This window comes from Ornithodoros turicata, chromosome 1 (genome assembly GCF_037126465.1).
Source record: "Ornithodoros turicata isolate Travis chromosome 1, ASM3712646v1, whole genome shotgun sequence".
Lineage (NCBI taxonomy): Eukaryota > Metazoa > Arthropoda > Arachnida > Ixodida > Argasidae > Ornithodoros > Ornithodoros turicata.
Genome location: NC_088201.1, coordinates 90705411 through 90849589, shown reverse-complemented (window position 1 = coordinate 90849589; position 144179 = coordinate 90705411). Strand labels below are relative to the sequence as shown.

The 144179-nt window shown below is 46.2% G+C and overlaps 3 protein-coding genes, 2 long non-coding RNA genes and 1 pseudogene across 7 annotated transcripts; 5 read left to right on the top strand and 1 right to left on the bottom strand.

Annotated features, from left to right (window-relative positions):
- Nucleotides 1-22086: 22086 nt before the first annotated feature.
- On the top strand, nucleotides 22087-22844 carry LOC135366213 (uncharacterized). The gene is made up of 3 exons (XR_010414114.1): nucleotides 22087-22135; nucleotides 22418-22450; nucleotides 22739-22844. It is a non-coding gene; the product is annotated as an uncharacterized LOC135366213 (long non-coding RNA).
- Nucleotides 22845-55956: 33112 nt separating this feature from the next.
- Nucleotides 55957-57114, top strand: LOC135378578 (uncharacterized). The gene has a single exon (XM_064611636.1). The coding sequence runs from the start codon at nucleotides 55957-55959 to the stop codon at nucleotides 57112-57114; it is 1158 nt and encodes a 385-aa protein (XP_064467706.1).
- Nucleotides 57115-63411: 6297 nt separating this feature from the next.
- On the bottom strand, nucleotides 63412-118963 carry LOC135366192 (testicular acid phosphatase homolog). 3 transcript variants are annotated; one of them, XM_064598867.1, is made up of 5 exons: nucleotides 118863-118963; nucleotides 82548-82604; nucleotides 72228-72721; nucleotides 69859-70155; nucleotides 63412-64095 (listed from the first exon to the last, which is right to left on the bottom strand). In XM_064598867.1, exons 3-5 carry the CDS (start codon nucleotides 72674-72676, stop codon nucleotides 63681-63683), a joined length of 1161 nt encoding a protein of 386 aa, XP_064454937.1. In that variant the 5' UTR covers nucleotides 72677-72721; nucleotides 82548-82604; nucleotides 118863-118963; the 3' UTR covers nucleotides 63412-63680. The 3 variants fall into 3 exon arrangements, with proteins under 3 accessions (XP_064454937.1, XP_064454929.1, XP_064454945.1); XM_064598859.1 differs by lacking the exon at nucleotides 82548-82604; XM_064598875.1 differs by lacking the exons at nucleotides 82548-82604; nucleotides 118863-118963 and adding an exon at nucleotides 100340-100412.
- On the top strand, nucleotides 98157-100752 carry LOC135378570 (uncharacterized; annotated as a pseudogene).
- Nucleotides 118964-124243: 5280 nt separating the features above from the next.
- On the top strand, nucleotides 124244-124794 carry LOC135366186 (uncharacterized). The gene is made up of 3 exons (XR_010414109.1): nucleotides 124244-124279; nucleotides 124337-124427; nucleotides 124642-124794. It is a non-coding gene; the product is annotated as an uncharacterized LOC135366186 (long non-coding RNA).
- Nucleotides 124795-132846: 8052 nt separating this feature from the next.
- LOC135378565 (uncharacterized) lies at nucleotides 132847-134857 on the top strand. The gene is made up of 2 exons (XM_064611618.1): nucleotides 132847-133385; nucleotides 133489-134857. Exons 1-2 carry the CDS (start codon nucleotides 132847-132849, stop codon nucleotides 134855-134857), a joined length of 1908 nt encoding a protein of 635 aa, XP_064467688.1.
- The last annotated feature ends 9322 nt before the right edge of the window (nucleotides 134858-144179 follow it).

Here is a 144179-nt window from a genome sequence, read left to right as displayed (position 1 = left end):
CAATATCCAATATCCTTCTAATATGCATATGTGTAGAATATCACCGTCCTTTCAATTATGTTGTAAATTGTTCTCCTTGCACCAGCTCAGGTGCATGCTAAGTGTCCACGGGTTTTGCTGTATGGCATGTCTTGTACATTGGTACTCTCATTTCACACCAGCTCTACTCTGCCTTGACTAGCACTCCACACTTAAATGTACAGCAGTGAGTGGAGGATGAATAGAATATGGACATACTACGATCACAAAGTTCTGATGTAACTAAGAATGTGTCATCAGCATAATGACAAATGATTCTAACATATTGATCTGTCATTTGAAACAGTGCCTGAATGCTGTTGCCATACGAGACACCATGACATACATTTATTGCTGGAAAGCTTCCTTCCTTCACACCATCACCAGGAGAATATGTGGCATCTCGTGCACACTTCTTTCGCTGCATGACTGGCACCAAACGCACGGATGATTGTATATGTGTCACACCTAGTTATTTATTTTGTTTCAGGTAAGAAGTGCTTCACCGCCATATATGAAGAAAATTTAATGCTATACAAATATGTGGCCCGCATTAGCGTAGGCTTATGGCATATCATGCATCACCAACAAGAAACATGTCTGTGTAAGAGCTAGGTTCACCATAAGTTCAGAAATCTTGTGGTTGTGTGTGTGGAATTTCTTATTTCTTTTTAACGAGAAATTCACACTACCACATTTTCTATGGCACCCTTAGGGGTACTAAAGTTAAGTAAAGTGGACCGAGATATTTACATGCTCTTCTTTTGTGCCAACGTAATGCATTTGCACAGAATCAGTGAAACTGTTGCTTTGGGTGCTGGTATCTTGCAAACCATATCCCACATGCCATGTATTAAATTCCAGAAGTTGCCTGAAGGCAGTGCATGTTCATCACTTGTTACTGAAGTTAGGTGGTTAGTCATGCAGAGGCATCAACATTATTTTACTCGAATTCAACATTGTGTCCCATACATGTGCTCCCAGACTTTGTCATTGATGATGCAGCACACCATGCTCACTACATTAAACTGTCCAGTTGCATAGATTTGTGCTGACACAACTGGATGAATATGTCGGCTTCTGCAAAGTGACAACTAAAAAGTGGCTAAAAAAATAACTGAAGGAACTGAAGAACATGTGGAACTGAAGAAAGATATACAATCATGTAAGTTTTAATAAAATTAATACAGCACATTGCAGCTAAGATGCACCTGATTTCAAGTTGCATCCTTTTCTTTGTATGACCTTATTTGCATTGCGTCTATTTTTCCACTGCAGACTTCCTCTTACTGTATGATATAGATCAATACAGAGAGCGAGCAGACAATGATCAGTGCTGCTGCTTGCTGTGGCACTGAGATTTCATGCTAGAACGACCACCTCTAGGTGTGCCTTGCTGTGATATTCCACTTTTTGATTCTCAAGAAACAGCAAAATCTTTCAGTACAAAGGTGTACAGTCAAACTGCATATCCACCCAGTGCAGAAATGCAGCCTGTACAATAATTTTTCATAGCTTTATCATATTTGCCAACAACGAGAATTAGTCGAGGCAGGCCACAAATATGGACGATACAAACATGTAAGCCTCAAACGCCCAGTTGCTGAGTTGCTTGAATTAACGTCTGTATTTCAGGATGCTGCAGTCCAGTAAAGCATAGAAAACTGGGAATAGTCTGAGAACTATTGCATGACTAGAAAACTAAAAAAATGTCAAGAAAGTGGTGAAGAGCTGCTGAAGTAAAAAATCACTAAATAAGTTTACACAATTGTACAGTGGCAATTATCTTTCTCGTGGCATCACACAAGCCTCTTATGTCGTTTCAAAGTCAAAGTTGAGTGATCTGTGTCAGAGTGAAGTGATAACTGTAACTGCATCACTATGCAAGTTCTTTTTGTACAAGAAGCCTAAATTAAAAACCTGAATAAGCAGTGATTTCAAAGATCGTAGTGCATGATGCAGTCGTCAGTGTCGTCGTTCTTCTGTCCGCGTCTTTTTGCTGTCTACCATGAATTCGTACCAACTACCCCGTCTTCATACGCTTGTTTAGTGCATGGTATGCTGTTGGCAGCCGTATTATAGCATGGCATGAGCTGTAGGGAGTTTTTAGGCATTGATGGTGAGGATGGTTTGGCATGTAATGGTGCGATGATAATGCTATGAAAATGCTTACGATGCCAGTATGGAGTAGAGAGAGAAGCTTGTAAAGAATGAGCATGAAAAAATACATAAGTGCCTAACAAGGTGTGTAAAAGTGTTTCCTCAATAACAAATAAGCACAAAGTAATTATTGAACAAAATGGCAGCACAGGCTTGTTTGTAGCTGATGTTGCAGCTGTTGTTGTGTGTGTTTTCTTTGGTCCATTCCTGCTTGCTCCATCCTTGACACACCACTATTGAAACCGGTATAAGACCTGATTCTTTATTAGATATTTTGTTCATTTTAACATATATATTTTGTCCACATGGTCTCAATAAACAACAAATTCTGAATGGCTCGGATGCAGTGTAATGCCATTAAAGTGTGGCCGTTTATTTTAGCAATTATTACGTCTGTGTACGCTCAATAACTGTAAGGACAAATATACAGGGCGTCCGGCGAAGATCCCGCGGCTGAATAATTCGTGAACAGGTGGCGCTATCGAATAAATTTCTTTTTGGTAAACACCCTTGGGACATCGGCCATGAACTGGGTAGTCAGTGGCTCATTTGTATACGCTCACTATAAGCATCTTAACTTTTAACTTCTACCTCGCACGCTTATGGAACCTCTGTTTTACGCATTGGGACCTTCAGCGAAATATATTGCAAGAAAAAACCCGCATCGACGCTTAGTGATTTTTTCGAGTAATTAGTCGGTTTCGGTTTACATATTTCTTGCGCGGAGCAGTGCATCAATACGCTCTTTGGATCAGCTATCCGTTTGTTAATTTCGTGTTCATCCGCCTGGTTGACACACGGGGGTGACGGACGATAAGGAAGAGCCGCAAGACCGCAGGAGACGCTTTGGTGTTCTCTCTCCTTCTCTACATTCTTAAAATGAACTTCACCACATAGCGCTATCCTAGCCAAGCATCATCCCGGATGATAACGTTTCTCCCCTTTGATTTTATAAGTACGGGTGGCGTACGACTTTCTTTCTTTTTTCTTTTCTTCTTATTTTTCTTCTTTACCGATGATGCCGTACATGAGGACAAAAAGAAAGGCGCCGCCTCCAGTGTTCAACAAACCGGGAGAGAGGTGTGTCATTCGGGATGATGGTTGGCTAGGAGCGTGCTATGTGTAGTAGTTAATTTTTAAGAGTGTGCCCACTAGTTCACAGCGCCTCGCGGCGCATTCGTCATCATCCTTTATAACAGCACGCTATCTCACCTACGGAACGACAGAACCGGCAGTGCTGATTATCAGTCGCTTTGAGAAGGAATATCAAAGCGTCTCTTGCGGCTGTTCCTAATCTTCCATCAACCCCGTGTGTCAACCAGGCGGATGAACACGAAATTGACAGCCGGATAGCTGATCCAAAGAGCACATTGATGCAGTGCTCCGCGCAAGAAATATGTAAACCGAAACTGACTAATTACTCGAAAAAATCACTAAGTGTCGATGCGGTTTTTTTTTCCTTGCAATATCTTTCGCTGAAGGTCCCAATGCGTAAAACAGAGGTTCCATAAGCGTGCGAGGTAAAAGTTAAAAGTTAAGATGCTTATCTAATTAGTCAGCGTATCCAAATGAGCTGCTGACTACCCGGTTCATGTTCAGCTGGTTCCTTGAGACTGCTGAGTACTTCCCGGAAGTGATGGCGGGATTCCGCCCGGGCCGATCAGCGCTGGACTGTGTCATCAACCTAGTCAGTCAGGTACAACAAGCCAAAGCAGAGGGATTATTGACTGCCGCTGTGTTCCTCGACGTAAAGAAAGCCTACGACAGTGTTTACCATGCTGCCATCCTTGACGCTGTTACTGCGGCTCAAGTTGGCGGCTGCCCCCTGCGATGGATACAAGACTTCCTATCAGGCCGTTATCTCTTCGTGCGCACCGCTGGTGGTGACACCACCAAGCACCACGTGACCCGTGGGGTCCCGCAGGGCAGTGTCCTTAGCCCCCTCCTCTTTAATCTTATCATGGCTTCCCTTACCCCGTTGATCCCTGCTCATACATCCATCACAATATACGCCGACGACATTTGCATCTGGACTTCTGCAACCCGTCGAGATACGGTCCAGCGCCGACTGCAAAGCTCTCTACATGTGATTACCACCTATCTTGCCTCCCGTGGCCTAACAGTGTCGCCGGCGAAGACTGTTGCAATGGCGTTCTCGCGCAACTGCTTCCGCAGGTATCCGCTCTACCTTGACGGCTCCCCTCTGACTTTCGCCACTTCATGCCGATACCTTGGTGTTATACTTGATCGCGACCTAACTTGGTCCCGGGATGTGAAGATGATTACCACAGAGGCGACTGCCTCAGTTCACGTCCTCATACGTATCGCTGGTGCGTCCTGGGGCCCGTCCTGCTCTGATCGTCATCGCGTCCATCAAGTCCTCGTCTTGGGGACACTACGCTACAGCCTCCCTATGTTGCATGCCCTCAGCCAAACACAGGAGCGCGAGCTCCTTAACATCCAAGCCCGCGGCCTTCGCATTTGTCGGGGAGTACCACGAACATCAGAGACTTACGGCACGCGTGCTGAAGCACGGGAGACCCTGTCCCTCTTCTGCGGGACGCTGATACACTGAGTATATTCTCGCTATCTCGCCAGTCACCCTCACCACTCTTTGCCATATTGACGACGAATGCCCTGACTCAGCTTTCGGCAAGGCCATCGCCTGCCTGAAGGATCATCTTCCTCCCTCCCCAACCACTCCCACATATGCGCCAGCAATGTGGACCCTTGCGTGTCCTGATATCTGCTCCGCCATCCCTGGTCTTCAGCGCAAGCGTGACACTCCCGCACCTGTAGCCCTCTAACTCGCTCTCCATTGTTTGCACTCCACGTATCAGAATCATCGTCAGGTATACACGGACGGCTCAGTCACGGCAGACAGCTCGGGTGCTGCATTTTATATCCCTGATAGTGACTTTCAGCAAGCCGTTGTCCTCCCGTACCCAATGTCTTCCATGGAAGCAGAACTCCTCGGCATCCTCTCTGCTCAACAGCACCTGCTCGGTCTGCCGGCTGCACAGTGGGTTGTTCTGACTGACAGCAAGGCTTCACTGGATTTGCTGCTCTCGTTTCGCCCCAGCACCATATGCACTCTCCACACGCTCATACTGCAAGCTCTGACACAACTTGCGGCAACTGGCCATTCTGTGACGCTTCAATGGATCCCGGGACACGTAGGCCTCCTTGGTAACACCCGCGCAGACACAATAGCAAGAAACGCAACATCTAACAGAGCTCTTCCTGCCACCCCTCTGCCCCTAACGATCTCTGTCTGTTCCCTGCACATTCGTCGGTGGCGTTGTGTCCGTACCTGGCAGTTCCGAGCGGACTCTACCTCATATCATCATTTCGTACGTCTCATTGACCCCATGCAGGACTCCACTATTGCCTGCCGCTGCAATAGAGCTGAAGAATCACTCCTCTACCGCCTTCGAATGAATGTTGCACGGACACCCTCACTCCCGCATAAAATGCGCCAGAAGAACTCCCCCGATTGCACAACTTGTTATGTGGAAGCCGACATCGAGCACTACCTCCTATCCTGTAACCGGTACCTCTCAGAAAGACTCATCCTCCAACGCCACTTGCGACAACTTGGCTACCCTAACGTCTCTTTGGCCACCCTGCTCGGCCCGGTCCTGCACAACCAGGGGGCAGTTACGACTGCCCTCTTGAGCTTTCTCCGTGCAACCGGTCTCTCGACCAGCCTCTAAGGCCCTTTTGTGTACCTGTCTGTGTGTATGTGCGTGTGTATTTCGTTTTCTTTCCTTTTTTTTCCTTTCTTTCGTTTTCTCTCTTTTTTTCTTTTTTTTCCCTCTTTTTCGTTTCTTTCCGTCTTTTTGTTTCTTTTTTTTCGTTTCTTTCTTTTTTTTTCGTTTTCTCTCTTTTTTTTCGTTTCCTTTCCTCTTTTTCGTTTTCTCCCTTTTTTTCGCTTTCTTTCTTTCGTTTTTTTTTTCGTTTTCTTTCTTGCCGCCCTCTTTCCTTTTTTCGTTTTCTTCCTATCGTCCCCTTTCCTTTTCCGTCCCTCTTTACGAAAGGAATAGCAAGTCGGCCTTTGTCTGACTAACCTTTCCTTGTTTTTTTTTCTCAATAAACATATCCCCCCCCCCAGTTCATGGCCGATGTCCCCCAAGGGTGTTTACCAAAAAGAAATTTCTTCGATAGCGCCACCTGTTCACGAATTACTCAGCCGCGGGATTTTCGCCGGACACCCTGTATAGGGTGCCCCAGCAAACGTGTCATTGGATTTTAATAAAAAACTACGCCACCTAGAATCATGCGGTCAACGTCATTTGTTCTTAGTAGTTTTTTGCCACCTCCTGATGTGCATGTCATGTAACCTAAGTTTAATTATGTAAATTCTTGCGAACTCAACTCGGAAATTTGCCAAGTAAAGGTTACTTTTCTACCCCACCAATGTGAAGAGCGTGCCGAATTTACACAATTAATGATAATTGACAGGAATATTGAGGAGCTAGCGTACCGGGAAAAAAAGCTGAAAATCATGCTCTACGGAGCTCGTGGAGGATAGCGCACAACGAATTTTTCAGCGAAATCGTTGTCAGTCCGACGAACGGAGGTTCGAAACCCAGCCCACACCGGCATGGTAGAAAGAGATAACCCAGACATAGCTTATCGCGTCCGGCCTCGGCTGGGACCATGCCGTCCTTCTCCCAATTTCAGGAACTGTCACTTTTTCTACTATCACTCAGTGGGCTGGGTTTCCAACCTCCTTTCGTCGGACAGACAGCGGTTGCGCTCAAAAAGTGCTCGCGCCCCGAGAGTGCCCCGAGAAGCATGATGTTCGGCTATTTTTCGTGATAGGATAGATCCTGAATATCACTGTCAATTCTGATGAATTTGAGTAAATTCGGCACGTTGTTAATGTTGGTGGGGTAAAAAAGTGACCTTTACTTGGCAAATTTCCAAGTTTAGTTCGCAAACATTTACATAATTAAACTTAGGTTGCATGACATGCGCATCAGGAGGTGGCAAAAACCTAGTAAGAACAAATGCCATTGACCGCATGATGATAGGTGGCGTAGTTTTTTATTAGAATTCAATGACACGTTTTCTGGGACACCCTGTATACATTAGGTATGTTCCCATTCTGTGAAATTTCATCAGAGCAAGAGACAATCACAACGTGATGATGGATCTTTGTTGGCTGAACAGACAATTTGTACAATAATCTTATATGCTGAAATGCAGAAATATAAGGTCAGAGGTAAGCACAGCACCGCACTGACAGGGGCTCACAACACTGGCAACTTCCACGCTCACAAGCAGGGACGCCCTGGTAACATGACGAAAACAGCGCTAAAAAAGACACACACACAGGACGAGGACGTAAACAAGGCAGCACCCTGAGGACGTTTTCCGTACGAGTCGCACTCCAAAGAAACACAGCCAGCAAAGAGATGCTCTAACGTGTTATAGATCTGTGGCACGTTGAAAGTACCACGTCGATTTCTTAAAACTATAACACCGCAAAAGTTATGCGTGTGGGAGTCCCATCCAGGATAAGGCCACCCTTGCATCAATGTTCGTTCTGTTTACATAGCACAGAGTGATCAAGCACTTGCACACACGTTGCGAACATGACATCAGGCTCGAAAGCGTATAAAAGACGCTGCTGGAATGCCCCGTCAATCGAGAGGGTATCTTAATCGTTGCAGTTCACCACACAGGTCGATCAACAGACGACAAAAAAGTCGATGCGGACGAAGTTATTATACGCAACCACAATCGACGACCGAACACCGACAAAAGCACAACGATCATCTGCGCGAGGATACATACTGCTGCCTTTCAAATAACATGGCAAACGCTCTCCATGTACACTGTTTAGCGACCATATCAACCATATCCCGCAGAGCTTGTCATTTAGAAATGCAGAGGTAGGCATAACCGCAGATTACCGACACACTGATCCACAACCACCTGCAGCGGCGCCAGCGCCGCCTGAACTTCTCTTCCGTTAACAGCCTCACAATCAAAACACAAACGGGAGCCTTCCTCTTCGTGGTCCTGTCGGCTGCTACTTTCTCCCTCCTTTCAACAATCTCGTGACAATGTGAATAATCCGTATGCGCTATGGTCAACCCCTTGGACAGCTCTTCATAGCCTGAGAGATCACGTGATCGATTTAAACCCGACATCACTAAACCAATGGTTTAAGTCGGCTGGTGAATACGGGTAGTCGACTTTGAACTTTATATGTCGACTACCCTATACACCACATGGTAGCAATTGTCAGGAACACCGTTATGGCATTGTTTCAATGAATCGGCAAATGACTCAAAAATCTCATCTCCAATTGTTAATTCTACCATCATCAGCAGCAGCAGCAGCAGCAACAACAAAAATCAAAGTTATTGTGCGGAATTACGAACATTTTCCGATTACTTCCGATCATGAAACATATCCGCATATCCTGTACATGTTGAGTGAAGCGGCATTCGATGAAATACGTTCGATGAACTGGGCGGACATCGAATAGTAACTCTGCAATCAAGCCGAGCGGATAGGTGAATAATGTGCTTTTCAGTATACGTCGTTGCTGAAGTATACATGGATATGTAATGAAAATTGTAACAACGAAAAACGAAAGAAACGAAAAAAAATATGATAATTGGGCATAGCAAATCGATTTATTGTTAGTATGAGATCGAACTATTTTGTACTGGCTTCGTGGTGCGTTGTTGCTGTCACATCATACTGAAATGATGACGTTATATGTACGGAGATGGGGATAATATAAAAAAAAAATTCCTTGTCCTTTTTTGCGGTACGCGGCTTTTCGTTCGAGGTTCGATCATTGGTTTTGTCCTGGCCGCTGCAACCCGCTAACGCCGAGTGATGTCACCCCGGGTGGGAAGCATTTCGAACTTCCACCTTGTCCAGCCGAAGTCAACGGTTCTCAAACTTCTTCTGCCTTGCATTCTTACACTCCTCTTCCAACAGCACGAGGCGAACATTTGACTTCCCGGCCTTTTTTTGGCAAGAGTTCCGCGGCTCCGAGACCGACGGCAGCCTCTTCGGAGGTGGCTTCTTACAAGCATTAAGAGAAGCGGCCTCGCACATGTCCGCCCATGAGAAGCTGACGAGGAAGCGGATGAGGGATTCGAACCGTCCCCCACAACCCACACCGACGCCCGACGATTCCATCGGTAAGCGAGGCCTAGGGTTCCCACTATGTGAAAGAAAAAATCGTTCTATATAGATTGTAGAATAAAATGCGGTGAAATGTGACTTTTTGTCACTTGAAACGTAAATGCAATGTTTTTGCAAGCCACATGGTAATGTGTTGAAAGAAGCGGCATTCGCTGCAAAACCGCTTTCGACGAAACGTCTTTCGATTAAATGGGCGAAAAGCTTTTGCGTATTCCTTTCCTGTTTCGAACGCAGACTACAGAGGAATTAAGACGGGAGAGATGGCACACGAAAAATATACACCAGGGAAATGACGTGGGACAATGTGACAGGGTAATCTACGTCCTACAACCTGAATAGAATGACCACGGTCCTTTGATACTCTCTCTGGTCACGAAACTCCGCCGGAAAGTTAGCCTAGGGACCGGAGCTGCCGCGCGGCGGCGCGCGCATAAGCAGCAGGCGGTGACGGTCGCGTCTGGCGCATCGTAGCCGTATGTTCGCGCGTGGGCTGAGCTGGCCGTTTTGGGTGGTTTTGAGCACAACAAACCAAATAATGTTGTTCAACGAATTTGGATTTTGTTTTATTTTACACGTGCACGGGTGTGCAGCGATATATAGCTCTCTGAGCAGTATAATCGGCTGCGGACGGAGGAGAACTTTCAGCGAGAAATGGCTTTCACATAACGACGTCCTAATGGGACTGATCGCAAATTTGCAGCGGCGCTTTGTCACTTAAAAACGCTGCGTTTATGCAGTTATCTAATCGACACGCTTTACTGTAAATATTTCGATCGCGTTTGATGCCTGAAAAAAGGAAGACTCCACCTGCGCTACAGCAATGAACCCAATCATCATTTATTGCAGATTTACTATTTTAGGTAGCAGAACTCCACAATACTGCTATTGCAACGTGTTTCCCACACCATGGAGGATTTAATTAACTACATTTTATGATTGTATTATACATTTTATGATTCGCGAAACAACAGTGATCACAATCAGTGGCACTGGCAATGAGGACTTTATATCACAGAACATCAATGGCCGTGAGTGACTGGGCTTTACATAATCAATTGTGATAATAGGCAAAAACAATGTTCCAGGGCAACTCATGAAATGACCGAATGCCTTACGGCCTTGGATGGCCAGACTTATTTGCACTGTTCACCGACAGTGGTGAATCAAATCTCTCTTAAAATCACCACCTATTTTGGCTCATTTTGATCCAGACAGAGAAACTCATGTCTATGTTGACGCTTCAGCGAAACATCTAGGAGCGTTCATCTCACAGAAACACGATGGAAAAGAGTACGTTGTTGAGTATGCCAGCAGAGCAACCAACACAACAGAGGAAAAACTGCATTCAAACATGCTCGAATGCATTGCTCTTCATTGGGCAATCACAGACAAATTTCGTATTTATGTGTACGGGTTGCCTATCGTCCATGTTTGGACAGACAACTACAGTGTCTCCTTAATGACCAATGCACAGCAAATCAATGGAAAATTTGCTCGCATGGTTCTCGATCTTCAAGAACTTCCTCTGAAGATACATCATCGTTCGGGAAAAACCAATGTTGTCGCTGATGCTCTATCACGCATCCCACAACCTTTGGTTGCGTTTCTCACTGCCGAGAATTCTCATCTCTCCAACCACCAACAGTCAGATCCGTCGTTATTAGAGATTTTTGAAGTCCTCAAAAATCCTAATATTTCTTCTCGCAAAGCTGAGAACATGCGGAATACATTCATGTTGTCGAATGGCATACTCTGCCACAAAACCACTCAACAAAACGACTGACAAAAACAAGGATTGTCATACCAGAATCTCTTAGAAAAGAGATATTGCTTAAGTTTCATGATAAACGTGGTCACATGGACAAATTCAAGACCAAAAGCAGTATTCTGAGTAAATACTGGTGGTCGTCCATTAATAAGGACGTCAAAGAGTACGTCCAGGGTTGTAACATTTGTCAGCGCTTCAACAGACAAACATCGAAGCCCGTGGGATACTTACATCCTCGACCAATTCCCACAAACCTTTCACCACAATATCCCTCGATCACATTGGTCCACTTCCGGAAACAGGAAATGGAAACAAGTACATCATTGTATGTGTACACGCTTTGTAGTAACACAGGCTGTGAAATCAACAGCATCGTCACATATCATACAGTTCATTAAGGAAAAGATCAACACAACTTTTGGTATTCCTATGACAATTGTTTCTGACCAAGGTTCAGGTTTCATGAGTCAGAACATGGAAAAATTCCTAACCACAACAGGAATTGAACACACAACTTCTTGTCGTTATTTGCATCAGGCAAATGGTCTCGTGGAAAGATCTGTAGCCACCATAAAGAATATTCTCAAAAAATATTGCTTTGAGAATCCGTCAAAATGGGACCAATACATTGCAAACACCACTTCTTTCATAAACACTTCAAGACAAGGTTCTACTAGATTTTCACCACATTTCCTTCTCTTTGGATTTGAACCTCGTATTGAAAACGAGATTCAGGTTGGTGTAATCGTTGACGACATGTCGCGACTTCAGAGCATTGAAATGCTACACGACATACGTGCAGAAGCACGGGAAAACCTAGGAAAAGCTCTATCCTCTCAGAAGAGACGTTACGACTACGGTCGAAACCCATCGCAGTTCTCTGCGGGTGACTTAGTTTGGATAGAATCCTTTTCAACTTCACCTTTTGATCCTAAGTACAAGGACAAGGTATTCAAAGTTATTTCCACTCATCCCCATGACATTTGTACTGTTCAAAGTCTGGATGAAGGAATAACAAAAACAGTTCATGTTTCACAAATGAAACTGTTCAAGGGTCAGCCAGATTGGGATCCTAACATTACGTTTCACGATATAGACAGTGACGAGAATGTCTCTGTTCATCAAGACAGTTCTTCAGAATCCGAAGAAACACTTAGTCCACCTTACACGACAAAGTATGGACGCGTCACCAAACAAAGGGTACCATTACATGCGTACGACCTTGTTTGACTGTTTCAAAGTACACACATTCCATAGGGACGCCTTGATGAATGTCGTCCATTCATGGACAGGGGACGCTCTGGTCCATAAATGACTTTGTACTACATTGCTTTAAATGTATCCAGTGTCTGCAATATGAATTTTTGCGGTCATTTTTGTGTTTTTCGCTTTGGGTTACTTCCACATTTCTTAGTTACTCACGCACACAGCCACACTGAAACACACGCTTACATTGTTGCTGTTTAGCATTTCCCTTCTACTGACCTCTTCAGATCAACTTTCTGCATTTCGAATTTAGTGTTTCGAATTTAGTCACTACTTCACACTAGTTCTCTTCATTTTCGTATCACTGCATGTACTGTGTATGTACTGCATGTCACAATGCTACTCATGCTATGCTGTGCTATATCATGTACTACGAACTTTGAACTACGAACTTTCTTCTTCAATGTTATCAAATTCACAATGTGTTTAGAATCAGGAGATTCTACTACTTCATTTGAGGGTGGATTATCAAACTCTCTTAAATCTAGGTTGTTCTGCATTTCAGGACAAAGGATGCTGCATGCTTCTGCCAAGGGCCCTGGCATGAATCATGTTCTCTTTTGTTTTTTTTATCCTGTTTCAGAACAGCTTCGATTTTAAACTGTTAACTTCTGCATTAACGCTATTGTAGAGTTTCCTCACTGTAATAACGAAATGAGGACATTTGTAGATTGTCGTACCACTATTGTAACGTTTCATTTTTCCTCAGTGTAATAACGAAATGAGGACATTTAATCTTTTTGTTAGAGGTGGGCGTGTGAGAGCCAAACTGTTCAATTCGGCCTCACCTGTCATCGTCATAAGCCAGCAGTGGCGCCGCTCTGAGTTCTTTCATTGTACGACGTTCATCACCTTACGTCGTTAGTCTGTTGGATCCCCGCTTTAGCTCATTCGGCCCTTCATCACCCAAATTGCTAGGTATATCTTTACTGTCTTTCATTGTATGTATCATACCAGAGTGTTAGTAAACTGTCTGTGTGTTATCCAAATGCCGTATTCCTGAATCTTACTTTTGAGTTTGGCAGATAGCTAGGGACATCGGGTCCATCACCCGCGTTAACACCTTTCTTCACCCCTTTCCCTTGGTCTATCTTGCCTCACACCTGCCACCTGCAGCAGGGCGTGATCTGGGTGTAGCCAGGTTAAGCTTCTTGTTTTTCTTTCTTTCTTTTTATTTTTTTTTGCGGGAAAAGAAGTGCAGCCGACATCTAAAAAGAATTAAGCTCTTCAGCTGTTTTCTGGATTTAGTGCGCACTGCATCCAACGCTATTACCCGGACATATGACATATACGTGAGGTACATGTGACACCTTGAAGGTTGCACGGACCTGTGCCAACTTTCTCAGCAGGGTGTACTGCTTCTATTGTGTGTCCCACAGCGTCCGCTTTATTCGGTCAAGTTCTGCTTTTATGCAGATATGTGAATCAGTCCGACAGGAATTGTTGCAAGTTTTACTGCAGGCTAGAAAAGATAAATTAATGAATGCGTGTTATTATGGCCACTTGTTGGCTGCATTGCAGTCATATGTTACAACAGACAAGTTTCAAAGGGCTTCTATGAATAGTAACGCACATTCTACTCTGATGCGCCTAGCTGTCTGTCTTGAACGCAGAGTTCTCCTGTTCCAACGTCGATGAGAGGCGCCGAGCTCCTACCACCAATACTCATCCGTTTTCTTTTCGAGGATGGTTTCGCTGCTGGCAGCCTCGTCGTTGCGCGACTTTTAGGCTTTGGGGTGCTCAAGTATTGCGGACACCCGTCAAAAATTCGTGGCACGGCCTCAGGACGCAGCTTTGACCTGTCGCGAGGCATTGTGACCTTCTCTTTGCTTGCGGTGTCATTCAGAGCTTCGCGTGTCACGAGGAATTCGTCCGCTCTGACAATGTCGGATGCGTCAAAGTGCTTCTCGCACACACGTGTCCACTTTGACTCAAAGCTGAAACGCGAGTCCTCTATCTGATGCATCGAACGGTTCCACTTGTCTCGCTTGATGGCATCAGTCGGCAACGCGAAAAACGATACCTTTTCACCAGAATTAGCATATCCCGAGCGACACGCTGGGATGCAACACGTCTGCGGCATGCATAGATTAGCCGAAATCTATTCACAGTCTAAGTATGCACGTGGATTTCAGGAAGAAGCGTCTACACTGGTCAAAACGCAGGCAAAAGAAGAGGCATTTGCCCGTATCAGCTGGCGTTTTCTCCCCAAGTAGCGACGCACGCGCCTCCGCGCGGCGGTGGTTCTCCCTAGGCAAACCTGACCTATTGTTCTCCGGCGGAGTTTCGTGACCAGAGAGAGTATCGATGGACCGTGATGCGGGCTAGCTGGTGGATAAACTCCACAACAGGCAAACAAGAGCGATGGGTAAGACATCGACATCTTGCCGGTCGCTCAGGCTTGCCTATCAGGGAGTTTATTTTACAACCGCACCACACACACGGTAGTGACTAGCGTTTGTGACACACGGTCAATAATCCCTCGCCACCCATTTTTGCAGAATATTGCTGTCGGTTTGTTTTGGTCTGGCCCCCCCTCCCCAAAAAGAAAAAAGAAGAATGAAAGAAAATAAAAATGAGAGAAAAGCAGACGGATTCTAAACAAAAAATCATTGCGTTCTATTCTTTTTGCCTCCCTTTTGCTGCAAATAGATAGTTCTAGTACATCGTGCACTACCGCCTTTGTGTAGTGTAATTATTGTTGAATGTTATACTCGAATGATTATAGGTATACTTATGACTCTAGCATGTCATTTTCCCAGAAGTGTCGAACGCACCCAGACAGAAATGTAGTTTGGTCAGGTGTAATTACTGATTCTAGGCACTAACTGGTTATACTGTCGAGGCTAGTCCAATTTTCTTTTTTTTTTCTTTAATCTTTGTTAGAAACCCATTTGACTGACCAGTAATTCCTATGGAAACAACTACACAGTCGCTAATTTGTCGACTACCTACAGTTGATCGTAGCAATCGCCAGGAACATCATTATGGCACCGGTTCCAATAAATTGACAAAGGACAGAGTTTTTCTTCTGCCATCATCATCAGCATCAGCAGCAAAAATGGGAGTTATGATGCGAAGGCATGAACATTTTTCGTTCCCTAAACGAAAAATATAAGTAAATTTAAAAAAAAATATGTAGAATCCCTAACGATCATGAATCATATCTTGTACGCGTTGCGTGAAGAGGCATTCGATGAAATGCCGTTCAATTAATTGGCGTCGATGCAACGTCGTTCAACGAAACGGTGTTCGGTAAAATGGCGTCGATGAAATGGGCGGTGTGAAGTTATTGCCTCCATCATACTTCGCTTGTAGTGGAATATTACCGAACCTCGAAGTGACAAATTTAAGTGGCGACTCAAGGCTACTCCCACCGTGGAGCTGTGGGGAAGAAAGGACTCCGTAATACGCACGGAAGGTCAACCAGACTCGTCATAATGGATGAAGGTCGCGGAACGCGAAACCTACCTTGTCGCTGACCTCGGACCGAGGTGTAGCGGAAAGTAAATGTGATTGTTACTGTCACTCAGGATTTGGCAGTCGGGTGGGACACTGGTCTCCCCGTGTAAATAAACTTGTATATAGTGTACTCCTAGTCTACGTTTGCTTCATGCACGGCCGCCGTCAAGGCACTGACGAACACCAACCCCTTTCCCCGTCATTACCATCATCGACTAGGGGAAAATCTTACTCGCGCAGTCGACAGGATGTTCGTCGTCGAGTAACTTGGAGCAACGTTGGACAGCGGTGCAGCTTCGCAAGTTGGGCCGTCCTGAGTCAAGGAAACCTCGTCTGAACAAGTCATCGAGGTTGGAGCGGAAAATCTGCGAGCAGGGGCCTGTAAAGTTCACTGAAGGAGGTCAGGAACAGGCGACCAGTACGGCGATTCGAGTGCGTCGAGGAAGCTGGCGCTGTGCAAAGGCTGCGAGCTACGAGCCTGGACCTAGGAACTTCTCTGCACGGAAGCCATCAGAAGCGAAGGTGAAACTCTCTGATCGGTTTTCTCCGGCTTTACCATGTCTATCGTTACGCGATCGCAGAAAACGCAGAATGGGGATGTAGAGGAGGAATGCAATGAAGTTCCGGGGAAGGATTCGGATGGTGGCGCAATAGATAGCAACTTGAAATCTCAAATGGAAGCACAAAAATTCGAGCTCGAGAAACTGAGATTGCAGCTTGAGCTAGAGCGTGTGAAACTAGCACAAATGCAGACGGGTTCACTGAGTGTCAGTTCGGTAGCTATGCAAAGAGGCAGGGTGGGTGAATATGCGAAGGAATTGAGGGGAGCCATCGCGCCCATGCCTGTATCTGAACCGCTGGTGCCCGCATGGTTTAAGAGTGTTGAGACGATCTTCATAAATCTCAGTGTCCCGGATGACGTTCAGGGAGCGGTGCTTCTGCCGTACCTAACCGAGAAAATACGTGCCGTTGCGACACGGTATGGAGAGGGGAAAATCCTCGCGTTTAGTGAGCTCAAAGAAAAGGTACTAACCGAGCTAAAGCTGACGGCAAACGAGTACAAGCGATTATTCTACGCAGCTCGTAAAGCTGATGGGGAATCGTGGAACCAGTTCGCCTCTAACTTGCAAACTCTGTTTGAACACTACTTAGAAAGTCGGGAGATCAAAACTCTAGAGGACCTTAAACTGCTCGTAGTGTCGGACCGCCTGAAGCAAGGACTACCTGATGATACCAGATCGTATGTCATTCTAAATGAGACAGCAGAGTGGCTGAAGCCGCAACAGGTAGCCTAATTGGCGTCCAATTCCGAGGACAGCAACGTAGGTCGGGTAAAACGCCAAACTAAGGGAGCTAGCGCAGAAGTTGGGGAGGTGAAGACGCCGAAACAGGAGGCAAGCCGTGTTGCGGAAACTAAGGGTGCGGAATCTAAGATTTCGGGGCCTAGACGTAGAGGAAAGTGTCACGTGTGCCACAAGTATGGACACTACAAATACGATTGCCCGGAATCGCAAACCAAGCGCGCAGTGCCTAAACGCGATGAAACAGAGCAGGAAAGTAAGCTCGTTGCGAGAGTCACTTTACTAGCGAGTAAGGACGTTGGTGACGCCGCGGGAAACGCAGGGTTCAAAGTTCCAACAGACAGTGAGATGCTTGAATTCAGTGTTCAGTCGTGTGAAAAGACACTAAGAGCCCGGCTTGACACAGGAGCTGACATCACGGTTGTCAGGAGAAGCTGCATTCCGCCCGAGTGTGAAAAAGAAAGCTCTAGTGACATGAAGTTAAAGAGCGCGTTCGGGGATATTGAGCCTGCAAAGCTTATGTACGTGCCGTTGGGTTTGGTCACTAGAAGGGGAGAACGGTGTCAGCAGATGCTGCTGTTATGCGCTGTAGTGGATCGCATGGCAGACGGAGTAGACGTACTGTTGAGTCCCGTTGACCACGAAAGCTTGGTTCGGGCGCAGGAGGAGCTCGAGGCTCACGCGAAGGACGTGTTAGAAGCGGAAGCTCATGAAAAGAGGGCAATAGAAATGATTACAGATCGGACAGAAAAGCTGGTGTTCGAGCCCGATGAAACTGCCGGGAACGCGGAGGTAACTTTGGGTGTACGCGCCGTGGAAGTAGAATCTGGGAGTAGCGCGACGTCCGACACATGTGAAGAATCAGTATCATTCCGGGTGGAGCAAAAGGAAGACACTATACGCTAGCTGACGCGTGGAAGCAGGCAAGAGAAGGAACGCATGGCATGACTATGGATGGGGGTTTGCTTTATCATACCGATCTAGTTGCCAGAAGAAAATGCCGCCAACTTGTACTGCCGATATCGCGACGAGCCGAAGTTCTAAAGCTCGCTCATGACTCTCCGTGGGGCGGGCACTTTTCCCAAAAGAAAACTAACAACAACAACAACAACTAAATCATGACTATGGCCTGGGGTGATTCACCGCTTGAGAGCAGTACCCTACCCCATTACACGAGAAGCATGCGATGTGAAATATGAAAATGAAGTTATGTGAAGTTATGTCGAACTCCCGTCCTCTGGTTGCGCAACGCTATACGTCGCACAAAAGGAAGAAGCACATGAAAGGAGCGCCAATGGTCCTTGAGATGCAGGGGAGGACCCTACAGCGTCTGGAGCAAGCCGGTAGCCAAGAGGAACTCCAAGAATATCAGAAGTCCTCGACGGTGTTGGACATGGCTCTGCACTGTTAGAAGGTATAGAAGAGGTATAACGAAGGGATAAACCAGGACTAAACTACCATATTTATACCTCATCACCAACGTCTATACCCCGTTTAAACCATGTGGGAGGTATAAATCGCCGAGGCTATACCTTCAACGCCAGTTGAGGGTATAATAAGGTATTTCTCTCTTGCGTTTATACCTTCGGTGTTTTGTATACCTTTAGATGTGTACCTGTGGTACCACAGTAATTTGTGGTGGAGACAGTATACCATCTCAGCTAAACAGTAATTTAATTAGGAAACACAGTCACCAATACAGTTGCATCGTAATTAATAGGGGGAATGGTTTATAGCTGCGTGCTATTTGTTTCTGAAATGACCAAATCTACGCGTCCTCACTCATATAGTTGCTTGCCGGGCGAATGTGCCCCACACTTTGCGAAGCCACGATGTATTATACCAGTATCTGTTCTCCACCAAATCCTGCCACGTTGCTTCTTGCGTTGCGAGTAATCTGCATGAGCTCTCCTCTACGTTTTACACCTGCACTTTGTGAATATGAGCTTGTGGGTACGTTTGTGTGCGTGCGTGTACAGGTATTTTCTTTCTCTTTTTCCATCTTGAGGTAGTTGTTGTTATTAAAGCACTTGTCGCTCAATATTATTTTGTTCTAATTTTGTTACGAGCTGGATCAGGGAAGTGCCACCCCTATATAGCGCTGAAAAAAAATCGAATATTCCAGTTTTTCAAGATTACAGCCCGGGTTCGAAAATATACCCTCACGGGGATATATGTTTATACCATGAGGTGCAAATAATATACCTTCAGGGAGGTATAAAGTTACTATACCTCGGAGGAGCTATAGCGTTTATACCTCAAAAGGTATGCGCCCTGGGACAAGCCGTTTATACCCTAAAAGGTATACATTTTTCTAACAGTGTGACATGGGCCAAGAATTGCAGCCAGGTTGAACGTCTGCCGGCTAGCACCACTCAGCTGAGCACAGGGTTGCCGCCTCTCCTTTTCGTAGAGCTTACATTCTATTAGGACGTGCTCAATGTTCGCTACAACGCCACATTTGGAGCATAGGCAGCTGTCACAGTATCCGATTCGGCACTTGAATTGGGGAGTGAAGGCAACGTTGAGACGAAGCCTGTGCAGGAGGGACCTAAAATAGCGTGGTAAACGGTCAGGAACTGAGAAGGACATAGTGGGATCCACCGAATACATGAGAGGCCTGTCAGTGATGTCCCGACTCCACTGCTGGCGAGCTAGTGGCTGGATGAGCTCATTCAGAAGTGATCTCCTGTCTCCTCTTGATAACACCGTTGGTACAACAGTCCGAGACTGTTGGGCAGCCGTTGCCGCTCTGTTGGCTTCTTCGTTTCCGCTCCAACCACAGTGACCCGGGACCCACTGCAGGGATATATGATGACCGTGATCGCTTAGACGCTGAACCTGATGGAGGATATCAGTGACAACTGGGACGAGCGATCCACGTATTCCCATGTTGGCTATACATTGAAGAGCAGCCTTTGAATCTGAGTAGATGACCCAGGCCCGCGGATCGTCACAGGGCGTCTTACGTAGAAACAACAGGATAGCATATAACTCAGCCGACGTTGATGATGTGCGGTGTGAGAGACGGTAGCCATGTGACAGACCGTCAGTTGGAATAACAAATGCAGACGATGAACATTCATGACTGGAGGATCCGTCAGTGAAAACTGCAGTGTGGTCAGAATAGCGATTGTGCATCATATCCGCAACTAAACAACGCGTGCAGAGTGCATTTTATTGGCCTACAGTTGCGAGTGACATAAAGGCGCACTGTCAATCATGTCAGAGTTGCCAGATTTTTTTTAAACCGCGGGCGAGCGATCAGGTACCGATCACTCCGTGAACGCGCCCGGAAAAACCGTTTCAGACGGTGTTTCTAGATTGCATTGGACCGTTAGAACCACCTTCTTCCCGTGGTTACCGATACGCGCTGTGCGTCGTAGACTTGTGTACGCGGTGGCCAGAGGTAGTTCCGTTGCGATCGCTCACGGCAAAAGCAACGTGTCAGGCGTTGATAGACATATTTGCGCGATTCGGGACGCCGGAAGAAATCTGCTGTGACCAAGGCACCAACTTCACTTCGGACTAACGCGGGAACTAACTGACAAACTAGGGGTGACGATTAGATTCTCCACACCTGACCACCCCCAAAGCAACGGCTTGGTGGAAAGGTGGAATGCGACATTTAAAGGAATGTTGCGACATGTAGTGAATGAACATAGCCGAAGCTGGGACCAATACGTGCCGTGTTTATTATGGGCCTATCGCGAGGTTCCTAATGACACGACGGGGGTGTCACCCCTCGAGCTGATGTAGGGCAGAGCTCCGATGGGACCATTATGTATATACTTCAACGTACATGGACAGGAGAATGGACCCCGCCGGCAGGGCTAAATAAGCCAGCCGTAGAATACTTGACCGACTTAAGATCAAAAATGGCAGAGGCAGCGGACAGAGCTCTCAGCCAGCGCGAATGAACGGCAGAGGTCGTATACGCTAACCAGTACAATCTCCGCGCGCGACGGAAAAGCTTCGACGTTGGTGATCAGGTCCTAATTCTGGAAGGAGAAACGTCGGGAAAGCTGCAGGCAAAATGGAAAGGGCCGGCCATTGTGCAGGAGAGAAAAAGGCCAGACAGCTACATTGTAAAGCTAAATGGTGAAAAACAAAAGTGGGTCCACGCAAATAGATTGCGGCCTTATGTATCAAGGGCGAATGCGGTAGGTGTCATCTTCGAAAGTGACGCAGAGTTCGGTGACGTGGAGAGCATACCAAAGAGACAGAAGCCAGCGAACATATCACAAATGCTAGAGGGATGCGAGTCCCTAGACAAAGCGAAAAAGGAGAAACTTATTCAGGTCATCAACTCCTTTAAAGGGACTGTCGCATCCGGAACCGTGGTTACGAATCCAATACCAATGTGTTCGGTACACTACCACGAGCTATTTGCCAAATTTTCTCCTTCCAAAACGGACCGGGTGATGAGGAATCGAATTTAAAAGATCCGGTTTCGTTTTGATCCTCGAAAGCGCCAGCGCCAACAACATCGCGTGACGCAAGGTGGAATCTGGCTAATCCGCTGTGAAGGACGCTGTCGTCTGCCGCCAAGTCTGGGGCTGCTTTGTTTTTTTCCGGCACGTCGCCCGTATTCACATGTGACACTTTCTAGTGACTCGGATACTATCGCTACGCTTGCATCCTTCGCGTGTGATGTCGTTTGGAAACCGACGCAGCGTTCCCGACTCCAGGAAAACTTCCTTCGAAAACCTCGATGTTTGATTTCGCACGCCAAGGATACAGCTACAGCCAGACCACAGACGAAGCGAAAGTTGGAAGCAGCTACATCACTAGCGGGTATCCAGATGAAGCAAGGAGTGTTCATGCTGTCCGTGTATGCTCCTCGCGTTTCACCGATAATGTGTACCTGGATGAGAACATCATGGAAGTGCAACTTGGATTGACACAAAAAAGGAAGGAATTGAAACTTGACGCCGTTCCGACAGTGTTCCACGAACAAAGCGAGCCAGCAACTTCGACAGTAAGTCACAATGTCTATGTAGTTTCCCAATCGGGTCTGTCACTCTTGCGCGTGAGTAACTTAGCAGCAAAAGACGAAATCGGTACAACGTAAGGTATCCCCTAACCTATGATTAATAACTAGATAAATAAAATACAATAAACAAGTTCAAGTGATGTCATTCATATGAACGTGATTGACTTTTCTCGTTGTCGGACGCGTTATCATGAAACTTTCACTGTTACTGAACCTGTGACTTTTGTGGAATGTGGTAGACATGATTGGTTTTCATGTGTATTACAGCTGCAGGCAGTTCGACAGGGTCAAGCGCAAGTGGTATGTATATTACTTAAATACATATAATGTGTTTACAATTTTTGGACACAGAACAATTCGCAAACTATGAACCCCGCTCACTAAAAGGAAGAACTGACGCTGTTTGTGTGCTGGTGTTAGAAACAGGCACTATACAAACAGTACCTCTGTCCGTAACATAAGCGCCATAACCCACTTCCCAGTTACCTTTTATCTCTCTGTTTGTGAACTGTTTGTGTGCTGTAGGGCGGCGGTTTTTGTGGTTGTCGTAGCCAACTTGAGGTGCACTTTTGACGTTCTGTGTTATAGAAGGACCAGGTGCTGCTGATCAAGTCCCATCCATCCATGAAACGGCATCAAACAATGTACGTGTGTGCACGGCAATTTTGCTGAGAGACCTGGTTTTTACACTAATGCCTTTACGACGCCTTTGACAAATTAGGATCTTCCAGAACAGTGCTTTCTTCATCCAAGTTCAAGAAGTAAAGAGAATGACTTCATGGCTTCTACTGACATCTCACAGCTACATGCCAAGACAAAATAACTTGACAGCAGGAAATGAAAAGAAAAAAAAAGGTCCGTTTCAGGTCCACCCAAATCTTTGTGCAGAGGCTGACAACAACAACGCTATTGTGAGATGATGAATGATGCTGATGCAGCGTTGAGATTAAGCCCTTGTTTCCTTTTTTGCAATGCTATACATTACTGCTGGTTAAATGTAAAATGATGCACCTACCTCCAGACATTAAAGGGGCTACCAGAGATGTAGTGTCAATTCAACAGAAAACCTGCATGTTCTACGAGGCACTGTCACATAAGCATTGGCCAAATTTGCTGTCCTGTGAGCTTTGATAGGATATGCCGTAGATAGTAAGAGGCCTCTTACTGTAAAAGGGAGGTGCATTAATCGAGTAGTGGGGTCTGAGGCATGAGGGCCATTTCAGGATGTACTAACCCTTCTAAAATTTTACACTTGGTTATGCCCAGAGATCGATCCAGATCCCCCCCCCCCCCCAACACCCCGAGTTTTTTTCCTGTGTACCACTGTTATAATGAAACCGTCCAATTTACTGTCCAATCGTCCCGTTTTCATTGCAATTGAAGTACTTACAAAACTGTTTATTTTATTTTTCATTTTTGTGAGTCCCCGCTTCAGATCCCAAGGGACATTGCCAGTGTGGTGCACGCTGATAACTGTCTGTGCATAGCAAATAATAAATATCTGTGCGTGAAGAGTTGGATGTGGACTTGTGCAATGGCTCTTGAATGGACAACACTCAGTCAACACAGATTTATTCACATTTGCGTAACTTATTGCCTGTCATTATAATAATTATTATAATACATAGACAAGAGGTAATGCTCTGCCAAGGATATCTGAAGTTACAGTCTTGAAAGCTGTTTTCAAGACAGTGGTGCTAAAAAATTGGATCAATGGCAGGTATCAAAATTTGTTTTGCTGTATCAAGGCAGAACAATCTTCCGTGGGAATGACAAATTTTGGACATTCCCAGACAGATGTATCACTTACTATGATAATGAGGTGTAACTGTACCATTAGTGAGTTATGAAACGTTACCTGAAATTATTTGACGTGTTATATCCCTCACATGCTATAATACTGCCAACGATAAGAAGCATTACACTATCATTAAAAGTATAACTGTCACTTATGGCCAGGTAGTTTATTGCTCCTGCCTATTCCTTTGCACTTCTCGGGATTACTGTGGTAACACAGATTCTGTTTCACACTTCTCAATTGGAAACTACGCAAGTCTATTATGGTGTAGGTGTGAACAGGAAATGAGGCACACTAAAGATGATAGTCCTGATAGGACCAGGATGGAAAAACGTTGGCGAATCATGCGGACGACACACCCAGGTATCTGTCGTCTGTTTTTCGGTCCAAGGAATCTTCAAACTCAGCTTGTAAACACACAATAAGCAGTGAACCTGACGTAGCTGTAAAAAGAAAGGACACTTTCCTAAACACGTAGCATAGTAATTTCCTGACAATCATTCTAATTCTAACCCGGCCCTTGAGTTGCACAGTTGGTTAGAGCCTTCGTAACTTTCATGGGGCATTCGTCGTGTGTGCAAACAACGACGACAACTACGAAAATAAGGATTGCTCGACGTGCCTATCTATCGTGGGCACAGTAGGCGAAGACTGTGATCGTCGCTGCAATACTGCGGTAGATACACCACTAGAAGTTCTGGCCAATGACAGGGAGCTGGGAACAAAGTGTGATGCGTGCGTGTGGTGCGTGCCGTCATTGCACAACTCTACCACTTCACCAGCACTGCAGCATATAGGTACTCATCCAGTTCCTGAGGAACACAGACGCCGCACAAACACTTGGATTGTTTCCTGCGCCGTAGTGTGAATGTCACGGGATTAAAGGTCAGATATGCCGATTTTGAAGTGCCGCAGAACTGAGCGATACTCGCGCTGTGTGTTCATTACCGAACACTGAATATGTGTGCGAAATATCTTGCTCCAACTGTTCGTAGTCTTTAGAAAACAGTTTTTTTAGTTCCCACGCCCGGCCGTCAGACCGTCGGCAAACCCTGCGCACGGGCGCACCGACGTCACTGCTCTCGGTTTATCTGTCTTTGGCTTGGCATGGACTCTTGGCTTGGCTGCTTGGCTTCTTTCGTTTCCTCCTCTGTGCATCGTACATAAGCGAACAGCTGTTATGTTGTTGCTAAGCCAGAAACAAAGCATGTGAATGTTTTTTTGGCACAGCGTCGTTGGGAAAGTGCACTTCCTTGTTCTGACCTTGCCTTTTATGGGCTGGAGCGATATGAATCGTAAATATGCCACGGCGAAGTTGTCGAAGATGCGAGAGTGCTACGCTGTTAGAACAATTCATCGGTGCATTCAAGTGTTACCTATTATAAGCTGCCAAAAGACCAAGCAGTGCGAAGCTCTTGGCTGACAGTGGTGCCTGCTAATTTCCACTGCAAGGATTTCGTCCACGAATGTTATCATAGGTTACGCGCGACTCCAGAGGCAATTTGGAATCTCGGCACGAAATCGTCTGATGAAAATCTGAGGTGCCCGACGCATAACATTTTGAACGTGCCACGGAGGATCAAGGCAAAAAACGAGAGCAAAAAATGGTAAGTCGAGGTTCAGATATAAAAAATAGCCAGCTTAATGAATCGATTGTGCAGCTGTGCCCCATCTCATCATCGTATCTCTATTTGTGTGTGTGTGTGTGTGTGCAGCTGTCCTACTGCGCTTACTCTGATATAACCACGATTAACAACACAATAGTACTATTGATAATCTAACTTCTGAATTATCACAGGTGCACGCTGAAGGCGGAAATGAAGCATGATCTGGCTTGCATCTGGTCATGAAGAAATTGCTGACACGTTAGTTGCAGTCCACCTCCACCAACAGGTATGACAATGTGATGTTATAATTTGAGTATTCATCTATGTTCAACTTTTCATGTGCACTCGCATGCAGACATTTTGACACCACTTTTAAATCTGCCTTCAAAGTTACAACCTGTGCTTCCACCAGTGGAAAACCAGTGGAAAACCAGTGGAAACCAGTGGAAAACAAAGATCGCCATTCCGATTAGCTGCTATCTCCCAGTTCAAGCACTTTTGTGTCTGGACACTGGTTCCTGTGGATGGGGTGTTACAAGCTTTACTGTCTGATATAGAAGGTACGTTACATTAGTTCAGTTAATTTGTCTTTTGCACATTTTTGTTACTGTTAGCTGGATTACTGTTGGACATACAATCCTTTGACACACCGAAGCTGATGTCGCCTCTGATAACATTTTAGAATTTTCAGTGTCATCAACGTCCATTGAGGAAGGTGCCTTTACTATCTGTGAATCTTCAACTGAAGAATAGCCCAGAATTCATGTTAACATTGTCTACTCTTATTAATTCACTGTCTGTTTTCTGAGAGCTAAGAAAAATGGAAACTATTTATTTGTCACAACTTCACACTGGATACTGGTGTGGTACTGGCTTGACATGTAAGCTAAAACACCTGGATTCTACAATAATTGTGTTCAACTTGGTGCATTACCGTGGGCAATGCCACATTCACTACATTTTTAGTGGGTCCGGTGCACAAATATTGTGTGCATACTGCATACATACATACTGTTCGATAGGCAAAAATACCTGAGCAGTGCTGTGTAGTCTTTTTACCCAAAGTCCATACTCTTACTGCAAAGTCACAGTACGTAGAACAGCAATGTGCAGGTATGCTGCGATAGAGATTCACAACAGAAAGAAGACTGTTGAGAGCATCTAAATTTTAATGAGACGAGACTTTCGTGCACAAGGCTGCTCTTGTCAATGTCTGACATGAAGTTACAAAATCCCAGAATATATAAAACATGTTGTAATGTAGAGAGCGAGGGGTGGTACAGACATAAAGATAAGTATATAATCATATATAATAAAATAAAAAGGGGGTACAACTGCCCCCTCAACTCAACTCGACAACTCAATAACTCTACTTATTCTCTACCTTACAACATGTCATATATTCTGGAATTTTGTAACTTGATGTTAGACATCAAGAAGTACAGCCTTCTGTGCAAAAGTATTCTTTCTGTTGTGCACAATCATTATGCAGTAAATGCGACTATCCATTTCTTGTCATTAAATGCTTTTCCTTTCTTTCTTTCTTTTTTTTCTGCAGTGATGAGCATCCATAAGGACACATGCCAGAAAGGGAGTCTCTTTGGGATGACAAACCCTCATCACCTCATGAGGATATAATGGTTGACGAATGGTTCTCAAGCACATCGAAACTTCCAACAAATAATTCATGAAAAAGCCAGTCAGTGCTAGCACCAGGAATTGAACGTGGGCGATCCTGCTACCAGTCAGAGATGTTCAGTGTTGTAGCCACGAGGGGGCTAGGGGGTCTCGAGCCCCCCCCCCCACCTGCCACGGACCGACCCACACCAATCGTGCAAATCCGGGAACATAATATATGGGGGGGGGGAACCAGTGTGACTATCGCGAAAGTTCTTGCAGTTCATGGCGTCTATCTAAGAGGCATTCTTGAATGGTTTTCAAAGTATGAGCTTTTCAAAATACTTCCAATCTCGTGACACGTGACATGTATAGGCTGTCATGACCAATGAAGTGTCATTGGTCATGACAGCCTATACATGTAATCGTACTGTGAACGTCTAAATCAACTATTTTCGTTCCCTTTTTTAATCCTCAGTTTGAAGTGTGCACAAGTATGTGTGTGTTGTCGACACAGGATCAGCGGGGGGCGGGTTCGTATCGAGCCCCCCCCCCCTACCTTTGAGGTCGGGCTACGCCACTGGAGATGTTACATTTCAGGCGCTCATTGACTTTTGGTGAATTACTTGTTGACTTTGTCCCAAGGTGGAGCTCGCTACAGCTCATTTGCTATCTGTTAATGTTGTGGCGTGTGTTGCGTTTTTTTCTTTGTGTGTTCCAGACTCAGAACGGTTAATTTGGATCAGGTCAGGTACGTTTCATTTAGACATGGCAAACATAAAGTGGTGTTTCTCAACACAACTTAGCAGTGGTCTTCATGCATTACTGATATAGGCCATTAAGCGTGAATAGAAACCTAGCCAGAGCAGCTGATACACAGAGAGAACATAGCCCGTGTGTGTTTGTCTTTTCCACCGCAGCCCTTGGGTTTCCTCCCTGATGGCTACACATGTCAGGGATAGGTTTCAGAACCGGTAGTTCCCGCCAAGTGTGAATTGCTTTTCAGGGGATCATCACGCTGGCAGATGAAACATATGGTTTAAATTATTTGCAGGACAGGAATTGCGCAGCCTCACACAAATACTACTACTACGACGTAAGAGTGGTTTAAAATCTATATTTTTTGTGTTCCTGACATTATCGCACAAGATGTAGTATCCACTATGATCCTTTATGTGGGGGGTATGTACAGTGCAATCAACAGATGCTATTTACAAATCTGTGTTTTCTACTGTGTTGAAATGGGGTAGTTTGTATCTGAGAGCCATAGTGAAACAGAGGCCCTCGAGAACATGGCAACACATTGCAGGGACTCTGGATGCTGCCTAAATTTCCAGAACACACAGCTCAAGGCAGCGGTTAAATAACAAGTGGTTAGAGAAATCAAAGATAGTTGCATGCGTAAGCAGTCCGCTGTTGGATTTGCTTCTGTCAGAGTTACGTTATCTCAAAGGGAACGCACGGACACACTCAGAATGATACTAGGGCTGCCTGTGAAATAGAATGAGGAGAGGGGAAGATATATAACCTTTTTCTTGTCTGTTATTCTATTGGTTAAATTGTCATTTTCTTAGCAGCATATGTGTGTATATTCCAGAGTCTGCTAATAAATATATCAGTTTAGAGCTAGCAGTCGCATTGTAGATGTCTCATCCTGTCCTTGGTTGCTTGTGATTCACTATGGCCATGCTTGCTAATGCAAAAACAGAAAACAAAAAAAGACAATAGAAAAACACGGAAAGAGCGACCTAAAAAGCTGCCTGTTCTAGTGCTCACATGGAGGCAATGCAATGAGGTAACATGTTCCATTCATGAATTGTGCATAGTAGTACATATCACAACGGCAACCGATTAATCAGATTTTTCTTAAGTACTTTGTTTTTTTTTTTAGCTTTGTTTGCACAGTCTATTATTGGAGCTTTATGTGATTCCCCTCTTCAGATACTTTAAGATTGCTGATGCTGTGCAGTTTGTTAATTTTGAAACTGTACTGTGCTGAGGTACAAAAACAGAATTGTCATATCTGCATTTGAGCACATAGGAATAATTTCTAAGTACTTTACTTGTTGACATTAATATTTGCACCAGGTCACAACATTGTTGATTTATGGAAAATGTAAATAAATATATTTATTTGCTTGCCAAACAATGCACAAATGTCTTCTTTTCTAGTGAGATATTCCCTGTTCACCAGACATAAATGTGGAAAAGTTAAAGGGGCACAATGATGGTAGAGTCTAGCATTGCTTTTTGCCACTTCACATATATGCACTGTTATTCGTGTGCACACGTAGGAATAGGAAGATAGAGGATGCGCATAAAAAATTTCGTATGCAGCCACACATATGGTTCAGAAGATTAATTAGATGATGTCCAAGCATATATAATTGTGCTTCATGTGCAATGGGTATGCTAACGGATTGCTTCCATGAAGCCTTTTTATTTATTTTTTATAAATTCTTTCCATAAATGTTATTTTTGATTTTATATAAATTTCATATTACACATTGTATACTTATATTTTTATAAATTTTATACTAAAAACTCAAGTTACACGGCCCCTGTAAGAGTGCCCTTTGCAAATGGTTTGATAACGTGTCTCGAACTGTAAAGGTAAGAGGCAATCGAGAATGCTGCAGACAAGGTTGCAACTTACATATTGCTTATCACGTCCTACATACAAAGTGCTTTGTACAATAATTCCTGAGCACTGAATTAATCCCGAGGCTGGCCAGTGATGTCACCCACGACGACAAGTCACATAATTGCCTTTAACACTTTTACACCCCATGGGCTGAGTTGTGAATTGAAAGAGCACTCTACAGAAGGATAAGGTGCACCTGATTTCTAGGATCTATGCTATGCCCTAACTCTTCAGACACCACATTTCTAAGTGGCAATATGTGCTCTGGTACTTCTTTTGCGTCTGCATAGTGTGCAACCACATGGCTACTGGAGCTTTCGTGTGCATGTTTTTGTGCGACGGTGTTCATTACAAACAATATCCAGATGTTAGACATAAAATGCAGTAGTTTGTAGCGTACCACACAACGCAGCGTGACATGGGAGTGCGTGATTCAAAGAAAGCTTCTGGAAAATGCACAGAATCCCACAAAAAGTTTAAAATGTGATTTGTATTTCGTTTTACGTCTTTCGTCGTTACATACCATCGTCGACGCTGTTGCACATTGATAAATCGTACGTAAAACTTGTCCCATAGCAGTATGCGGTTTCTCAAATACATAGCACAATTTTCCTGCAGTAATAAAACGCTGTCGGCACTTTCTTGCTGACACGGCTGTCGAAACGTCAGCCTCTACAATGGGCAAGTGCTGTAAAGGGGCTAACGCAGACGCGACTTGATACAAATTGTACGTGCTCACAAAACACAAACGACGAATTCCAGTCACAACATCGCGCAGAGGTTGGTTCGCGAATGAGTTCGCAGCTGCTGCACTGTTTACTTATCGCGGAACGGTGGAACCCGGCTGTCCGCCATCTTCAAGCACAGATACGTGAAGCCGCGAGAAGCCGTAGCTGAAATCCACTGACAAGTACGAAGGCGCGTACACGTCACAATGCCCGTTCGGGCGCATTTACGTCATAAAAATGGCTGCGCCCATGTGTGTTTCGGAATGAATTACCTATTTTTTTGACATGGTACTGTACCGAACTGAGAGAATGAAGGTGTATTTTGGGGAGAGCTGGATGTGGGCTTTCAGAATATCACAACCGTTTCGACTATTTGGGATATCGGCATAGCTGACCTTTAAGTATTGAGCACTCCGATCATGAACGTACCTAAAGCAGTGGTCCTGAGGCTCGTTCCGTTACGCTAACGCAGCTGCGGCACGTACATCACCAGCGACTTGCAGAATAAGCGGATCCGTCGAATATGGGCCGTCATCAAACATGTATATTCGTCACGGGAGCTATTACTAAAGGCATTTGAACAGCACGATTCGCCACTTCCGCGTTCCGAGTCCGCCATCTCCGTATGTGCCTTCGCCTTCGTCTCCCTGACCTTGCTCATGCAAGCTGCAAGCCGCGGGGACTCCTCTGGCTCGCCGCGTTCTTATTGGTTAGATTCCATGTGACGTTGCTAAAGATTCTCAGCAGGGAGTTCCGCTTGACGCCCGCTTCCGTCGTCTGCTGTAGCGCCGCTTACACACGAATTATGCAAAAAGTATTCCGTCGATCGGAACGGGACTTTCGGAGTCATGGTCAGTGAAGGACGGGGAATCTCATTTCACTGTGGTTTCGGAATCGATCTGTGGTCGATGCTACTGTCCCTTTAAGGCGGTATTCACTGACGTACCGGGACAGTGCAAAGTGGGGTCGCATGCCATCCGCATTGTGGAAGGCGTAAGGTATGTCAAGCCTTGTAACTATCGCATCCCAGTGGCACTGCGAAAAGAGGTCGAACGGCAAATTTCCGAACTTCTCAATTGGGGAGTGATCTACCCGATAGAAATCAGTTTTGCACACCCGATCGTATGTGTGGCTAAGAAGGACGGGTCGCTCCGTATGTGCACCGACTATCGTAACTTAAACGCAGTGTCGGAGACGGACAACTTCCCTATGCGCAACATGTCCGAATTGTTGTACAGTGTGGCTAACGCAAACTACATTTCGGTGCTCGACATGACGCGTGGGTAAGTGGCAAATTCCGGTTGATGCTGATTCCCAAAAGTACACCGCGTTCCAGACGCCGTATAGGCTATATGCGTGGCGTGTCATGCCGTACGGGCTAAAGAACTCTGCGGCTACCTTTCAGAGAGTGATGAATGAAGTGCTACGCGAGCACAGGGAATACGCGTGTGCATACATAGACGATGTAGCCGTGTTCTCCAACAGCTGGGAGGAACATTTAGAGCATTTGCGCAAAGTACTTCATGCGATTGCAAAGGTTGGCCTAACTGTCATGACGAATAAATGCAAGTTTGCACAGGGCAGCATCAAATATTTGGGCCACGTAGTGGGATCAGGATGCCATTCGGCTGATCCTGAAAGGATTGAAGCGGTAAAGTGTCTCAAACCTCCAACGACTAAAAGGGACCTGAGGAGCATGTTGGGGCTCTTCAATTATTACAGAGAATATGTTCCTAACTATTCACAGATAGTGCTACCGTTGACCGAGCTCACGGATAAAAGGGTACCGAACGCGATATACCATGGAGCGAGGCAGCCCAAACCGCGTTTGAAACAGTTAAGTTGGCGCTGGCGGCAATTCCAAAATTGCATGCGCCTGACCCAATGAGAGATTTCACGCTAACAACAGACGCGTCAGAAAAGGCAGTGGGAGCCTGCCTGTCACAGTGTTTTGAGGGCGACAATATCCCAATAGCATTTTTCAGCAAAAAGCTGGCACCCCCACAAACAAAATGGTCTGCAATAGAGCGGGAGGCCTTTGCTATCGTGTGGGCACTTGGGCCTGTAGATACATGGGCATATGGAGCAAAAATCAATGTGGTGACAGACCACAATCCATTGGTATATCTCGCACGATCAGCTGGGGGCAGTGCCAGACTGACACGTTGGTCACTCGCGCTGCAAAAATACAACATCGAAATAAGCCACATTAAAGGTGTGCTGAATCATTGCGCAGACGCGCTATCCCGCCTTGATAGGGATCAGTATAAGATGTGTGTAATTAGCTATTCCGACGCTACCGAGTTATTAAGTTATTATTATTTGGTTAATTTCATGGCCCAGTATGGCAGTGTTTTGTTCAAAGACATGGTGAAGGCTCGAACGTACCGCTCAGGGTGTCCACTCTAGGTTTTCTGGGTGTGTGTGTGCGTGTGGATCGGCACTAACTTTCTTTTTATTGTTGAAGTTCCACGACAGACTTCTGTGCGTAGAACATTCTTGGTGGGGAGGTGTGAAGTTATTGCCTCCATCATACTTCGCTTGTAGTGGAATATTACCGAACCTCGAAGTGACCAATTTAAGTGGCGACTCAAGGCTACTCCCACCGTGGAGCTGTGGGGAAGAAAGGACTCCGTAATACGCACGGAAGGTCAACCAGACTCGTCATGATGGATGAAGGTCGCGGAACGCGAAACCTACCTTGTCGCTGACCTCGGACCGAGGTGTAGCGGAAAGTGAATGTGATTGTTACTATCACTCAGGATTTGGCAGTCGGGTGGGACACTGGTCTCCCCGTGTAAATAAACTTGTATATAGTGTACTCCTAGTCTACGTTTGCTTCATGCACGGCCGTCAAGGCACCGACGAACACCAACCCCTTTCCCCGTCATTACCATCATCGACTAGGGCAAAATCTTACTGGCGGATACCGATTAACTATGGAATCAAGCCGTATGGGTACGCCCATTCTGTGCTCAGTATACGTCGTTGCTCAAGTATACACAGGGTTCTTCGTTTTCGGGTTTTATGATTTTTCAAATTCGGGAGGGAAAAATGGGGTGCTATTTACACACGAGAATTCGGGGAGAAATCGGGCGCTATGAGCTCTGTTTGATATGTCACCGGGCAATTTTCAGGTGAAACGAAAGGCATATGAAACAAGCCACTGCTGTGACACTGGGACGAGAAACAAGAATCTTTATATTTCCGCTCGGAAATGGGGCAGTGAATGACCGCGGTATTCAAACACTTGCCCGAGCTCCACAGCAGCTTGTCTTTTACTCCTGCAGGAGGGGATCATAAACAGAAGAAAAAATACGTTGTCACGAATAGCTGTCTTTGCTGATATTATGATTCACTTTTCGGATGGTTTACTCAGAACGACAAGTTGAAGGATCTCAAGGATTTCGGGTAGATATCGGGTTTTACCCGAATCCTTGAAAATTCGTTCGTGGGGGACTATCGTGAAAAATCGGGTTTAACCCGAAAACAAAGAACCCTAAGTATACATGACGTCCCGCTTCTCGTAAATGACCTCCTTTGGGGCGAAGAGGTTTGACAACTTGCCTTCTTCTAAGAACAGCTTTTTGGTCTGCAGCCTTTGTTCCTTCCCGCGAGCGGGGATCAGCGTGCACGAAACGTGAAACTGTGTTCCACGTCAGGCGGCCAAGGTTCTGCAAAAGAAACGGCCAGTAGGATCCCTTCGTGACCAGCTGACCAGCTGTTATGTATGAAACGTATGTTACATGAAATTATATACGTTGAGATGACCTAGGTCATAAACATGGGTGCAACATGACGAGGTGTCGACTGCAAAAGGCAGTCCTTTTGCTAGTTCTCTATTGATACCGAATATTGAACGCGATGTCTGCCCCATTGCTCACGACGCTTCTCGAATTGTCGATCGAACACTAGCGAAATTCGCTTCGAACGGCTTTATAAATTTTCGAACAGGTGAAAATTGGTCGAAGCACCAGGCAGCACGTGGAACAGTGCAGTGGAACAGTGCTGCACGTGGAACTGCAGGCAGTACGTCCAGTAGTGCTGCTCCTCCTGACGTTCGAATTTCATACTTCCATCCTAAATTTCAGGAAGTTCTGGATCTCCGTGCCCAAACGAAAAGCATGAACTGCACATATCTCGCATGAAATGTAAATAAAGGGTGCTTTGTTATTTTTCGAAATCGAAAGCTACTTTGCTGCTACTTGAGTCGCAAGCAGGGCTAGTTTTTGTGTAGCACCCGTTTGAAACTCAAGTGCCGCAGAACAGGGAGAGTCTCTGGTTTCCTTCTATACGGTGTATACCAGTTTCGGTTTTATTTGGTCGTAAGCGGGTGTATTCCGGGCGTCATATCTCAAATGTAAATGTGTCGATTATTGTGAAATTTCTAGAACTCATTGTACGCGTACTTCTACGTCTCTGGTGTTCTTCTTGCCTGCCGCGGAATCTCAGAACGGTCAAAAGCTATCAGTTGAAAAAATGCTATTATTCATACTCTTCCATTACGAACTATTATTACCACATGTCAAAAATGTAGCACTTCAGCACCCTTCAAATGGGACGAAAGAACACGCTGCAAATGGTTGGACAGTGCTATCTTCTTTTGTTTTCGCAATATCTTGCTGGGATAAACAGCGATTTTCGAGGACATTGTTTTAGTCTCGGTCCTGTAGGTCCGCTGTCGAGAGTCCTATCAAAAAAGGGGCTCTTGGTCACCCTAGCCAAAGAAACCAGCTCTCGAATGATACCAATATCTTAACAAAGAGACGCTACCATGCGAAGATATCCTGCGCGGAAAATCGCCGTTTTCAAGGATGAGCGGGACCACAGCCTTAAAAGTTGAGGAGTTGCTCTGTGGCTTTTTTAGTACAGCAGACACCACAGCGACAACCCTCTTCGCCAACTTGAAAGATATCTCATACGCCGATTCAATCTTCCTACTGACAAGTGTCGTGGAGGGTGCTACGACGGTGCGGGCATGAAACATGAAAGGGCAGCACAGTGGACGTCAAGCTCTGGTACGACAAGAAGAGCCTCGAGCGATATACGTGCACTGTGGGTGCACGTCCTGAACTTCGTGCTTCAGGACATGAACCAGCGATTGGGCATGTGTCGTGATTTCTTGGGCGTCATAATAGAGTTGACAATCGTCATGTCCTCTCCAAAGCGCCTCCATGCGTCCCAAGAGTGTGAGCAAGAAGACGGAACGCAAGCCTCCGAAAATTTTGCCCAACACGCTGAATGCTCAAGGCTTCCTCCCTGTGATCGGTTGTTCAGAATTGTAGCCGAGTGATGACATTTCTTGATGAGATTGTATCAGGGGAACGCAACGAGACCGGAGCGAAAGCAAGTGGATTCGCGAGGTTATTATCAAGATTAGAGACGTTTTTAATGCTCCGGCTCCTGACCCTCGCGTTCTCGAGACTAGAGACCGTGAGCTCAGCTTTACAGAACCCGGGATTGAGATTTGACCAAGCACAACAAACCGTCGAAAGTGTCAAAGGGAGTATTATTGAAGTTAGGCACGGATTCTCGCACTTCTGGAACGAAACGCAAACGGCGGCGAACAAGTTCGACATTGAAGCCATATGTCACGGTTTCAAGGCAAAGAAAGGTGCCATACGGCGATATGATGAGGGATCCGACACTTACGCGTTCCAGTCAGCGGAAGACATGGATCGACAGCGCTACTGCGAGGTAGTGGACACCGTACAATCATCGGTACGTAATAGATACCCAACCGCTATGTGGCAGCATACGGCACACATTGAGAGCTTCGTCCAGGGAGAAGCGACAGCACGTACATCTCAAATTTTTAAGGTGCAGATTTTGATGCGGGACGTCTTTGAGACCCACACACGCACACACTTTGCGTTCGCTTTTGGACAGAAGGCCACTGCGCCCCCCTCCCCCTCACGGCAATATCAAAACTCGACGCCTATGCCGCTGCCATTATTCACAGCTTGCTGCTGCTTTATAGTACCAGTACAGTACAGTACAGTACAAATGTCGGCACAGTTCCCTGTGATAGTCGTGACGTTACCCGCCTGAGCGTCGGCGGCAAGCAGTCCCATCACCATCACCACCACCACCAAGGTCACCCTGGTTCTGTGTATGAAATGACGAAATTCGTAGAATTCCTGTTTGGGAAAAACGGCAGGGCATTTGAAGGGTAACACCTCATTACGGCCGAAGTCTCATTACGGCCGAAGTCTCAATACGGCCGAAGGTAGTCTCATTACGGCCGAAGATGTCTCATAACGGCCAAAAAGAAGCATCCACCATATTAGCTCTGTATATACTGTGTTTTATGCTTCCCATGCGAGAGGTGCCGATATTTCGATTACGCGATCAAAAATTAAAAGTCTAGAACCATGCACACTTCCCCATGCAACTACTTCCCCAGCATCGTGAGACATGACACCCATGACATGACACCATGTATTCACGTATAGTGTAATGTGAAATGATATGCAGGAATGAAAAAGATGCCAACATACCTGTAATCCAGTGTCCCATAAGTTTGATTCGATTTTCTGGCAGCTACCATGAAGAGCAAAAAACGATTCACAAGTTTCGTTTCGCCATTTTCCTTGCTGTTAATTTCGCAATCGTCAAGCAATCCCACGTGACCTCCTTTGGATCAGTAAAAAGTGAAAATTACTCGCGTCATGAACATATATGTTCATCTCAGCGCAAATCACGTTTTGTATGCTATAGAAGGAGGGGGGATCAATACTGTTCCTTTCGTGTTTTGATATCTTGTTGTATTGCTACTCTCACTTTGGAGTTCGGATGTCTAGCAACGTTGGGTACCTCGTTTCTTATGTGAGCGAGTGGTTGCTGTTTACGACGTGTTCATATATCGATTTGTAGTGCTGTAATGTGCAAATTAGCGGACTTTATAGCGGCTCTCTATTTTCCGTCGTTGTTTTTCGAGCAGCGCCTGTTGTTCCGGTAAAAATCGAGTTGAATGAATCGCCACAGCCCCAACGTATGTCGCGCAGTGTTGACCAAGACAAGCAGGAATTATGGTGAGTAATGCTTTCGTAGATTGTCTGGCTTAGTAGTGTGCTGTCCACACATAGTTGGATTCTCATACGAGTAATTTAAATAAATCAAAACAGCCGAAGTGCCCGTAATACATGTAACTCAGTATCTGTTCGTAGGTTTGCGCCGTTTCTAGTTGGTTGCGCGTTTAGGAACAACAAATTTATTCGAAGACGATAAGATACCGACAATGCATCACCGTACAGCAGCATTTATTGGTATCATTGTGAGCCATATTTAATTTGTTAAAATTTGTCGTCGTATTCCTTCAAAAATAAAAGCGCAAGTCGGCGTACTTGAATTGATCTAATTGAACTGCTTACGTCAACGTCTGCAAATGTTGTACTTATGTGCCTTCGCGCACCATACTAGGCACAAAAGCATATCTGATTAGAATAAATATTTCAAGAGGAAGTCATTCAAATACATTGTTATAGCTGGTTTTCCATTCCAGGCATGGTATGTGGCTGCACGGAGGATTCCGAAAAAGAAAAACAACAACATGGCTCATAGGATGTTGCTGCCCAGGGAGTCCTGGCCGAAGAGGTGAGCTGTTAAGATCATCATAAGGTTCTGTTGTGAAGTGAGAAATTTTGTAGTAGTGCACGAATGTTAATTCGTGCACTACATTTATAAAAAAGAAACCAGAAATGGAAAGTTATGCATGCATCATTTCATGAATTGTAATGTATCACTATTTGATATTCACATGTTTCCATTAAGGGAATGAACTACTGAACCTATATTCATATCATGGTCATGCTCTGTGTTTACCTGGAAGTCACATTTTTAAGGCTTGTCATTCTTTTGTCTAGATGAAGATTTATGTTAACCTTGTATGGAATAACAGACACGTATCAACGCGTGTGAAGCTTGTGCACATTAAAACCAGCCATGTAGAGACAAATGCTTGTTTTTTTGTTTTTTTTTAAATATTCTAGCCTATTCATGGTTGCTCTTCGCTTCTTGCAGGTTTACTCATTCCAGAAGCAAGAATTGTACCATTGTAAGGCGAATGGAAATAAACTGACATCGACTGAGATAGGTGTTCCTTCCTGGCCAGTGACTGTAGGATGGCTCCAAAAGCATCACAACAAAGCCAATATTCATCTAGCTCTCTACAAGTAGCTAACTCCACATAGTAGCCTGCTTCACAGCAACATCAACACTACCTTGTGGGAGTACACATTACACAATATGTTGCATTGTGCTGTGGTATGATAACATAACCGTTTGTCTCTCAATATGAGTATATAAATATGATAAGGGCCCTAAGGGCACAGTGCATGGCTTATACCCTGCTGAATGTATATCCATACCTGGCTGCGACATTGCATATCAATGCAGGTTACAATACACATTTTCACATTTGGCCGTAATGAGACTGCCTTCGGCCGTATTGAGACTTTGGCCGTAATGAGACACTTGGGGATTAAAGGATTATCGGCCGTATTGAGACTTTCGGCCGTATTGAGACATTGGCCGTAATGAGACTTCGGCCGTAATGAGATACAATCATTTGAAGCCTCCACAAAACGACGCAATAGAAATGACACGTGGAAATCCCTTGTGTAAGCTATTAACTTCAAAGCACAAACCAACTTTTTCACTTTAATACACATTCCGTTAAGAAGTCGGTACCAGCTACTCCAACCTCGCTTCCTCATAGGCCCAGCATACGACTTTAAGGAATTCCACCGTTCCCGCGTATCTCAACGGAGGAAATAAAGAAGAAACGAAACCGAATCCATCGCGAAGTCTGGGTCACTACTCTAGAAACGTGATTCCCTAAACCGACTTTCGCTCAGACGTAACGATAATAGTGATGATGGTAGGAGAAAAAAGAAAAAAATGGAGATGTGTGCCCGCTCACCGGGGGACAAGCTGCTCCAGATCGAGTAGAGGAAAGGAAAAAAAAAACGTCTAAAAAGACGCGCCGCCATTTTCCCTATCTCTTAAACGTGGCTCTCTACGAAGAGGCCACTAAAACAAGGCTCGCTTAAAACGAGGCTCCCTAAACGGACGGGCTTCGCTTATTGCGCGTGTTCTGTACCACAGCTGGACCATTCCAGCCGAAACCAGCCAGACGTGTAGCTCGACAATATTAGATGTCGCCAAAAAAAAAAAAAAGTTTGCATACCCTTAGCGTTGTGTATGTAGGATATAAACTTTTTGTCTCAAGATTTTGTTTTCTTGAACATTGGGGGCGCCTCGAACTTGGCCCAAATATGAGTGTTGTCCATTCCGCGCGTTCTCCTGACACATACAGACGTCATTTCTGCGCTTTCTTTGCCTGGTGTTAGAGTATAGTCCACTGTAATTAGAGGGAAAGGGGCGATCTACCTTCCCGAAGGGCATATGGAACTCGTTTTTTTCTCTCTCTCTTTATCACATCACATCGTATCAGCTGAACGATTAGTTCAGGCTAACGGAACGAGCAACTTTATCGATGCTTTGATGTGGTCACAGTCTGGCTCCTCGTGAATCTTCTTCGTTGTGGCTACTCTGCACATTACGAGCGCTCACGCGTCGTGATGTCACAGGCCTGATAATAATAATTGGGTGTTTACGTCGCGAGACAACTGAGATCATGAGCGATGCTTTGGGATGCATGAGGATTGCTTTTGCCCACTTCAGGGTTCTTTAACGTGCGATGAAATCTCACCACACGGGACCCCGTATTTAACGTCCCTCGCGGAAGACGGCGTGTCTAAGCAACTTCTACCCTGCCACCAAGTTGCTGGCGTCCTCGGCCGGGTTCGAACCCGCGAGCTCGGGATCAGAAGGCGAACACGCTACCGACTGAGCCACCGCGGCTTGTCGCAGGCCTGAGCGAAGAGCGGGGTGCCAGCGAGGCTGCGTTTTGTCCGACCAATAAGACTGTTTTATTTGTTCCGATAGCTCGCATTCTCTCATACATACGTTCCAATGTTCGTTGCCATGCTTATACATCATGATCTTCTAGTCGTGTAAAAATAAGGAACAAAAAGAGTATGCCACTGTATGTCTAATCATCGAGCAATACACAAAAATTGTAAATCACATTCCTGCCACGACGCCGGGGAGTGAGAATGGTATTAAGTATGACACGAGAAGTAGTGTGTGCCACGGTGTAAGAAGAGAGAGAGGTGTCCGAACGGCCGATACACGGAAGGAGCAGCCGATGTCGAAGATGTGTTCGTTGTTCGAGGAGGCGCCGCGAGGGGCAGGACCCGTGTTGTTGGCCTTCTTTTCCTCTACGTCTATGGTGATGGCTGTGTCCGCAACTGCAGGTGGAACTTTTGACGCAAAAAAAATGGTCGGAAAGTGCTTCGCCCCGGGTTGCCGAACCGGTTACAAGTCCTGCAGGGACAAAGTATCGTTGTTTTCTGTCCCAACAGACCCTGATCGGTTGAATGCGTGGCGACGGGCAATACCGCGGAAAGATCGTGTGTTGGGCGCCAAGGACAAAGTGTGTGAGCTGCACTTCGAGGAGCGTTACATTGTCAAAACTTGGACAGCCGTTCACGACGGAGTTTGTTCACGGAGTTTTTGTGAGAACAACTTTATGTTGCCTCCACTTATATGCGCAGTGAACATTGTGCTTAATGTTACTTCTAGTCAACACGTTTTTGCGAGAGCAACTTCACTTTATTTTTTGCAGTGAGTATCTTACTTAACTTTATTGCCATTCAACGTGCTTTCTGAGAGCAAGTTTGTGTTACCTTTACGTACGTGCACTGAGTGTCTTACATAATTTTACCTGTTGTCAGCGTACGTTTAGCACAGCAGCTCTGCGTTTCCTCTGTCCGGAAGTAGTGAACACTGCTTAGTTTTACTCCCCTCCAAAAGCGCTTATCACAGCAACATTGTATTTGCCATGTCCATGTGCAATAAATATCTCAATTGCTTTCCCAAAACGACGTATGCGACGAATACGTATTTGTTTACTCGGGAGGCGTCGATGATGGCGCCAACATTCGAGCACATAGTTCTCCGCAGCAACAACTCACACATCTCTCAAAGCTGTCGAGGAAAAGAAAGCGACAAGCGGATAGGAATTCGATCGTTGTGCTATACTCAAACTACGAAGGGTGACCGTGCAGGTATGTCCTTTGACGTGCAAGGTGTTTCGTATGAGTTGCTTCTGACAGGGAACGATAACCATTACAGATCGATGAAAACTCGTGCGCAGGTCAGGCGGAAGTCACCGTCAAAGCAGACAGGAATTCCGTTGTTGCCCATGTCCATGTGCAATAAACATGTATTGGATTTCTGAGAATGGCTTAGGTTGTGCATGTTCCTTTCCGCGAGAGGCAGTCTGAGGCAGTCACCATTCTCCTGAAGCAATGACGCCGTCGAGGTTCGGGTGCAAAGCCCATTGCAGAAACGATTCATACGCCGTAGAACTGCAGTTCTATTCGTAATCCGTCCTCCATAAGTGCATTACGAAAAGTTGACATGAGTTTGCCAACAACCTGTGCGCTAAATCAGTATCTTCTCCACGATCGGCAGCATGAGAATCGCACGCATCCGGCCCTCAACCGCGCAGCGCCTCTGGCGTCATTGTGGCTAACAATGAACACAATTCCGACCGCCGGAGGAGCTTCGTCCAGACACCTCTCTCTCTTCTTACACAGTGGTGTGTGCCGAGTTTTTGAGCACATGGGAGCCAGAGGCCAGAAAGGGAAGACGTATAGTGGTATCAGTAGTATCAGAAAAAGAGGAGGAGGCTGCCCAGCGTGCACACTTATTACCTTTATGCCAATTTTTTCTTCAAGCATGGAAGTACACGCACAGCCTTACTGTCAGGCTTCATAAACAGCAGACTTCAAATAATTTGCACTGCAGCAAAAGGTTTTTCTGGTGAGCTTGAACAGAGCCTTATTGAACTTTTTTAAAATTCCCTGTTAGCGCCGCGAAGCGAGAGAATGTTATGGAACTATTCAAGAGAATCTTCCTCAGGAGAGAGAGAGAGAGAGAGAGAGAAATACATGATGACGATGATATGGGGATGACTTCCGCTCATTGAGCAGGAAACATACAGGATGCTTTGCTGTTCACATTCATTACAACATCAACACTATGTCCGAATGTACTCTAAATGAGAAGAATTCGAAAACAGCTATAGGCATCCAGTTCGCCTTAGTTGTGCATCACAACACCCGTAGCTATCAAGGCGGTGTGAAGTACGGTCGCAAGTCCTCACAAATGGTGCGGACAACAGACAGCGGAACAACTTTGCTAAATTTCTCTCGTCCAGTTGAAAGGCATCCCGACGCCATCGAGTCCATGGGGCCGCTTGTGACCAGTTTCGCGTCAGTTAAGGCAGGGACGTTCCATCGACCTCCTAGATTTTCATTACTTTTTTTTTATATTTAGAAGCTCATCGTACATGATGACCAACAGTGGTAAAGTGAACAATTTCAACGGAATAGCTTTCGCGCAAAAAAATCGAGAAAATCCGGTCCTGAATTCGGTTCGCATGCGTGGCAAAGCAAGACCTGGGAAAGCGGAGGCCGAGAAGCATTCCCAATAAACCATAAATATCCCAGAGACGTTTCACAAAGCACACGTCACATATGTCCGCGATGTCTTCCCGACGTTACCTGTACGTTCACAATGTGACGTCGAAAATTGTCTCACTTTCCATACCCGAGGGACATCTGCTAGATGTAAAAAGAAAGGACCAAGCGCGATGTATTTTCCGGAGACATCTAGGACATGTGATCTTTAGTGAAATGACGTAAGCAAACGAGGAAAATTTTCGGGTTTTCTATTTTATTTACTATGTAATGACATTATAGATGGTAGCTTGAATTAAAAACATGATATCTGCGAGGACGGAGTGTCAGGAACGTTAGCGGGTATACGCTGACGTCGTTTGCAGACTCACAGGTGAACTGAGAAGACGCTTTCAAACGCGATCCGCCGAGCACATTTGTTAACGCGGTCAGCATTGGTGCACCGTGGGCACCATCGCTGGACACCTCTTCCGATGTGCAGGTTACTGGCAGTAACCCCACATCGGAAGAGGTGCCCAGCGATGGTGCCCATTTAGCGGCCAAATAGCAAATTATTTAGCGGCAACTCTGCCTGGCTAGCGTAGGTGCAGTAACTTACTGCACCTACGCTAGCCAGGCAGAGTTGCCGCTAAATATTTTGTATGCATATGTTACAGATCGTGCTGCCAAAAGTAACGATTTTTTCCTGATTAGTGTGTGCGGCGTTCGCTACAGTAGACGATTATTTGCAAACTGATTCCACACAAAACCAACATAAGTTTTAAAATGTCCCCTGAACATCCAAATATCCAAAATAGATGTCCATGCCACGGTTCTGCGATGTGAAAACAGTAGGAATCTGGCAGTCGCATGGATGTACTTTCTACGTAAACGGGCTGTCTGTGAAGCTCCCATGGATATCCGAACATGCAATTTGAGATATCGCCAGGATGTACCTAGGATGTATATGGCTTGCTCGGTTCGTAGCTGGCACCGTGGACAGTGAATGCAGAAAACTGACGTTTTCATAGAAACTGAGCTAAATCATTTGTCGCTGTCATTGCAAAGTACTACTGCTTCCGCTTTCGCAGTCTTGTAAATATATCGAAACTAACTGACTTTTGATTGTACAAAGTTGTACCTTTTACGACATCGACAGATATCCGCCATCCCGCGGTACCGCCAGCCGGACTCCGACACGTACGCACGCAGGGTAGTGCCACGTTTTAACGCACTTATCGCCAGTGTACGCATTTTAACGCATATTTTTTTTCGTCAGATGAAAGGTCTAACATCGGGCCACGTCCTGGCAAAATATAAATGAAATCAAAAGGGGCATTTTCGAGAAACGGACGCGCAAAATCCTTGTTTTTTCGAAATATGCCTAAACATTTGCCCGTTTCAGCAGATACCTGTAGACCTGTAGGAGGTATACACACGATAGATATATCAGATGAAAGAGAATTAGAAGGTGAATGAACTGATACCAAGTATGGTAATGAGGGACATCTACAGCCAGAGAGATCACACGTTGAAGTTGGAACAAAACTGCGAGAGAGAGCTTGTTCGCCATTTTTTATAGCACAAAGCGTTGCACCTGCGCGCCAAAATTTGGACTCTAACTGCTGGCCTGTAGGCATAGTAAAGCATAAATAAATTTCACTACAATATCATTTAAAACTAGGGACATATACGCGTGCAAACATGGCAAAACTGAAACACTCGAATTCACGACCGGATTTTCTCGATTGTTTTGCACGAAAACCATGCAGTAAAATTATTCATTTTACCGCTGTTGATCATAATGTACGATAAGCTTCTAAATATAAAAAATAATGACATTAAAAACGGCCTTAAAAAATAATAACAGCCTTGTGTGATCGCCCAAGCGAAGAATCCTTCCGCCATCTTTCTTTGGCAGCTTCAACGTAAGCGAGTCGTTAGGAAAAACGAAACGAGGGACCGTATCGAAGCTTTGTTGTGGTCACAATCTGTGCTCCTCGTTTAGCTACCTTGTTGAGGCTATCGTGCTCGTTACGAGCCTTTACGTGCTGTGATGTCACCGCCCTAAACGAACTACAGCTGCCAACGAGGCTGCAACGTTTTGGACCAATGGGGTTGTTTAATTTTGTTTGGACTTCTTCATCTTCTTTCTTGTCTCGACCTGCAGCTTCTCGAGAATATCTCAGAGCCCTCATGTAACCACTGGTGTAAATACGATGAAAGGGAAAGCATCTGTCATTTTGTACAGAGTCGTGGAGCAATACATGTTCGTTTCTGCAGAGAGTCCGTTTCTGCAAATCTCCAAACGAAGACGTTTAACATTCTAAGGAGTTGGTAGACCCACTCGTAAGGCAAACGATCTCGTTCGATCGTTACTGGACCGAGAGATTACGCCCCTGTCACGTTAACGAAAGGAGCGCGTCATACACCACGCCATCGAGTTCACGACTGCCTCGCCCTTCGTTAGATCATGAGCCATGTAGGCGATGAAGCCTGTGATCACGTGAACACACCCGTTTGGCAGACGACACCGTTGGTTGATACGGGAGCGACAGATTACGCCTTTGTCCCGTTAACGAAGAAAGTGCGTCACGCGAAACGTGTCACTTGCAGAGGCGGGCGTTTGTCCTCACTAGCCTCGTCCTCACCTCAATTTTCTGGGAGAAAACATTTCCTCACCTCACCTCACCTCAAATGTTTCTTACAATTATTCCTCACCTCACCTCACTTCAATTTGTTTATTGAAAAATTTTCCTCACCTCACCTCAAAAGAATCTTTTAGACTTTCCCTCGCCTCACCTCACCTCAAAATTTTTTTTCGAAATTTTCCTCACATCACCTCACCTCAATTTTTTAAAGCTATTTGTGTATTCGATGTGAAGATTGTGCATTCGATGCGCGTTGGCTTCGAGTGACTACCAATGTAAATGCATATACCTACAGCGTGAGTGCATACAGGCTGCGGCACGATACGTGTCATTTGACCATTATAAGAAAACGGCTTAACGGAAAAATATGGGGTAAACAACTTTCTTCCGGACATTTAGTTTGTCACCAAACACAAATAGTTTCATCAATTTGCCATTGAAATACATTTTCGAAATTGAACTCATTAAATTGCTTAGTCGATGTAACGTTCTTTTTTTTCTTCTTGCTGGAGGATTTGACGTAGTCAATCACAGAAAACGCTTCGTGGAGCGATTGTTATACGGATAAAAGTTGCGCGGAAATTGAGGTTCAATTGCGGGTATGCGAATGCGGGTATGCGAAGTCGGGCGTCAGATCAGGGGCGAGAGAGGAGGGCAGTCCCCGCCCAGATGAGAGACAGAAGCTGCGGAAAGAAGGAAAGATATCCCGTGTACGCGCGGGAAAAGTTTTCTAAAGTGTGCGTTCATAAATTTTTCCTCGCCTCACCTAAAAAAATTGAAAATTTCCTCACTTCACCTCACCTCAAATTTTTTAAACAAAGATTTTCCTCACCTCACCTCAAATTTTTTAAAAAAGATTTTCCTCACCTCACCTCAAAAATGTTTTGAAGATTTTCCTCACCTCACCTCACCTCAATTTTTTTTGAAAATTTTCCTCTCCTTACCTCACCTCAAACATCACCAGAAAAATTGGCCCTCACCTCACCTCACCTCAAATATTGTGAGGTGAGGGTGAGGAAACCCTCACCCTCGTACGCCCTCGAGAGGGTGCCCACCTCTGGTCACTTGTCCGTGTTAAAGAGAGCCCCGCCCCTCATTAGCTCGCCAGCAGTGGACCTGGTGACGTGGTGAAAGCCTAAAAACGGAGCGCGTTTTGGGACAAGTTTACGATTAATTTTCGGCAAGTTAGCATTCTTGAAGGAGCACGAGATTATGTATTCTCATAAACTGCTGTATGCAGATTAGCATAACGCAAAAATATGAAGCTGGTCTGTATTCATTGTTTAACTAAGCGACCGAAAATATCTACAATTCGTAAACACACCTGAGTATATATTTCTTGTATGTGGAGTAAAATTTTCAGCTGTGTTTGAGACTTCGTGTTTGTGTCTGTCCCTTCCTGTTCCCTAGTCTCCGGGTTTTTACATTATGCAACACCTGAGGTGACAGGTCAGAATGACACACACCTGAGGTAGCCTAGGAAGTGAAACAAATCGTGTAATTTCTAGAACAAATCCTCTCTTCTAATATATTGAAAATCTACAGGTGTATTTTTCCTTATACGAGAAAAAAAAGAAAAATCGTCACCATACTCCTCTGCAGCTCCTTCGTTAGTCTAGGAAGTAAAAAGTGATGCCTTTGTGACCCTTTCCTTTACCATTTTGAAAATACACAGGTGTATTTGTTCTTACGCGAGAAAAAAGATTCATCAGAGCACTCGCATCCCGTCTGTAAGGTACCATTATTACTCTTTGAAAGAATTTCACCTTCTACTGTTCTACCAAGTTCTACACCAACTTAACACTCACACTTCGCTGCTTCGTAGCAGCTCCGTCGTTATCTACGATTGTTTTCACATACCTGAAGTCGTCTGGGAAGTGAAAAAAATCACACCATCAAGAACAGCCTATAAGATATAAAAAATCTGCTGGCGTATTCTTCGGGAAAAAACTTCGTCAGCGCATTCCCATCCCGCTCTGTGAGCTACCATAATCAACATTTTCTTTCCGCTGTTTGCTGTGGATCTTACCGCGGCAGCTGACCATGGCTATTGGCTCAGTGCACGTCAGAACTCGACGTAGCAGTCTTTGGAAACAATTTATGGTGTGTACAACAAAATGACAAAGTAAAAAGAAGAAAGAAAAATGATGGCTGTACGCGCACTGTCTTCCTTTCACTGGAAATAGACGTTTTCGCTGCATATACCTGAACAGAAGATATGGCCTCAATGTATAGTACCTACTGGTATCTGGAGCATGCCTTATTGCGCTTCACGTTCAGTAATTTCTTTTCCAACCGCATGTTCTAAGCGGTGGGCCACAACGCATGCACTCTCTCGAAACTTTCTTTCACCCAGAGAAACACTTGTGCGAGTGTCAGAATACCTGCACTCAGTAGGGATGCTGCAAGCTAGCCCTATAGCTGCCAACCTTTTAAACTGTACTTGTTCTGCCCCTTTATGTTCAACTATATATGTGGAAACAAAACCAATTTCAATGTTGTATTCACCACCAGACAGATCCTACAAGACTATGTTTTCTAAGTCTACGTATGGCCTGTCTGCCCATTGCCTGCATACAGTCTTTCCGACACCCCCAAAACGGGCCTCTTCGCTTCGAAGGTCCAAATGAGCTTGGCCCAGACGTTATTTGAGCCGTGCACTTGGGTCGCCGAGCAGAGGTTCACTTGCTATATTACGTGCATCGAGGCCACCACGGCTCTCACTTGTGTTCGTGCACAGTGTTTATACGTATTCATGCATATTCACGTTATCAGTTATGTATCGCAATGTATTTACACCAAGTTCACTGTTTGATTAAACGCATACTCTGCAAACGGCGTTGAGATCAGAATAGTAAAAAGGCTGCACATCAACGGATTCTGCTCTTCGAAGACGACGCTTCACGAGCAACATGGATTACAACGCTGGAGAGGATATTGTGAGTGGTGGTGCCTTTAAAGGAGTACAGAGGGCCATCCAAAAAAATTTCAGATTAAGACATCTGATGAAAGTGTGTGTGTCATTATACCGAATAGCGCGAAAGGTTTTGATGTGTGCAATTTTTTTCCCAGAAAAAAACTCGCATAAACATAGTTCCGCACCTTCACCCTTAACTCGCCACTCCAGCTATAACGAGGATGAGGAGGTATGATGGCACGTCACCGATGACGGCATAAGGAGACTCGTTCTGGTTTGCCGGTCAGTGGGGGTCAGCGCCTTGTCTCTTTGCCGCCGTAAACCTGTTTTGCCAGTTTTCCCGGAGAATTTGGGATAGAAGGAGCGGCCGAAGCATTACCGAGCAAGGAGAAAGGCTTTATCAGAACCCCGAACAGCCGAGTAGCAGACGACATTTCTCTAGGCCGATCAGCGAGCGTTCTCCTTATAGCGTCAGCGCGAGGTTCCAGGCAGATCACAGGCTGGTACTGCTCTTCACCGCCGTTGCGCACGGTCGCTTTTTGCGGCGTATTTTAAATTCAATTTCTGCGATAATTATGACTCTGTGGTGTAAATAACTTCGCATGGTGCATCTTACTGGCCTACTTAACAGTTTTATAGGAAGAAAACTGGGTGTGAAAAATGACTTCTGTGCTACTTTAACATCGACCTAACGCAAGCAAGTCAGGATACTCGCCCTAAACGAAAGGTGAGCCTATCGCTCAAGGCACTTGAGAAGTTCGCGAGCGACAAGGAAGATTTTGGAATTAAGCTCGATAGAGCATGGGAAGAAACAGAAGTGTGCCTTCTGAATGCTTCGGTCGCCAATTCTCCTGACGTTATACGGCGGGCAATAGAGGAACTCAGTACAACGTTCAGCAAATATCGGTGCTTGTCAGAGAGAGTCTCTCCCTTCCTCACGCGGATCGGCACGGAGGAGAGCTTCCACAAGCGAGATGGACAGAAAACTATTGACCAGGAGCGTGACGGTTTAGTGCAAAAGGCAATCGCCGAGGCCAGGAAGCGCCTAGAGGTAGTTCTGGAAACGGCCTCGCTTCGCTCAAGCGCCTCACGCGATTCTACACCCTCACGATGTTCTGTGCGGTCTGCCCGGTCCAACGTCTCGTCCGTAAGTGTGTACGCAGCGAAGGCAAGAGCCGATGCAGAAACAGCTAAGGTCCGTTCCGCCAACAGTAAGAAAGAAGCAGAATTGAAGCTTCGCAGAGCCCAGATTGAAGAACAAGAACAGGTGGCAGCCGCCACAGCAAGGCGAAGGAAAGCTGTATGGGAAGTTGGCTTGCAACGGTTACAGCAGGAAAGAGATGTAGCAGCCGCTGAGACGCAAGCGTGGGCACTTGAGGTGGCCGCGGAGGCCGAAAATGTGAAGCTCTACGATGCTGTAACAGATACTTCGGAATTGGACAGGGACCGATTCGCTCACGGGCCTCCTTCAGGCGTTTTAACGAAGGACGTTCAAGACAAACGTGTGACGGAGGATCTGACGCTTCAGGGGACCCACATTGCACGGTCCAATGGGGCACATACTCCAGGCGCACATCCCGCAACGCGTCTTCTGCAGGGTAGTCCATACGCGTCGCGGCAAGCGGATGCTGTGCAGGAGATTCGAGCTCACAATACGCGCGGTTCCGCCGCTCCTTTGAATGCCACAGCTTCAACCTTTGTACCTATGGGACAACAATTAAGCATGGAGCATCCGGTCAGGACGTCTAGCCCCGGATGTGAAAGTGCTGAGGCAGGCAGTACGCACTACGAAGATATCCTGCCTGCGCCAGCACCCACACGACCCGTGGACAGGACAATAACAGACCTCGCGAAGTTTCTCGTTCGACGGGAGCTGGTGAACACAGGTCTCACTAAATTTGACGGTCAACCGGAGAGCTACATGTCGTGGAGGTCTTCGTTCAAGAGCGCTACCAAGAATTTGGACATCACGGCGAGCGAAGAACTTGATCTTATGGTGAAGTGGCTGGGAAAAGAGTCTTCGAGACATGGCAAGCGACTGCGATCTGTGCTCGTCAACAACCCTCCTGCTGGCCTGCGCATGGCATGGGAGAGATTAGACGAGATCTTTTGCAGTGCAGAGGTAATCGGGAACGCCATGCTGAAGAGGCTCGACGGCTTCTCCAAGATCTCCAACAGTGACCACCCTAGACTAAGGGAGCTCGGGGATCTGCTTCTAGAACTGGAGTCAGCGAAGGCGGACCCTCGTCTTTCAGGACTCAGCTACTTGGATACTGCTCGTGGTGTGAACCCCATCGTGGAGAAACTCCCTTCAAGCATCCAAGAAAAGTGGTCACGCGGGTCAAGGTATAAGGAACAGAACCGAGTGACCTTCCCGCCCTTCTCTATCTTTGCCAAGTTCGTTCGCGACATAGCCAAGGCAAGGAATGATCCGAGCTTTCTCTTTGGTTCATCCGCATCTTCATCCTTCCGCAAGAACCGTCCAAATGAAGACCGGTCCTGGCCGGGAAATCCAGGCACCAAACCGCCGGTGATTGTGAACAAAACAGACGTCCAGTCTGCCCAAGCCAATCAGACGACGCATTCAACTGAACCGGTGGCGCCTTCATCCAAGGCAGTCAAGGACGCGGGCAAGGAATGTCCTGTCCGGAAGCCTCATCCTCTGAACAAATGCCGTGGCTTCCGTCACAAACCTCTCACAGAAAGGAGGGCCATGTTGAAGGAATTCGGAGTCTGCTTCAGGTGCTGTTCGTCTATCGATCACTTCTCCAAGGACTGCAGAGAATTGATCAAGTGCAGTGTATGCGGTGGCGACGGACACGCTTCGGCTCTCCATCCAGATCCAGCACGAAATGCCTCCTTCCACAAGACATTCCCAGGACGGCGCGGAGAAAGACAGCCACGTTTCGACGCCAGAAGTGATGTCGAAGTGCACGAATGTGTGTGGAGAGAGCTCCTGGAATAGGTCATGTTCCAAGATCTGCCTGGTCAGGGTTCATCCAAAGGGTCAGCCAGAGCGGTCACGCAAAATGTACGCTGTTGTGGACGACCAGAGTAATCGATCCCTGGCGGGGCCAAGCTTCTTCGACATGTTCAACGTGCACGGAGACGACTCACCGTACACGCTCAAAACCTGCGCTGGCATCATCGAGACTACGGGAAGACGAGCAAACGGGTTCGTCGTGGAGTCTATCGACGGGCGTACTCAACTTCAGCTCCGAACCCCCATCGAATGCACTCAGATTCCCGACGACAGGAGTGAAATTCCTACACCGGAGGTGGCGCAGCACCACCCACACCTCAGAAAAATAGCGCACCTACTTCAGCCTCTGGAAGACGACGCTGCGATACTTCTTCTTTTGGGCAGAGATATCTTGCAAGTGCACAAGGTACGCCAACAGTTGAATGGTAGCAGCAACGCTCCATACGCCCAGAGGCTGGATCTCGGCTGGGTCATCATGGGTGACGTCTGCATCAAGGGCATCCGGAAGCCGACATCTATCAATGTGTTCAGGACTACGCTGATCGAAGACAACCGCGCAAGCATCTTCGCTCCATGTCCGGGTCATGTCTTCATCAGGGAGAAGATCGTGCACGACCCGTGTATCGGCAACGCGGCCAAGGAAAGGACTGGGCTGTACGATATTGTTCCACGCACTGCAGATATCGGCAGTTCAGTGTTTGATACGACAAAGGACGACAACAAGATCGCGCTCTCCATTGAGGATAGACATTTCCTTTAGATGATGGAAGAAGGCTTCACGATAGATGATGACAACAGCTGGGTTGCTCCGCTGCCCTTCCGCGCACAGAGACGTGTACTGCCAGACAACCGGGACTAGAGCCCTGCACGGGCCGATTTTTCCGGGCCCGACCCGGCCCGAGCGCATCGAAAAATGGCCCGGCCCGACCCGGGCCCGGACCTTCATATTTTTATGCGGTCCGACCCGGCCCGGCCCGGTGACCCAGTGACTAGAGCCCGGCACGGCCCGGAATCTAATCGAATAGAGCCCGGCCCGGCCCGGCCCGGTGACCCGGCGAATAGATCCCGGCATAGTATTTCCAGCCGCGACGTACGCGTTTCTGGCGATTATCAAACAAACTTATCAGTAAATTTATAAGGAGAGAAGACAAACATACAAGTGATGGCGGTTTAACACCATAACCGCACCAGACCAAATTAAATCCAGAACGTACGCGGGCATGGGCGTTATCGTTACACTGTCAAGATTTTGCGGAGGTAGAGGATGCTGTCGACAAACTCCTTCTCCCAGTCCATACCCCTCTCGCCAAGCTTTGCCAAGTGACTGTGAAATACGTGAGGAGTGACGAGCAATGTGAAGTGGCTTTCAGAATGTTCTAGAGGGTCGAATCATATGCCTAATGCAGTATCCCTTGCTTGTCTTTGCAAAATATGCACAGGAATGACGCAAGCGAATGATGATATGAACTAATGCATCTCCATTGTGTGTAATTAGCTGCGTGGCCCGGCCGGGCCTGACTCTCGGAAACATATTTGTCGGCCCGGGCCCGGCCCGGCCCGGCCCGCGGTGCTAGCGTATTTTGTCGACCCGGGCTCGGCCCGGCCCGGAGCACACAGCCAATAGCAAACCCGGCTCGGCCCTGGCCGGGTCGGGGGCCCGGGCCCGTGCAGGGCTCTAACCGGGACCAAGCACTGTCTCGCTTCACGTCGCTTCGCCGTACATTGGAAAGGAAGCCGGAGGTGAAGAACCACTTCTTGGCGTTCATGGCCAACGTCCTCGCGAACGGACACGCCGAGTTGGCTCCAGAGAAGAGCAATGGACAGGAATAATGGTACCTTCCCATCTTCGGCGTATATCATCCATAAAAGCCAGGACAAATACGTGTCGTCTTCGACTCCAGCGCCAAATTCCAAGGCATTTCTCTGAATGATGTGCTCTTGCCTAGGCCCAACCTTGTGAACAGCCTCCTCGGAGTTATGTTACGTTCACACTACATCATCGAAAGCCGCGAACGCGGGAAACTCATTCACTGCTTTTACGGCATTTGCGACCCTCTCGTTCACACTGTGTTCGGAATGCCGGGAATGCCGGCACTACTGGCACCACCGTACTCCACTACAAAAACTGATCCGTTTCATTCTTCGAATTGTACTCAAGCTCCACACGTGCAATACGTAAAATGTCGTTGTGATACATCAGAATAACAATTGAGTAGTTTCATTTATAATCGAATGGTGCCCGCCGGTCACGTTTTTTGTTTCTCTCGAAAAAAATATATGTTATCCCACCCGCAAAGAGATGCAAAAGGTGCCTGACCGCAGGTCTGCGATATTTTCTTCTCCGTGCACGGCGCTTCGAAGCAACTGGCGCGATTTCGCGGTTTAAATTTTTTCCAACTTTGTGACCTTGTATCTCTTGAACGAGATGTCCCATTTGAACGAAATGTTTTTTGCTGACAGTGTGGATGGTGCACGTTCCATCGTGGGCTATTAAATGTATATGGTCAAGAGAAAAGTACACGAAAAAAAAATCCCGAAAACGCAACAGAGAGCCTTTTTACCGCTCGTTTAATAAATTGCTAATCTTTGCTAAATAATTGCTAAATAAATTGCTTTGCCTTCAGCCATTATCCCGTAAGAAATCCGTGAACACGGAAGGGTAGGGGAAAATTCTCATTTACGCGTCAGTTTTTACCCAAAAAGGACATTTTCAAATTTTCCGATATTTTATGCTAACATAGCTGAGACATAGCTGTTTCAGGATATGCAATAAAATGTTTGCTTATTTTGGTCCCACAGGGCGCGCAATTTTTTTTCTCGTCTCGCGCTCGGGTTCGGCAAAGCCGGAGTATTTACAAATGCCATGTTCCCACGTCCCAGTTCCTTCAAGCACGTAACCTTGAAGGGATTAACCGGGTGGGAAAGCCTAAGCAACGAACTTTTGCTTGTCTGCGGACATCACAGTGATCTGTGCGTATTACCATAGTCGGCCTTCGGCATGACGGCACCCTCACCGAAAGCAAAAAAAAAAAAAGAAAAGAAAAGAAAGGGGGTTGGGGTAGAAGTCCACTCTTTGTACGTGTGTGACCCCTGCGAGCGCACCCCAATAGGGGTGCGAAAAAAAAATTGCGCGCCCTGTGGGACCAAAATAAGCAAACATTTTATTGCATATCCTGAAACAGCTATGTCTCAGCTATGTTAGCAGAAAATATCGGAAAATTTGAAGATGTCCTTTTTGGGTAAAAACTGACGCGAAAATGAGAATTTTTCCCTACCCTTCCGTGTTCACGGCATTCTTACGGGATAATGGCTGAAGACAAAGCAATGTATTTAACTTCAAACGAAAGAGCAAAAAATGATCTTTCTGCTCATAGAAAGAACATCATAGTCAGAGATCCAAGGCCTCGGCCATGACCTTCCAAACGAGCGGTAAAAAGGCTCTCTGTTGCGTTTTCGGGATTTTTTTTCGTGTACTTTTCTCTTGACCATATAAATTTAATAGCCCACGATGGAACGTGCACCATCCACACTGTCAGCAAAAAACATTTCGTTCAAATGGGACATCTCGTTCAAGAGATACAAGGTCACAAAGTTGGAAAAAATTTAAACCGCAAAATCGCGCCGGTTGCTTCGAAGCGCCGTGCACGGAGAAGAAAATATCGCTGACACCTGCGGTCAGGCACCTTTTGCATCTCTTTGTGGGTGGGATAACATATGTTTTTTCGAGAGAAATAAAAAATGTGACCGGCGGGCATCATTCGATTATAAATGAAACTACCCAATTGTCAAATACGTATCTATTGCGTTTTATACAGCAACCTGTAAAGCGACGCCCGCTTCGAGCAGCAGAGCACACATGTCTCAACAGAGTCGACACACTTACTTCCTAGTCTTCTTTCAGCAGCTGCTATGATGAGGTCTTCATATCTACGTTTCCGCTTCTCTTGCGCGTGCTGTCGTACAACATTTAGCTCTACCTTAGAGTCTTGATTAGAATTTCGTAGACCAGGTTACGCATCCTCCATGTTTGTTGTCTACGCCGCTGTTCTCCCGTCCCAGCATTCTCGCTCGCGGAGCGCGCTGATTGGTCGATACTCGCGTCTTTCCCGGCACTGCCGTCAAAAGTAGAAGCAATCTCTACTCTCCCGCTGCGGCTTCTGGCACCTTCGCGGCGTCCGCGAGATTCACGGATTGCTGTGTGAACGTGACAAGTTCACCGGCATCTCCGTCCTTCGCGACATTCGCGGCGTTCACTGACGTAGTGTGAACGTAGCATTCTACTTCGATTCCGGAAAGAATCATTCGCTGTCACTGCGGACATACAGCAAATGTTCTACTGCTTCGTCGTCCGTGAAGAAGATAGAGACCTTCTCAGATTCTTCTGGTTCCTGGACAACGACCCGACCAAGGAAGTGGTGGAGTACAGGATGCGAGTTCACGTGTTCAGAAACGGTCCTTCACCGGCTGTCGCAACGTACGGTCAGCGACGAACGGCCATGGAGGGTAAAGAGGAGTTTGGAACCGACGGCAGGGAATTCGTGGAAAGAAATTTCTACGTTGACGATGGACTTACACCCCTCCCTACCGAACAGGCTGCCATCGATCTTCTCCGAAGGACGCGGGACATGCTGTCAACAGCGAACCTGAGGCTGCATAAGATAGCCTCTAATAGTGTCACTGTAACGAACGCTTTCTCATCGGACGAATACGCCACGGACCTAAAGGATCTGCGATCGGACGTGCCTCCATCACAGCGTAGCCTGGGCCTACGTTGGGACATCAAAGACGACACCTTCACGTTCCATGTTCCTCCAAACGAGAAGCCACACACAAAGCGGGGAGTCTTGTCGACCGTTAACAGCCTGTACGACCCGCTGGGATTTGCTGCGCCTGTCACGATACAGGGACGACTTCTGCTCAGAGAGCTATCATCACTAACTCAGGATTGGGACGATGAGCTTCCCAAGAGCAAAGAGTGGGAAACCTGGAGAGACTCTCTGCCGGCACTGAACAAAATTGAGATCTCCCGTACGTACGATGCGATCTCCCTCAGCTCAGCGTGCCGTAGGGAGCTGTGCATATTCTCTGATGCATCAACGAAGGCTATCGCAGCAGTGGCCTACTTGAGAAGCACAGACTCTTCGGGCGAGACTCACGTCGGCTTCGTCCTCCGGAAGGTGAAACTTGCACCGAAACGGGAGCACACGATCCCGAGACTGGAACTCTGTGGAACTGTGCTTGCGGTCGAGATGGCAGACGTCATCGTCAACGAACTGGACGTCAGCCTCGACGCCATAAAATTCTACACGGACAGCAGAGTGGTACTGGGATACATATGCAACGAGTCGAGACGATTCTACGTGTATGTCAGCAACAGAGTTGAGCGCATACGCAGGTCAAGCCATCCTGGTCAGTGGAACTACGTTCCCAGCGAGAAGAGCCCTGCCGACGTAGCCACAAGAACAGTCTGCTGGTCGTCTCGCTGAAACAACCTGGCTAACCTGCCCAGACTTCCTGCGTGGAGATAGACATCCCCACGTCAGAGACTGCTTGCGACACTTTCCAGCTTGTGGATCCAGAGGGGGACGAGGAGGTCCGTCCACTTGTCACAACATTCGCAACCAACGCATCACTGCAGCTGCAGCTTGGCTCTCAGAGGTTCGAACGATTCTCAAGCTGGACAAGGCTTGTCAGGGCAATTGCGCACCTGCAGCACATTGCGCGTTCGTTTCAGTCCCAACGTGATGCCGCGTCCCAACCTTGCAGCCTGGCACCTTTGTGGCAGGTCACGTACGGACGAAGAACTTTCTACAGCTGAGAAGCTATTCATCGCAAATATCCAACGCGATGCGTTCTCGAGAGAGGTCAGATGCCTTTAGATGGAACGTGTGGTACCGAAGGACAGCCCTCTTTGGAAGCTGGACCCTTACATGGACTTACATGGACGAGGACGGCCTCATCAGGATCGGCGGACGGCTTCGGAACTCAACACTGAGCCAAAACGAACGACATCCAATCGTCGTACCTCCTCGACATCACATCGCCACGTTGCTGGTCCGACACTATCACGAAAGGGTTGCACACCAAGGCCGCCACTTCACAGAAGGTGCCATCAGAGCAGCTGGCCTATGGATTGTTGGGGCCAAAAGATGTGTCGGATCCGTCATCCAGAACTGCATTAAATGCCGCAATCTGAGGGGCAAGCCTCAGCAGCAAATCATGGCCGACCTGCCACGAGACAGGCTTCGCACGGGTCCTCCATTCACCTACGTGGGCGTCGACGTCTTTGGACCCTGGCTTGTGAGGGCACGCAGGACAAGGGGAGGACTCACCAACAACAAAAGATGGGCTGTGCTTTTCACCTGCCTCTGCGTACGAGCGGTACACATCGAGGTCATCGACTCCATGGATACTTCTGCATTCATTAACGCCCTGCGACGTTTCTTCGCCATCAGAGGGCCCGTCAAACTGCTGAGGTCTGACTGCGGTATCAACTTCACCGGTGCGTGCAAAGAGCTGAGGATCAACACGGCTGCCCCTGGGGACTGTGACGTGGACAAGTACCTCCATGAGCATGGAAGAGTGTACAGAGTGGAAGTGAAGATATGCGAGCACGATGTCGTGAAGGTCTTCCAAAGGCCCATCGGCGAAACGTTCCTCCTGCTTTCAAGCGACCGAGAGTGAGCATTGCAGCGCAGTGATCATCTCAGTGTAGTTTGTTTTGTATTGTGGTATCTCGCGATACCAGACGGGGAGTGTTCTGCCCCTTTATGTTCAACTATATATGTGGAAACAAAACCAATTTCAATGTTGTATTCACCACCAGACAGATCCTACAAGACTATGTTTTCTAAGTCTACCTATGGCCTGTCTGCCCATTGCCTGCATACGTTCTTTCCGACGCCCCCAAAACGGGCCTCTTCGCTTCGAAGGTCCAAATGGCCCAGACGTTATTTGAGCCGTGCGCTTGGGTCGCCGAGCAGAGGTTCACTTGCTATATTACGTGCATCGAGGCCACCACGGCTCTCACTTGTGTTCGTGCACAGTCTTTTTAGGAGTGTGTTTATAGTATTCATGCATATTCACGTTATCAGTTATGTATCGCAATGTATTTTCACCAAGTTCACTGTCTGATTAAACGCATACTCTGCAAACGGCGTTGAGATCAAAACAGTACTGCTAACGCCGTCACATTGCCCTTTAATACGGGATAAGGCAAAAAAGTGCTACGTAGCATTCCAAAGTCATGCTTGTGGAGGCAAAGATTAGCAATTGTATTTTCTGTTTTTCTACTGCCACGCTGCGTCATCAGAGAAGTAGTACCCAAGCAGCACAATGTACTGAAAGTTGAGTGCAATAGGGGTGGACGGGTAGGTGGAAGACCTTGAACAGACTCTTAAAACTAAGGAACGCTGATAAGACACATACCGTCCACCCCTATTGCACTCGACTTTCAGTACATTGTGCTGCTTGGGTACATTTCTCGGACATTGTTCGATAAACAAGTCGCGAATGGTGTGTACCGTAACAGTGTCATGACTCATGAGTGAGACAACCAGAAACGACGAAGCTGCTACGAAGAGGCGGCTGTGAGTACTCGCGGTAGAACCAAAGGCGAACTTCGTTCAAAGTGTGATAATGGTACCTTAAAGACGCGATATGAATGCGCTGACGACCTGTTTTCTCGCTTAAAATACAGATGTAGACTTTCAAAATGTTATGAGAGAGGGTGTTTTCCACATAGGTACTTCCTTTTTTTTTCTTTCTAAACGCCCCCAACAGTTTATTGACCTGCAGCCGACTATGGTGACGAATTTGTTTTTTTTTTGTTTTTGTTTTTTTGCCTAAGAAATACATATATCTAGATTTTCAAAATGGTCAAGGAGAGGGTCTCTTTTAACAGGAGAGGATCACAAAGGCTTCACTTTTTACTTCCTAGACGACCTCAACTAACATATGAGCTGTAGCGGAGTAGAGTGACGAAAACAATTTTTTTTTCGCGTTTAAGGAAAAATACAACTGTAGATTTTCAATAAGTTATGAGAGAGGATCAGTCCTACAAATGACACTTCTTTCACTTCCTATATGACCTCAAGTATGCGAAAACACTATCTGAAGAGTGTCATTTTTTAAAAATGATCGATATTCTCGATCGCTTAGTTCAGCAATGAACATAGGTGAGCTTCACATTTTTACGTGAAGCGGATCTCCATACAGTGGTTTACGAGGATAAATAATCCCGGACTCCTGAGAGAACGGTAACTTGCGGAAAAATAATCGTATTCGCCTAAAACGCGGGCCGTTCTTGTGCTCTCACGACGTCAACGGATTTGTTCTCGTTCCATATGCTCTTCGGGAAGTTAGATGAACCCTTCCCCTCTAATACCAGGTAAAGAAAGCGCAGAAATACATTCTGTATGTGTCAGAAAGACGCACGGAGTGGACAACATTTTTTCATGTTTGGGCCAAGTTCGAGCACCCCCCACCCAATGATCAAGACAACAAATATTGAGAAAAAGTTTATATCCTGCATATAGACCCGTAAGGAATGTACATATTTTTTTTCAGCGAGGTCGAGCTACAACGCTGGCTGGTTTCGGCTGCAATGGCCCACCTTGTATCCGCTCGTTCGTGTTTTATCTTGATTGTTAAAACATAGCCTCACCGCGTAAGAGTCTCCTATAGCCAACCACCATCCACAATGACATCGTCCTGACACCTGACTGACGAGAGCGTACGACGTTTAGTGACACTTATGCAGAAGTGTCACGCGAAGGCGTACATTACGCGGTTTCCACAAATCAGGAGTGATTACCATTCCGAGTGATCATCCTCCCTGATTTGTTAAAAATCGGCGAGATGCCATTATTTTGGACACTTTGCATGTTACATAATGTGTCCAAAAGAGACGTACACTTCCTGTTTTCAATAACAGGAGGACTATATTAGGAAAGATAATCGTATCATATTCTGAATGACGATTGACTGCGCGGGTAGTGTTATGTGGCCAGGTTCTGGTGCAATAGTGTACACTCCTCATAATGATATCAAACGCAATATATCTCAAAGGCGATTCACTAATAATGATCAAATACAGTCGGAGCAATGAGGCATTAAATTTCCAAAAGTGAGCGGAAAATGCATGTGACTTTCTTTACTATATTACGAAAGCAGTCCCTTCCCGCCCCCTAATTGGCGTGATGACGGACACACAAGATAATCCATAAAAATGTGGCCTCACATTCCCCAGGGTGTCAGTCGTGACGTTGCCACATTTGTGAGCCCGACAACGGCGAGCCCTTTCACCAGCACCACCACCACCACCACCGCCACCATAAAAATGTTTTTTCTTTTTTTTTTAAGAGCACTTTCTTAGGAAGCTGTGGGCGTGCAAGGCTGCATACGCTAAAATTCCCACCCGCACGTAATGTTTGTGTTGCGCAAGTGCACTTAGTCGACTCTACGCCGCAAAAATAAATATAAAGCTATAAGTAGAAGGAAAACAATTCATTGGCGATTTAGCGGTAAATGCGAGAGAAATGTGTTAGCATTCTGCGCCTTTTCTTGCCTATACTTGACTTCTGGGTATCCACTTCCGGTATCCACTTCTGGTCCAACTCGACTTCCGGTTGTCCACCTTCCTGTCTGTACTTGACTTCCGATTCGACACTTTCAATTACTATACGCAAGTCCATTTAAGTAACCTTTAAAGGGGCACTAAAATGCCATCACAAGTTCGCTTTAAATTACGTTACACGCTATATTAATTTCGCACCTGTTGTCGTAACTCCAAACATTGATTCCGTTAGGAAGCTACAGTCAGAATTACACCGGACTCCTTCTTGCCTCTGCACTAAGCAGTGAACGTCGCTTCGGCTCGTGCATCGGTGCTTTTAGTCCATGCTGCTTGTGCCACGCTATTGAGCAGTTCCAGCGGAGAACATAGTGCGACTACGCAGCCTGGTGTCGCTGTCCGAAGGACGCGTCACTGGAACATTTGTGACTACTGTTGAGGGCTACAATTCAACAAATTTGTATTGAAAAATTCAGCAATGCGCGTCATGCCGCGTATGTACACAACACTACAACCGGACCCGTTCCAAATCCACACACACACACGATAGGCATGCGCGTGCTTCTCTGAAGTCTGATTGGATGCCGTCAATCTTTGCTTTTTGAGGATTCTATTGCTTGCCGCCAAAGACTGCTCTGTTTTCTTTGCGTTTTCTTCGAAACGGTGGCGCTGTGTGAACTAATTTTGCTTACATTATACTAATTGAAACACGGACTTTCATTTGAGAACAAGTTGTTTTTGCATTGTAGTGCCCCTTTAATTAGCCTCAATTAGTTTCAATTACCCTGTAGTTATATACAGGGTGTCCCAGAAAACGTGTCATTGAATTATAATAAAAAAAACTACGCCACCTAGAAACATGCGGTCAACGGCATTTGTTCTTATTAGGTTTTTGCCACCTCCTAATGTGAATGTCATGTACTCCAAGTTTAATTATGTAAATATTTGCGAACTGAACCCGGAAATTTGCCAAGTAAAGGTCACTTTTTTACCCCACCAATATGAAGAGCGTGCCGAATTCACTCAAATTCATGATAATTCACAGTGATATTCACGAGCTATCCCATCGGAAAAAATAGCCGAATATCATGCTTTTCGGAGCACCGGACCATAGCGCGCGATGACTTTTTGAGCGCAATCGCTCTCAGTGCGACGGAAGCAGGTTCCAAAGCCAGCCCAGAGAGTGATAGTAGAAAAAGTAACAGTTCCTAAAATTGGGAGAGGGAAAGCATTATTCCAGCGAAAGTCGGACGTGATAAGCCGTGCCTGTTTTATCTCTTTCTGCGATGTCGGGGAGGGCTGGGTTTCCAACCTCCTTTCGTCGGACTGACAAAGATTGCGCTGAAAAATTCGTCGTGCGCTATTCTGTGCGACCTCCGTAGAGCATGATGTTCGGCTATTTTTTCCGATGAGATAGCTCCTGAATATCCCTGTCAATTAGCATTAATTTGACTAAATTAGACACGCTCTTCACATTGGTGGGGTAAAAAAGTGACCTTTACTAGGCAAATTTCCGACTTAAGCTCGCAAAAATTTACATAATTAAACTTACGTTACATGACATTCACATGAGGAGGTGGCAAAAACCCAGTAAGAACAAATGCCATTCACCGCATGACTCCAGGTGGTGTAGTTTTTTTTATTATAATTCAATGACACGTTTTCTGGGACACCCTGTATACCGAAGCACCTGAGACAATCTTGAATTTCATTTAATTCGCTTTAACTACGTTTACTTGCTTTAATTACTCTCAATTTCCCTTTAATTGAAGTTAATTACATTTAATAACCGCCGGTAACCTGCGGATACACTTATTATTTACCTGCATTTACATGTACCCTCTTGTCTCCCTTTTACATCTCCATTATACCTCTGCCTCGGTGAGGCTTCACCATCACACACACACACATACAGCTCTTTCCACTTTCACACTCCTACTGCTAACGCATTAATAACATGTATAATAATAAATATCGAGGTCGATGAGACCCTTCTGTCTGCCATGATATAAAAGCGCCCTGCACAAGCGGAATTGAGACTCCTTCATGTAGTGTGTCCAACCATTCTTTTGAAATTGCAGTGCGCCAGCCGTTTTGTGACAGAACGTGCTCGAATATCCATGCATGTTGAGTGTCAAGCAGGACACGTGGCACAGTGGTGTGTCCCGCTTACAGTAGGTAATTGAAATACTCACATGCTACATTTTTGCTGATTCCTCATTTTATTCGATGCTCGTTCGGCTACAGTCTGTTGTCACAAGACACAAATAAAAGTTATCCAATTTAGAGGTTCCACGCGTCTCCATCACACTCTGAGTGCGGGTGTAATTGTAATTAATGTAGAAAAAGTAAGAAAAACTGAAAAGAAGGAAAGTGTATCCTGTGCGTAACTGTGAAAAGAAGTAGCGAAAGATATATCCAGCACCTAATTGCGGTTGCCGTGGAAGTTTGTGGGGATTGTGTTGTGTGTTGTGGTACCTACAGCAGGATGTAGTCATCAGGTATACCGCATTCGCTATTCGTCATGGGTTTGAAATTTTCGTCGACATACGCTAGAAACTCTTTCGCAGTGCATGGATATGGACATCCCTTGATGTCGTAAACTACGTGATCCGTTTCGCCATCTCTGTAGAGCACACGGATCTGCGGTTCATCGAGGAGCGTGTTCTTCACAGACTCAAAAATAACCAATGATCCATAATCCGGACGCTTCTTGATTTCATTTGGATTCAGACTGTAGAGCACAGCGATGACGTTCAGGTCGTGGTAGGAGAAGAGATGTAGCCTCTTTAATGTTTTGTAAGGAACGTCTAACGGTGCCATAATACCTCCTGCGGCTTCTTCAGTCACATTCTGCTGGTAATAATACTCCTTCACTTTGTCCGCGATGTCTCTGAAAGGTAAATGCAATGATGCGTCATGCTTTACGTCTTACGGCTGCTTTCTCCTCGTTTGTTTTCCTTACAAACAAACATACACGTCTTAGAGAGTAGTTAAACATTACAGAGATTACATGAATGGCGCATCAGTTTTTCCAACGTCATTATACGGAAGCGATCCAGGGGGAGTGAAACATGTCACACACGTGATGGTCAAAGGAATAGTGAGGTGCCACCTGATTCTTTTTTCTCTTTTTTTTTTTTTTTTTGCTGCGGCGTGTTTTCCAGCAAATAAAATGAGCTCCTGTGAAAGAACGACGGGCGCACGTAACCTGCAGCGCGAGGCCACTGTTCCCGCCCACACCTTTACAGAATCCGCCACTCTGCGAAAGAGCATATCGGGGGACCATGGAAGGGTGGAGGATACCTCATGACTAGGGTTCCCGGTTTTCGGTGGTTACTTTTTCAGAGATTCGGTGGGAGAAATCGGTAGCTATTTCGCTCACCATGAATCGGCGTCTTTCGGTGGTAATATTTTGAAACGTGAAGACACCCGATAGAAACCGGCGAGGAACGTGACGGGAGTTTCCCATGCATGCAGTGAACCAACACTTGATGTCCTTCTGTGTTTTTCATTCTTTTTTTCATTACAATACCAACTGTTAAAATCAGGGGTTGATACGTTTGTGAGGTGCATGTTAGCGATGTAGGTGACATCGCACACCGCTCTCTTCACTGTGAGGAAATAGCATAGGAGGTTTCCTGCGGAAGGCAAATCTTTCATTAGGTCCGTGTCCTAGTTTTCACTGTTTGTTGAATAGGCGAATAGTTCGCAGTGGTACATTCCGTGGTCTCTAGGCTCTAGCTGGGGCACTTCCTGACCGAACAGACCTCTTCTCATTATGCAGATCTATTTGTAACTGGCCTGGAACCTTACTATAGGCAACATTAAGACCCGGTGAGAAGCTAAAGACGCAATATCTGTTCTTTCAAGAACGACCTCATGTCCACTGTGCGTTGCCAACCAGTTGAGAGCGAAGGGACAGGAAATGAAATCAAGATATTTGAAGTTGACATTTCGACGCCAATTGGTGAATAATTATTTCCACCAAGCTTGTAAAAAACTTAAATTACCGGTGCACCTTTATCGGTGCTTTTCGGTAAATACCGAAGACCTTGAGCCCTACTCATGACGTAGCATATCCCGCTGGCAGAGCCAATCATGTGACGTAGCATCGTGATGTAAACTAGCGCAGCTCAAGCAAATATATAAGCAGCACATCAGCTGACGAGACAGAAACAAGGAAGAAGCGCACAGGGACCTGCGGACGTCACGCGAGGGGATCTTGTCGCCCGTCTACGGCCGCTTTCTCTGACTGGTTTTGTAAATGCACCGATTGTGCAATGACAATACATCGCAGAGCGAAAATATTTTGCGTGGCGGATCCTCCGGGACAGCTTGACGAATGAGACAGGGTTTCGAGCCACGTGAAATATCACCTCATTGATCCTTTAAGACGATTACATGCATGAATTGCTTGTCGTGTAAACGTTGTGCAGCATTCAATAAGAAAGAGCACGCGTGCATAAATAAGCACGCAACAAAATTAAAGGGGGAACACAGATATATCAGTTACTTCCTTTTGGTTATTTCTCACCTGCCTATGCTGTTGACCCAGTAGGGTCTGGCAGGTGCCCCACGAAAAAATGTTTTTTATAATTATAACTCTCGCGTTGCATAACGTTGGTGACGCAGAACTGACGTTGCGGGGATCAGGGGCGTGTTTCTCGCCGCATCTTAGCTACACGGGTTCGCGTTTGCTCCGCCATTGTCAGCGCAATGCCACAGGCCGTCCAATGGCCATGGTGGTGGTGGTAGTGCTAGTGAGAGAGCTCGCCGTTGTCGACCTCACAGAGGTGGGCAACGTCACGACTAACGCTCGAGGGGGAATGTGCGTCCTGGGCCGACTTCTAAGGCAGCTGTGCCAGCATATATCTGACAGCGTCCGAGGAGAACCCAGGAAAAATCCAGACAGGGATTGGAACCCGCAAGTGCCTCCCAGTTTCGACTTGACATGGCCAGCACGCTAAGTACTCAGCCACGCGAGATGGTCAATGGCCATGACGCAAGTGCAAGAAAAGAAAAGACATTGTGGTGGCTCAATCGCCGACCCCCAACAGTCGTGCTGCACGAGAGTGTGTGGTGAATAAAGCATTCTGTTCTACGTTTGTCGTTCATTGGCTGCTTGTTTTTAATTCGCGATCTCTAAAGCTGCATGGACGATCTAAGTAGACGTTCAGATTAATATTCAAGTCGCGTCATTTGTCAGGATATGGCACGACGCATAGCTTACTTGGGTTGTGTACGAGTCTAATATTAACGCAGGATTTACAAAGCTAACAGTATTAATTCGAAATACTTTTGTCGCCACGCCTTATGCTCCTTTTCCTCCGCGTGCGGTGCGAAGGCACCCTTATGAGTGCAGTATTCGCGGAGATCGTCATCAGTGATGCCTTCCTTAATTAAGAGCACATAAAGATTTATTTCCAACGTGAACGTACAGGACAACGAACATATTATCGCCGTTCAATCTCCTGTCTTAACGCCGCCGGTCATAGGCACACGCGGGCTGGCTGGCAGGGAACAGCTCTTCAGGCTTCACCCCGCGAAGCGCACCACGTAGCCCGCCTGTTGCTATGCTGATGGGCAAATTCAGCGCATACTTACGAATCTGCGACGGCTGTGTGAACACGCCCCACGCCATTCAACGGTCTCCCAAGAAGCGCAGGCGAAGGCGGAGCAAAAGCGAATGTGTTAAGCCATACGAAATGGCGAGGAACGCGAGGAACGCGACTCTCAGGTGGGCTCGAAAGGAAAAACCCTGCGTTCGAGACATTCATCCACACTTGTTTCCAAAATGTCGTGTCGTGTGCACATGTTTGTATTTCATTTATTTTAGAAGCAGCTACGCGGGAACCATCCTAAGCCTTCCATTCGGTATTTTACTTCTAAACCGCGTTTTCGTGTAAGCGGCGTTAGATGGTTCCTATCGCAGTTATAAGATTCGATCTTCTTGAGAGAACATCAGGGGGATCATAAAGCAGTGTTAGAATGGGATGTATTTCCCTCCAAACAGTTCATGTCATGCTGACTGGAATTGCTCATCCTAACCCTTCGCCCTGCACAAAGGGCTACAGTGTATCGAAAGCCCTTTAGCCTGTAACAATACGTATGGAGCGTATTGCGTTAATGATCGCATGGACGGAGTGGCACCGGTAGAGCCGTTAGCTCAGGAACAGTCCCTCGCGAAAATATTCGCTGCGCATTTCAGAAAAAGAACAATGACGCACGTCTGTATGGCACCGCAAAGGACAGTTATATGTAGAGGGGTGCTGTAAATGACTGAAGCAAAAGCTTCGGGTCGGGAGGATTTTGCTTCAATCTGATTTCACTGGATCGCTGCACTTTCCATTGTTCCAAAATCAAATGGGCATGTTCGAGATCATTGTTCGACAGTCAAACGTTCCAAATTTTCCCATGCTTCGAATATTTAGACGCATCTGATGAAAGAACTGCATAGACGGCTCTTTCTAACATTGTGCCGTGGAAAAGGCCCTTTCACATTCTACCAAGCGACGCCAACCGATTTGATGTTGGATTAATTGCTGCGGAGGTACGCTGTGTGCTAGTTAGGATTTTCGTGATATTCGTATCGATTTTGGAAGTTTCCACAAAAGGAACTAGTATACGTGACAGTGATATGAGATTGAGTTGAGTTTGAGTTTGAATGTAAAAACCAGGAGAAATTGAAGTCGTCACCTGACGAATTCTGCTACATGAGATTTCTGCTGATTTGAGATTAGAGTGATACATGGTCAAACGGTTTGGGTAAAAAAAAAGAAAGCTGAGAAAACGCTTCAAACTGGCATACAATAAAAGACACAGAAAAAGCTTTGGAGTTTCTTCTTCTCCCTCTCGGGAACACTTCCCTCCACCACACCGTATACACTGTGTTTATTTTTCTTTTTAACAGATTTTTTAATAAAAAAGCTATGAGAACAGCATATGTGTCGTTTTTAGAGTTGAGATCTACAGCCAGGCGGACTACATCTCGAAGATAGTTTGAAATGACAGGATGGTTAACTACCTAACATTTATTAATGTGACTCTTTAATTAGGGGATTTCGCGCAAATGAGAAATTGCAGAATGAGAGACATCCTCGTTGAAAGTACTTCCACGTTTAAAAATCCTGAAACACGCACGTGAGTTAAAATATCCACCCCCAATTTTGATATGCATATGAGCCGGAACCGAAACCGCGACAACCGGGAACACAGGGAGCACACCACTCATTTCACGTCAGAGGTCCACGTGATTTGGAGCGATGGAGATGATCGGAGTAGACGCCGATCTACTGGCCAGATAAACCGCTTTCCGGCCCAGATAAGCCTCCGTCGGCGAAGGTGACGCGCTTTTTCGGTTTCGGGCCATTTGCATATCAAAATTAGGGGATGGATATTTTAACGCACGTGCGTATTTTAGGAATTTTTAAACGTCGAATGGCTTTCAACTAGGATAGTCTCTCATTCTACTATCTCGCTTTTGCCCAAAATTCGCCAATTAGAGAGTTAATTAATGAATTTTAGGTACTTAGTCATCTTGTACACTCTTAGAAATGAACTTCACCGCATAGCACGCTCCTAGCCAACCATCATCTCGAATGATATCGTTATCTGTCCTGATTTGCTGAAAACGGGAGGCGTACGCCATTTTTGTGACAATTATGAACATCACTAGTGTCACAAAAAAGGCGTACGCCTACCGTTTTGAACAAATCAGGGCACATAGCGATATCATTCGAGTTTATTGTTGGCTAGGAGCGTGCTATGCGGTGAAGTTCATTTTTAAGAGTGTATAGTCAGTGACAACTTAAGTCCTACAATGAGGACCACCCACTCATCCGTGGAAGGCTCCTGCGATTGGCTACTAGCCTTTGCACGACGCCCCCGCTTCGCGATGTATAGTGCCGGCTCTCTCTCTCCCCCAGTCCCCACTTGGCCACGCCGCACTACATTCGCGTGCGCGGAGCGATTCTTGTGTGGGGGCGGGGTCAAGTGTATGACTTATGTTGTCACGGACTATAGTTGCATACTTTCTTCGAAATGATATCCGCCTAACCGAATAACTCAACCGCAAAAACGACATCATTCTGTTCTCATAGCTTTTTCGTAAAAAATCTGGAAAGGATAAAAATAAACACCCTGTATACATATACTGAATGTTTTCCAACGAGTTAAGAAATGCGAAATAATTCGCATCTTGTTCGATTTCAAACGAAACGGGAATATGCTGTGTGAGAAGAGAGAAAATCTGCTCATCTGTATAGTCTATCTCTATAGTGTATATGATGGCAATTGATGTTCTGAGGCTGGAACACATAGAAAGGACAAGTGTATACAAAGCTTTCATCATACATACTAAGCTACTTTCATCATATCACTCTAAAAACAGAACTTCACCGCATAGCACGCTGTTCACCAACCATTGCCACGAATGATAGGGTTATCGCTTCTGATTCGAGGAGAGAGGAGGGCGTACGCCTTTTTGTGGCAATTATCATATATCCAAATTGCCACAAAACGGCGTACGCCACCACTTCCCTCAAATCAGAAGCGATAACCCTATCATTCGTGGCAATGGTTGGTGCACAGCGTGCTTTGCAGTGAGGTTCTGTTTTTAGAGTGTATAGTGTATGTTCACAGCCTAGTACTATACCTGATAATTTCTCCTCCCATGTTCCTCGAAAGTGCACTACCAACGGCAACATAAACAGCATGGTTGAACTGTAGAAACTGCTCTTTTCCCTCCTCGAACCAGTCTGGCATCTTGAGGTTGTTCTCCGATTGCACCACCAGGGCGTCCAAAGCGTCCAGCAATTTACGTGGTTCCGAGACATTAATTTTGGCGTTGGCCGAAAGGGTTTGTAGGAGACCGTTTCCAGGTCCTTTGGTTGTCGCAAACTTTGACAGTAGGTCAGCCAACATCTTTCGCAAGAAGTTTGGACAGTAGAATCTAAAATGAAGAATGCGATATTTGTAGCATGCAGTACATTCTCCGACAAGGTTGACGATAACTTTATTTATTCCTTAATAACTCCTACTGCTAATATTTTATTACTGTTACTTTATTACATTCTATCTTGCTACAGATAATAACTAGCATACGCCATAGCACTTAGTGCACACACACACACAGAAAGAGACGATGATGAGATGGGGCTGATGCCGGCCAGCAGGCTGGGCGATGCCCCAGTGCCATTTGTAGATACTGAGAGATGATGATCATGATTCAGGTGATCAAAGCAGGGTGGAGAGGCCTGTTGATGACAGGAGATCCTAAAGGCGACGGAGACCTTGGTGCATATGAACGCTACTAGAACATGGGCCCAGCACCTTGCCTATGGATGGTAAAGGGGCGGTGGTCGACTGCATGCATTCCGTGCTGCAAAATCTCCCGCTCCCGCTGGTGGACAGGGCAGGACTGAGCAGATGCCAATTCGCGCTTCGCATATACATACAATACAAAATTGCGGAGACAAATCGACCAAGTTCAGATTGCGACGGGTCCAAACAATACAATGGGCTTCACCTAACGTGTTAAAAAATCGTAGTAAAAATTGATCTTTCTGAAAATTATAAGGTCACCATTATTTAGCTGGGGGTCATTTTGCCATGACTTGCGAACTCTTTTGTCATTTTAACTCTTTTATCATATTTCTGAATTCCAATTATCATATTTTTGAATTCCAAAATTTGCCAAGTCAGCCTCATTTTTTCTGTTTCTTTTTTCGCAAACAGAAAGTGCATGTCGTATTGCAAAATATATATTCCCTACCAGAACGGTAATAGCTGAAGAAAAAAAAAAGGAAAAATGAAATACGGTGGTTTCGGAGCGCGCAAATGAGGCTTGTGCAGTGACGTCACTTTTGGTCACGTGATTCTGGAAGACATAGTCACGGTACACTGTTAAAACAGAACTTCAACACACAGCACGCTCCTAGCCAACCATCATTCCGAATAATATCATTCTGTGTCCTAATTTGTTCAAAACAGCGGGTCTTGGACAAGATAATCTGTCCCAGAGAGGCGCCTCCTCCCATTTTCAACAAATCAATACACAATATGATATCATTCGGAATGATGGTTGGCTATGGGCGTGATATGTGGTGAAGTTCTGTTTTAACAGTGATAGGAGGTATGCGGTTGCGGTATGCTGTTCAAAATGAACCCATATCGAATGATATCGTTATCTGCCCTGATTTGTTAAAAACGGGAGGCGTACGCCTTTTTTGTGACAATCATGAACAGCATAAGTGTCACAAAAAAGGCGTACGCCTCCCGTTTTCAACAAATCAGGACAGATAACGATATAATTTGAGATGATGGTTGGCTAAGAGCGTGCTATGCGGTGAAGTTTATTTTTAAGAGTGTACAAGGGGACATTATAAAAACACACGCTGCTGCCTCATATTGCCCGCAGTATGACGCCTGTGACGCATCCCCATGTTCACCCATGTCACGTGGCTCAAAGGCTCTCAAAGGCTGCGCGTGACGTCATGTGCACGGGCCTCATTGTCGGTCGTGCTGAGATCTTCGAAAGAAGCGATGCGGAGCCCATGGACCTCCGCCTCACATTTCCTTTTGCATGTTTCCGCTGACAACGGCAGCATGGTCACAATACAAGCTACCTGAAACAGGAGTGAGAAGGAACAGGCGGGTCACCATTTTCTTCCGCCGCACCTTACATTAACCTGACGGAGAACAGAGCTCGGCTGACAATCTGCACGTCCCGAAACGACGGTTTTCGTAAGTTTTGTTTCAGCTACTACCATTGTAATAGTGAATGCATTCTGTAATGGAATTGAGGAGGGGGGGATCCGATATGCGCTCTCTGTTACTGGCAAAAGAACTCTGTTTCTGGCAAATTTCTGCAAATTTTTCTCGAGTTAAACTGATAGAAGTGCTAGGAAATCCTACTCCGAGGTAAATAGCGTTGACCCCATAATATTCAGACTAGTAGATATTTGCATATGAAACGCCCTGTATATGTACCGTTTATTACCGTTATTAAGAGGGGTATCTTACGTGTACTTGTCGTGGTCCTTCGGCATCGAAGTTATTGGCACTGGTTGCCAATGGTCACCCTCATGCCACGCCCACTTCCCAGATGCAGGATAAAGTTCATCGAGGAGCAGCGCGGCACTATCGAAGCATCTTGGCGCTGGACTGCTTCTAGCACCCACGTCGCGTGTATCGCTCGTCATAAATTCTCCGAGGCTGTGTCGTAGCCACATGCCGAGGTAGTTCATTCTGTCCCTTCCATCTCTTGTCAGTTCCCCGAAACCGAAAGGCCAGGGATGTTGTGGGTTTGGGTCTCCCGGAAAAGTTCCCAGCGGGGCCCTTTCTCCGTGCCGAAACAATACCGCAAGAAAGTCCCGCTTCGTTGTTCCACACGAAGGTGGCAGGTTGGAGTTAGCGGCTAGCGCGGTCTTCAGGAGTGCTAAAGAGACAATGATACGAAAGCGAAGGGTCATGGCGAATGGACTTCTTCTTCCGTCAATATTGTGCGCTGTATGGTCCTGCAAAAACAGGATACGAAATTTAAAAGTGGGTAACTTGACGAAAGTAGCGAAGTTCGACATGATTATGATGATCATATATCAAATCCAATGTATGTGCACGTAGTTGCCGTGTCAACCGGACAATAGTCGATTCGGTCACAACCCCCTCAACTTACTAACTGTAAAGAAAATAAAGTTTTTGTACACATAACATACAATCTTAGACCCATAATAAATTTGATCGATGTTGCTTCAACAATGAAACAGCAGAAGCACCGAGCACGCTGGATATGCACACAAAAAGAAAGAAAGAGGAAAAAAAAAAAGCGCGCGCGAGAGAGAGAGATGCCGCCACCCATTGTTGCGAGACTAACGCATTCTCTGGCAGTCAATGACCATTGTGAACTGTGTTCGACTTTTCAACCTTTAGATTACGCTTTGACGATGTGTTTCCTTGATCGCCGCAACAAGTCCTGGCTGATGCTATTTACATATTTATAGAACAGGTATGGAACATAGCAGATGCATGTACTGTTTGCGACATGGTTGTCGGAAATCTCCAGTCCATGGCTGAACGGTCCCCTATTGGCGGTGTCGCGCACGAGCAGGTGGGTCAAGCTGCCGCTAAACCCGCGTCAAACAGCGGAGGCTGCCATCTTGTGGAACGCAGTTGCCAGACCCGGAAACTTCAAGTTCGCTGTTTACGGCGGCATGATTCTCTGTCTTTATATTATTTGTTATGAGGAGTCTAAATAAAGGACGTGTTTGGGAAATGTTCAAATAAACGTGTATAAATGAGAAATGAATAATTTTGTTTGTCATTGCTGTATTTAGCTTCTGTCTGCGCACACTTTCATGCTCGCATCGTCACTCGCAACCGTAGGCAAGTTTCGGTTTACCAACTGCGGGTGTCGCGTCAGCCTGGCGCGCCGACAGTCATAATTGTAAGTAAGGTCGCCAAGGTCGCGTTGGTTATTGCGGGTTATAAATGGAGAGAACCAAAAGGATTGTGCATTTGTTTTCGACTGACCACCGAGTCATAATGCCCAACTCATGCGTCGTCGAGAAATGCAAGCAATTCGCGTACCGGGGATCTGCAGTGTCTTTTCACAAGTAAGTGAAAGTTTCTTACTGTGCTGTGTTACTCGGAATATTTAATGCCGCACATTAGTGATACGAAACATGGAAGATTAATCTGACTGTCATGCACATATCTCAAACGCATAACAGGAAAATACAAGGTTCCTTCAGGTTGAGCGTGCACAGTAGGCTAATGGTGCCTTTCAAAATTATTATAACTGCATATCCAATATATTCGTGTGGTACCCCTAGCTTTATGGATCAGCGTTGACATGTTCAGTTAACAGCCGGCATCAACACGGGCTGTTTTAGCGGAAGAGTGAACTTTTTTTTTAGAAAAATAAGAAACGGAGTCATGGATATGTAAAAGAGAAAGTAGGTTCGACGGGTCCGATCGGTCGATGGGACCAATCAGACCGTTGGAACCTACTTTCACTTTTACACATTCCCGCACCGCGCACTGCTCGTGAGTACAGCACAAGCTAGTTATGATTTGCTCAAGCTAGAGCAAATAAAAACTAGCAAATTTGCTCTAGCTAGCTAGCTATAGCTAGGCTTCCTAGGAAACTGAAAGCTTCAGGTAACGACACGAAAAAACAGTTGCGAACCGCCGAATATGCAGTCGTTCAGAGAGTTTTACTATACTGATAGGCGCTTTTTTTGAAGCAGGTGACCATTGATCCGGTTCCATTTGATAACTGCCATTATCGTAGTATATATAGTTTTTCGCATATACTAAAACTCTCATGAGAACGAGAGACGAGGAACAAGAAGACAACGCCCGAACTTTCGTAGGAGGAACATTGGTTGAGGAATATCCTGTTGCGTCGTGCTCGTCATGCCTTTTATTGATTCTGGTCGCTCGGTGTCTGCCATTTCGGCCCCTTTCAGTCTGCAATCTTTCTGTCGGGCAGAAGAAAAAATAACACAATTTGTTTAGTCCCTAAAAGTAATTAAACTTTGGTTGTTTTGTATTTATAATTTTTTTTTCTTTGATAGGCGTTAGTGCGTTAGTGTATTGTTGCCATATTAAGTGTACTGATCTGTTAAACTGTAAATGTTTACAAATATCAAGTAACTCCACCCAGAAGAACAGTCGAAATATCGGCGTCCTGAGACTCCCCTAAGATGTTGAGCTATAAGGCTGTTATCCTAACATCAACAGTAACACACTAGCTACCTTAAAAAAAAAAGACAATTGTGCCAGTTATAAAGTTTTGTTAGCAATTCTACATTGCTTTGAAATACATGAAATATTCTTGACTTAGATACACCCCTGCTTTTATAATGTCAAGGACACAGACTCAAAAGAGGTTGCAATTTCCTGATATGCAGTAAACATAACTTTGCTACAATGCTCCACGACAGCACACATTTTATGGTACTAAATTTGTGATGTAGGGCAGCTGGTAGCAGTACATCATAATTGAAAGTAGCCCGCTATAGACAGAGACGATTAGACTTCTCGTACTTCTGTGAGAAGTCTAATCGTCTCTGTACAATGTCTCTGTACAATACACTAACGCCTATTGAAGAAAAAAATTTATAAATCTCGTACTTGCGTGGGACTATATATTGTGTATTATATATATATAGTGTGCGCTAGCTTTAGTTATGATGTGCATTTTATGGTGTAGGAATGTAGCGATTGCTGAACTGCCCCATCCACGTACATACCTACGTCTGCATTTTTATGCCGAATATTTCTTCGTACATTTACGTTGTACCTCTGCCAACGTTATGCCTTGCATGACAAACCCCATTGCATTTCGTTGCAGTAAAAAATACCGTTACTCTGACAGGTTTCCTCAACAGCATACCAAGCAGTATTCACAGTGGGTGCAATGGCTTGAACGCCTACAGGGAAAGCCATACAGCCACCGTGCATACCACCGTCTCTGTTCGCTGCATTTTGAGCCAAGCTGTTACTACACTGGGCACACCAGACGCGAGCTGAAACGTGATGCATGCCCTACCATACCTCGGCCACACACACCAGATACTGAGGTAATACGGGATGTATATCAAATAACCAAGGTTTTGAATGGCCAGCCCTTGGTCACTGGCTTGCTCAATATCTCTTTTCCTTTTCTCATAATGCAGCCTGTGCTGGAGATGGTGAGCCTTGAGAATGTACAGGAGCCACAGTCCTCCAGGAAGGCAAGTGACACAGCTGAAGCAGCCAGCTATGACACCAGTGATACAACTCTGGAAGGATCACATCCACAGGTATTCTTTGTCAGCATTGTCAGAAGTCTATACTAAGTAAAGCTAGTGTTGGTGTGATATCAAATGGTGATATCATAGATGGAAGTCGGCTGTCATGTTCACGTAACCGTCATTTTCATATGTCTTTCAACAAGGCTGGACCAACTGCACCACAAACCAGTTCTGCCGGAGACCCTGCAAGCCGTTTAATCCCTTTAACAAGCTCGACACCAGAGAAAACCCAGCACATGGTAAATGCACTTTTTATAACATTACATCACCTATATATTAAACCAATATATCATTTTTTAAGCTGCCACATGCATCATCACCATCACCATGCACTCCCACCTATATCGAACGAACACCTCCTGCCACAAAATCTCATCTGGTACGTACATGTTCAAGATGCTACGAGGAAGTGGACCCTTAGTGTACGGTATTGACATGCAGGAACATAATTTACAGGGCACTAGAAGTCCAACCACTATGCTAAAGCAAGTGAGACGGCAGCTAAAGACACCAGAGAAGGGAAGAATTGTGCTACAAGAGCATTCTTACACCACTAGGACAACACCACGGACAAAACTTAAGGCTGTGCACCACCACCTAGGGAAAGTAAGACGGAAGCTCTATGCGACAAAGCAGGTTATTAGAAGGAAGGAGAAGAAGATCCAAAGCTTACAGCATCTAATAAGTGAACTAAAACAGAGAAAACTCATCTCAGAGGAGGCAGAACAACGGCTCGAGTCTTTTGGAGAGCTGCCTGATGAAATCTTGAAAGAGTGGAAAAAAAACTACAGAAGGGTTCCATCTGGGAGACGGTACAGTGAGACTTTCAGAAAGTTTGCAACAACACTGCATTTTTATTCTCCGCGGGCATACAAATTTCTGGCAAGCAAGTTTCCCATGCCAACACCAGCAACTGTTAGAAGTTGGTTACAGGTTGTTGATGCCTGGCCAGGCTTCACACAGGAATCACTTCAGTACCTAAGTGACAAGTACAAAGATGCCCCCGAAGAAGAACGACTGTGTTCTATAATGATGGATGGAATGAGCATTCGAAAAAAATGTGAATTCGACCAGAAATCAGGCAGGCTTATTGGATACGTGAACCTTGGACACTTGCAATCTCCACAAGACTGTGACGACGTGCCACTTGCAACAGACTCTTTAGTACTGATGGCTGTGGGTGTGGCATCTCGCTGGAAACTGCCTATTGGTTATTTCCTGAACAATGGATGTTCCGGTGAAGTTCTGCGAGAAATAATCACAGACGCTATTGAAAGCCTAGAAGGTTGCGGCTTGCATGTTGTTGCAGTTGTCTGCGATGGGCTGTCATCAAATGTGACAATGGCAAAGCTCTTTGGCTGCAGGGTTCACCAGCGACAAGCTATGGAGCTTCAAACGTGGTTTCCTCACCCAAAGCGAACAGGAGAACAGATCTTCTTTGTATTTGATGCGGCACACGCACTTAAGCTGTTGAGGAATCTCCTTGGCGACAAGGGCACGTTCTACAGCTGTGAATATGGGGTAAGTGATAACCTTTTTCCTTTCATAACTTGATTGTAAATGGATTCACACCTTTTGCAGGTAGTTGAATGGGACTACATTGTTAAGCTCCACACTCTCCAAGCTGAAGAAGGACTCCGTGCTGCTACCAAACTCACCAGGGCCCATATTCAATATAAAAGCCAAATAATGAAGGTGCGGCTGGCAGCACAGACCTTCAGTGCGTCCGTGGGTCTTGCACTTAAATTTGCCAGAACACTTGGCCTCCCAGCATTTCAAGGCAACGAGGGAACAGAGAAGTTTCTTGAGGATGTCAACGAGTAAGAGTGCCATCCCAAATATTGCGTATTTGATGTTAAGATGCATTTTTATTTTCTTGTAGGGCTTTCGACTTACTAAATTCTCATGTACCAAATGCGAAGGGCTCCAAAGCACCTCTGAGACCGATGCTGTTCAATCAGCAGAAAGAAAAAATGGTAGAAATTTCAAGAAAGCTGATGACACTGAGGCTTCCTTCTGGAAGACTGGCAGTGGAAGATGGCCGCCGAATGTCAGTTATAAGCCTAGCATTCACGCTGAAGAGTGTCGCTGAGCTCGCCGACTACCTTTTCTGTAAAAGCCTGTGCAGGTAACTATGATTTGAAGCTTGAAGAAAAACTATAATGTTTTTACAAAATTAATTCCCCTACTAATATTACACTAGTGATGTAATATTTGAAACCAGGAAATCCAGCAGAAAGCAATAAAGTAGATTGAAGCAAAAGCCTAAGCTTGAAAATCTCCCTAAAATTTTCTAAGTATATATCTGCTGCAAATATTGGCAGATCAGATGAGAGGCTTCAGTTTCAGCTAGTGCAGCAGAAGCATTTTCATCACATTACATCTGAAATTTAGAACCAGTAGCCAGCCTATAGGTGACGAATGCCATACATACCCCATTTCTCATCACGTAATGGTTACTCCCACCCAGGGGCGGATCCAGAGGGGGGGCCCTGGGGGCCCCCTAGACATACCTCTACCCCCCATTCCGGCAGATTTTTCTGCCGCACGGCGAATTTTCCTGCTACATGGCGACCCCCCCCCCGCTTTCTCTCCTTTTTTTAGTGGGCCCCCCCCCCCCCCGAGGATCTTCCCTGGATCCGCCCCTGCTCCCACCAGCCATATAACACTGAACTTGATCACAAGATTCCTATCTATCATACGCAGACACATCTGTACGTACAGATTGAGCCAGGACCACCTGGAAATGTTCTTTGGATGCGTTCGCCAGAGGGGAGGATGGGATAATAACCCTTCTGCACTGCAATTCCGGTATGCCTACAGGGCACTGCTGATACATGCAGATGTCCAGGGCCCCAAAACTGGAAATGTAGCACCAGACCTTGACTCAATTCAGTTGCAACGCCACCAGGGAACACAGAGACAACCACAGCAAAACACCGAAGATGACAGCGAAAGTGACCCTCATCATCAGGTGCTTCATGAGATGGCCTCTTTCATTGACCACGACTATTCCAATATCTCCGGACTGACAGACTTCGGTGACGAGATACTCAAGTACATTGGGGGGAAGCTGGTTACATCTGCAGCAAGACAAATAACCTGTGCCGGATGCATAGATACAATGATTGACAACAGTGAAAACAGCGTGTTTCTTTTTACCAAAGACACTGACAATTTAGCCTATCCCTCCTTGTTTGTAAAAAACCTACTTCGCTCTGGTGAGTGTGCTCTACGACAGTCAGCGCGTGCAGCATTGCAGACACTTGTGACAAGTGCATTTCAGATCTTTGCAGAAAGACAATACTTTGCAAGTGCCCAAGGACACTTTGCCGAGAACCCAGAGCATGTGATTTCATTAGCCAAGGTTCTGCTGAAGGACTTCTTGACATTGCGGCTCAGAGAACGATCACGACTCATGACTGAGCAAGTTCAGGGTCCCTATGTTCGCCACGTCCTGACAAAACAGATTCTGTTTCGAAACCAATAACCAGTGATATACATGAAAGTACTCACCTAGCTATGTGCATACAATTTCTATGCTAATGACAATTTTCACTGTTCTACGTTCATTAAGTCATATATCCAGAGAAGCGTGTATACGCAGAGTGTGAATGTCAGTGTTTTTTACGTTATGAACTTCTGCTAGGAAGTATTTGTTCGTCCTGTGCACTAGTGCAGATTTCTCAGTGGGATGCACCTCTCGACACATGTGATAGCAAGCTCAGGGTTTCTATGTTTGCCATGTCTTCAGGAAGCAGATTCTATTTCGAAGTGTTTGTATCCATAATAGCAATGTTCCCTGTTTTACGTTCTTCAAGTCATATACCCGGAGAAGCGTGTATACGCAGAGTGTGAATGTCAGTGTTTTTTACGTTATGAACTTCTGCTAGGAAGTATTTGTTCGTCCTGTGCACTAGTGCAGATTTCTCAGTGGGATGCACCTCTCGACACATGTGATAGCAAGCTCAGGGTTTTTATGTTTGCCATGTCTTCAGGAAGCAGATTCTATTTCGAAGTGTTTGTATCCATAATAGCAATGTTCCCTGTTTTACGTTCTTCAAGTCATATACCCGGAGAAGCGTGTATACGCAGAGTGTGAATGTCAGTGTTTTTTACGTTATGAACTTCTGCTAGGAAGTATTTGTTCGTCCTGTGCACTAGTGCAGATTTCTCAGTGGGATGCACCTCTCGACACATGTGATAGCAAGCTCAGGGTTTCTATGTTTGCCATGTCTTCAGGAAGCAGATTCTATTTCGAAGTGTTTGTATCCATAATAGCAATGTTCCCTGTTTTACGTTCTTCAAGTCATATACCCGGAGAAGCGTGTATACGCAGAGTGTGAATGTCAGTGTTTTTTACGTTATGAACTTCTGCTAGGAAGTATTTGTTCGTCCTGTGCACTAGTGCAGATTTCTCAGTGGGATGCACCTCTCGACACATGTGATAGCAAGCTCAGGGTTTTTATGTTTGCCATGTCTTCAGGAAGCAGATTCTATTTCGAAGTGTTTGTATCCATAATAGCAATGTTCCCTGTTTTACGTTCTTCAAGTCATATACCCGGAGAAGCGTGTATACGCAGAGTGTGAATGTCAGTGTTTTTTACGTTATGAACTTCTGCTAGGAAGTATTTGTTCGTCCTGTGCACTAGTGCAGATTTCTCAGTGGGATGCACCTCTCGACACATGTGATAGCAAGCTCAGGGTTTTTATGTTTGCCATGTCTTCAGGAAGCAGATTCTATTTCGAAGTGTTTGTATCCATAATAGCAATGTTCCCTGTTTTACGTTCTTCAAGTCATATACCCGGAGAAGCGTGTATACGCAGAGTGTGAATGTCAGTGTTTTTTACGTTATGAACTTCTGCTAGGAAGTATTTGTTCGTCCTGTGCACTAGTGCAGATTTCTCAGTGGGATGCACCTCTCGACACATGTGATAGCAAGCTCAGGGTTTCTATGTTTGCCATGTCTTCAGGAAGCAGATTCTATTTCGAAGTGTTTGTATCCATAATAGCAATGTTCCCTGTTTTACGTTCTTCAAGTCATATACCCGGAGAAGCGTGTATACGCAGAGTGTGAATGTCAGTGTTTTTGACGTTATGAACTTCTGCTAGGAAGTATTTGTTCGTCCTGTGCACTAGTGCAGATTTCTCAGTGGGATGCACCTCTCGACACATGTGATAGCAAGCTCAGGGTTTTTATGTTTGCCATGTCTTCAGGAAGCAGATTCTATTTCGAAGTGTTTGTATCCATAATAGCAATGTTCCCTGTTTTACGTTCTTCAAGTCATATACCTGGAGAAGCGTGTATACGCAGAGTGTGAATGTCAGTGTTGTGAATGCTTTGAACTCGATAAAAGATGGAAGTCACTGAAAAGGTTAGCCAGCTGTAGGACTCGAACCCACATCTTCTGGATTACTGGACCAGGGCTTTACCAATTGAGCTAAGCTAACACGCCTTCTCAGCGACTTCCAGGGTGCATGTGCTAGGAAGTAGTTGTTTATCTTGTGCTATAGCACAGATTTCTCAATCTCTCTTGACACATGTGATAACAACATCAGGGAGCCTATGTTTGCCACGTTCTCACAAAACCAGCTTTTGTGTGAGCTTCTTAAATTTATTTGCCTCCTGGGGGCATTAGATTGTGTATGTGTGCTTAATTGAAATGTGCTTTGGCTCTCTGCTTTTCCATAGCTTTGTTTCAAAATCGACAATCAGTGACGTACAGTTTTACAGAAAAATAGTGACACTCTTTAATGTATATTAAACTACATTGACTTATGGCTTTATATGGAAGTATTTCTGGTGTGTCTACCGTATTTGACATAAACGAAGTTTCTCACCACACTGCACTGGTCTCCGTGTGCTATCACTTCAAAAGAAAGGTATAAGGCGCCCTGCTACTAATGCTGGATACACGGACTTATGACACAGCACACACAGCACAGCACATCTGTAGTAGTGAAGAAATGCTTTATCTAACATATGTTGCACGGGGGGCACAAAACCGTAGTCTTATAATGCAGCCGTCAGGTTATGCCACGCAAGCTCCGCTACACATTTCGGAACCCCCTTTTCTCCTTGTCAGACATCACAAAATTCTACCGCGATCACCAGGCAATACCTTCGTATGCGCGTAGCTGAGATGGGACATCAGAAATGCAGGCTGCTTATTTAAAGTCAATAACACCATTGCTATGTCGTCATCACATTAGAATAAGCCATCGGCTTTCGTGCGCATATTCTATATAATCCACATCATCAGCTCTCTTGCGACATGAACAAAATTTCAGTGGAAAGATGGACTGACGACGCGAGAACAGGCGGCAGCCATATTCACATGCTGGATTGACTACGGATTGGAGTGGATATTTTCAGAATTAGCTCGCTGGCTGCACAGCGTGTGCAGACAATTCCCGCTGAGAGACAAATCTGGGTGGCAGATTTTTCAATGTTGGCAACAACCGTCCCACAAGATGGCGATCCCCGTAGTTTTACGCGGGGAATAGGCTGAAATACATGGCAAGATGGCGACTTTGACCCACCTGCGCACGAGGGAACTATACCAATACGATCTCCAAGAGAAGGCCACGCACCGCCACCTGTCGGGAGAGAGGATCATCGCATACTCGGCGTCAAGGAGACGTAAAAACAATACCACAATTAAATGCAATTTTACGCCGCATGCACTCATCGCCACGATATGCAAGTTCACCCACCAGCCCATCGTGTTTTTCAGACATAGGGGTGAGAGACAAAAGAAACGATAAGCGGTGACACAGGGGTGCTATCAGCGGCAACGGCTAATGTGACACTGAGAGGGGAGCTGAAGGGATGGGGCAAGGCTCCCTCACACAGCGCTTTGCGCGTCTCAGAACGACAATTTTCGAATATTTTTTTTCAGCTGTTGACAGTGGCAACGGTGGACAGTAATAGTAACGCTTTGCATTATAATACTATTATCGTACTACTTTTGAGTATTTGTATTGTGTATTATAATACTAATTTTTTGAATATATTTGTATCTGTATTATAAATACGCAATCGCAATGTCGAAGTATTACATGCATTATAAATAGTACTCTTGAAGGTGTAATACCTACTGAGAGATAGTGAGTCCAACCTACAGAGTGTCATCGGTGGATTTTCTCAATAATTTTCCCGTGTCCCCCTAACAGTGATTTATCCAGATCCACTACACCCCCAAATGTTAGGCGACGCCCCCCTAACTCTTTTACCTCTGCACTCCCTACAAGGGCGATCTTGCTATTTCCCCCATCCAATTTTTCGCAACACCCCCATGCCTGGGATTCTGGATAAACTACTGCCCACAAACCTTTGTATACAAACAAGTCCCATTAAACCAGAAGCTACTCGGGGCCAGAGGTTACTGGAGGCCTCCATGCGTTCCTTCTAGTTCAGCGTCCCTAAGGATGAGTCATCCCATCAACAAGGTAATTGTCGTCTGAAGTGCGTCTAGTCCAGTCACTCTTGTATGCTGCCAGGCACCGGGGAGGGTCACACAATTTTAGACGGCCGATTTTTTATCGCCCAGACGAAATCAAAAGTGTGCCACACTGAAAGCAAGGTGTCAACTGTGCAACCTGCGCACCGTGTGAATGAGCTGGAGCAGCTCATTATTTAAATAAAAATTCAAATGAGTTTCGTGAAAAAACATCACTTCTAAAGCAGGGCGCCGTCGGCATTAAAATGGGTACTACACCTTTTGGGACCTCCAGTGCACACCTTTTAGAGCAAAATGTGCCACCGAAGCGGGTCATTTGTTGCAGTAATTAATTGGTTTCGGTTTACATATTTTTGTCGCGGCTGGTATGAAGTTATGTTTTTTCACGAAACTCATTTGAATTTTTATTTAAATAATGAGCGACTCCAACTCATTAACACGGTGCGCAGGTTGGAGGCGGTATCGGACAGATACTTGTAAAAAAGAAAGTTCTTCGATTGGTGCACCAGTTCGCGAATTATTTAGCCCGGGGATTTAACTGAGAGATCCTGTATATAGGGTGTCCCAGAAAACGTGTCATTGAATTATAATAAAAAAACTACACAACCCAGAGTAGTGCGGTCAACGGCATTTGTTCTTACTGGGTTTTTGCCACCTCCTGATGTGAATGTCATGTAACATAAGGTTAATTATGCAAATTTTTGCGAGCTTAAGTCGGAAATTTGTCAAGTAAAGGTCACTTTTTTACCCCACCAATGTGAAGAGCGTGTCTAATTTACTCAAATTAATGATAATTGGCAAGGATATTCAGAAGCTATCCCATCGCAAAAAATAGCCGAACATCATGCTCTACGGAGCTCCCACAGGATAGCGCACGATGAATTTTTCAGTGCAATCTTTGTCAGTCCGACGAAAGGAGGTTGGAAACCGAGCCCACCCCGGCATCGCAGAAAGCGATAACACAGGCATGGCTTATCACGTCCGACTTTCGCTGGGATAATGTTTTCCCTCTCCCAATTTTAGGAACTGCTAATTTTTCTACTATCACTCTGTGGGCTGGCTTTGGAACCTCCTTTCGTCGGGCTGTGAGCGATTGCGCTCAGAAACTCATCGCGCGTTATGGTCCGGTGCTCCGAAAAGCATGATGTTCGGCTATTTTTTTCGATGGAGTAGCTCATAATATCACTGCCAATTATCGTGAATTTGAGTGAATTCGGCACGCTCTTCATGTTGGTGGGGTAAAAAAATGACCTTTACTTGGCAAGTTTCCGAGTTCAGTTCGCAAATATTTACATAATTAAAATTACGATGCATGACATTCACATCAGGAGGTGGCAAAATCCTAATAAGAACAAATGCCGTTAACCGCATGATTCTAGGTGGCGTAGTGTTTTTATTATAATTCAATGACACGTTTTCTGGGACACCCTGTATGTATGTATGGTATATAATGTGTGTGTGCATGTATGTGTGTACGCATGCAAGCATGCAGTGTAAGCATGTGTGCAACAACTTAATTTTGGTGATGATGATTGGGGTGTTTGATCGCTATGTATGTATGTATGCGTGTCGTATATGTGTAGGTATGGTATACAATGTGTGCGTGCATGTATCCATATATGTGTGTACGCGTGCAGTGTATGCATGTGTGCATGCATGTATGTAAGCAACAACAACTTTATTTTGATAGTAATGATTGGGGTGGATTTCGCAACCAGGAATATCGAGGTCCTCCCGAAAACTTCCGAAGTTTGGAACTGACTGAGGCGTGCACTCTTAGCGAAAAGAAAGGGAAACGGCGAATTATTATTATGGGAGGTGACGGTAGAATTTCTAGCATTTTTTCAGCATTACGAACATTACAGCACAGTCCTGTTGAAAGTTACTGTAAAGAATGACTGTAAAGCCCGGCTTGCACTAACCGGAAATACGAGAGATTCTCGTTAGCCTTATGAGACAGTTCAAACAGTTGATTGAGTGCGCACAAACTCGAACCGGCAAAATCGGGCAAATTGACGTTTTCACGTGAAGCTAATAAACTCGTCTCACTTTTCTATACGCGCACCGTGCGCAGAGAGAGAGAGAAAAAAGAAGAGGGTTGTTGATGGTCGGTGTGCTTTCTCTTTACATTACATAGGCCACGACTATGCATGCTCAGAGGATAATCCCTTTACGAGCAGCTAAGCAACCTTTTATACTGGCCTCCAAGGCCATGACCTAAGTCAGTGCGCCATGAAAGTAAAGAGAAGAGAGAGAGAAAGAGGATGCAGGAACCAGCATGCCACCCACACCCCACGCCATTTATACGAGCAAGCATTGCTGCGCATGCGCACCGCTTGCTCGGTGGAAGGATACGGTCCGCGCGGTTTTCCTTTTGCGTCACCAGATGGCAACACAGAATGGCGTGTTTCACTGGGCTTTCAGTCGGTGTGTATGTGTACTCATGTTTCATGCTTTTTTATAAAAACGAAAAGTGGTAGACATATAAGTTTGGTGTCTATCGATTCCTGAAATATTGCGAGAGAAAGTAAATGGGAAGTTTTTTTTTTCGAAATGGCTATAAAAACCTGTTCAAAGAGGGAGGAGAAAAATTGTGTATTTTTTCACATTCGTGACGTCGCCGTAAAATACATACGACATGTATCAGAAATGTATAAATGTTATCCGATTCATCTCGTCTTCCTCTTTACCACCGTCGTTAAAATCTGCGCGGTGGTTACCGAGAAAAAGCATAAAATATGTTCCATAGGAAATACATTGGGACGGAGAGCTGGTGTGCCCTCTTAAGTCATTCTCGATATTCTGAACAGTTACAATGGCAGAAGAAGAACATTGGCGAACGGCAGTCTCATGGCGAAAGCGCCTGCAGCTGCTACACGGCAGAACGTGGCATACCTGACAAAAGTCACACTCATGAGCATGCTAACCCATGCTCACTCATGCTCAATGTGATAAATGAGTTGAGCATGAGTGAGCAAACGGACAGCTGAGCGGGAGTGAGCAAACGGTGAACTGAGCAAGAAGTGAGTGAGCATGAGTAGGCAAACAAGGAGCTGAGCTGGAGATGTGTGAGCAGGAGTGAGCAGGAGTCACAAGTGCCGACCTCTGCTTACAGACAGGTGCCTGGGTTACCTAGGCACCTGTCTGTATGTCAGTACGGTCCTATTCGCTGCTAGCATGTCACTCAGAGGAAGAAATGCCCCTGCGCGGTGTTCCGTAAACTTTTGTCCAGCACTGTACAATGTGTGTATACAGGGTGTCCCTGCTATATGCGAACATATTTTTTGAAATGATATATATCACTTTTTCGAGATGAGATCAGTTGTAGTATAGTATATGCTGAAGCGCACTCCTTAAGACTACGGTCCCGCCATTTCCCTTCCCCATCACGTCGAATCAGCCGCTACTACGCGGCGCCACCATCCTTATGTTGTCGGTTAGCGGCCAGCAGGAACTCTGCTTTCTCTAAACAGGTTCCCTAGAAAATCCGTACTCCCAAAATAGCCCTTCGGACTTGGCCGGGCTACCCCACGAGCCTATTATCCCTTCACAAAGGCAAGAGTCAAGGGCGTTGTCAGACGGAAGGAACATTTTACGGAAGGTTTTCGAGATCCTGCAACGCAAAGACCGGAATACTTCACACTGAGGCAGTATAGGGACCGAGCCGGCGTGTTTCGCTGCGAGCGGCGCGCCCCCACGCGGGACGCCCGAGAACAGCTGCGGGAGGGCGTCCGCTGTTTAGCACGAGGAAGCCTTGGCAATCGCGCTTGTGCGGCGGCTTCTTCGTTCGCTGGGGTTTGTTTAGGCAGCGAGAATGCTAAGTCACAACAACTGCTGCATAGCTGGGTGCAACGCGACCTACGCCAATTCTCCGGGTATCAGACTTTACAGTTTTCCATGGAAAACCTACGAGAAGGACCGACGTGCAACTTGGATCCAACTTGTTCGCCGAGAGACGTGAGTTGTGTAACCGACGTAGTTCACCGGGGGGTTGCTGACTTGTAATAGCTTGTAATTGCTAACTTTTCCATTCTGCAGGAGCACTGGCAAGTTGTGGGAGCCGACAAAGCACTCAAGGATTTGCAGTAAGCATTTCGTGGGAAATGTGAAGTCTGATGAGGAGAGGCATCCGGCTTACAACCCGTCCATCTTCCCCGACGTGTACAGGAAGCGGTCGACTCCATCGTCTGATCGTTACGCAAGGTAATCTAGTGCTTTTCTTACTTTAGTTTGTTACCCCCCCCCCCCAATGGTTCATCAATATCCCTACCCATCATTCACTACTTCTTGTGGTAACAAGGTCGTTTATAAATAATACAGCTTACTTGACAGTTCAGAATACATTTTTCGCATAACTGGTGCAGGGCTAAACGACGCAGGGAGTGTGGTGCCGTGAGCACCCAGAGCTTGGAGCCCACCGGGGAAGACGAGGGAGGCGATCATAACGAGTTTTCCGTGTGTCCTACAGAAGATGTATTTGAAATGCAGGACCCTGATATGTGTACGTCACATGAAGATGAACCGCCACTGAAGGAGGTATACTGAAATATCTTTTTGTGCACCCATAGCTCCTCCCAGACTCTTAAAAGTGTACAATTTCAATAGGCATCTACAATGACTGAAGAGTCAAGTGGAAGTTCGAGCATTTCTGCCTTCTGCTGCGAGCACTATGACACGAGCGTCGCCGTTCAGGTCAGCAGTGTCTCCATGGTTGACAACGGCATCAGTTGTCCACAGCGTCAGTATGAGACCAAGAGCACTGGCACAGCATACAAGGAGCCATACTTCGGAGGCTATAAGTCCATTGCAGATAACGAGCAGCGGCTGATTGACCTGACAGGAGTGACGCTCATGGTAAGTGAACTGTGTGTGCATGTGATTATAGGAGCTGATAAAAGGAATACTGGTCACCAGTGGCTAATACTGTTAAACAATGTTCATCCACAGGTTCTGTCCCTCCTGCAGAGCCTACTCCCAGATTCAGGACGCCAACCCCGAGAACTCCATGTGAATGACAAGCGTTTGCTCTTCCTCATGAAGTTAAAGCATGGGGTGCCCTTTTCGAGTTTGGCATCTCTCTTCGGGATACACCGAACGACAGCAGCAAAGGCATTCAAGCATGTCCTCTTTCATGTCTGTGCAGCAACAAAATCCTGGCTGTACTGGCAAAGCAAGGCTGCAGTACAGGCAACAATGCCCCCAAATTTTCGCTTGTTGTACCCGGATTGCCGGATAATAATAGACTGCACAGAGTTGAAAGCAGAGACACCAGCAGGGGTTCAAGCACAGAACCTCTGGTACTCCCACTACAAGGGGACGTATACAATGAAGTACCTGATAGGAATAGCACCGAATGGTCTGGTGACATTCTTATCCCCAGGCTTTGGAGGAAGAGCCAGTGACACCAACATTAGAGTGGAAGCTGTTCTTCTACCACGGCTGGAGCCTGGAGACCTCGTGCTGGCAGATAACGGCTTCCCTGGTGTTGGACAACAGAAAGCAACGCTAGTGATGCCCCCGTTTGCCACGAAGCCACAGTTTACTGAGGCAGAAGTGGACGCAACGTATGAAACTGCATCTGTGCGGATACATGTGGAAAGGGTCATCCAAAGACTGAGAATCTTTGACATTTTAAACCAAAGAATTCCTCATGACCTGGCAGAACATATGGACAAGATAATGCATGTGATATGTGTAATCACTAATGTGAAACCAGGAATCTTTCGTAAAAATGATGAAACAATGCAATTTTAATAAAAAGGCTTTTCATGCAAACAACAACAACAACTAAATCATGACTATGGCCTGGGGTGCTTTTCATGCAGTCATCCACATTAACACGGTTTTTCATCAATTTACACATGGTGCATAAATTATACGGTGTATCTGTCTACCAGCGCTGGCAGAAAGTGTACAAAATAGAATTCCCTTAAGTGCGGCACGGAGTCCCTCAGGAAGTCGTCACTGCGACATATCTCAAGCATCAAATAATCAGTGTCCGAGTAAACAAAAAAAAAGCACTTATGAAGCCCTAAGACGTACAGTGACACTTGTATCTGTGTACAATATGGGTGTGACTTCCTTAAGCTGTAGTCTGGATTGCACTGGATGTAGGCAAGCAGCGGACGCTCGAGGACACTGCCCTTTCGTTTACTATACGGACACTTTATCTCCAGCAAACAGACGTTGCCTGCTTCATCCCTATAAAAGATGGTTTCAAATGATCAGTGAGATGCAGGAGCACAATTAGAAGCACACCCTAAATACCGGCACTAAGAATTTCTGAATTCGCATGTAAACTACCTGAAAATCCCGTCTGGAGAGCAAGCAAGCCACGGATCATCAGAGTTGACGACCAGTCCTAGCTGTGTGACAGTGACCCCAGACACGGATTCAAACTTTTGCCGTGCAAGTGGCTCCATGCATACTCCATACTGCATAGCTGTTGTCCTGACAGGGATGGCATTTATAATCTTTCCTGCCAGCTCCTCAGGCGACTGTGTCCACCGTAATATCTGATGGCTCTGCAAGACAAACAGCAAATGATAGCTTTGCGGGCGCCAACGTAATACGTAAATGGGAAAAAGTTAAAAGTAAATAAAGACAATGCAGAAAGCAAAATATTAAGCACTCTGAGCAACCATAGGTGAACCACTGCAGACAGAAATCCTGACAGCACGCGAAACCAAAAAAAGATAAGTAGAATATGCAGATGGCAGAGATGTCCTAGCATCCCTTGCGGCACCTTAGTCCCTGTAATTCGATATTCACGTGCTTTGAGCCAGGATGATCTGTCTGTGGCGGTCATCCTACAAAGCTCAGGAACGTCTTCCTCCGTCAGCAAAACCCTCTCCAGGTAGAAGGCCTTTTCTGTTGACTTTATCCTGTCCAGGAAATTCTCCACCTTGAGCATAATACCCCTTGCAGTGATACTGCTCACATAGCTGGGAAAAACTGGTCTCAAGAGATCCCAACTAAACACAGATATGTTGTCCCCCTCTGTGCTTTCAGCGCCTGACGCCTCCGTGGCAGATGTCAGTGCACTTCCTTCGGCCCTTAACATATCAACCAGTGAACAATCCATGCCACTGAAGTGATTCAGAACGTGCGTAAGGGGAACCTCGGGAACATTGGGAAGACCTGCGAAAATATGTTTTTAGATACACTCCTAATAATATGTAAACGAAGCACGAATGTATCTGAAGTGTAGAACATGTTGCAATCGTGACAGCAGAGGACTGCTAAAAAGAGCTGCAAGGCTTGATCAGATACCCTTCACTATGTATATGTGAGCATGTAAGATGTACTGATAAAACCCGGTTATGGTATAGACATTTACATCAACTCACACGGCACGCGTGCACACACACACGCACAACAGGTAAATGATACTCAGACCACCTCAGGTGACCTCAGAAAAAAGTAGTCTAATAATGGAAATACCTGTGGAAACACCTCCGGATGCTTTGACTAACTTTGGATACTTGTGCTGCTTTGATGCAGCAGGGATACCCCACGCTCGTGCCTTGCTGGTTTTTGTTGACGAGTCCTCCACTTCCACGTAAAGTGCAATTGCAGCAGCGTGCTTACACTTTCCTGCAGCACCAGCCTTGCAGGTACATGTAGCTTTCTGCAAACTTCTGCCTGCGTTGATCTGCGCATAAAATGCTTTCTGAATTAGTCTTTGTGAATTAGAACAATGATATAACTGCTCATTATTCACAGCAGATGAAAACTACGTTCGTATTCAGGGTACATGCAAAACAAAACTGCAAAAAGAAAACGGATGTCAATCTACTCACATGCAGTATCATGTGATGGCTGCGATCATTAATTCGTGTCTTGGGGACACAGTAGCCCTCGATCTGACTGTGTCCGTCATCCCGAATCTCTCGGACGTTGTGCACATGTACAGCATCCACCAGTAACTTCCCTTTCTTCAGGTTACCGCCTCTGCAGAAGCTCTCCACGTCGCATATTGAAGAAAATCCCGTCTGTACAGGGTGTGTGCAGAAAAACATGACCCGCATTTTTACATGTAACTCGTTGTCTACTTAGCCGAGGGACTTCCGGTGGCGCACGATGGCGTATTTATGCGTGCGAAAGCTACAAAAAAATCCTGGAGGCCATACTCAGTGTAAAAAAATTAACTGAGCGCGAAAATATGGGCTTCCATGCATTAGAATAGGGCGGTCATGACAGTGCATGGTAGTGCATTTCGGTCTCATGAGAGTTATGTGCAGGCACCGGTAGGGGTACTGCCGATGAGCATCCATGTGGGACATCGTTTCGATTTATGCACCGATAGCTCCCCTAGCGGTACTTGAACACAACTCTCCTACGTGCACCAGGTTGCCCTTTCACATACACCCTATTGTCCACCATGTTGCCCTATTCTGATGCACGGAAGCCGACGTTTTCGTTGTTCCGTTTATTTTTTAAGCTGGGTATGGCTTCCACAATTTTTCTACAGATTTCGCACGCATAAATGCGCCATCGTGCGCCACCGGAAGTTCGTTAGTTAGGTAGGCAACAAGCTATGTGCCTAAATGCGGGTCATGTTTTTCTGCACACACCCTGTATGTGGCACGGTGCGGTTTCGGGAAGGCCCGGCGGCATGATACAACAACGATCCGTAACCTTAAGTACGAACTTAGAAACTAAACTTCTCATCCGCCAAACGGACAACCACAGCTGATACAGCTGCAATTCTAGAGCGCTCCCGACACCTGCGTCGAGACCGCCGTAGATGGCGCTGGGCGCGTTGTGCGCAGCGCCGCCGCCTAGACGTTACTCGGTCCCTATAACAGCATATGCCTCATGTAATGCATCCCTCAGTTTCTAAAAAAAAAGTAAATTTCATCACGATTTGCTATCGCTTGTTTTCTCTCTCTTTCCTTTGTTTTTCTTCTCGCTATAAAAAATGATTTGTCCGACATACTCCTTTCAATATCAGAAAGCGCGACGGTAACTTTTGAAAAAAAAAAGAAAAGAAGGAGACAAATGCGTAATACGGCGAAGCTAGAAAACAACTGACCTGTCCTCTTCATATTTTTTCGATTTTTTTTTTTTATTACGTGTTAGCGCCCCGAAGCAACTTTGGCTATGAGCGGCGTTTCTTTTCTCACTGTTGCTTCAGATACCTGTTGTTTTGCTTGTTACCTTGCTTGCTTCAGCACCGAGATAATAGTGAGTCTTCCTCGTGTGGCTGCTTGATATAATTTGAAGGCGAACGACAGTTTTTACACGCCAGACCCACACCCCATTACACGCTTGTAATGGGGTGTTGGAAACCCTACACGCGCTTTCTATTGGTGACAAAAAGAAGAGAACATGTTGATTCGGCAAGTTTAGAAGTTTAGATATTGAAACCAAATTTCCTTGTTATATTCCCAACAGACGAATGTCGTTGTCCATATATTTTCCGTGACGCGCTTTTTCTATTTCTTTCATCGGTTTGACATTGTTAGCGAAGTACTCTGTGTGGGTAGTGCACAACGCGTAAAACAGCGGACTGCATATTTATGCCCTGGCTCTTTCGCGGACTTGATGACTGTACATAATTGTCGACATTTATTTGGCTGTCCCACCACATTTTTGTCATTTCTTAGGTTGAGGCGCAATAAGCCAGGACACTGTGTAAGCGTCCCTGTCCCACATTTTACGCTCGGTGTCTGTCTTTCTCTTTCATTTTCTCAAACATGACAACGGTTTGGAAAGCCTTTGAACTCAGCTAGACAATGTGCACGGAGCTACCTTCCGGAGAGCTCTATCTCCATCAAGGTTACCAGGAGTTGGTCCAACAAGATGAACCGTTTCATGGGAAAGTCCGAAAGCTACAAGAAACCATACCGTGTGGTTGAAAATTTATAAGACATATTCACGTCAAAAACTGATGTGGCTACTGGTGCACTCTGTCTGTGTGTTGCACTTGTTTCATAAAAAAGAACGGGCAGAACGATTGGCCGGTCACAGGCGCGTATGCTCACTCGCACATACACACATCTTTCTGTCACTGCTGCAAAGGGCATGAGCTAACCTGCTCATGCGTTACGTTACTGCAATAACCTCTATTATTGCAATAAAATGTACGGAAGGTGCAACAGCATGCGTATACGTGTTTAGACAAGACTGTGTGTTGCTATATGCGTACGAATTGATATGCCTGTTACTGCAACAATACGGGTAGTGTAATATATAATGATATATGATATGAAATATAATCCATTCTTAGTCAGGCGTTTGCTGTCGAGGTCCAACCAAGGATGGAATTTGCAATCCCTGAATGGATACAGTATAGAATTGTGCCGTATGGATCACTAATGTAGCCAGCAAAAAAAAAAAAAAATAAATTGGGAGGGGTTCGATGGGAACATTACATGAGGTAGATGGAAAGAACGTTTTACGGAAGGCTTTCGAGAACGTGCAATGCGAAAGACTAGAATACTTCACACTGAGGCAGTCTCACAGCATATGCCTCATCTAATTTTATCAATTCCCCCTGCCCCCCCCCCCAAAAAAAAAGTTAAATTTTATCACGATTTGCTATCTCTTGTTCTCTCTCTTTCCTTTGTTTTTCTTCTTGCCATAAAAAGGGATTTGTCTGACACAATCCCCTTGCCTACATAACGAATTTTTATCATGGTGCAACCTGAATTCAGTCACACGCGATACATGACGGCACACACGTGCGAAATTCGGGGATCGGTTTTTCTTTTGTGTGTTTGTGTGTGTGGCTGGACTCGTTTTCCTGTCGACAAACACACACACACCAATAAGTGTGAAATTATACATACACACACTACTTTATCACTCAGAAAAATGTGTAGCACGTCGTAGCTCGAAAACGATTACCCGTCCTTTTCGTGTTTTTTCTCACTGTTGTTTCGGGTACCTGCTGTTTTATTTGTTACGTTGCTGCCTTCATCATCTGAATTATTGAGGAGAGAGCGAGTCATCCTTGTTTCGTAGCTTGATGCACTTTAAAGGCGGACGACAGTCTGCACGCCTGTTTCTGCGTCACCTTTTAGCCATAACCTTCTAAGCGGGGAATCTACTTTGTAATAAAGTGTGGTCAACCCTACGTGCGCTTTCTACTTGTGACAAAAAATTACAGGACGGTTATGTTAGTGTAACGCGAAGTTCAGCGTCAGTATGCGAGTGGTGAATGAAGCCGCGTGAAAGTGAAAGACGAGGGAATCACATTTTGACTCGGGGGGGGGGGGGGGGGGGTATATTTATTAGACGAAAAGGAAAAAAAACCGGGGACTCGGCATGTTTCCATATTATATTACCTGCAAACAAATGTTGTTGATCGCGCGTTTTCCGTGACGCGCTTTCCTTCTTTTATGCTTTTGACATTGTTACTGAAACGCTGTGTGAATAGTGTACAACGCGTAAAACAATTGAATAGACCGGGCCGCTGTGGCGTCGCTCATGATCTCAGTTGTCTCGTGTACGTAAACCCCCAATTATAATAATTATAAAAATAACGATTGAACAGTAGGCTGCATATTCATTATATATGGCCCTGCGACTGGTCTACCTGTGAAAGAGAGGTTTTTCGTCTGTCTTATGTCGCATATTTTCCGTATTATCACGTAAATGTTATGGGCGGCATCAGAGACGTTGAGCAGTAACGTAGTTGTTTTTGACGAAAACGACAGAGAGAGAGGGGGAAAAAAATAAAAACGCGAGAGAGATGGAGGGAGGAAGGGATAGTACCTTCCACCAAAATGTGTAGCAGACTATTTGGTCAACCCCATAGCATCTCGTGGTTGACCCCGAACTCCATACCTTATGAACTAAAATTGCCACCCCCTCCAAATTGTCTTGATGGGAAAGTTATGCATCAACTTGTACAACTTCAGGAAGCTGAACTGCATTGTTGCATTTTTGGTGATACGATATGCCACGTCAGTTCCTCCTGTGTCGCTAAGATGTGTGTTGGGAGCGCGCAATCGGATTTTTGCGAGCTTCACCTCGGTGGTGGCATTGCGCTCCACGCTTCTTTTTTCCATTTCTTTTTACAAATTATCAGGACTCTCTCTCCGGTTTCGGCTTTGTTTAGTTTACGACATAGTCATTTTCTTCGGCCTTGTGATAGTTCGGCTTCATGATATTTCGGCACGTAACAACCATAATTTTGAAAACAGCCACCCGGCCCCTTCCTAATTCTCATATGTTGTATAACCTTGCTGCTTTATCACCAGAAGCATCTCCAATCCGGGGTTCTCGTTTCTCTTCTTGTTCTTTATTGTTATTCTTAGCTGTAGTCTGATACCGTTTAGCGAGGAATGAATGGATTTTCTAATAGATCGGAAATGCAATATGGCAGGAAACGTAATGCGGACTTGGATAATTTTGGAGTGCCATTCAAGAAATCAAGGAACGAAAATTCGTTCGAAGCTGTCCTACGGATAAATGACGTAAGTCACGCAGGTTCCGTAGCACGGTTTTCCTAAAACAGTTGACATGGTTCCAGGAATACCAAGTTTTTATTTTTATTTTACTAAGTTACTAACTAACTAACTACCATGTTTTTGTGGCTATAATATTAATATAAAATTATGACTATAAGCTGGGAAGCCACATATGCAAGGACGCGTACATGTTCACTCGCAATGGTCAAGGACGTCGGCAGATGGAAGGAACGTCATACGGAAGGTTTTCGAGATCGTGCGATGCGAAAGACAAGAATACATAACACAGAAGTAGTCCCACAGCATATGCCTAATCTAATTTTATGAATCCCCCCTCCAAAAAAAAAAAAGGTAAATTTTATCACGATTTGCTCTCTCTTGTTCTCTCTCTTTCTTTTGTTTTTGTTTTTGCCATAAAAAAGCATTTGTCCGACAAAATCCCCTTGCCTACATAACGAATGTTTATAATGGTGCAGACGGTACCTGAATTCAGTCATACGCATTACATTACGGCACACACGTGCGTGATTCGGGGACGGTTTTTTTCTTTTGTGTGTTTGCGTGTGTGGCTGGACACGTTTCCTTGTCGACAGACAGTGCTGTGCGTAGCGGCGCTACTAGCAGAGCAGCTCTTTTCGCTACTTTTTCAGTAGCGGAGGAGCGCTCGCGCTAAATTTCTAACCAATAGCGGAAAAATAATTCCCGCTACGAACTTTGGTAACGTGTCCGATGCTGCTACCGCTACTTTCCCGCTACTTTAGTGCGCAAGACAAAAGAAGTAACTCGTATTCCACGCCATTTCACTTCGACAAGGCAGTATCCGTGTCACAATCCGGCATGACCAAAGTGATATTTTCTAATTTCTATACGCTCTTATTCTCCCTAGAATAAAGTTCAGAGCTGGTATCGACATTTTTCGTGCTTATTGCTCCTGCATAAAACAATATTTTATTGCCTAAGCGTTGTGTGGGCTCTACTCATCATGGTTACATGTTCGTCATAAAAAAAAATATCTTACGAGGCAGCTTGGCAGTAGCGCCGGTACATATTTCCTTCCGGTAGCGGTACCGCGCTACGTTTCGGAATGAGTAGCGGCGTTTCAGAGGAGTAGCGCTACTCCGCTACCTAACTGCCGACCGAAGGGACAGGACGCAGACAAGCTGGTGCATAACCCGGTTCCTTCCGTTCGATTAGAAACAATGAAGCAAAAAAATAAATAAATAAATAATAAATAAATAAAGGAACAAGACGAATAAGCGTGTGTTTGGGAGACGGAAGAGAATTTGCTCGTAGCCTTTTCTGTGTTCACATTCATTGCCTAGCAGTGACAATTCTTTTGTAGGAGCCTGCTTGTTGCCCCTAACAGCTTTATCTAACACGCAGGATGTCAGTGACACTTGCAGTAACCGAATATGATTCAGCATGCGCGGCGAGGTGCGCAATTGCTATTATTCAAACGTATTGCGATAATTAGGTTCATTACGATGATTATGTTGATGATACCGATTACAGTTTTATATTCCCTTGAGACCGAAGATAGTGCTGCACGAAATGCTATAGTCGTTCATTGTACCGGTAGATTTGGTCCACAGGCACACTACACGCACGTATTGCTCTCTAGGCGCAAACATAGGGTTCTACGATTTTTAGTTCGTTCGTTCGTTCGTGTGAACCTTTTTGGAATGGGGTAGAGTCCTGCACTCAACGCAGGGAAACATCCCACATCATCATCATCCATTCATCTAGGTTGTTGTTGTTGTCGTTCACTTCACAACAACGATTATGAGCCAAGGCCAATATGTTAGGCCGAGGACATGTTGCGAGAATGTGAGAAAGACAAACAAGGAAGCACACAAGAGACACGTTTCGAATAGGCCCAGTGGGAAGCTAACTCGGGCGGCGTACAGCGCCGCCTGACCACTCCAATGTTTCATGTGGGGCGCTCCGCCGTACCTAGCGCATTCAGTACTATACGCAGTTGGCTTTTCTGGTCGTTACGTGTGTTCCATTCCTATAGTTTTCGGACAAATTCTTGGAATCAGTTTGGCTGTGGTACCTAAGATGGGTAGCAAAGTGAACTGCTGCATTGTATGGTGTAGCAGTACATACAGGAATTCGCCGGGAACCAGATTTTATTCGTTCCCGCAACGGTGGTACGAGGCTGACCGCCGAGCGAAATGGATCGCTCTTGTTCGCCGTCAGAAGTAAGTACAAATACAGTGCCTGTGCTTATTGCTTCCGTAAACGTTCTGCTAATTTTTACAGCAATGTTTGTCTACAGTGAGGATGGCGGGATGTGGCAACCTACGGTGAATTCCCGCATATGTAGTAAACACTTCGTGGGCAACAACAAGTCGGACGAGGCCCACAGCCGGAGCTACCATCCGACAATTTTCCCGGACGTGTATAGGAAGGCAGGAGTGTCAGGAATTTCCGAGAGACACGAGAGGTTAGTTGAAGCTGCACTATTTTTTTAACTTAACTAACGATGAATATTACATTTCGACAGGAGGAAGAAACGGGCACGGATCGAAGAAATGAGTGACGAATCAACACAGGGTCACCAAAAAACACCTGCAGAGTCACCCCAAAGCACATTCAGCGTGGTGGAAGAGCTGGGGACATGTCCACCTGCTGGCAGTTTCACTGTAGAGGTAATACTTTGTCTTTATGTGCTTTTGCATTAACCTGCTAGGTAGGGTGATTTTTACTAGACCTCAGATGTTTAGGCACTAAAAAAAGGTAGTTTTAGGCACCAATCATAGGCATAGAAGAGAGTGATTTAGGTACTAAAAGTCAGACTTTAGGCTCAATAATATTGAGTCTCCCTTCAGCCGCACGATTTCTTTTTTCTTTTTTTGCAGTGAGAACGTTTTCAACTGCATTTGTCTTTGTTCAGCTAAGAGCAACATGAAAATTGAGATCGATTCAGGTAGGAAACGTTCACGGAAAAGCTAAAACCTAAAGAATTGTTCATCATACAAACTTTTGAAAACAATGCGTCACAAGCAAGGTTTCTAGATTTACCACTTGCTGCCAACATGAGCTGTAAGCTGAAAAGGTATGTACTGCTTGCGACACGGTTATCTGAAATCTGCAGCCTGTGGCCGAGCGGTGCCCTATCAGAGGTGTCGCACACGAAGGAACTGTACCAACACAGCATCCTATAGGGGAGGCCACTATATCCCTCTCTCTCACTCTCTTGCTATCAGACACTACCCGGGTATCCGAGGGCTACTTCTCCCGACAGGTAGCGACTTGCGTACGGCCTTCCCTCATAGTCGGTAATGGTATAGTTCCTTCGAGCGCGACACCGCCGATAGGGAACCGCTCCGCCGCAGACTGCAGATTTCAGACAACCGTGTCACGACCAGTACTGCATTCATTGAGGTTGGTACGGACTTAAATGCTGGAATCTCAAAAGGCTGAATCTTGTATGGCATGGCTTATCCGGTTCTAGCTGGCTTCAAAGTTTTAAATCACGTATTTCACTTTGGAGCATAGTGCAGCACAACCTCCTATGAGCATTTTATGCGTTTTATGCATTTTACAGCGAAAAACGACATTCTCTGCATATTCGCCAAAATAGCCATTACCATCACATTAGGCATTTATAATTGTAATAAGGTCACTACTATGGAATCCCTTTCACCTAGTTTGTACCCTAGTATGGAAAGGGCAGCAATACTGTCAATGAAAAAAAAATTAAGCAGTTACCTAAAGGTCCAAAGTCTAATTCTTACCAACATATCAGAGTTGCCGTGATGCACCAGTATTTGTTTCACTTCTTTGGTGCTTACTTTTGTAGGTGGGCGCCATGACCGAACCTGGAACAGCCTCACTTGGGCCACTTTCTGCATTTATATCGTGCTCTGATGGGACTGACGTGTCAACCTATGTCAGCCACAAGGAAATTGTGACCGAAGTCACAGATACCAGCGACCTGACAGTGACTGTGGATGCTGGATGTGGGACGCCATATAAGTACCCATACTTTGGTGGGTTCAGATCCGTGGAGAAAGAGGAACCAAAGCTACACGCACTTACAGCAGTTTCCTGTCAGATCTTTGCACTGCTGCTTAGTCTACTGCCTAAAATGCCCAGAAAGACAAATGAGTTGTCACACCAAGACAAGCTTCTGCTCTTCCTGATGAAATTAAGACACGGTCTTCCTTTTTCATTTCTTGGAGTCCTGTTCAACATCCACCGGTCGACTGCATCAAGGATTTTCAAGTATGTGCTGAACAACCTAAGCGGAGCAACAAGAGAGTGGCTCTTTTGGCCAAGCAGACGTGCTATAACTGCTACTATGCCTCCAAGGATCCGGTGTCATTACCCTCGGTGCAGGGTAATAATTGACTGCACGGAGCTCAGGACAGAAATGCCACCCACACTAGAAGAACAGAATCTTTGGTATTCACAGTACAAGAGTGGTTATACTGCAAAGTACCTTGTTGGAATTGCTCCCAATGGGCTCGTGTCATTCCTTTCCTCTGGATTTGGAGGGAGGGCTGGAGACACAGCTATTACTGTGGAATCTGAGCTTTTACCCCTGCTGGAACAAGGTGATGAAGTGCTAGCAGACATGGGCTTCCCAGGTATAAGGATTGGACTGGGCAGCCAGAACGTAACACTTGTGATGCCACCATTCGCCAGCAGTCCTCAGTTCACAGAGCTTGAAGTAGAAGCAACGTACAAAACAGCCAGCGTCCGCATACATGTTGAAAGAGTAATACACAGACTAAAATGTTTCATGTCATCTCTCACAGAGTGCCCTATCAACTGGTCCAGCACCTTGAAAAGATCATGCATGTAATTTGTATAATAACAAATTTGAAGCCAGGAATTTTTAAAGAAATGTAAACTTAAAATTGGTGCCCACTCCAAAAGCACTGTTCAGAAGAAGGTAGAACCTGAATGTCATACTTCTCGAACGTATGTAACCAAAATATCAAACTATCTCCTTCTGGAACGGCATCCTGCATTTCAAAATGAATTAAATGCAGTGCTACCATTTTTTCACTGCATCGTGTAGTTCTGGCAACCCTGTTCTCACCTACGTCATTGGCTTCATGTTTACCTTACTAAACATGAAATGGTAATTTTTGACTGTCGATTTCCGAATCAACTTCTTTTAAGTTTTGTAAAAACTGGGCCTTTTATTGAACACAAGTCTGCAGAAACCGCTTTTGAAAGGTTACACAGAATCACATTGTACACTCAATTCCGAAAGTTATCCTTACGGACACCACCTTTAACTATGAGTGAATGCAATGAGCTGAGACTATGAGTGTGTACAAAACCAGAATATATAACTTGTTATTGCACTTTGGTTGTTGCGACCGATACATATTTACATAGCTATACATGAGGTGCTGCATGAGCATTTCGTATTTCCATTTTTGATTTCTGTAGTTTATGCACACGGCAGGAAGTACTCAAAGTAGAACCTTCTGAGTTTTGGGATAGCAACACCAAGGAACTCTTCATTTCTTATTACTTCAATCGTTTTGGAATCAACTTTGGTGTAGATGAAAAAGCTGCATTTGTTCAGCCCTAATACGTGCAAGTTAATCTGCACTTGAGTATAGTAAGTGTGGGTGGTCCTCAGCTGCAGGCCGGTCTCGTCCCTATGCAGACACGGTAGTAGGGGAGGATCTTCCACCTTCTTGTATTCCCTACTCTTTGGACACTTTATTTCAAGCAATTCAATACTGCCATTCTTTGCCCTGCAAAGGAAAAAGGGTGGGTGTAGGCTTATACAGTGTGAACAAAATTAACCTTCCATGACCACTTCACCAAAAAAAGCAACAAAATAAAAACTTGTCCTATTTTTCTGCTACTTGTGTTACAGACGGGTGCTAAATCAGAACTACCACCTGTTCTTGAAGATAACTTTTGGTTTTATTTTATTGCTCTCTTCATGAAGCACTCGTGAAAACTTAATTTTGTTCACCCTGTATGTAAAAAAAAAGAGACATGTGCATGTAAATTTAGTCTGGTGCTTGCTTGTGTGCAGCCTGCACCTCCTCAAGTACTTCTGCACGCCTGGTCTCCTCACCTGTACAAACCATCCGGAGAGCACCCCAGCCAGAGGTCCTCGGGTGCTACAACTAGTCCAAGGCACTGCACGGAGACTTTGTGAATCCTTTCAAACGTCCCCCTCGCCTCTTCCTCTGTACTACAACCATATCTGGTTGCTTTGCAGGAGAATTCTTTCTTCTGCACTAGATCAGCTGCACGGTCTCTCAGGTCTTTTCTGCAGCTGAGAACTCTGTGAGCCTGCAATGGGACTTAATGAGTCAGCTCATGACACTTATACAACCAACGTGAAGTAAAACAAAATTCCTGCCTTTGTAGCTGTGATTCGGAGGGACCTTTCTGTCTTCCAGGATCGGGCATTTAAGCATGTTCTCCTACATATCTCTTTTATCTCTGTATTTGTCACAGCTACACGAGTGTTGTAGAGCGTAAGCAAACATGGCCTCAAGCCATCTGTTTACTTGTGCAGCTTCAAACGTAACCCTTCAGCAGTTGACTGCGATGTGTAACATGGGTAACATGCCCCAGTCCGTTCCCACTCAAATAGGGAAATGTTATCGCTTTGTGTCTGGTTAGGTACAGGCATATCTAAATCCTGGGTTGTCTCCATGGGGTCCTCGGCTAGTAACATTGCAACCATTGGGCACTTGATGTCCTCAAAATGCTTCAAAACCACGCCGATGTCAACAGAAGCAGCTATGCCTATGTGGAACGCATACAGATTGAGGGTAACCGACGGTAAAACCAATGAATAAAAAACGTACTCAATGAGATTTCATGATATGGCTTCCAAGTGAAAATCGTAGTAGCAGAGATTGATGATTAACTCAAGCATAGGATGATACATCCAATACTAACTGTGTTGTAATGTGCGTCCACAGGTCATATTACTGATTAATTCGGACAATAAATAATTTGATAAATGGCAACTTCATGGAAATGAACTTACGTTCTTCGTCTGGACACAGCCTCTTAACTTTTGGATAGAGCTTCCTTTTTGTCGGCACGCAGATGGTTCGTCTACGTCGGATGGCTCCTCCGCTGCCTTTGTCATACCGGAGGAGTCACTATCATGTGGGTTCCGCCTGTCACATCGCACTTCGTCGACCTCTGCGGAGCTGTATGCCATCTTGTTATCTCTAAAGTCTGTCTCCAAATACCCTCCCCGCTCCTGGGTGATATACACTGACTCAAAATCAGCCCTGCAATGTGTATGAACCATGGGCATCCGCGGCTCGTTGGCCCCGGTGGTTGTTAGTATCCTGACGGCGCTCAAGGTTCTCGGCGAACAGGGACACCGGGTGACCCTACAGTGGGTCCCCGGCCACACCGGCATTCAGGGCAACGAAGAGGCAGATTTGGCGGCTGCTGCGGCCCGCCGTATCTCCAGAGCCGTGCCCATTATCCTCTCCAATGGAGATAGGCGCTCCTACTTGTCTGCGTTGGTGTCACCCTTAGCCCGCCAGCAATGGCTGCATGACATCACTCAATGGTCGCTCCTCCATGCAGTGGACCCGTCATTATCGTTTAGGATGCCAGGTGGCTTCCCTCGCAGCTTTACGACACTCCTGCGGCGTCTACGACTCAACGTAGCCTTCACCCCTGTGTTCCGTGTTAAGCTGGGTTACAGTAACACGGCGCTGTGCCTAGCTCGCCGCACCCCAGCTACGATCCCCCATATCATAGAGGACTGTGAGCGGTACACGTGTGAACGCCGGGTACTTCGACGCCAACTTGAACTCCTCGACCATAGACCATTCAGCTTGTCCAAAGTACTTGGCCCATGGAGCTCCCCTGAACATCAGTGCCGTTCGCTTTTCGCTCCCTTTTTGCTTTCATGCAAGCCACTGGACTCCTCGATTAGCTCTAAACAGAACTCCGACCTGTCGTGGCTTCAATCTCACCATAATTCGTCCTCACATATTAACCACTGTGAAGTGGGGTAGGGTCCTGTGGCTACCACGGGGAAACATCCCATGTCATCGTCACCTCTTCATTTATTGTTGTTGTTGTTGTTGTCGGCACGCCCCACGTTCTTGGAAGACTCGTTTTCGTAGCCGCGGAGTCTCTGTCGACGAGCAGCGCGACAGCTGCAGCATACTTGCACCTACCGCCAGCACCAGCTTTGCAGTCGCAAGCAGCAGTTATGATTGCTCGCTCCCTATTCAGCTTAAAGAGGAACACGGATGGAATATATCTCAGCCTTGTTTACACTGTTACACAGATTCTTACCTTTAGTGAAATCTGACGACTGGGATCGTTGATCCGCGTCTGTGGGACGCACCGCCCCATTATATCGCTCCCATTATCATGTACCTCCTCGACGACATTGTGGACGTGGCCTGCTTTGACTAGCTGCTCGCCTTTGCGAACATTCTGGCCTCGGAAAAATTCCTCAACGTTCGTTAGGCACTTAAAACCAGTCAACAACCTAAGAACGCTTGTGTCTCCGGACGCCGCCGCTCCATCCATCCTCTCCAGAAAAAGCCACACGTGTAACGACAGGCTGTCCGCGCGAGGGCGCTGGTCCGCAATCGACAGTGGCGGCGCCAAACAGGTGCACGAGGCCTATAACAGCCTTATGCGTTCCCCCACGATTTTCTTCTACAATTAGACAAGTGGTACAACAACCGAAGGAATGTGAACGGGCGCGCTTTTTCATTATTTGTCTCGGTCATCTGTCCTCCTCTGGCCATGTGCCATGCTAACCGGATTGCAGCAGGTCAGTGGTCAGAAATCTCGTGCAAGTTGGTCTATTTCCTGCTCTTGCATAACGTATTCCAAGTGTTAGAAGACTTTTGTGGAAGAAGAATCTATACGATAACTTTTCATGAGACCGCAGGACGTTGGAGAAGGTAAAAAAAAAAAAAAAGAAGACAAGAACATATGGTGAGAGTGAGACTAAAGGAATGTACGGGTCAAATTTCTGGTATGTAGTACGGGCATTGTGATATTGCTATGAACATGCCCATGCTGACTTCATCGTACTGCGGAAGCGGCCATTCGCTTGGCGAGGGTAAAACAACGGGATGAGGCAGTGAGGCAACTGTAGCAAACATAGCAAAAGAGGAGATGGAACACAGCCATTAGAAATTGGTAAATGCATATATTGTTTATGATAACATCCGGGTCGAGCTGAACCGCACCACATCGTGCGCCTGTCTCTTGGATAGCCGCAAGTGAAAGTTGGCACTACTGTGGTAATCTGAAAAAGTCAAAATGCACAAAAAATTGGCAATGCTCTCATGGGCAGAAATGAAATATCGAAGTTAGATACACAGCAGAAGACAGTTCCAAACCTAGAGAACGCTGTCCATTCTCACCCTTTTACTCCTGTGTTGTACCTCAGACTATAAAAAAAAAAAAAATCATCGGGGGAGAGTCGTAATACAGGTGCTTCTCAGTCTTGCCCCCAGAGTCAAGGCAATGACACTAGACTAAGACCACTGATGCCTATGACCACACAAGGGGGGCAAAGACCACAGCTTGGATTGCCTACGGGGAAGAGCAAATAAATAAGAGCAAGCGCACTGCACCAGTACAAAGTTACAATCACATGGTTACAACTTACCGTTTCTCTCTCGCCAGCCGCCGACGCAGCTTGCGGACTGATTTCCGACCGCAACTCCGCGGTTTCCGAGGATTCTTGCACGGCCGTGTCATTGCCGCGCGTTTCCAGTTTGTGCGAAGCGGCAGCAGCAACGATACTATGAACGTGCAGCCTACCGCAATATCAACAGTTCAAATCTGAACACGACAGTCAGCACCAGTCAACACGGCGTGGACGAATGCGTCCGCAGCACAGCCACAGCACTAGCAGTACATACAGCTTTTTCTTATACCATTTGATTGGTAATCCGTTAGTTTTAACCAAATCCTTATACCTTTTAGTTAATCAGTAGAACATTATCTCTTAAACTGTTAATGCTTTTTATCATGGTCTTGGCGCATTATGGTCGTAGTTACCGCTGCGCCATTAAAACACGAATCATCATCATCAACTAGCAGTACGCAACCAACGTGACGTAACGAACAAAAGTGACGCAAGCGCCACCTTTCGCAGAATACTGGAGTTGATCACACGGTAGTTACATGCTCCGCACGATGTGGCCACCGGAAATCCTGTATAGTTTCGGTTTGGTCGGAATGCTTTGGAATGGCTTGGGAACGTAATAACCTGCGCTGTGCTCTTCCAATCATGCTGAAATTTTCAGCAATTGTTTTGCGCACAATTGCCCATCCACTACCACTTTTAGGCTGGTGTGGTGACATTAGAACACCTCGAAACAGGAAGCCAAAGAAAGGCATTTTTTCATGTTTTTCTGAAGGCGCTTCCGGATTATCGGCGTCATATATTAATAAGAGCGAGACGGTCCACCCTCCACGTATCACAAAACAACACAACGCAACAAATTGTGCGCCGCTATCTGCTCTCCCTTTTGCGCCAGATTCGTACAAAGACCACCCATAATCGGAGACATTGGCATGTTCCAGGCCTTATGGCGCCGCAACCGTATGCCTGGCCGAAAATCGGAAGACGGTCCCCCAAGTCAATAATCATAGCTTCCGAATGGCACCAGTTTCACCACCAACAGACGAAAATGAGAGCTACAGGTCTGGTACAAAGTTGCCTCTTTTTAAGAGGGGAGTGAGACCATAGCCTTAAAGGAGCTCTGAAAGCCATCTCAAAAATTTTCCGTTCCGAACGCGTTGTGGAAGCAGGTAACTTAACTTGATGATTAACACGAAAATTTTCTCTGTAGGCGATGTTTTTCGTAGAAAAAAAGACACTTGAACATCGCCGCGCGTGTTCCCACTCGACTCGCTCCTCCAGGTCAAACGAGGAGGAGAAAGAAAAAAACGTCATTGGTGACGTAATAAAAGTTGAAAGCGGCGACCGCGCTTCTATCCGTGTCAGTGCTGATTGGTTTTCATTTCTTTCTTTCTGTTTTCTTTCCCCCTGCTTTCTCCCTGTCAAGGGATGAATAAGGGAGGACCTCGATATTCCTGGTCGTGAAACCCCCGTTCTCGAAATTCATGTTCTGGAAACAAGGAAAAGGGGAAATGCTGCTTCGTAAGATGATATGCCACGATTAAGAACATAACATCACTATTTAACCACTCAAATTCAGGAATTTTCTATATGTGTCCAAGTCGTCTTAGCGAACGAAAGACACATTTAGAAGCCATTTGGCTTAGCAGGGCGGCATGTTGGTTGGTTAATTGTGTGCTTGCAATATTATGGCTGGGTTAGTCACAGTTTGCCGTTGGTAGTTTTGCGCGCGCAACATGTGCATTTTATAGTCAGCTAAAATTTACGCTAGTCACGTGTTGTTTCAGCGCACGCTGATATGTCGTCGGACGCAAACTTAACCTGCGTTGTCGGTCACTGGTGGGTAAAACAAATGTCGCCGAGCACGGATGAACTCAAACTTGCGTGTCTGCGTCGTCCACATTTGTAGTCTGCATCGGCCAATTCTCGTTTAGCTCGATGATTGGTAAGGTGACCATAAATTGTGGTAGTCTTATGACACTGCTTGGCTATGTTGGTGTGTAACTCAGGCAATAAATGTTCAACTCCTGATGCCACGATGTGCCGGCGACGGCATATTGCGATAGATTTCACTGGATTGTATCTGACAACCTATGGGCAAGAACACTCCATGGCTAACAAAGTTGCTAGTCAAAGTGACGGGCACTAGTGATCATAGCGAATTAGTGATATAGCGTATATTGATATAATGACATAGCGGACGGAATTAGTGGTCATAGCGCTGCAGCGATCATTTTGAGGCGTGAACTGAAGCAACGCTTAGTGCTGCACTGTGTTTATACGTATTGCCACCAACAACACAACAAGAAACAGTCACCATGATAACGAACAGCATACAAAACACAGACACGGACAGAACAGCGTTCAACTGGCACCTGAAGTTTATTTTCATAATCCACCTACTCCGGAAGGTCGCGGGAGGGAAAGATAGGTCAAGCGGGGAGAGGTTGACCGATTTTTGGTTGACTTCGCTGGGGGAGTTCAATGAGGAGGCCTCTACAATCTCACGGTCTAACCTTGAACAGTGTCTGTAGACCAATCTTCGTTTACTGTATCTGATAAACCAAAGAAAAAGCAAAAGAAACTTCTTCCACCGTTGCAGCGGTGTTCCGAGTGAAAAATAGCAGACGACGTTCTTCGAAACCAATCAGGGGCTCCACTTTTCTGACGTCAAAATGACGCAAGCGGCTCGACGGCTCGTTCCGGGTATTGCCACCGTTGCGCACGGTCGCGATTTTCAAAATCGAATTCTGAGATATTTATGCACCTGTTGATAGTATTACTTCGCATGGTGGATTTTAATAAGCTTACTAACCGCTTGGTTAAAAAAAATGCTAGTGATTGAAGTGCTTTCCTAGCTCCTTTAAGAGGGCACCGGCGAACTCCTAAGGCAGTGTCGTAATTAACTTTAAATGATTAACCTTTTAATTATAAAAGCTACGAAGTTGTCCCAATGAGAACATCTGGTCCCTTGGGTCACCTGATACCGTAGCCCTTTTCAGAACAAAAATCCGTTCGATAGATCGTCCGCGCAAAAATCGTGAAGGAACTTCTTTTTTTTTTTAATTTAGTTTGGTTTGGTTTATAAGTCTCTATGCAACGTATTGACAAGCGGCTGTTCAACCTCGCGAAGATCCTCGGACCGTGGTCGAACGCTGCCCACCAGATGCAAGGCCTTCGTCTTCTTGTGGAGTACTTGTGCTCCACCCATCTGGTGACGGCTCTCTGAAAGCCCCCCCCCCCTCGCCCTCCATCACCATCCCCTCATCCTTTCCCAACGCGCAATGTGGCACTGTTCCGCCTCAGCGGCGGTGAATCGCCCTCCTCATCATCATCCAATGTATGTGTGTGTGTGTGGTTTATTTTGTTCATTGCGCATCTTCGGAGATGCGTCTTTCCTTCACCTGCAATGTGAGAGGGTAAAAGAGCACACTATCGCCTCCTGCGTCCTGGAAAAAAATGAAAAGAATTTAGAAGAGGCAACCCAAGATAAGAGAAGTTCCGATAGCGTCACGCGATACATTTGTTTTTTTTTCCCCGAAAGTTAAAGGGACTCTGACCAGAAACTGTGGGAGCTCTTTCGTACTTGTAGTCGATAAAGCACCCAACAAGGACTCTCCATGCCAAAATTCATGCATTAAAACCCCACGGTTTCTCTAAACTCGAATTTTAAACATTCGACTTCATCCGAGTGCAGCACACCTAGCGTCAAACCGAGAAAACATACGTTTATATAGAATATCCACCCCGGCCAACCATCAAGATGACGTCAACACGGGGGCCACTCGCAACACCCACAATTGGCTCAAACGCGTCACGTGGTCACGCAATACCTGTCAATTTCCTTCATGAAATGGCATTTCTACGTTAATATGTTTATGTTACAGAGCCTCAAAAAGAAAAATATACCCTGCATTTATCACCTGCAACAGTTTCTACGATTTTCTTTTCAATCTGTACACGGCGTTCCATTTATGCTTCCGTATCCGGTCAGCTGTAATGGATGCCGTATGCCGAGTTCGCGAACTGCGAACTTGTGACTCCCGGTTCATCCTCTTTGTTCGGGTCATTGGGTTGATGTTGGGGTTGGTCGCCATATTCTGAACGTTTCACCTATCGTTGCGGTGTACTGTTCTTGATCTGCTGCGAAGCGACGCACCGCAACGGCAGTCACTCGCGTCAGCGAAATTCTGTCTGCTGTATCTCAAAGGAGCATGGGGACCTGATGATACCTTCAGCTAAAGAAACCAAGTGTGCTCTCGTGTGGTCTTGACGGAAAAGTAGTTTCAACAAGGTTAGCACAATTATTTTTCAGTTCCAAGTCTACGTACTGAAAACCATGCAAGTGCAGTCGATCATTCTCGTAGCTGTTGTGTAACGCGTATGCTTTCTTATGTATCCCACAGAACCCTCCACTTTTTCAACCAAGTGAGATCCTTCCGATGGCTTCTTACTAGGCTATGCCGCTCCGAAGTATTGAGATGACGAAGCATCGTGGTGGCTGCACCTCCGCTTTCGAAAGATGAAACAGTCTTTCCACACTGTGCTTACTGGCTTTGTATAGAGTCTGGCAAATCCGACAGACTTGGACTGCCTTTTTCAAGAAAGTTTGAGATCTAAGTATGTGTATATTCGTTTCACATATCCACCACATATTGAGCGTGTGTATGATTGTACTTTATATGCTACAGCGTATCAGCGTACATTATTATTCAACACGTAATGTGGCAAACTCGACATCAGTCACACAAAGCCAACAATTGCCTTTTCTTCAATTGCCTATTTTTATCATATCATGTTTTTGTCTATATCTCCATTTACCAACCAACAAAGTATATTATTTTAGTATAATCATCTGATATTTAACAAGTCACAGTTTTACCATGGTTTTGGCGCACTATAGCCCGCGTTGCTTATGCGCCATTAAATTGAATCATCATCATCTTCGGCTGCCGTTATTCAATTGAATAATGGCAGGTGGATATAATGATATGGCGAGATATATTTTTTGCTGTCATCCTGGAATTGCTCATTTCAGAAGAATAGTCACCATGAAGTTTGTTTTCGTTTTCAGAAACATTAAGAGGACTAAAACCACACACTTTTCTTTCAGAGCATCCCTTATGCACCTGTATTTCAATTCCAATCTGTATTACAAGAATGACAGACCACTCAACAGAGATGAACATCTGAAAGTGAAAGAGCTGGAACGAAGATACGTTAATCTGTGTGAAAGGTGCTTAGTATGTGTGTGAGTCGAGGACATAGGTCTCAAGCTAATTCCTGTCTTCAGAAGAGGTGACAACTATGCTCCTTCTATCTACTAACCGGCACCACTTTTTAGGGTTCCCTGTAAACTAATGGAGCACATCATGTACTACCACGTTGTCAACCAAGTTGAGTCTGTCGATTTCTTTTTTTAAATTCCAGCATCGCTTTAGAAAAGGGTATTCAGGCAAAACTACGTAGTGGAATTCGTTCACAGCATTTTGAACTGTCTTGATTTCTGGGTCCACGTAGATGTAGTATTTTTTTATTTTGTAAGGGCTTTTGACACTGTGCTCTATGCTCGCGTGTTGGCCAAAGTAGCCTAATTAAAATTTTATCGTGCTGCCTGGATATCCAGCTTCTCAACTAACCGTAACCGTGGCGACAACTCGTGAGAAGAACCTATCATATCGCCACCATGCAGCATTTGTTATGTTACAATCGCTTCACATTTTAATCTAGTCAAAAGCAAGGCCTTTTGGTGATCGGTCTTGTATGTTACATGCCCATCCGTTATGTAACCCCACACTGGGTTCATCAACCTATGAGAGAGAAATAAATATATTGCCAAGTACATTGTTTACAAGGCTCGTTATTCCATTTCGCCACACTACCACAAGCAATTGTTAGAGTAGTGGCCCAGGGTATGAAGCTCGCCACTAATCATCATTCAAACAAAGTTCATAATGTAAAATCCTTTACTGAGAACACCGGCTTAACACAACAATTAAGAATAAAGAGAGTAAACGTTTCATTGCCTATCCAGGTGGCATCATCCCTACAACAGAGAACAATCAAAAACAACATCAAAGGAGTCAAATCGGTGGTGCGCATTCCTTTCATCCAACGTATTTCATACGCTATTTGGAGGGCACTGTGCCTATCAGGCATTTTGACTGTGCATATCAAGTTGAGTGCATAGAATGTGATGCAACCTACATTGGCGAGATAGACAAAAGACGTGGGACAAGACTAAAAGAGCACACAAGGGACGTTGCCAGGGCTACTAATGCTTAGCTTAACTAACCAGGACTGAATTAGTCTACCATTGCTGTCCTAAGGGACATATATTTTGATGGTGCAGTAACCTTTGCACAAGACTAGCTATGGGGCGTTCTTAGAATCCTGCTTTATCAGGCGTGATGCTTCAGCCTGTAATACAAACCGTGGCCCCCTATCGGATGTGTATGATGCCCTCTTAGATAGGCTGATGTGCTCGTCTTTGGCCTCTGTTGTACTGATGATGCCACCCGGATAGGCGACAAAACGTTTACGCTCTGTTTTTAATCGTTGTGTTGAGCGGTGTTTGCAGTAAAGGACGCTACATTATCAGGTCGTCACCCGGCTTTTGGAATATATTTTTAAATAAAGTTGTTGTTTTACAAAGCTCAATACATTGCAGAAATCATTCTCATTGCCCATTGTTTAGGGGATGCCATTCTTGCAGTCACGCGAAGCACTGAAGGGCCAATTTAAAAAAATAAAGGCAGTCTGATTTATGTTCTTGCCGACATGGCACAGCGTATGTACAAGGGAGCTCCATTTCAGAAGCCTGAGAACACTCAAAGCAATTAGTGTGCTAGCATGAGATATGGTGTACAGCATTATGTACTTGCTTTTGCTAGGGCAACTAAGAAGGGTGGACAGAAAGGCAGTTACAACCTGTTTCCACAAAAGACACTCAGATTCATTAGCCATTTCCTCCAAGAGAGCCAAGGCTTTTTCTAGATTACTAGAACATGGGTACCTGGTTATAAATAACAAGTAATCATCTACCAGAGGTCAGTGTTTCACACACCCTGCTTTCCATCAACTCTATTAAAAGGTGTGACCCCCAAACCTGCACAAAATTCCTGGAGAGTCTTTACTGGACACTGTTGCTGCCCCTCTCACCAGGTGCTCTCTATGAACCTGATTCACAGTTCTGGATGCACTGCCTGAGCTAACTTCAGCATGCTTTCCCAACACGAATGGTAACTGCTATGAGGAGTGTTGTACTTACTGAAAGCAACATGAAATGCTGTACCTTGACAGGTAATGTTGATATCCTTCTTAAGACCGTAGAGAGATGTTCCTTGCTGCCTTTATTCCAAATCGTACTATCAGATGCAAGCCCACTTGCCACCAAGCCAATGAGTTGTGCCTCACAGTCAGTGCAATCAAGGGAATCTATCACTGAGGCTCAGAAAAGCTGTTTTCCATCCGGATCTGATCCAGGACTGAGCCGTGAGTAGCCCCGTGAAAGCACCAGAGTTTCTTCGAATTTTAGATGTGCCAGCTGTTGTTTTCCTCCCTCTCCTTCTTTTTATGTAGTATCTGATTACTTTAGCCTTGTACTGCTTTGGAGATTGAAGATGTGGAGATGATGTAAGAGGTGGAACTAGGCTTTAGGCAAAATGAGGCAAAGTGTGACTATGTACAAATCTTCTGAGAATGTTTATGTATCATTCACACAAAGAGAGGATAGGTGTTACATCTTTTTCCCGTTTTGATACTTATTTATTTATGAATATATCTCAAAGGCCCTCGCGGGCATTACATGAGGGGGGACATCAACATGGGTCACTTAACAAATACGGAAGTTACAAGGAACATACATATTTGGAAGACAGACTCTGTTTTTTGTTCGTTCATCAGTCTTGCTCAAAAAATTGGTCACTGTAGCAATGGTACACAATGTCACGAAAGGAGTGCTCATCTATCGTTCCGCAAGACTCATTAAAAAGGATTAGTGTTGTGTTTCAACACAACATATCGAACTCATGAACCATGCATCATCCTGAGAGCTATAAATCATCCTAAATACAGATGCTGAATTATTTTAATGCGATAGACGAGCTGTGCGAAGAGGTACCTCCAGTTAGGATCTTGGGTACTTGAAGCCTGTGGCATTTTCTGTGGTAAAGGCTTGCCAGACCCTCTTCATTGCACAGGCTGAGATGACCATGCTCTTGTTTTTCCCAAGCTTGTGCCATACTCACCTTGTAAACTGGCGATACGCAGTGAATCTGCATCGTCTACACAGATGTACATAAAATATAGTTTAGGCAAATAGGTAACCGTAAACAAACATTGTTTTACTTTTCACTGAATCGACAATCAAGAACACTCAATATCGATAAAAACCTACGCTAAAACCTTATGCACAGGGCAATACATAAAAACGTGACTCAGGACACAGCACACTGACAATTACAAAATTGCCTATATTGGTTTTCTCCAGTTCAGAGTTGTGTACTGTATAGTCTTTTTATGTGCTGCGCCCTGTACTGGAGTTTTTAACGACTTTAATGCAAGACCATTTTAACATCGTTCGACAAGGACACATGTGACTTACTTGTGAATATGGTCGCTCATAGGTTCGCGCTGCCCACGGAGTTCAATATGCGACCTTCAGGACAGTCATATTGAAGCATAGAAGTTGGAAATCTTGGTGGGTTGTAATGCACTCATACTGCAGTCATTCGGCAGTGTTTTCGAGCTCCTTGCAGCACAAGCATTCGATCTCCTTCGGCATTATGACACACCAGCCACACCGGCACCATGAATAGCAAGTGCGCATTAAATATCAGAACACGAAATTTCAGAGAACGTTTACATGTTCGATCACAGTGTGCGTTAAAAAGCTCGTCGCTTACCTGTGTGTCGAAGACAGGCGACTCATGCTGTTTGCTTCAGCTGTGACCGATGTTCTTAGAGCTCTAACTTCGTCTCGCATTCGCGGCATCGGCGACGTTTCGAAAGCCTACCGAGCTGTTCAGCACGCAGAAGTTTCTTCTCGATCGCAGAAAGGTCAGAAAGAAGTTCCGGGCTCGAAGTCTCCGCATTTCTTCCTTCGACGTCCATATTGAAGATCGCTTTCCGGACGGATGCCGGCGCTCTCACAAACTCACTAACAACAGAACTTCCGGTCCGGGCGCCCAATGAAACGTGGACCTCGTGCTTTCGTCACGCACACGTTTATTGGCGGATGTCCACTACAAAGAGGCTAGATTTTGAACCCGATTGCGCGAGTTGAGGAGGAAAAGCGAAGCCGGTTTTCAGCTCCCCGTTTGGCAAACTTTGCCGCCGCGCACAGCCAAAATATTTCGCGTGTGGCTTGGAGGCATATTATACCTTCGTAATAGATGCAAACGAACGATTTGTCAAACTTCTGGTCAGAGTCCCTTCCTCATCTTTGACGCAAGAGGCGGCACTGTGATCCTTCACCCTCTCACACTGGGATTGAAAGGAAGACGCGCCTCTGGAGAAGCGCAATAAACAAAATCTTCACGATTTTTTTTGCGGACGATCTATCGAACGGATTTTTGTTCTGAAAATGGCTACGCTATCAGGTGACCAAAGGAACCAGATGTTCTCATTGGGACAACTTCGTAGCTTTTATAATTAAAAAGTTAATTATTGAAAGTTTGATGATGCCCTCTTAAGGAGTGCGCTTCAGCATATGCTATATTGCAACTGACTTCATCTCGAGAAAGTGATATATAAATTTTTAAAACATCTGTTCGCATTTAGCTGGGACACCCTGTATGTGTGTACGCATGCAAGCATACAGTGTATGCATGTGTGCATGCATGTATGTATGCAAGAACAACTTTATTTTGATGATGAATGGGGTGTTTGATCGCCATGTATGTATGCATGTCGTAAATGTGGTACAATGTGTGAGTCCATGTAATATTATATGTATGTACTCATGCAAGCATACCGTGCATGCATGTGTGGATTTACCCAAACGGAACAAAAGTGCCCGTGGTGTTCCTGGGATCCCGGAAATTCGGATCTCCCTGGGAGACAGACATCTTTCCGACGGATGTCCCCCACACCTCCGAGTGACCACGGTTTGGACTTCCCACAAATATCCGTCGTTTGTCCTCAAAGGAAGTTACACGGAGATGCCGGGACGTTGCAGGGACTTACTTGCGTACGTGCTCAGGACCCTGTATTTTCTCATTATTATCGATACTGTTTTATTGAGCTGCTGCGTAAGTGGACAAATTAGGCCTGTCGGCGTTTATTTCTACCATTTTGTTTCAGCTTCGGTCACTGCATATTTCTTTCTCTGTTGCTTCTCTTTGTTTCTCGTATTTCCGTTACGGACAATGAGCACGAAGTTCTAAAAAGCAAAAATAAAGACTTACATATATAAGCTCTTAGAACCATGATGATCACTTAGAAAGGCAGTGGCATACCTTTTTGTGTGGGAAAAATTTATTCAATGAGTGGCGTCTTTTCAAAGTGAAAACAGATACTATACAGGGTGTCCCAGATAAAGGCGAATATATTTAAAAAAAAGAGATATATCACTTTTTCCGAGATGAAATCAATTGCAATTATGCATATGCCGAAGGGCGCCCCTTAGGAGGCCATTAGCAAACTCCTAAGGCAATGTCTTAATTAACTTTCAATAAGTAACTTTTTAATTATAAAAGCTACGAAGTTGACCCAATGACAACATCTGGTCACTTCAGTCACCTGATACCGGAGCCGTTTTCAGAACAAAAATCCGTTGAATAGATCGCCCGCAAAAAAAAAATCGTGAAGGAACACTATTTTTTCTTTCTTTATTTTGTTCATTGCGCATCTCTAGAGACGCGTCTTCCCTTCACCCCTAATGTGAGAGAGGGAAAGAACACACTATCGCCTCTTGCGTCCTGGAAAGAGATTAAAAGAAAACAGAAAATCCAACCCAAGATAAGGGCAGTTCCGATAGAGTCACCCGATACGTTTGTTTTTGTTTTGTTTCTGCAAGTTAAAGCTCATCTTCGACGCTTGGGGCGGCACTGTGTTCCTCCACCCTGTCAAATTGTGGGTGAAGGAAAGACGCGTTTGCGAAGATGCACAATGAACAAAAACAACAAAAAGGTGTTCCTTCACGAATTTTTTGCGGACGATCTATCGAACGGATTTTTGTTCTGAAAACTGCTCCGGAATCAGGTGACTGAAGGGACCAGATGTTCTCATTGGGACAGTTCACTAGCTTTTAGAATTAAAAAGTTAATTATTGAAAGTTACTTAAGACATAGGAGTTTGTTAATGCCCTCCTAAGGAGTGCCCTTCAGCATATGCTATATTGCAATTGATTTCTATCTCGGAAAAAGTCATATATATATATATATATTTTAAATATGTTCGCATTTAGCTGGGACACCCTGTAGATTGCTTAACTCACGAGCTGCCACAAATTCGAGAGTCCTGTTTGCCTGCGAGTCAAACTAAAGGGTGTTTAAGTTTAATGCGATTACGCATACCAATAACACCGGACTAAAGAACTGCTTGGCGTATTAACGCACTATGACGATAATGTCTGTGTTTCTTACTGCTTTTGATTTGAGGCATTCAGTTGGTTCATCGAAAGTCGAACTCACGCAGCGACACACCTTGCCATGTTTCTCTCTCTCCTGTGATAATGCTCCAAGTATAACATCCCGTGAGGGACCCTATGGGGACAATTCTTCCAACGGTTGTTATGCTAGGGACGTCCGTCCATGTAGCCTCCAGAGATGTCCACTTGACATTCATTTCAGGACATGGACGTTAGGATCTATTTGGACGTCCGCAGAAGATAGTGTTGTGTCTGGGTATGCAGCAACAAGTTCATTTTTATGGTGATGATTTAGGTGCTCCGTCGCCGTATGTACGTCCTCGCTACAATATGTATGTAGGAAGAAGCGATAACCATTAATTGGGGGAAGGAGCCTCGATGTTCACTCTTCAACCGCAAGAGGCCGACCGTCGCCTTTACACCTGCCTTTAAACACCGTCTCGCCTCCACGTCGTCTTCCTTCTGCCCCACCTGTGGAGTGCACGGCAACCTCTGCCACGTCATCCTGGCATTTGGCAACATCACCAACAGCGTGCACTCACGGAAGGTGCTATGCAACGTATATTGACAAACAGCCGTTCAATCCCGCGAAGATTCTTGAACCGTGGTCGAACGCTGCCCACCAGATGGAAGGCCTACGCGTTCTTGCGAAGTTCTTGCGCTCCACCAGTCTGGCGACGGATCTTTAAAAGTGCTCCCCCCATCATCATCCCCTCATCCGTTCTCAATGAGCAACAGGGAAGTGTACCGCCACAGCGGCGGTGAATCGCCCGCCCCATCATCATCCAATGTATGTGTGTCTGTGTGTTCATAAGAATTTCATAATGAATTCGAACTCAACCGCACAGTTTAGCTTTCAGCACAACCGCACAGTTTCCCAACAGGTTCCTCAAGTCTAACGGACGAGGGTCTCGGTACATGTCAAGACGGAGATCATGCCGATGCGAGCTGGATCGAGACCATCAAAGAAATATATGTTCAATGTCCTCTATCCGCTCCATATGCACGGCAATACCGCGAATTTTCCATTCCAACCTCATAAAGAAAGCCGCGTCCAAAGGATATGTCCCTGCAGTCGAAGGTGATGAATATCGAGGATTCAGTCGCGTGTAGCTTACGGGATGAGATGCCAAAAGACCAGGCAGGGTCGACCCTTTCCGAATGATCTTCTAGTCCCTATGCTACAAGCTGCCCCTTGCATTCTTGAACGTTTACAACCATTCGCATTCTATAACAGGTGGTAAGACACAGAATTAAAATTGATTAAAAGACATTCGCAAATTCGGATCAACTGGAACCGGCTCAAAACCCGAAAATACTTTCGCGTTCGTGGTGTAAGTTCAGTTGCATTAGTTCTCAAATTCTGCAAACGTCGTTCTTAGATACAGCTTATGATAGATTTGTTGTTTCTAACATAAGGAGCTTATAATAGCATGTGCATGCATATCAATTAGCTGGAACTATAGTGACGACAACGGTAGGACGACAAAATAATACATTATACGTTATGTACATTAGAATATTTGCTGGTGCCTTAAATTTGAACTGATTAGCCTGCTCGTCGACCACTGTTCTAGAAATTCTACTTTTGTTGCTGCAACGTTGCTGCTCGCACTTCAGGCTTCGACAATTATATTCTGGTTTCGATGTCAATTTTTTCTATGTTTATTTTAACCACTTATTGGTTATTGGTAACAAGCAGGGATGCCTAGACTCATACTACGCATTAGTGTATTCAAGTGACATGAAATGAATCCGTATGCAAGCGCAGTAACGTCAACTTACGATTCAAGATCTAGAGCGAGGTTACTTCCTTGAAGTCAGTGCAACTCTAGAAACAAGGCAGACTATCGATACAGTACAAGATGCGATATCTGTGAAGGCAACATGTGGATAGTTCTGCGCATTTAAAGTCGTCGCAGCTGTTGCGCCTGTATATAACAAACGCTAAATGTGAAAGGGACATGATAAGTGTGAAATTGAAATCAAAATGTTACACATGCATGAAGCAACCGGAAATAATTTACTTGCTCGGCATAGCAAGATTTCTAGGGATCTGCGTTCAGACATGTACAAAATACCGCACAAAAATATTTAAAATAAGATACCAGCCCATTGTAATTAAAATACAGCTCAAAATAATTGAAAACGAAAGTATTTAAAATAGAGTACCAAATACTCCAAAAAATATACTTTTATACTTGATACTTGAGCATTATCGGCTGTAAAGAAGACCCGTGTATGTCGTTTCAAGACTTAAACGCAAGATTCCTTCCGAAAGAATGTCAACGAAAAAAAAAAAAGCAGTGTCCCTGTCTTTTTTCGTTTATCCTAACTCTTTTCCGTGTCTCTCGGCTAAGATACGAAGTATGTACAAGTACCACCTACTCCGTTTTGCACCCGTGAAAAATTCATAGCATGCACGAAGCTTAAATGAGCTAAGAAAGCCATCAAAAAAATTTTCAGTTCCGAACGCGCTGCGAAAGCAGGTAACTGAACTTGATGATTAGGGCCCAGGACTTTATGCACAAAAATCTTCCAAAATATGCATGCAAATATGCGAAAAAAAAAAAAAAGAACGGTCAAATATGCTCGAAATATGCACAGCAAAATGCTCGCTTCATGAAACGTGATGCCAAGAGTACGGCACAAAAGCCTATTGTATGCCCGTGAACCTCTTTGTGCACATAAAATAAGGAACAGAAACGGATCATAGAACGGATCGCAGCACGTACGACACGTCATCTGGCTTGCGTGATGTCCTGCGATTCGCCGCGCCCCTCGAGCACTCGATCACTCGATAAGCACTTATCACTCGATCAAGCAAAAGCCTTTGACCGTGTAGAGCACCAATACCTGCTTACTGTGCTTCAGGCGTATCATTTTCCACAGTGGATATGCAACACAATCGGTCGGCTATATAACAATCACCGCAGTCGCCTTTCATAGGAGTTTCCGGTGACCAGGGGAGTTCGGCAAGGCTGTCCGCTTTCTCCCGCTTTTTTTCTCCCGCTCTTCACCTTATCAATTGATGCTTTCCTGTGGAGTATTGACACGAACGTGAACATTCATGGCCTACCTCTGTCAATGTGCGGTTCGTGGAAGGTGGCGGCGTACGCCGACGATGTTACGGTTCTTCTTCGTGATTCGTTCTCTGTGACGGAAACCTTACGGCTCTACAATGCCTATGCAGCATTTTCCGGTGGGATGCTGAACTTGAGAAAGTCTCAGCTAATGCCCTAAGGACCTAGTGGTTCGTTCGCACATCTTCCCTTTCCTTGTGTTCCATCACTCAAAATACTGGGAGTGGTGTTTGACAGGAGCGGGCCTACGAAAGCTAACTGGACGAGCGCCTTGCAGGCCATCACCTTGACATGCGAAGCTGCAGATGCCCATGAGCCTTCGTATCTTGAAAGGGCCTACCTCGTGCGGAACGTCTTTTGTGGGGGTATATGGCATTTGAGCCACGTGTCAATCGCGCCACACGCAGTGGTGACCAGGCTCCACACCATCATCATGTCCTTCCTGTGGCGGAAGAAACGTTATGGGCCCGTGGCCCGCATTTTCCGCTGTCATTGTCGCGGGGCGGACTGGCCGTACCGAATGTCGGCTTTATGAACCGCGGGATTGCCCTGATGACTGTCCTGCGAGTTCTTTCTGGCGCACTCTCGCCGTCTCGTGTACTCCTGAAGTACTGGATGGGCCCATTACTTCAACATGTCTTACTACCGTCACACTGTCCGTCCGATCCAGCAGCGCGATCGCCGCTTCGCTTCCATGCAGCTGTCCATACCTACTGCCAGCGATTGATGCGGCTTGCTCCTCCTGTTGTGCCGAGTTCAGTTACTCCCACCCAGATGTCACAGTCAGACTTGTGGAACGCAGTGCGTACGAATGGCGAATGGGCTAGCCGTTCGCGGCAAGCATCCTCCATCGCGTGGACAAGGATTATTTGTTTTTGGCTTCCTGCGCCTCTCCATGACATCCTGTGGAGCTTCGCGTGGGACATTCACCCAACGCGAGACCGCCTTCACTCATGGAATGTGACCACGACTAATCTGTGCCCGTATTGCGACTGCGTGGAGACCAACACGCACGTGTTGTTTCAGTGCCGCATTGCGAGGGTTTTCTGGCAGCTTGTTCGGCGTCACACGAATGTAATGTGCACAGTGCCCCTCGACCATAGACGGTCAGTCCACCCAATCAGCGTATTCATCACCGCCTGTTGGGCCCAGACGCTGTGGTCCGCCCGCTGTAATGCGATCACGCAACGTCCCAGTAAACCACCGATGTCCCATGGACGTCCTGAAAAGATCCCGAAGTCCTCATCCGCGAAAAATGTCCCAATGATGTAAATAAGACGTCATTCGAAACGTCCTAGCGTTGTCTAGCCAGGATGTATTTTAATGATATCGCTGGGACTTCGAAATGGCGTCCCGATCGGATGTTGATTTAGAAGTAGAATACAAACATACTTTCGATGCTCATTATATTTTTGTAGCCTTATGATAACGTTCAACAGCGTGCAGCAAGAAACTAAAACAGTGACACTAATTTTTATCCGTGTTACCGAAGTGGCAACACACAAAAATTATTCATCTGAATTTACAAAGAAACTCCCGACATGGTCCGAGCTTAGCAGATGTACCACAGTATCTAGCTTCTGTTTCCTTTTACTGTAGTGCTAATAAAGGTAGTTGGGAAGGCCGAGAAGACCTCGATATCTCTTGCAATATCTCCATGTAGAACGGAACACACACAACTACATCTCCAGATGTGCTTCCCTGCCGAAACGAGAAGACATAACATCATTGAATTGTCGCCACAATTCCAACGAGATCCAAAGACAAATCAGACAGTCAATTCGTTCATTATGTAGCCGTCAGGTACAAGTTCCTCACTGACAGAATCAGGGTTTTTGAAGAGAAGCTATACCTTCGCGACATCATGTTCCACTATGTTGTGTGGCGAAGACCGTACCCACGGAATAACGAAGCAATTCAATGAATTGGCTTAAAGGATATAAATGCTAAACGCTCTTTTCCACTTGATTTAATGTAATCCAACATGTTTTGTACACACTGCACCAGTTCAAAGAATACGAAACCAATTGAAGGAATTGGCCTAGAGTATCAATAAAACAACAACTTGATTTCTAAGGTTAATAATGAGGAGTTTCGTCGCTAGTGTGGATACCCGAGCCCACTGGCATAAAATGCGATGAAATGTGCCCCTTCACCATAAGGATCGAAGTCCTGACGTGTCTAAAAAGACCAAAAAGCTCTCATCACAGAGTGTTGATGGGCTGGATTTCACCAGGGGCCAAGCAATTTTCATAGAGATAGAAAGGGTGAAATTCCAACTGACTAAGGATCTGAGAGAGCGCGGTTAGGGAAGGTTGGTAGCATGGACAAATAAGAAGAATGTGCCCAGGTCCCCTACGGCACCGTAGTGACATCATCGGTCAGAATAGATGAGATATGCATAGAGATTCCAACTGAGCACTGCACATGCCACTTGAGGTGGCGGTTGATACCGCGGCGTCTTTTAGCCATCCAGTGATGGTTTAACCCCATCAGAGCGACATCGCGGTGTTTCGCGATGGGTTCCCGTGTCTAATATCTTGGCCTGCAGCGGCGATATCGGGATGCTGTTTCTTGTGACAAATTTTCCTTCCATCCCCCTACGCGTGCACCTTGCGGCTTGTGAGAAATCCTGGCGGTTGTCCAGATATTTGAAAATTCCAGGCAACCGTCGGTGCTTCTGACACCTTTAAAGTCTTGTAAATCCCGCCTGGACTGTTGGATCGAGACCAAAATTCAGGTCCGAACGGGCCTGGATTAGCTGTGTGATCGCGCAAATCACACGGGAACTGATCTGTAGTGGTTTCGAACTCGTAGGCGGAGACGCATTAGTAAAATTCGTTTTTCCGAACTTCAGTGCCCTTGTTGGAAAAAAGTTCGCCTCGGACAGGGTTCATACTTGGAGAACCCACTGTTCTCGACGCGGAGCACGTGATAAAATTCACCGCGTCTCTCTAAATTTAGCAGTTCTCGAGTTAGAGGATTCCGCGTTCACACTCCTCCCAATAAATGGGACCAGCGGCTTTCCCGCCCCCCCCCCCCAAAAAAAAAGCCTTCCCGTTGCTGCCACATGGTCATTTGCCTTCGTTATGAAGGTCTCAATGTGCTCTTTCGAACAGCGTTTGTCCCGCAGGCGCGCGATGTTCTGTTCTCCCGATATCGGCTTAAGAGCATGACGAGCTGCGAGGCTGGCTAGAGCCACCCTGAAACGCTTCCCACTTTTCGGTGTCGTAAGTCAATTACCCGATGTCCGATTTAGTCGAAATTTTGTGTGCGCGTGCTCTGTTCCCTGCTCTACAACTTTCCAATTGAGACCAGCCGTCGATTTCCAGTGGTTCAGACGTCATTCTCGAAATTCCTGACACCGACCACCGTTCACCGATTTTTGTCCCTGTCTTCAGGCTTGAAGCCCACGGCGGATCCGACTTCCTTTTAATGGGCACACGCACTCGACATGGGAAACGCGTAGAAACTTGCCGCATCTTTCTATCCCTCTCGGTTCTCGAGTTAGAACACCGTGGCAACGGCGGTTCTGTGATACATGGGCCTGGGGCATTTTTTTCGATATCGGGTTCTTGCTGGCGTAGGAAGGTGATTGAGATGTGTTTTTGAAGAGGAAAATGTCCTCTTTCCGATAGCGTTCGTCCCGTCTTCGCGTGACTTTCCGTTCCCTTGCTACATTCCGAGGAGCGCCTGGGCGCTGGGGCATGGCCTGGCGGGCAGGTGGCCTTCCTGCCGTTTCTGCGCTGCGGGCGGCGTCCATTTCGCTTGCAAGCTTCGTTGCGTTCGCACGCCTTTTTCTGGCTCCCGTTGTCTCGCGTTCCGTCGTTGCTCTGGTGCCCTGGACTGCTGTGAATGTGTTTTTATGCCCTACTAGTGTTGCCTGGGGGTGCTTTTATGTGTGCACCCTGGAAGATAGGTCCAGAAGCCTTGCGATTTCTTAGATTGAAGGTTAGTTCTATGTTTGTACGATTCGTGCAACTTTTGTTTGGTATCATTCCTAGCGTGTGGGTTCTATTACTTTATGCTAGCAGTGTGATTATTACCCTTTTGATTCCTATTACCCTATGCTTTATCTTTCAACTAAGTGTACTCGTGACCCTACCAGCACTTTTCAAGGTGAAGATGCAACATCGTCAGTGGCCCCGTTACTAATGTCTAATCTATGAATTTCAGATACTTTCGACGTATTCATTGCGGTGAACAACGCGGTTGGGACAGCACACTCACGACGTGGGAAGGTCACAGAAATGTTGAAAGACATCAGGTAAGTTACGCTAAAGTGCGTTTCAGAGCTCTTCAGTGACTTGTGTTACTGCGAAACAGATTGGGCATACGCTTCACCCGTGCAACTTCGTCATGTGCTCCACGGCGGCACAAGCCTTTACGGCTGTGCCACTGTATGTAAAAAATGCTGAGTGATTTTAATAAAGAATTTGCAGGGAAGTACAATGTGTCGCACCTTGTTGACTTTTTTACAGATGTGTGGAAACGTCGTAGCGGATGAATGTGAATTATGGATCTCCAAGTGGCGTCGCCCGCGTCATTTTCAAGATTTTACCCGTTTTGAAGGTACGTAGTGAATGTGCGAGGCATTCACGTTCCTACTACGTGGTTATCCATGCGTTTCCCGTCTTCGCAGGCAACAGGGCTGTTGATAGGGAGAATGCTAGGCTACTGCAGACTGCAGCCATAGGCGCTGTGTCTAAAGGTATGCGTATACGTCGATGCGTACTTCACAGTGACATTTTGCTGTAGCAGTGTTTTTGAAATTACATTTCTTGCAGGTTAAGCTGACATGACGCTGCAGGGAAGGGAGTCCGTGGCGAAAAGTGAATATAGCCGAAGTTGGATAGCGTTAAGTTTTGCGCACGAAAGGCAAGCTGGACACATCGCAAATCTCCAGTTGTACGAAACACAGTGCAGCATGGTCGTCGGTTATGCCAGTGCTTCAACATATGTTTCAGCGTCGCACTTCGGACATTGCGGGCATATACCTTTAAGTTTTTCCCCTTGTGGACCGATGCTGTGTGTGTTCATGGACATCATGTTTTCAAAGACATGTAAGTTCTCAATAATAATGCGAAAAAAAATGGTGGTCATGTTACGCTGTGATATAATACCTGGTGAGGTAATACGATGCTATGACGCTGAGTTTCATACGAAATAAAGTGTTTGATCTAATGTTGCTTGTTTGTGCCACTCATACGCACTGCTGTGCGGTGTTGATGTAATGTTCAGAGAACGCCAGTAAGCCTGGCTAAGGCACGGGAAAAAGGTCCACTAGAGGTCCGTAAAAGGTCGTCATTGACGTACTATTGACTTCCTTGGGACGTGCGCGGATGTTATTTTGGCAGTTCTCAGTACGTCCCAAGTATGTCAAAATTATGTTTCAGGATGTCCTCAGGATGTCTTCATCGTCCTGAGGGTAACATCATGTAGACGTCCTTGGGACATCGGTGGTTTACTGGGGTAGGCGCAATGTCCCCATTTTCCTTCTATTACGTACTACGCGGACATCTGTAACGGGTGTCCTGCAGCGACAGCTGTTCGCGCTCTGGGAAGAAGGATTCCGGCGTCCATGGCGGCACCACCCTTCAGTTTGAGTGCAGGGCGGCCACGTTTCCCTAATCAGAGCGCCACCATAACTGACTGACTGATCTCCTCGCTGTGTAGATAGATTTTATCATTGTCATTCCTGTGTGCATGCTATCGTTGTTCATCTGTATATATATGTTCATGTGTGTACTCACGTGTGTGTGTGTGTGGTATGGGGGGTGTATGCTATGATTGTTCATCTATATATGTGTTCATGTGTGTACTCACGTGTGTCTGTGGCATTGGGGGTGCATGCGTGTGCGTTGCAGAGTTTATTGCGTCGAATAAATCTTCCCACTACAGAATGTCAAACGTGCATTTTTTTATTGAAGCCAACTCTGAACTATACGACATTACAGTACGTAACCAAAGCCATTTTTATGTTTTCAAATTTGAAAGAAATCCTGTTGTCGGACAATACAATCTTTTATTGAGAAAATGTGCGTTCAATATCGCAAAACGTCATCCTTGCGAACTTGAAATGAGCTAGTTCATCTGCGCTATATGCAGACACCCCATCTCATCGTCATCATTTATTGTTGTTGTTATTGCTATATATGCGGACAGAGCTTCGGAGTCTTGTTCTTTGCCTTGAAGAATGGCGCCCACGGACTTCAACAATTTCAGCCCCTTATTTTTGTCAAGCACGGCTTCAAGCTTTGGTTTAACAGATGCTCATGCACCTCGAGCCCTTTGTAAGAAATCGTGCACGTCCCGAACAATGTGCAAGGCCTCCACGAGAGTCAAGTTTGCAGATTCCAACTTGGTGATGGAAGCGGGAATGAACCAGAAATTAGCTTCTAGAGCTGATTGATTTATAAAACAAAACAAAAATTGGAGATGTTAGTCCCAAGCCACTCGGGACTGGCTACTCCAGGGCGCGTTATTGAGAAAATTCAGAAGAAAGGAAAATTACACAAATCTATAAACTTTGAAATGGAATAGATGAAAAAATCACCACAAAACTTGACACCAAAGGCAACTGTGTAGGAGAGTTCACGTCTGAAAATCTCAATGCACAAAAAACAAAGAGCATCACAGAGTGTCAAAGAGGTCCGTCGAGACGAGGAATTGCACAAGGGCGCGTATGAGCTGATTTCCGGGCGAGCACCCAAGAACCTTTGCAGTGGAGTATGGGCGATTATCCAAGCGGGCCAGCGATGAGAAAAGGGTACAACGGTGTGCACTGTACCTCGTGCAGTCTTGGAGTATATGATCCACGTCTTCAACTACACTACACAGACCGCGATTGAGGGTTGAAACCTTGCCGAGCTTAAACAATAGTCGCCCACTGTATGGCACGTTGAGGCGGAGCCAGTAGGTGAGCGACGTGATGCGTCGAGGAAGCGCTGACGGCATATAAAAACGGAGATCTGGGTCCACCTTGCACTGGAATGACGTAGAAGGGACACTTCTTCGCCAGTGTTCACTGCACAGATGTCTCGTAAGGGTACCAATTGCTTGCTTCGCGTCCGCTTCGGATAAATACGTAGGGTGCGTCGGTACATCACGTTCCACACGAGCCCGTCTCGCAAGTAGGTCGGCAGCCTCATTCCCAGGGACGCCACAGTGACCTGGGATCCACTGCAAGGTGATGTTATGTCCCTGTCTGACAGCAAACGAATACTCCCTGAGGACGTCACACACCAGTGGAGCGACAGACCTCGAGCCCATGGTGCAGTGCAGAGCTTGGATGCGGTTTTGGAGTCACTGTATATGGTCTAGTGAATCGGGGGTTGACGGGACACAATGAAGGAAAGCGCCATATGAGTGGAATATAGCTAGGCCACAGCAGTCGAAGTTGGGTGCGATAGCTTTGCACTTCCAATCGACAGCTCAGGAACTTCCAATGCACAGGCAGAGCCAGTCTGTGTCGATGAGCCGTCAGTAAAGATTTTAATTCTGACATCATCGCGATGAAGTATGCTCAGACTGAGTTGGCGAAGAACAATTGTTGTAGTTGATTTTTTGGGAGCCAAGCCAGGGACATTGACAGACACAGGTGGTGCCTCAAGGGTCCATGGTGGGACTGCGGGTAGAGTCAGTAGAGTCAGGTTTTTTATGCTTGGGAATGAGGCTGCGGTGAGCTAAAACAGCTTGGCAGTAGCTGGATGCTGGTAGCCGAAGAATGTCGCGCACTAATGTGTGGTGGTAATGGAGTGGAGAGTCGCATGTGTTGCCCAAAAGACTGTGCCGTCCGCATGAAGACCAGCAAAGGATCCTTGGCTTCACCGATGACAGGGGCAGTTGGCGTTGATTTGTGGACACCAAGGAACTTTTTCATGCTGTTTGCAAGAACGGTTCCCAACCCTTGTTCGGACGAGGGACAAAGGTTATGTAACACTGTAAGATGCTACATCAACATCTGTCGTATGAGGGAGCGGTAGACCAAGCAACGCCCTCGTAGAAAGCCCCCAGCGGGCACCACAGAGGTATCGCAGGACATTCAGCCGAGACACAGCTCGACCTCTCAGACACCGAACTTCCGCTCTCCAGGACAGACAGCGGTCAAGAACCACACCAAGAAACTTGTTGTGCGTAACACGCCGCACAACATGCCCACCGATATGAAGCTGAAAGTTATTCAAATTACGGAGAGTGAACGGCAAAAATACAGTCTTCTCATGAGAGGTCCATGCCTCTGTTTTCCAGGAAAGCGGCAACAACATCGAAGGCACACTGCAGGCGGCGCTGTAGCGCTGGCCAGTACTTGCCGGATGTCAATATGCATACGCATATCATCAACATACAGGCTGATGTTGACGCCCCGTGGCAGGAGAGATGGAGAGCAGCCATAACGACATTGCAGAGGAGTGGGCTAAGGACCCCCCCCCCCCCCCTGTGGGACACCTGCTGTTGCGCCGTCATGAAACGTTACACCATCCGAAGTCATCATAAAGACAGTTCTACCACGTAGATAGTTGGCTATTCACCTGAGAGCTCGCCCAGTAACGCTCAGGGAGAAAAGCTCATGGAGTACATGACCATGACTTGTACTGTCATAGGCCCGCTTAGGAAAGCCGCCACGGTTAGTAGACCTTCTGGTCTAGCCTGTTCCGCGTGGGTTACCACATTCAAGACACAGTCCATCGTACAACGAGCTCTTCTGAAGCCTGCCTGTGCCAAGTGTAGGAGCGTCCGGGACTCCAGAAACCACTCAAGGCGGTTCAATATTGGTCTTTCCATTACTTTGCCCACGCAGGTGGTGAGGCTAATGGGACGAAATGAATCCAGTTATCTTGGTGACTTCCCTGGCTTCAAAACTGGGATAACACGAGCCGCTTTCCATACGTCATGCACGACACTTGTGGGCGTCAGTCGAAGAGGCACAAGATGGCCGTGTGAGGAGTCAGCAGAATTTCAGAAATGTTCAAATGAAGCGCGAGAGCTCTCAAGGGTCGCTGGCTCAACAGGGCAATTAACAGATCTGAACAATCTGCCATATTCTTCCGGTATGTGTATAAGGGGAAAGGGTAGAACAGAATGACTTCTAGCTTTTGCGACCCAGGCGTTGGAGGTGTTTCCGGATGACATTGCGAAGCTTACAAATCTCCTGGTAGTCCTGATGGCTTCCAGAACGTCGGAACCGTCGTTCTGCTCGGCATCGTATTGTTCTTAGGTGATACCTTCTATAGCTGCTAAGTCATTTTACACGCTAACATCTTCAAACAGTCGCTGCGCCGAGCGAATGCTTAAGGCATCTTCTTTTTTGAGCTTGCTGTCCACTTGACGCACGATTTCAAAATTTGCGGCAGAATATTTTGCTGTTTCGATCCACGTGCCCCGTCTGGTCACACAGGCTGTAGAGGCAAAGCCACATCTGAGCAGACGAGCTCTCCCAATTGCGCAACTTGTTCTGTGGAAGGCGACATCGAGCACTGCCTCCTATCCTGTAACCGGTACCTCTCACAAAGACTCGTCCTCCAACGCCACTTGCAACAACTTGGCTACCCTAACGTCTCTTTGCCCACCATGCTCGGCCCGGTCCTGCACAACCAAGGGGCAGTTACGACTGCCCTCTTGAGCTGGGTTGGGTTCTGACGACGACGAAGTTGCACTGATCTGACTTGTTCTCTGCTGCTCCTCACGAAATTCATTTTTTGCCTTTCTTTCGGCTTCTCAGTTCTCGGATATTGGCGGAGCATTTCCCCCTCTTCCCCGTACCAATGGAGGGGGGCGGAGGAAACCGCCGGACCACTGGTCATCCTGAGGGAGACCAGGGGCCGCAACGGCCCAGGCCGGCGAGAAGTCGGTCGCCAGTGGGAAGGAAGACAAGCGAAGATGCTGTGTCTGTCTCACCGCGTACTTCACGCACCGAGCTTCTTACTGACCTCGGCACCATGAGCGCGACATTTCACGAGCAGGACGACATTCTCCAGCGTATGGAGGTTCAGTCTTGTGACCTAAGACCAGTGGATGACTATAAAGTGCCTCAGGATGGGTTTCAAATAGTACGGTATAAGAAGAGCCGTGCTGACGGCATCCCGGTCGTTTTTCGCTGTGTGAACCCCGTCGCGCGCGACATCCTGTCGGCAACACAAGAGACGGTGCTCCGTCACCGCACCAATAAACAGGGTACCCTCATTGTGCATGTGTCATCTGAAGAATCTGCGTGCCGTCTCGTGGCCCTCCAGTCACTTGCTGGAGTCGACGTTCTCCCACACATGCCTCAATCATACCTTCGCACCACGGGCAGAATAGTTGGCGTTCCACGTCAGTACAGCGACGCACAGCTCCTTGGTTTCTTCCGCGCCAGCGGCGTTATTGAGGTGAAGAGAGAGGTGGCCTATTCCCGCGAGAGCGACGGCTCTGCCAACGCTATCGTTAAGTCAAGTATTCTTCTCACTTTTCAGCCTGGCCGCGTGCTCCCTGCCAAGCTACAACTTGGCTTCACTTACTATCCAGTCTCGGGGTATATTGAACCCCCGGTCCAGTGCTTTAACTGCCAGAAATACGGTCACTATGCCAGGAATTGCCGAGGCTCCCAGCGATGTAAAGTGTGTTGGGACCGCATGATTTAAAAAAAATGTCTGGCCCGACGAGAGCCGAAGCGCGCCAACTGTGGTGGACAGCACACCACGATCTACCGTGCTTGTAGAGTTGCCAAGGCCGCAGTCGCTGCGAACCGACGACGTGTCCTGAACAGAAAGTCAAGTGCAGCAAGCTTACCTTCGCGGCGTCCTCCCTTTGGAGAAGCCCACTTCTCACGACTTCCGTGTAGCAGCGAGCAGCCGACGCACCGTCCCCTGAGACCGTTAAAGACCTTTGCATCTGCTGTCACGACTCCAGAGCCAGCTGGAAAACCGGCGCCTCAAGACCCCCGCGATCACCTGAGCCGTCTCAAGCTCGACTTGAGAAAGAGGATCACTCCTTTGGCGCAATAATCGCTATGATGTTCACTGCCCTGCGTGCCATTGTCCAACAAATACCTGCTTCGGGAGATCTACCGGCTGTTCAAGCAGTACTAGCGCTTGAGCCTCTTCTGCGTCATCTTCCCTCTCCATCTGTGAATGGCTAATCATCCGCCACTTCCTCGAACAGCCCCTTATCGCCACACGACTATCTTTCAATGGAATGCTCGAAGTCTCCAGTCGAAGACGCCTGATTTTCGCCAGTTCACATGGCGGCACAAATTCCCCTTGCTCTGCGTCTCCGAATGCGGTATCACAGAAGATTTTCGGCTCTCGAATTACCTTACCTTTCTTTCTGAACCCCAAGGATGAACAAGTCGTGTCGCGCTTTTTGTCCGGTCTGACATTCCCGTAGTCCGCCGGACAGTGCGCACGCAGGGGACTGGTGACTACGTGACCTGTTCCGTTCGTCTAGGCTCCCTTGATCTCACGGTTGTCTCCCTTTATTTGCTTCCTGGTGTTCCCTACGACATTGCTGGGAATTGGACACACTTATTGCCAGCCTCCCGTCGCCGCTTGTGCTTTGTGGCGATTTCAACGCGCATAATGCCGTCTGGGGTAGCACACGCACCGACGCAAGAGGACAGCGCGTTGCGGACCTCTTCGCCGACAGAGCTCTAAGTATATTAAACGACGGTTCCCCAACATATCTTCAAGCCACATACCTCTCCTCATGTCTTGATCATACCGCTGTGTCAACATCAGTGGCCCGTCTTTTCACACGGGGAGTAGATGCTGACACCCTTGGAAGCGACCACTTACCCGTTCTTATCGGCATCCGACGATCGCGTCAGCCGGCTATATCACGTTCCGTCAAGCGAACCGACTGGCAGCTCTATCAGGCCACACTGGAGTCGCCTTCGTCAAACGATGCACTGGGAAACCAGCAGGATCTTGCTCGTACTGTAACAGGTGCTGCGCAGGCTGCTACTAGCTGCTTCCGTGTCCCCGTGTGCTTCTCTGCCATCGATGCTAAGTACGAGCGGCTTCGTGCTCTTCGTCATCGCGCGGAACGCCGTGCCCAACGCACTGGTCACGGTCCTGACCGCCTCGAAGCCCGGCGGGTTCAGAAAGCTATTGGGCGCCATCTGCGTCAGCTTGCGCAGGTTCACGCCCTCTTTATCTCCTCGTACACCACTCTCCCGGATATGGGGAGTACTACGAGGCATTTCCTCCCCTGTATGTCAGCGGAATCCGTTCCGCTCCCTGTCCCTTTGTACATCACAGCCTGAACTACAAATTGCCGAAGATTTTTGCGTCAGACTTACCACCAGCACTACCAGCTCAGTGACGCCTGCAGTCCCAGTCCACGCGCCAAGTCATCCTGTCCTGGACACGCTCTTCACCCTCTCTGAACTCGAAACTGCACTTGCAGCCGCTCCCCTGCACACCTCACCTGGGGCAAATCAGGTTACATATAAGGCCCTTTGGCACCTTCCCCTATCAGGCCGCTTGCACCTCCTGCGGCTTCTCAATGAGAGTTGGTGCACCGGACAAGTTCCGGAGAATTGGAAGACGGCCATGGTGGTTCCTATACTCAAACCAGGCCAATAGCCGCACCACATTGACTCTTTCCATCCCATTGCCCTCACCAGCTGTATAAGGAAGACACTTGAACGCATGATTTTCACACGTCTCAGCTGGTTCCTTGAGACTACTGAGTATTTCCCGGAAGTGATGGCGGGTTTCCGCCCGGGCCGATCAGCGCTGGACTGTGTCATCAACCTAGTCAGTCGGGTACAACAAGTCAAAGCAGAGGGATTATTGACTGCCGCTGTGTTCCTCGACGTAAAGAAAGCCTACGACAGTGTTTACCATGCTGCCATCCTTGACGCTCTTACTGCGGCTCAAGTTGGCGGCTGCCCTCTGCGATGGATACAAGACTTTTTATCCGGTCGCTATCTCTTCGTGCGCACCGCTGGTGGTGACACCACCAAGCACCACGTGACCCGTGGGGTCCCGCAGGGCAGTGTCCTTAGCCACATCCTCTTTAATCTTATCATGGCTTCCCTTACCCCGTTGATCCCTGCTCACACGCCCATCACAATATACGCCGACGACATCCGCATCTGGACTTCTGCAACCCGTCAAGATACGATCCAGCGCCGACTGCAAAGCTCTCTACATGTGATTACCACCTATCTTGCCTCCCGTGGCCTAACAGTGTCACCGGCGAAGACTGTTGCAATGGCGTTCTCGCGCAAGTGTTTCCGCAGGTATCCACTCTATCTTGACGGCTCCTCTCTGACTTTCGCCACTTCATGCCGATACCTAGGTGTAATCCTTGATCGCGACCTAACTTGGTCCCGCCATGTGAAGATGGTTACCACAAAGGCGGCTGCCTCAGTTCACGTCCTCAGACGTATCGCTGGTGCGTCCTGGGGCCCGTCCTGCTCTGATCTTCATCGCATCCATCAGGCCCTCGTGTTGGGGACACTACGCTACAGCCTCCCTATATTGCATGCCCCTCAGCCAAACACAGGAGCGCGAGCTACTTAACATCCAAGCCCGCGGCCTTCGCATTTGTCTGGGAGTACCACGAACATCGGAGACTTATGGCACTCTTGCTGAAGCACGGGAGACTCCTGTCCCTCTTCTGCGGGATGCTGATACACTTCGAGTATATTCTCGCTATCTCACCAGTCACCCTCACCACTATCTTTGCCATATTGACGATGAATGCCCTGACTCAGCTTTCGGCAAGACCATCGCCCGCCTGAAGGATCATCTTCCTTCCTCCTCAACCACTCCCAATTATGCGCCAGCAATGTGGACCCTTGCGCGTCCTGATATCTTCTCCACCATCCCCGGTCTTCAGCGCAAGCGTGACACTCCCGCACCTGTAGCCCTCCAACTCGCTCTCCATTTTTTGCACTCCACGTATCAGAACCATCGCCAGGTATACACGGACGGCTCAGTCACGGCAGACAGCTCGGGTGCTGCATTTTATATCCCTGATAGTGACTTTCAGCATGCCTATGTCCTCCCATACCCAATGTCTTCTATGGAAGCAGACCTCCTCGGCATCCTCTCTGCTCTACAGCACCTGCTCGGTCTGCCGGCTGCACAGTGGGTTGTTCTGACTGACAGCAAGGCTTCACTGGATTTGCTGCTCTCGTTTCGCCCCAGTGCCATATGCACTCTCAACACGCTCATACTACAAGCTCTGACACAACTTGCGGCAACTGGCCATTCTGTGACGCTTCAATGGATCCCGGGACACGTCGGCCTCCTTGGTAACACCCGCGCAGACACAATAGCAAGAAACGCAACATCTAACAGAGCTCTCCCTGCCACCCCTCTGCCCCTAACGATCTCTGTCTGCTCTCTGCACATTCGCCGGTGGCGTTGTGTCCGTACCCGGCAGTTCCGAGCGGACTCTACCTCATATCATCATTTCGTACGTCTCATTGACCCCATGCAGGACTTTACTATTGCTTGCCGCTGCAATAGAGCTGAAGAATCACTCCTCCACCGTCTTCGAATGAATGTTGCACTCCTGTATAAAATGCGCCAGACGAACACCCTCAATTGCACAACTTGTTGTGTGGAAGCCGACACCGAGCACTACCTCCTATCCTGTAACCGGTACCTCTCAGAAAGACTCGTCCTCCAACGCCACTTGCGACAGCTTGGCTACCCTAACGTCACTTTGGCCACCGTGCTCGGCCCGGTCCTGCAAAATTAGGGGGCAGTTACGACTGCCCTCTTGAGCTTTCTCCGTGCCACCGGTCTCACGACCAGCCTCTAAGGCCCTGTTGTGTATCTGTCTTTGTGTATGTGCGTGTGTGTGTGTGTTTTCGTTTTCTTTCCTTTTTTCGTTTTCTTTCGTTTTTTTTTTTAGTTTTCTTTCTGTTTTTCTCGTTTTCTTTCTGTTTTCCTTTTCTTTCTTTTTGGTTTCTTTCCTTTTTTCGTTTTAGGAATAGCAAGTCGGTCTTTGCCTGACTAACCTTTCCTTCCCAGTAAACCAAATATGTCCCAAGGATATCCTGGGGAAGAACTGAATTTGACATTTGGATATCCCAGGGACGTTCGTGAACGTCCCGTTTACGTCCGTGCGACGTCCCTGGGAACAGACTTTCTTCCTCATTTTGCAGTCCGGGCGACATCCTATGAACGTCTCTGTTGGATATCTGGATGTGAATGGGACGTTTACCGTGTCATATCAAATTAGCTTGTAAGCTGAGCACTATGCATTATTATTCAGTTTTTGTTATCTGTCCACGTTTTAGAAATTGTTTTAGATAAATAATCGACATCTTTTATTTGAGAGCGGTATGCAACCGCTGAATATAGCTGTGGATACAGCACCTATCGGCAACGCCACGTGACCTTGCGCATGCCATTGTTGTTATGGGAGACCGCTTGCACTCGCACATACACACATATGTGATATCGAGTGAGCACTACCTACGGAGGCCCGTGGTGGCCTCTTTTGGCGTACTGGATGGAGCATATACTGAAATGAGACTTGTAGGAGTACGTTCAGTAAGTGTACAGCGCGGTGAACTACGATTGTAACGGTGAAGACGTCTTGGGAACTAATTACTTCGTGTGCCAACAACGCCGAAGCATAACCGTTGATACTTCTGGCGTCCCTTTCTCACAAACATTGTGTTTTTAATTCAAACTATCTTCCATGATGTGATTGCTCTGCAAATAATGGTCTAAACCCTAAATGTTTCTCGCTTTGCTTACGTCACTCCAGTAAGCGTCACGTGTCCCAGATATGTGCGCAAAATGCAACGCGGTGGGGCAATTCTTTTTACATCCTGCAGATGTCCCTGGGAGATACGATGTCGGACGATTTTCATTGTCACATTGTGGACGTCCAAATAACGTCTGGTGGACTTCCTGGACATAGGTGACGTCTGAGACTTTTCTGGGACGTCCCTGGGATATTTCTGGTTTACTGGGTTGCTTGTTTTTTCTCAATAAACACATTCCCCCCTCCCTCTCTTGAGCTTTCTCCGTGCCACCGGCCTCTCGACCAGCCTCTAAGGACCTTTTGTGTCTGTGTATATGTGCGTGTTTCTTTTCTCTCTTTCCTTTTTTCGTTTTCTTTCTTTCTCTTCTTTTTTCTTCCTTTTCGTTTTCTTTTTATGAAAGGAATAGCAAGTCGGTCTAAGCCTGACTAACCTTTCCTCGTTTTTTTTTTCAATAAACATATCCCCCCCCCCCCACACACACACATCTGAGCGCCAAATCCTTGCTGCACGCGCATGGGACTCTTTGCAAACACGTTCTTCGTGTTCGATATGAGGTCATCAACATTTTGGAAACAGCCACGAACTTCCTCTGCAACTCTGTGTAGCGCGTGAGCTGCGCAGGTCCGTCAATGGATGTGCATATGATGCTACTAGCAATGTCCTTTCTGACGCACATCATAGCACGGCTGACTCCTGTTGGTCGAGTGGAAGTATATGTAAAATAATTTGAAAGCTGGAAGTGACAAACAACACGGGACTCACAAAGTGCTAGCAAAGGAAAGTTATGCCGAAATACAAAATTACGGAAGTCCCCTAACTTCTTTCGCAGAACGTTGTATTCCACTGAGATATGGTAGCGCTCCTGTATCTGTCGGTCATTCCCAGGCAGTGAAATTACAACTGCCAAGCAACGGCTCCAATGTGAGGATTGCTTGAACTTCCGGCAGCTTAGCTGATGCTGGTAATGCTCTCACAATTGACCACAGAGCTAGAAGGACCAATGGGAGGAGTGCCTCAATGCTGGCATTCACGTGCTTCTCAGGTCATGAATGAGACGACCTTGGCTTTGATTGTCCCGGCTGAAAAAGTCCTAAACAAGAAAGTTAACAAGAAATCCTAAGAAAATCTGTTGTTTCTGTTGACTCTCGTCTGTTGACACGAAACAAAGGCTCAACACCATTTTCATAATGGCAGACATAGGTCGGCATTTTTCGAAATATTCATTCAACATCACATCATGTCCGGCCTAGCCCACAGCCCATATAACATCACATCACCATCACAGCCCATCACATCATAACCCATCATTCAACAGCACCATCACAGCTCATCACATCATTACCCATCATTCAACATCAACATCACAGCTCATCACATCATTACCCATCATTCAACATCAACATTACAGCTCATCACATCATTACCCATCATTCAACATCAACATCACAACTCATCACATCATTACCCATCATTCAACATCACAGCCCATCACATCATAGCCCATCATTCAACATCACAGCCCACCACATCAATACCCATCATTCGACATCACAGCCCATCACATCATTACTTATCATTTGACATCATAGCCCAGAACATCATTACTCATTATTCGACATCACAGCCCGTCATATCATAGGTCAGAATTCAACTTCAGAACTCGTTCTGAGTTCAACTTCGCTGTGTATGATGGACTGAATCTGATCTGCAGGGAGCGGTTATGAGACTGAGGGCCTTGTATACTGCGTATGCTTGCGCTTCGGTGACGACTTGGCTTCGGGGCTTCGGTGACCGTGCGTCCCGGTTCCTGGGCAGATGTCATCTTTTGGGTGGCGGCCGTTTACAGTGACGTTCGTAAATTAAACAGGTGTTGTGTTTGTACTGTCGCAATGGTGGGCGGGGCTTGGCGGGGCGCCCGCCCACTTCCGGGAGCGAGCCTTGACGGGGCGGGGTGGCGATAGGGTTGTACTGAAAGCGTGAATGCAAATACCAGGTGCGTAGGGTGAGGATTGGCGAGTGGCGTGGCAGCTGGTATGCCGCTGTCCTCCTAGTTTGCGGGTTGTTGCGCAACGCGCCGATCGACTGCTGATATTGTTACATTATAGAAAAGGCATGGCAGGTCTTGGCCTTGGCATCCGGTGGCTTTATGGTATCAAGTTTCTTGGCGCTGCACGGCTGCTCATAGAGCTGGCATATTTCCGTTTTCTGCTACGTATGTGGAAGGTGGCGGTTGTGTGGAGAGAGGCGGGAGGGGTGATGAAACTGCTCGTCGGTGTTCGGTAGTCGGTTACGCTGCATCGGGGAATGACCGGGATCTCATGATGGGAAGGAGGCATGTGCCAATACAGGGTGCAGAGGAGTATCGTGACTTCGCCCCTGTTTTTCTGCGTGCGTTGAGATTTCCTCTTTTTTTTTCTTTTCCCAGATGAGCGGTTTTGACGTGCTGCTGTTTCAACTGGGACTTTTAAACTGGGCTGTTTGAACTGGGGGTGCATTGCAAATATCTAGCAGGGAAACGGCGGATTTTCAGGCAAATGCATTTTGTTTTCTCTCTCTCTCTCTCTCTCTCTCTCTCTCTACGATAGAAGCACGTTTGGTCATGGTTCGGGGCCGATTAGTGGATTCTATAGTGCGTATAAATGAATGTTTCGTACGTTACGGCATATACGGAAAATACTCGCACAGCGCGTATTTTGGGATATTGCCATCTGCTCCAATTGCCTTTGTGTGTGTGCGCGCGTGTGTGTGTGTGGATGTGTGTGCGTGCGTGTGCGTGGGTGTATGTCTTGCTGTATTTCTAGATGCACTGGTGTAAGCAGCATGGCGTCTGAGTCTGGTGGGGCGTACTCTGCTTCTTCGCTTTCTGTATACAGTTAGGAAAATTTCCGCGTTCGCATTTCAATCTGCACAGCCGGCCTCAGTTGCTCTGTTGGTAACGTGTTCACTTGCTGAGCTCATGATCGCGGGTTCAATCCTGGCCGAGAATGGTAGCAATGTGGGAGCGATAAACATTGCTTCCAGCACCGGTGTATTAAAGATTGCTTTGGCACGTCTAAAGTACCCCGGGTGGTCGAAATTATCAGTAGCCCTACCATGCTCTCTCTCCACACAAATGGGCTAACTTACGATGCGCGTAAATTTACTCCCAATTATATTATTATTCAATATGCACTGTGGTACGGTGCAAAAAGCAGACGATGTCTGTGGTGCATGCCTTCTTTGTTGTATACCTTCACACCAAACACGACGAAAAACAATACTTACATTAACAATTTTAATGCATATTTTGAGGTGCATAGTTGCATGCATACTTCTGCAGAGTTTTTAGTGCATATTTATGAGCACTCCTTTTTTGGTTATCGATGGGTCGCTGTTCATGTATCACTGAATCTCCCAGCTGAATGTGTGAACACGGTGGCATCCTTTTGCAACAGGTAATGGAATAGGCCTTGTATTGTGGATTTTCGCTGCGCTGTGTGCACTGGCGAACTACCTCAAGGACACACGTGCTCAAATAACCTTCTAAATCATTCAGTGCTTTCACATGTCAAGCGTCCTGGAACAACTGGTCGCACCGCAGTGCACATACGTGCCCATTTTTTACTTTCTACTTTAGACATAAGTCGTAATGATTATTTTCAGATGTCATAATAATAACCTCTGAGCACCTAAGCACCCGCACAGTCCGCAGCGTCCGCCTCCAGAATAAGAGGTGGTAGGCGATAGCACGCTTGCCTCCCCTGGCACTTCCCCCCTCCATCTGGAAAAAAAATCCTGGGAACGCCCATGGGCAGCCGTGATTGCTGAAACGGCCGACACGTCTCTCCAGTCCGCTTCCCATCCACGTAGCACAGCACTAGGTTCTGCATTCAACCGCCCACAGTCGGCTTCAACCGGCGCGAACCCTCTTTGGCGGCGTTTTTCGTGCATCCGCTAGTTCGGCGATACGCGGGCCTGCTTTCCCTCTGAGCTCTGATACCAGAGGGCTTTCTCGGTTTGAAGCATCGTTGGTTTGGTTTGATGTCTATACGACGTGGGGCGAACAACGTGAATATCATGTGAGTCACGCTCTATGCTAAACCTGGAAGAAACGCGCGCACCCATGCGCAGTTCCTTTGCGATCGTCGTAGTGATCTGTGATCCTATTCCAGAGCCGGAGTGTATCAAAAACTCGACGGCGCTCGAAAGGTCTGGCCGGACAACGGTTTCGGCAATTCGAAGTGTCTATATACCGATTCCATTGCCACGAAGTGTATAAATGTCCAGGCGTGAGAGCACACTGTACGTGAGGCCGAATCGTTACAGGTATTTTCTTTTATGTGAGTCGTCTCTCTTGTAGTGACTTCATTGACGTGTCAAATACAGTCACTGACCATACCTGCGGACCATCACAGTCACTTTGTTTCCTATTCTGTACTAAACCTCTTAGGCTGTTCCTGACAGAAAACTATTTTGACCGTCGTACTCAGAAACAAAAGACAAGTTTGAATAACGAAACCACAAAAACAAAATTGTGTGCAATGAAACATTGGGCTGCGTCCCGAAGCTGTTTAGCATAATATACTGGGTTGTCGGCTGTACGTGTGCAGAGTACGCGCCAAAATTATGCAACCCAGATCATACCACATTCCCCTGGACAATTTTTCATTTATGCTTGCATTGTGCCTTTGCAAAAAATTGCGAAAAAAATCATAAGGCGGAAGCGTGGTATGCTCTGGTTGCCCAAAACGATGTCGGGCAATTGATGCTGTCATTTTGTTCACGTGACAGTGACTTTCCCCGAGTTCATACTGCACAATACCCGTCCCATTTTTCCATGTACCCGCTCATTCGCCCAGACACCAGGAATGTTTCATTGCCAGCAGTATTAAAAAGAAAAGGAAGGAGTGCCAAGAGACTGATTTTCATAACCGATTTATTGCTTGATTTATTGATTTACCGCTTCTTTATGCTCTGGAACCAACCTCCACAACACACCTGTTCTGAAGCGATGCAAACCAAACAACGCGAGAACGCCAAGGTCAACCCTCATTTTCTGTCCCTTACGGATGACATCCAAGTGCAACACCACAGAGTCCCCAACCCTAAATACAAAGCTGAACGGCAAGCCCTTCTCCTTCCACACATGACACATCAAATATAACAGCCCGCCGCTCTTAATGCTGGAGCCATCCCCACAACACCACACCTGCTCTGAGGCGACACAAAACTAAGAGCGCGAGCGCGCCAAGGTCAGCCCACCTCCCCTGCTCTTATTCATCCAAGTGCAGCTCCGCCCAAACTACCGAGACCCCGACTCCAAAGCCTGAACATAACGGTGAACTGCAAACTCCCCTCTCCCTCCCACCCACCAGCAGCAAGGTCACACATACAACTGAAACCTTCCCGCCACTACCGTTAAGCGCAGATTATCACAGGGCACGAGAACAGGTACGCTGAAAATGGGGTACCATATTCATGTCTAGTCATGCATACTTTCAATGCTTACTTCTATGGGCAGTTGTATGCACCCGTCCACCCACCCACGACTAATGTCAACCCCACACCCTAAACCGCAGATTTCAACTTGAAAAACCCATCGCAGGCTCTTCAAATTCAATATCTCATCTTCGCACATAAGTCAACATCAAACTCAGCATCAAATCATTGCCCGTCACTCAACAATACTGTCACCATCACATCATTGTTCATAATTCAACATAAAATTCAAATTCACATCACATCATTACCCATCATTCAACATCAAACTCAACATCACATCACATCATTGAATCATTCAACATCAAACTCAACATCACATCACATCATTGCCCATCATCAACATCAAACTCAACATCACATAACATCATTGCCCATCATTCAACTTCACTCAGCATCACATAACATCATTGCCCATCACTCAACATCACATCATTCTGAGTGATGTGATGGTGAATGATGTCGGTGATGGACATCATGAGTGAATTCGCCGACCTATGATGGCAGAATCGGTAGGGTTGTCTTTGCAATAAACGTCAGTTGATGTTTGACGCTGTATTTGTGCTGTTATGTCAGTGTGTCGTTCGTCCAAAAAACACTGTCCTCGCGTTGCCGAAAGGAAGTCGGCTAAAGCAGTAGCGAGAATGAGAAGTGTGTGTAGGGAATTCTCTAGTTGAAATTTCGTGATAAAAGGAAATATCAACTTTGCTATATGCTGATCCTTATACGATTAAGTTGCGTACAAATTTGACAAAAGAAGCCATTGCTTAGAAATGTAACAACTAATTTAGTGTGCCCACTGCCCAGTTGTTAAAAAGTGTTGTCTCCATAGCATGTAGAAAGTTTTTCCTCTGACCACATTATAAGCAATTGATAAAATTACGTTTAAAGCGACTATCGCATCCGGAGACATGGGTATATAGGAAACGGTTACGAGAATGCTTGGCATGACAATCGATTTCGCCAATTTTCTCTGCTGAGAAATGTTGGGGTGTTATATAAACGAGTTTTTTCTATCAGCGTAACCTCTGATGACATCATTTTGACGCAGGAGTTAACACGACCATTGCGGCGCGCCGCTTCCCCATTTTCTTCCGGAGATATCGTCTGTTTTGTACATGGCGTCGTGCATGGCTACGTGTATGAATGAACCGATTTCTTCGAAAGTGCTGTGAGTTTCGCCCAGTGGTGAAATCGTAACATGTCGTGTGTCATGTGGGAACGCGGTGTGGTGTTCGAGGCTGCAAAAAATCGTATGTGGCGAACCCCGAATTGACATTTCACGGGCCCAAGGCCAGGGACACCAAACGAAACTGGGAAGCAGCAATCGCCGACAGGCATCCTGTCATGGCAGAAGAATTGCACGTTCGGCACCTTTGTTCCTCGCATGTTGCCGACGAAATATGTGAAGGCGGATTTATTGCAAGTCCGTACGGGACTGTCTGCAAAAAGAAGGAGGCTAAAGCCCGATGCTGTGCTCACATTGTTCCATGAGCAAGTGGACACCATCGACGTGCCGGGGGGGGGGGGGGGGTATATTTATTAGAACAAAGAAAAAAAAACGGGCGGAAAGGTCAGCCAAATGGTATATCGGCTTGGTATTCCGCAAAACAAAATGAAAGAAAGAAGAATAAATAAATAAAAATAAAAGAAAAAGAAAAAGCTACGAAACAAAGGATATAACAAAAGGTGAAAGAAGGATGGGATCTATTAAGAGGAAGATGATTTAGATGATAAAAAAAAGAAGAAGATGAGAGTAATGCTTACGAGGGTGAGAAGTGAGGGTGGGGCACTGAAGAATGAGATGACACGTCTTGAGTTCACAGACTGTCCATGAGACCTGTGTCGCTCGGGAACGTCAAAGCTGCTTTGGTCACAGACCGCTGTGTGGGATGTCGTACTGGGCCGAGCAGAGTGGCAAGAGAAAAGTCTGTGCACCGCAGCTCGAGTAGGCGTCGTCTGAGTATGGCTCGAGGGGTGTCGAATCTGCGGCAGTCGAGGAGAAGATGTGGAATATCAGCTTCAACAGCGCAAGTGGGGCATTTGGGCGGGTGGAGAAGATTCATTGTATAGAGAAGCAGAAGTGTCCTGGCGACATTAAGTTGGTGTAGAATGGACGCTTCTCGACGCGAGCAGTGGTGTGTGCCAACGAAATCCATTGACGGGTCGACGGACCGGAAATGATCGTTTAATCGGACGCGCCATCTTGAGACTGCCGAGTGCCGCTGTGGCGGCGTATCTGTAATCGACATGCCAAGACTGAAAGTGATAGTGAACAGTTATTGAAGGATGACGTCCCCATGTGCCCGACGTGCTAAGGCGTCTGCGCGGGTGTTTCCGTGCAGGCCGGAAAAACAGCAGTTTCCGTGCAGGTCATTGGAAACACAGGCTATGACCCGAGGATAGAAGTCCGTTGTATGTTGCGACTATCATGGTGTCTAGGCCGCCGATTGTACTGGTACAATAATTTGCCGGAGCTTCTAGCGCAGTCTTACTGTCCGTGAACACAGTCCACGCGCCATGCGCTAATCCCGCAATGTGGTTCAACGCGGTGAGTATGGCGAAGATCTCTGACTCGGTAGATGACATATCGTAGGGGAGTCTCTGAGCCACTTCAAGGTTTTCATGTGGAATGTAAAAGGCTGCTGTTGAACCGCATTGAGACACTGATCCATCGGTGTATACAGGAAGTCGTTGAGAGTAAGCTGAGCTGAGGTGCTCCAGCGTAAGTTGATGAGCAACGACGGGAGGCACAGAGTTCTTCTTCAGAAGACCAGGAATGTGGTCACATACAGGAGGCTGCGAAGAGTCCACATTGGCGGG

Excerpts from the sequence above, each read along its gene's own strand:
- LOC135378578 (XM_064611636.1), top strand. The coding sequence starts at position 55,957 with ATGTTCTACTGCTTCGTCGTCCGTGAAGAAGATAGAGACCTTCTCAGA.
- LOC135366192 (XM_064598867.1), bottom strand. The coding sequence starts at position 72,676 with ATGACCCTTCGCTTTCGTATCATTGTCTCTTTAGCACTCCTGAAGACC. Across the intron at positions 70,156-72,227 it reads AAGGACCACGACAAGTACAC|ATTCTACTGTCCAAACTTCT; the intron begins GTAAGATACCCC and ends TCTTCATTTTAG. Across the intron at positions 64,096-69,858 it reads ATGGGAGGAGAAATTATCAG|AGACATCGCGGACAAAGTGA; the intron begins GTATAGTACTAG and ends TTTACCTTTCAG.
- LOC135378565 (XM_064611618.1), top strand. The coding sequence starts at position 132,847 with ATGGCGGGTTTCCGCCCGGGCCGATCAGCGCTGGACTGTGTCATCAAC. Across the intron at positions 133,386-133,488 it reads TCGCGCAAGTGTTTCCGCAG|ATGGTTACCACAAAGGCGGC; the intron begins GTATCCACTCTA and ends CGCCATGTGAAG.